At 38.5% G+C, this 122547-nt stretch overlaps 10 protein-coding genes, 1 long non-coding RNA gene and 1 pseudogene across 17 annotated transcripts; 6 read left to right on the top strand and 6 right to left on the bottom strand.

The window, feature by feature from the left end:
- Positions 1-2747: 2747 nt before the first annotated feature.
- Positions 2748-6501, top strand: LOC147851160 (sm-like protein LSM2). Its single transcript, XM_087335432.1, has 4 exons — positions 2748-2890; positions 5634-5709; positions 5793-5951; positions 6048-6501. Exons 2-4 carry the CDS (start codon positions 5707-5709, stop codon positions 6165-6167), a joined length of 282 nt encoding a protein of 93 aa, XP_087191558.1. The 5' UTR covers positions 2748-2890; positions 5634-5706; the 3' UTR covers positions 6168-6501.
- A 3995-nt stretch (positions 6502-10496) lies between these two features.
- On the top strand, positions 10497-13807 carry LOC147851159 (amino acid transporter AVT6A-like). Of its 2 annotated transcripts, XM_087335887.1 has the most exons (6): positions 10497-10780; positions 10915-11383; positions 12111-12266; positions 12447-12653; positions 12738-13203; positions 13424-13807. In XM_087335887.1, the coding sequence occupies exons 2-6, from the start codon at positions 10972-10974 to the stop codon at positions 13536-13538; spliced, it is 1356 nt and encodes a 451-aa protein (XP_087192013.1). In that variant the 5' UTR covers positions 10497-10780; positions 10915-10971; the 3' UTR covers positions 13539-13807. The 2 variants fall into 2 exon arrangements, with proteins under 2 accessions (XP_087192013.1, XP_087192012.1); XM_087335886.1 differs by having other exon boundaries at positions 10497-11383.
- Positions 13808-16231: 2424 nt separating this feature from the next.
- LOC147851158 (histone H3.2) lies at positions 16232-16758 on the top strand. Its single transcript, XM_087335697.1, has one exon. The coding sequence runs from the start codon at positions 16265-16267 to the stop codon at positions 16673-16675; it is 411 nt and encodes a 136-aa protein (XP_087191823.1). The 5' UTR covers positions 16232-16264; the 3' UTR covers positions 16676-16758.
- A 7497-nt stretch (positions 16759-24255) lies between these two features.
- Positions 24256-26617, top strand: LOC147851157 (uncharacterized). Its single transcript, XM_087335796.1, has 4 exons — positions 24256-25383; positions 25534-25635; positions 25719-25865; positions 25988-26617. The coding sequence occupies exons 1-4, from the start codon at positions 24256-24258 to the stop codon at positions 26111-26113; spliced, it is 1503 nt and encodes a 500-aa protein (XP_087191922.1). The 3' UTR covers positions 26114-26617.
- Positions 26618-28467: 1850 nt separating this feature from the next.
- LOC147851156 (putative pectinesterase 15) lies at positions 28468-32829 on the bottom strand. Of its 2 annotated transcripts, none has more exons than XM_087335875.1 (5): positions 32207-32829; positions 31743-31911; positions 31348-31554; positions 30942-31186; positions 28468-28802 (listed from the first exon to the last, which is right to left on the bottom strand). In XM_087335875.1, the coding sequence occupies exons 1-5, from the start codon at positions 32518-32520 to the stop codon at positions 28757-28759; spliced, it is 981 nt and encodes a 326-aa protein (XP_087192001.1). In that variant the 5' UTR covers positions 32521-32829; the 3' UTR covers positions 28468-28756. The 2 variants fall into 2 exon arrangements, with proteins under 2 accessions (XP_087192001.1, XP_087192000.1); XM_087335874.1 differs by having other exon boundaries at positions 28468-28840; positions 32207-32828.
- Positions 32830-38949: 6120 nt separating this feature from the next.
- Positions 38950-41513, bottom strand: LOC147851155 (uncharacterized). Of its 3 annotated transcripts, XM_087335800.1 has the most exons (6): positions 41217-41513; positions 41070-41144; positions 40189-40934; positions 39984-40098; positions 39380-39613; positions 38950-39237 (listed from the first exon to the last, which is right to left on the bottom strand). In XM_087335800.1, the coding sequence occupies exons 1-6, from the start codon at positions 41318-41320 to the stop codon at positions 39156-39158; spliced, it is 1356 nt and encodes a 451-aa protein (XP_087191926.1). In that variant the 5' UTR covers positions 41321-41513; the 3' UTR covers positions 38950-39155. The 3 variants fall into 3 exon arrangements, 2 of the variants coding, with proteins under 2 accessions (XP_087191926.1, XP_087191925.1); XM_087335799.1 differs by having other exon boundaries at positions 40189-41144; XR_015531615.1 differs by lacking the exon at positions 39984-40098 and having other exon boundaries at positions 40189-41144.
- Positions 41514-47592: 6079 nt separating this feature from the next.
- On the top strand, positions 47593-58848 carry LOC147851154 (uncharacterized). Its single transcript, XM_087335836.1, has 8 exons — positions 47593-48139; positions 49702-49884; positions 50941-51089; positions 52174-52425; positions 57252-57413; positions 57499-57563; positions 58439-58527; positions 58625-58848. Exons 1-8 carry the CDS (start codon positions 47809-47811, stop codon positions 58699-58701), a joined length of 1308 nt encoding a protein of 435 aa, XP_087191962.1. The 5' UTR covers positions 47593-47808; the 3' UTR covers positions 58702-58848.
- Positions 58849-61165: 2317 nt separating this feature from the next.
- On the bottom strand, positions 61166-63323 carry LOC147851153 (uncharacterized). The gene is made up of 2 exons (XM_087335839.1): positions 62289-63323; positions 61166-61646 (listed from the first exon to the last, which is right to left on the bottom strand). Exons 1-2 carry the CDS (start codon positions 62937-62939, stop codon positions 61359-61361), a joined length of 939 nt encoding a protein of 312 aa, XP_087191965.1. The 5' UTR covers positions 62940-63323; the 3' UTR covers positions 61166-61358.
- A 1613-nt stretch (positions 63324-64936) lies between these two features.
- Positions 64937-67892, top strand: LOC147851152 (uncharacterized). The gene is made up of 5 exons (XR_015531586.1): positions 64937-64978; positions 65221-65355; positions 65745-66860; positions 67149-67303; positions 67386-67892. It is a non-coding gene; the product is annotated as an uncharacterized LOC147851152 (long non-coding RNA).
- A 2127-nt stretch (positions 67893-70019) lies between these two features.
- Positions 70020-75262, bottom strand: LOC147851151 (serine/threonine-protein kinase Nek3-like). 2 transcript variants are annotated; one of them, XM_087335838.1, is made up of 14 exons: positions 75095-75262; positions 74827-74893; positions 74499-74564; positions 74334-74380; positions 74189-74234; positions 74017-74097; positions 73887-73929; positions 73742-73791; positions 73568-73649; positions 73429-73478; positions 73259-73332; positions 73105-73156; positions 72392-73018; positions 70020-72096 (listed from the first exon to the last, which is right to left on the bottom strand). In XM_087335838.1, exons 1-14 carry the CDS (start codon positions 75202-75204, stop codon positions 70945-70947), a joined length of 2547 nt encoding a protein of 848 aa, XP_087191964.1. In that variant the 5' UTR covers positions 75205-75262; the 3' UTR covers positions 70020-70944. The 2 variants fall into 2 exon arrangements, with proteins under 2 accessions (XP_087191964.1, XP_087191963.1); XM_087335837.1 differs by lacking the exons at positions 74499-74564; positions 74827-74893; positions 75095-75262 and having other exon boundaries at positions 74189-74248; positions 74334-74365.
- An 11333-nt stretch (positions 75263-86595) lies between these two features.
- LOC147851150 (protein neprosin-like) lies at positions 86596-89609 on the bottom strand. The gene is made up of 7 exons (XM_087335530.1): positions 89391-89609; positions 89125-89211; positions 88516-88809; positions 88207-88371; positions 88046-88099; positions 87524-87670; positions 86596-87447 (listed from the first exon to the last, which is right to left on the bottom strand). The coding sequence occupies exons 1-7, from the start codon at positions 89592-89594 to the stop codon at positions 87070-87072; spliced, it is 1329 nt and encodes a 442-aa protein (XP_087191656.1). The 5' UTR covers positions 89595-89609; the 3' UTR covers positions 86596-87069.
- Positions 89610-108028: 18419 nt separating this feature from the next.
- On the bottom strand, positions 108029-111885 carry LOC147851149 (calcium-transporting ATPase 10, plasma membrane-type pseudogene; annotated as a pseudogene). The gene is made up of 2 exons (XR_015531636.1): positions 111804-111885; positions 108029-111648 (listed from the first exon to the last, which is right to left on the bottom strand). The product of XR_015531636.1 is annotated as a calcium-transporting ATPase 10, plasma membrane-type pseudogene (transcript).
- Between the last annotated feature and the right edge of the window lie 10662 nt (positions 111886-122547).

Below are 122547 nucleotides of genomic sequence, written 5' to 3'. Positions count from 1 at the left end.
TAGATACTTCTCGAGAGACGCCTTCTTACGACCTATGTCCACCTCCTCCGCATTTTCTCCTTGCCGATATGTGTCACAATCACATTTGTAGACTTATGTGAGGAATATATCGGTGGGCTACCTCTTGAAACTTGCATGCACGTCCAATATCATAGTGCGTTGACCCTTGCTGCTACATGTATTGGTCATCTTGTGTGTGCCTTGTGTTGAAAGGCCATGACCCTTGGGTAGTCCTCGGCTCACTTCCATCACCCTTTTCCTAGTTGATTCGTACATTTATGTCATGCATATCAGTGTATCACACACCTTGTTGCACTTTTCTTGTGCCTTCTTTTACGCTCAAGGTTTATTCTTAAACAGTAGACTACCTCTAGTATCATGAGCATAACAAGCAACTTGAGCCCAAGGTATTGAAGCCTTCTTTGCCCCTGGAGGCTTACTTTTATTGCTACGTTTTTACTCTACGCCCAACATGAGATCTAGAGCCCAATGTATTTGAAGATTTCTATTGTTTCTGGTAATTTGAGATCGTATCAAACATATGGATTTGTCGTCATTGGGTCTTCCTTGTTTAGAGGTACGTAGATTATGTTTGCAATAGTTCTTAGAGACACTCTCAAACTTTTGTGCATATGCGAAAACCACGACATTGCTTACATATTACAAGACCATGATAATTGCATTCCCAATGCTAACCTTTTGCAAACTTAGAAACCATTGTAGCGTGTCTTTAAAACTTTTGCTTTGTATGGTGGACTAAGGGGGAGGTCCAACATGCATGGATGGGTATGCGAACAACTCCTTCTATGAAGAATATGGATTTGTAGTTTGGTGAAACATATGTAATCTAATGTATCTAGCGTGGAAATCTAATCCTAAATATGAATCGTAAAATATCCTATTTTGATATCCTTACCTTATTGGTTAGCTTATCTTTTTTTCACCATAAAAGGTTTCAATTTCAAATCTCCACGTAGCTTATGCTACATTCTTTATTATAATAAGTTATATCTCTTTTTCTTAGCCAATTTCTTAAATTTTGTTCATCTCATTCATATTATGTTCCATAACCCTGTGGGTCAACCCATGCTTGATTGGACATGCATTCACACGGCATCGTGATGCAATAGCATTTAAAGCATTAAGTGCAATTGTGTAATATCTTACTATTCACAATGAAACCATTGGGAGATGGGTATGTTACTCGAGGTATATATTTATTTAGTTAATTTGTTGTTACATTCATGCATGCCTTGCACAATTCTTCCATCAAAGAAATAGGCAACCATTGTTGTTGAATTGGGTGTGTTGCAACGGGGTCCTTCAAGGTCATGGCTACATTATTGGTCATGTAACAATGGGAAGAACCAAATCCTCAAAACACTTACACTACTAAACACCCAAAGACATTCGTGCGCTACAATTTGTAACCAACATATAATTAAATTAGATTAGATATTTTATAGCATCAATATTGGCCCACGGGATCTAAGTGCGCGAATTTTCTTGATGCTTGTCTCTTTCCTAAGAAGTGATGTTCATACTTCAAAGCACAGAGCTTGATATGTTAATACGACTTATACATAAACTCAACCTTCTATGTATGCTCTTTAGTGTGACACTAAAATCATCATTTTGGTTGAAGTGTAGATTGGATCTCGTTACTTAATGCTTGGGGTTGCCTCTAACTTAACAATTAAAGCAACAATCACACAAAAAAACCCTAAACTACGGGTTATAAAGTAAAAGGAGTGCTAAATGAAACTCATTTTCTTGGCTTTTGTCACCTACATTCCCCTTACAAAAAAACCCATCGCCTTACATTGAAATCACATCTCATCACTGAAAACAAAAAAAGCCCCAATGAGACCCTCAAAGTAATTAAAATGATCGTTCTTAGATCACAATAAACTCATCTCTTTGGTTCAGTCATGCTATATTAAACAAAACATAAGAGGAATGTCACGAACGTAAAACAAATGGGACTAAGATTGATTATCTACAACCACATCCCATAGTTGTATTATTTCCCCGATGCAATTAATATTGTATTTGTACGTTAGAGAGAGTATTCATGCTTATACATCTTAATTAGTTAGTTAAATATGATATTTAAGTGTTGAAATGATATGTTTGCTATGGAATATATATTTTCCTTTCCATATGGTTTGTGAGAATATGCAATGAAACTTAGCATTGAACAAAAGTTTTCAATCTAAAGAAAATATAAACGTGGGGTCATCAAATCTAGGTTACCGTGATTGGGAAAGGGTTTAGGGTTGAATACAACCCACATATATGTCTAAATATAACAATTAGTCTTCTAAAAAATCCAAGGTGTCAACCTATTCTAAGTTCCATCACATACAAGATTGAAAGATGTACATAATGCTAACAATACTCTTAAAAAATACTAGTAATACATACAAGATCACAATATGCACTTAATGCTAAGTTTCATCGCATATCCTAACAAAGTAAGGGAATTTTGAAAATAACCTAAACTTCATATTGAAAAATATTAATAATACATACAAGCCTATTATAGCAATGTTCCAAAGTTAATCCGTTTGAGCATGAAGAAATTAAGAGAAAACGCAAAGCAGTTCACTCTTGTCAATCGATCGGTGGGCCGACCAGTAAACGGAGGAGAATGGCTTCTATATTTTTCAATTAGGGTTGTGTGTGTGTGTGTGTGTGGAGAGAGAGACAAAGGGGTAGATTTGAAAATAACGAAAACCTCATTTGTACATACTAGAACATGTTGTAAGCTTATTCTAGTAATTTTGTCTGTTTTATTACATCTGCTGAAGAAAATTCAGTAAAAACACACACACGCACCCATCGATTTGTTCCTGGCGATCGATTGACGAGGAAACAGAGAAGACAGGTAATGTCTTCCGTTTTCTTCCCGTGTAAGCTGGATATCTTATTCAATTAGGGTTTCCCGTGTTTGCTCTTGTGTATCAAATACATGTCCTTTAGAGCACTGCATGTCTCCACTTTTGAGGAAGGAAATTTTCTGTATTTGTCGGTTTCCTCTCTGCAATGTAACGATTAATGCATGATATTCTGCTAAGAAAGAAGGAATCTAGTAGTGACCGTCCGATATAGCAGCGTGGGACAAGTACTCATGCGATATCAGCACAATCGCTGATATCTTGTTGAAACTCGTTGAAGTTTTTTTTCTCTCACAGGCTAAAATACTGAGAAATTCTATACGTTGTAGAGCATATATGGAGTAACTAAGCACAAAATGTTATTGTCTTGTATCCACTAGATTTGTCTTGCAAAGCAATGCTTAAACTGTTCTTTCTAACATGGCTTGTGTATAATAGATTCCTATCTGTGATTCAAACTCTAGTCATTGTGATCTTATATGATGAGAGTGACTTTTCTAGGGTTTTGAAATAGGTATTAATCACACCATAATTTTGTGTGGCTGAGTGACCGTTCCAGGGTTTTGAGATAGGTATTAATTACACCATAATTTTGTGTGAGCTCATATGTATCATGGATGACTCTTACTGCTTAGTATACTTGACGTCATTTTGTGATCCTTACGTTTCAACATACTCTGTATTGCTAGATTTCAACATAGGAGAAAATACTCATTGACATACTTATCGTAAATTATCATGTCCAATATACATATCAGTGTGTGGATATTACTTTTAGGCCATGAATTTTGTACTTGAACACATTGCATGTATACAAATGCAAACTTTTCTCGTATTCTAGCACGGTAATATTGAGAATAGAGGCTTTGACATGTACGCTTTGTTTGGATTTGATTGGCCCTTGCTCTACAAAAGTTTGATGATTGACCAGATCTCGTTTACATGGGAATTGGATTTCAACATAACTATAACACATTTGAAATATTTGAATAGCACACATACAAGGTGATTGTACGTGCTATAAAATTTGAAGATATGTTAATATGGATATTTGAATCTTTGTGATATGTCAAGACGTAACTTTAGCATATTGCACGAGGCTGAGAAGGAAGTGCACAAACGAAAATTCAGGAAGCGGATACTCTTAAGCCTTAAATGGATGAAATCTATAGTGCTTCACGTAGGAGTAGTATGAATGCCTTAGATAAATGCCTTAATAGTATATAGTAGTCGTTTGAATACAATCAATATGTAAGGTGATGGAGTACGTCCTCATCTGCACTATCCTAGTTCCACCCAGAGCATTCCAAGGCAGTGGGATTGAACTTTTGGCTTTCTAGTTTTCTTCCCTAGTAGATCAGAAGGGAGGTTCAAATTGAGCATCTTTCCACATCTGATAGATGCTCTGATTGCCTATCGCTGTTCAATACAAGCCATGTTGGTGCGAATTAGGTGACAAGGTTAAGAATGTTGTTTGTAAACTCCACACTTGACTTATTACGTCTAATCTTGTAATCATGTATGTAAATGGCATCCATCTGTCTGTATGCTCAGCACCTTGTAATGATAAAGGGTATTGGCGTATATGTTTATAAAATACTATTCTCTGATTGAGTGCTATGCTTCTTTCTATCATTTTCAAGAGAAATCATAGAAACTAGGTATAATGTTTCATGCACTTAGTATACTTTACATGAATGCTGATGTATGAGACTACAGCTACTCTTGGGCATTAATGATGTAAGTAGGAACTTCCGGAGCACTTCATCATCGTACTACCCTGGGCATGTAAACATTAGCTAGATTTGGAATCTGCAAAACATAATCCTTGTATTATTATATCACATAAGCATCTCACATTCCATCATTATCATTCTTGTACTGTTTTCATAAGTTTCTCACAGCAGATGGATATTACATCTTTTGGCATCTGATTTATCTTGTAGATGGAATTTGGCTGTTATCCTAATAGACACTAAAAAGTTGTTCTTTCTTTTTCACATTCCGTCTTTATCCAGGTTCTTTGACCTAGGTATGTTTGAAACATATTTAGCAATCTTACTTTTCATTCAGGGGCACTTGAAAGTGTCTATACATCTGCCACATCTCTCCCATGAAGGTAAACTAGTGTAGGTGGCAAGGTGCTACTCGAATATTTGTCGTCATAGATCCTTATCGAATCAATCCATTTTGGTGAAACTGGACTTGAATCTCAAAGTCTTGTGAACCTCACATGGAGGCTTGAGATGATCCTTCAATCTTGAGAGTTCATCAACATTGAATCTTGTTGTGCATTCAGTGAGGTAAATTAGTAACGCATATAGTAATTTAGGAGACTATCTTTATGTGTCATAATCTATAGCTACATGTGGGTCATCGTCACCACTAGTATCAGAAAACATTTTACTCTCTTATGTTAGTCAGTGGTTGGTTATGAAGTTGCTTCAGCTCTTTGCAAGCAGTAACGATACTTCTCAAAAGTTAATACTGAGGTTGGCTCATAATTATGGTTCTGCTACAGTGTTGTCAAAATCGGGGACATGTTCATCATTTAAAATTTACCAGAAATTTCCAATTCCACTGAAGGGATATGAAAACCCAGGGAAATTTGCAACCTTGTTTGTGGTGTTGTCCATTTTCAACTCTTTACAGTCTATTTCTATTTCCTTGTTATTGAATATAATATCACAATTTGTATTCTTATTTGATAGTGTACTGTGGTACCTGATTCAGGTGTCAAGTGGGATTTTGGCAAACACATTTCAGGATATTGGGGCCATTCATCTTTTTCTTGTGTTTATTGAAGATGGTAAGGATAAACTGGTTAGTCTAAGTTATCACATGCAGCTTGAACAATGCTAGTGCTTGAATATTGCTCTTTGTTTTTTACAGTTATTTTTTTCCTACTTCAAAGAATTGGTAGGAAAAGAGGTCACAGTAGAATTGAAGAATGATCTGGCTATAAGGGGCACTCTGCATTCCGTTGATCAGTACCTAAATATAAAGCTTGAGAACACGAGAGTAGTCGATGAAGCCATGTATCCCCATATGGTAATTGAAAATTCATCCTTTATTCATATACATGTGACCTTAATCATGACTGGTTTCTTGATACTTCTTCTTAAATATGCACATTGTATATTTCAGCTTTCAATAAAGAACTGCTTTATCAGGGGTTCTGTTGTGAGATACGTTCAACTTCCACCAGATGGTGTGGATGTAGAAATTTTACATGATGCAACACGTCGAGAAGCACGCGGAGGATAGACATTCTCCAGAGTCGAGAAGATTATAGGCTTCACTGATATAGGTAGACTTTCATGCTATCTTGCAAGCAGAGCATATTGTTGCAGCAGAATCCAAATGATATATCAAGGGCTGTTTTTGTGTTGACATGTATGTATGTGGAATTGAACAGATCATTATCTTTGTGAAACTGAACCAAACTTAATTGGGATTAGTTTGTACCATTGATACAAATCTGAAGAGATGTGTATTGCATAAATTGCATGTAAACAGTTATATAATCACCAGGACAACCTAAAGACGCAATGTAACAAAGCTTTATTTGTGCTTGTGTATGTATGTGTGGTTATTTCTCCATTTGTTCACAAGAATAGCAAGGATTTGTGGACGCATTATTTGCCACATTCAAGCTCTTTTAATATTAACTCTCTTCTAAGCTCATATGTAGCCTTCTTTGTATTATAAACTCTTAGGACACCATATTACCATTATGTTAATTTTCTAACTATAGATGGAATCAATTCAATGGACAGTTTCAACCACCTTATCTTAGAGGACTCCGTTGTATTCCATTGAACTCGTCTTATGTTACGAAATTTTTTTAATATGTGAAATGTATGTGTTAGATGAGAGCCCTTGTCAAAGTGAAGCACTTGAAATGTTTAAGTGGAGGCAACAGTAGAATATATGAGTCGGAGACTTAAGGATGAGCAAATGTTCAAAGTCTTGAAGTTAGTCTAGGATGTATGATCAGTCTAAATGATTTTTCACCTGGAAAATGATCAAGGATGTCTTGATCACTTGGGAGTGGTAAAAAGACAAATACCAAATGAGACTGTAACTAACCTAACAATCCAAATTAATCCATGTGATAATTGATATAAATTAATTTTACCTATATTATCATGGTTAATAATAACTAAAGTGAGGTGATATAATTGCATTTTTCATAATAAATGTGAGTTTGTTCATATTGCCATGAAACATTCAATGTCTTTATTCCTATCAATTTATCTCAAAATCAATTACAATATTATCTAAATAAACCTTTGAACTTAATACAACGCAAGATTCTAGTAGTTTTCAAATGCAAAAATCTCAAATGCGAGTCACTTTCCTAGTAATTGTCTATTTTGGTAAGACTAAAATATTTCTTAACTAGGTAGTGATTAGGTGTTTGTTAACTTTTGAGGCTTCCACAATTGCATGGTGTTAGAGTTATGATCTAACGTAAGCATATGATAAGGATAAAAGATATATGAAATAAGAAAGGAGAGAGAGAAAGAAGGGTGCCGATCCACCCGACCACCCCCGAGTGAAGGGATCGAGACGGACTCAAGCCTGATCAGCGTCCCATACTACCGTTGTGGCATCAAGTCATACTTGGTGTTGGCGCGCTCGCTACAAGAGTTGGCCCACCACAACGTCAGAGTCTCTACGTAGTCAAAAGATGATGAAATGAGGGTAGCTAGGCCTCATATTTATAGCAATACCCAAGGCCCCCAAGCAAGTTCACACTTGACCTAATGGGTTGTCTCAATCCCGAGGATTAAAAGTAATCCTCCCCTTCTTTACACTCTCGTTTAACCCTCGCACTTATCCATGCGTATAGAATACTACGGTAAATTCTCACCACAGGATATTATATGGTCATGCCCGTAACGCATGGAGTCGAGAGGTAAGTGCTTTTATGCGTTGTTGTATGACGTGATCTTTGCCATTGGGGAGTGATGTCTTCCAGTTTCTCGACCAACCCACCACGAGGAAGGTGACCCCCTTGGGATTTGATAGTGACCCTTGGAAGTGCAACACTCCAAGATATGCATTGTGTTGGCTCATTTGGGGCATAACACACTCAAGGAGTAGAATAATAGTGAACTTTAGCTACAATGTGCAAAGTTATCCATTCATTAGTAATGCTGATATGAAGTAAACAACAAAAACTCCCTAGCTACCAAGGTGGGTCCACTGACATAGCAAGATGATGCCCAAGTATCTTTCCTAAGAGGATGTACACAAACACATCAAACATTTTACACAATTCCTTTTGGGCCTAAAAACCCATTTCTAGTGGGATCCAACTGAAAACAATAGGATTGACCCTTGATGAACAAAGTAAGAAGTTGGTATATACCTTTCTCAATTCGTCTTGAACAAATTTACTTTCGTAAAGGAAGATTTCCCCAAGAACTTTGCTCGATGGGAAACCAAATGGAACCCTCAAATCATATTGACCATGAATGTCCATAACTTCAAAGATGTCCTTGATATTGTAAGTTATGCAAGAATTTCATCATGCATTGCCTAGATTATTGTTGGAAAGCCTTTGTTTGAATTAACATATTGGCCATGCCCCAATTGGTGGTTGTATTAGATTTCAACGCACATTAACATAAACGTATTTGCCATCATGCCACTCCTAACTAATTAGACGAATTTGAAGGCATTTTTAACAAAACATAAACATTTATCTTACCCTATTGGATAACATAATTGGACATCCATCAACATGCTAATGAAATAGAATGTAGGTTAGCAAAATTATGAAGAGATTGATATGAACATGTTAGGATAAAATAAATGGATTTATGAAGATTGATGAAATAATTTTTAAGCCATTATTGGGACAAAAAACCATAATATTATCCATAGCATCGTGACCTTTAGATCAGACTTCCCTAAATGCATGTTCCATAGCTAAACAATATTTTATATGAACCTATTTGATTTTATGAATACTACTTGAATAAGTGACGAGGGACTGAGTTTTAACACATATCCAATTATCATGATACATTACACACGTCAATATGCATGTAAAACAAGTGGGAAAAGTTATGTTGACCATTTATATTACAATATTATAGCTTGTCTATGAAAAACGATTAAAACACTAATATATTAGCTCGAACTTGCATATGAGGCAATCCTTTATAGAACCTTTGAATGAAGTCCATATGTTGGATTTATGTGGCGTATCGTTATGTGAAGTCTATCTAGATGACCAAAAGTTGTTGGAAAAAGTAGAGTCAACAGAAGTTATGGAATCAAAAATTCTATCTCATGTGAACACACTAGTTTATGAATTTTGCATGAGCTATTGGATTTGGTTGTGGATGAAAAAAAATGTGTCAATACATATAATTGCTTACTTCTCACATCACGAGTGATGTGATCAATGTGACTATTCCATTACATATCGTAATGAGATTAAAAATGTAGAAATGTCAAACATTACAATCTAAGGACGCAAGAGTGTAACAGAACAATCTTAGCACGAGTTCTCGTGCTAATGAGTTTAGGTTCTCAAAATTCTATTGGTCGTAAATGAAAAACGATAAATCAAAAATATGTTTGTTCTAGTGCTAATGGATTTAGTAGTTGAAAACTTTGTTGGTCGTAAATGAGTAATGTCTCCACTTGGACTACGAACACACACACACACACAAAGAGAAGGTTGCATATGAAGAGTGATTGATATATATTGGGTTCTAACAAAAACAATGTCACACATTGGGAAAATATTATCGAAGATTTCATATCAAGGAGGTAAAAGTAATGAAGGCACGATCCAAACACACAAAGCATTCAAATTCTATTCTTCCCTAGAATAAGCAGAGTAACAATCATGTGCATGGCTAGGGGACAATGATGGTGGTGAGAAGACAACATTAAAACACACACGAGGTACATATTCGAGGTCAGATACACATGCTAGATTGCATATACATGGCAACACTAACAAGAGGGGTAATGTAAGTACATGCTAGAGTGCATTACACGCGAGACTCGAGGACTTGTTGCAAGTAGTTCGAGAAGGACGGGGCGAGGAGGAAGTAGTACCGGCGCATACATATACATGTATACGAGAGGAGCAAGGAAGTAGACAAGACTTTGTTATGATAAGTGTGTTCGAGGCGAGGCGATAGAGGATGAATGTGTATGCATATCATCCATGTATGTGTATGCATATCATCCATGTATGTGTATGTGTATGCATAACCATACAATCCATGTGTGTATGTGTATCCATAAGCATATCATCCATGTATGTGTATGGATAACCATATCATCCATGTGTGTATGTGTATGCATAACCATATAATCCATGTATATACATATGTGTATGCATAAGCATATCATCCATGTGTGTATGTGTATGCATAAGCAGTACATATGTATGTGTATGCATGTAGGCATACATGCATGTCATGTATATGTGTATGCAGAGATGAAAGCAAGCAAGAAAGGCATTTTGACGTGTTAACGAAAAGCACATTCTGTAAAAGCAAAAATCTGTACCTCTGTTCTGTTCTGTTCTGTTCTGCTCTTTTCTTCACCTTCTTTGAAATTTCGTCACGTAATTGGAGGCCTTTTCAGCGATGATGCCATCCCATGCCTCCGATTACGTCTCTACCGCAGACACGCAGAAGGAACATCTTCGAAATCCATGGAAATTAAAGCGAAAACAACGCTAACAGATTAAAAAAGACTCGCTTTTTCTTTGTCTCTCTCGATTCGATTCCTTCCTCTCTCTGTTCCTTCTCCTTGTTCTAAAGCTCCATAGCCATATTAGTAGAAAGAACATACAACCCTCTCTGTTTCCTCTTCTCCCTCCCGCAGACTCTCTATCGGTATCTATCTAATTCCACTGTGAACAATCTCAATATTTTATTTTCAAATTTTTTTCGTAATCGACTCCGCTTATTTTCTTAATCTGTTTCGTCAGATGATATGCTTCAAATTAAATTCTTTTCCTTCTATGCAGTGACAATCCTTCAAATTAACTAGTTCCTTCGTTAAAAGGTGAAGAGAACTGCAAAAAATGTCACAAGACGCAATCAAAAGCGGCAAAAAGACATACATGAGAGCTTCTGAGAAGGACCCATTGCTTCCGACCAAGAAAGAGGACGATCAAGAATACGATGGTTATAGTGGAGCATCTATTTATAGTGCAATTTTTAGTCTTTCTACCACTATAGTTGGAGCAGGGATAATGGGTCTTCCATCCACAATGACGATAGTTGGTTTGATACCTGGATGTATTTTGATTGTGCTCCTAGGTTTTTTCACAAATACATCCATTGATTTCTTGCTCAGATATTCATCTGAAAGCAAAGCTGTATCATATGGTGGAGTCATGGCTGATTCTTTTGGCCGATTCGGTCGTATGCTCCTCCAGATTTGTATCATTGTCAATAACTTTGGGCTCCTTGTGGTCTATCTCATCATCATAGGTATGTCTGTTTTCTTTGTTTTCATACAAATTTGCTTTCTTTGTTTTTTTATTATTAGCACAACAAATGGCGTTATTACAAATTTTCAGAGGTAAAATTTGTAACCATCAATTGATAGGCACGTTTTGTTTCTTCTTTAGCTTAATATATGCCGTCATTACAAATTTTAAACATAACATTTGTATCACCATCCAATTTGGGATGGCTGTTATCCATAGATAAGCAGGCTGTTTATTTTTTAGCTTAATATATGCCTTCATTACAAATTCTAAGCATTAAATTTGCATCATCATCTTTAGGCATCTTGTTGTTTATCTTATCCTCATGGGTAACTATCATTTATTTTTCTTTTTAAGCTTAACATATGTCTGTAGTAGAAATCTCAAAGGTTAATATATGTGTATCATTGTACAAAACTTTGGGCTCGTTGTTTTATAATTGATTACCATTGGGACGCACAGTCTCTTTGTTCGAAGTATGGGAAATATGCTTCTAGATCACTATCATCTAGACAGAGAGGCATTGCTTGTAAAACAAACATTCATGTCAAGAGAAAATATGAGAAAATAAATATTCTGAGGGTCAGAGGTTGTTTGTTAGCATATATCTAAGGTTGACATTGTGACTGTGATGCCCCATACGAGCATAGGTTGTTCATTGTTTTGAAGATTTTTATGCATTGTTTCAAGAAACGTTCAAGCTCACAAATTATATTTGCCATTTGTAGCTGATGTACTGTCTGGTTCTACATCTTCATCTGCTCATCATTCTGGAGTTTTGGAGGAGTGGGCAGGAGGACAAACTTGGTGGAATTCAAGGCTATTTGTGATGCTAACTACAACAATATTCATTTTGGCTCCTTTGGCATCTTTTCGGCATATTGGTAATTGTTTTAAAGAACAGACAAATTTCTCTTCACCATCTCAGAGCTTACACACAGCATCCATGATTTGACCATGTTTCATTCATTAGAATGGATGTTCTTATTGGCCTTCTGTTACTAATCAATCATGAAAGCTATCACATTACAGCAATGTTTTATTAATTTTTGGTTTTTCTTCAGATTCATTGGAGTTTTCCTCGGCATTATCGGTCTTTCTGGCTGTCTTATTTGTGGTGGTGACAGCTGCGATAGTAGTTTACAAGCTTATTGCTGGGACTATTAGTATGCCAAAGTTATTTCCAGAATTTAGCAGTGATGCATCCACAGTCCTATCTTATTTTTCAGCAGTACCAATCTTAGTGACAGCATATATCTGTCATCATAGCGGTAAGCACTCCTAAGTTCAAATGTGAAAACTTTTGCTTTTGTCTTGCTGCTCTGATGCTATATATTTTTTCGGTTTATTAATAGTGCACCCAATTCTGAATGAGCTAGAGAGAGCATCGGATTCAAAGAAGGTGGTCCGAGTCTCGCTTGGATTATGCACATCGATTTATGTAGCAATGAGCGTGTTTTGTTTTTTGCTTTTTGGAGAGGACACTCTAAGTGATGTCCTATCCAACTTTGATGTCGATCTTGGGGTGCCACATTCAGCCATTTTGTCAGATATAGTCCGAGTTGGATATGCTGCTCATTTAATGTTAGTGTACCCTTTACTAAATTTCTCACTTCGACTAAATGTGGATGGCCTTATCTTCCCAAGGGCAGTGCCTATATCTGTGGATACACGCCGCTTTGTCATACTTACCACTAGCATCATTCTAGCAACATTTGTTGGTGCATCTTTTATCCCAGATATCTATGATGCCTTTCAACTCACGGGATCAACTTCGGCAGTGTGCATCGGTTTTGTCTTCCCGGGTGCACTTGTTCTAAGGTAATTTATATATACCTTCTTCGTGCTTCTTGTTCACTTTTTTAGAAGACCTGTCATATATCCCAAGGATCAAATTTTCCTCTTTCAATGTTATTATCTTCTCATATACCATGTGCTTATTCCTGACCCTTACACTTGGTTGATGATCTAGTTTTTTGCATGGGGCATCTTTGTCACTTTATATGTATCTGAACTTGTCGCTTATGATGTCATATACCAGGGATGTCCATAACATGGCATCGATGCGAGAAAAGGTGACTGCATGGTTCATGGTGCTACTAGCTGCTGGTGCAAGTATTATTGCTCTGACTGGGGACATCTATGGTCTTTTCTAAACAAAAAAAATCTCATTGTATTCATTAGTAACGATAGGCACAAGCTCCATGAATGTATAGATAGCATTCAAATACTATATTTGAGGGGTCTTATATGGAAGTTCCTTATTGGCATTCTTCTTTGGAACACTACATCAATAATATGATGTATAAATAATGGTGGGTTGCCAATACCAATACCAATACATAAATTAACAACGGCTTCATATTTTGTGTTCAAACGCCATTGTAATTGTTTACAATACATTAACTAAGAAGTGTTTACAAAATCATGTTTGGTTGTAGTTGATTATATGCATCTCTTCGATGAGCACCAAAAGCATTGAGGTCAAGATAATTTGTTTGAAACCCGAGAAACATGAAATTCAGATGGGTTTCTTCTCATGAAGGATTCTCTTAAAGATTCTATGAGCAAAAATGCCTAAGAAGCCCTATATTGGTACTCTTTGTCATTTTTTAATTTGACAATAAACTATGTTGGGAGTAGACAACATTTAATGAGCTCCAACATCAAATACTTTTAGTGAATGACATTTAAAGAAAAATATCATTAAGTAGCCTTACGATAATTGTGTTTTGCATAGTTGAGAACTACAAGAACTATGTTTCGACAATGCTTAAGAGGCCAATCATCATCTTCGATATGTCTCAAGAGTTAGACATCTAAACCATAACTCTTTTGCATATATTTTCCTTCTTACCACTTGTTTGTAAATAATACCTTTTATACCTTGACACAATACAACTCTTTGAGGGATTCCTCCCCCATCTCCCTCAAACTCATGAATTGAAAAATGGATGTCCCTTTGTTGGGTGCCTCCTAACACCACAAAATTATCCATCACAATCTCTCTCATTAAACCAATGCCTATGTTGGGTTTGCAAGTGCTTCTTTCCTAGTGATTGATGCTCTTCATGCATCCTATCCTTCTAAATGGCCTCCTTTCCACACTTGTTTGTTTGGTCATGGGTGCACCTTGGTCAATATGTTGTGCCATGGTTTGGTTCCTTTAGCTCCATGTATTCTCACACACAACCCTGTCCTGGGATGGTATTGTATGTTATGTCATGGATGGTGTATGTTACATATGAAATCTTCTCCATGTATCTCATAATTATTTGTGAGAATGTAGTTTGATTGGCTTTACTGAAGAAATGACTTAAAAATAATGTACAATTATCGATTGCATGTATAAGGCTCTCGTCAAGGCCCACACACATTGGTACATCATAATGCTTGTAATAAACATCACACTAATGAGTTCAATGAACAAGACAATGCCCCATGCTAAATTGATCATGACAAGTCTAGGAGATCAAGCACCCAATGCATTGAATACAACCTATAACCTCGAAGTGGAGGGAAGCGTGCATATATACCGGTGAAGGAGAAAAGTTATGGGTAAACACTGCGAGTAGTTACAAAGAGAGTGGTAGCAAGGATAAAAGTAGATACTCATGTTGTTAGTGCATGGGCAAATAAAAATATAGCCACCATATAACATTGAAAGCATACAAACTTAATGTTAATGAGATTGTCATATGAAATTGTTGTAATCTCTATGTCCCCTCCCATGTCCAAGTTTTCAATAATGTTTATGCTCATGTAATTGAGCTAAAGAGGACATGATTATTATGTTACTCTTGAGAGTGACTTGTGATCGATCTTATGAACCTTAAGGGGAGATTCGAGAACCTCCATTTGCATTGTTGCTTTTGTTTGGGTTTCCTATGTAGCAAAAGACATTGGTTGTTTATATTTCACTCAAATGCTCATTCTCAAATATTATTTTGCCCAGATAAGAATAGACAAAGAGCATACCTATAAGGCTATATCCAAGCTTAGAGAATGAACTTGAACCTGAGTATGTAAAAAGTGATGATATAAAGATCATTACCTAAACATAGTATATATCTATCACATCAAGGACCATTTTCAAAATGCCACTCAATTACAGAGTATTTGACAAAAAGTCACTCATATTTTTGTATTGGCAAGAAAGCCACCAATCTTTTTATTTGATTGCGAACCATGTAATCAACACAACTAAATAACAGGTTTTCTAATTAGTAGTGCTTCCAAATTTCACATAGTCAAGAAGGGCACGTATTTTTAGTGATTGTGAAGGAATGTGTGGCATTTCGATGAATACAACAAGAACACAAACGATGACATTCCGGGTAGTATAACAAGGAGCTAGAGAGGCAGGTTCGTCTTTAGTGTCATGGAGCTCGGCAGGTTTGCCCAAATGTGTTAACTTACTCCTCCGCGATGATTCAAATGATAACAATAGCTTGAGTTTGGGCATTGTTTTGAGGCTTAAAAGAGTCTTGTAACTTGTTTGTTGCATAGGAAGGAAGTGATTCTTTTTGTAATTCTTATCGGGCTAAAATAAAGAGATGCTGTTTTTGTTTGGCCAGGGGTCGATCCGTGAAGAGCCAATGAGATACGAGCACGCGGATTGAAGAAGCCTGCACCGTTCGATGGAACGCGATCGGAGATCAACCGTTGGATCAACAAATTGGGCGGGAAAAGAAGCCCCAAGGCTTGTTTTTCAAAAAACACAAAAGCAAAACTGTTCCTTTAAAAAGCAAAACTTCCCTACAATTTTCTCTTATCAGTTTCTTCTGCTTCCTGCTGCTCTTCGCTGCCCTTCACACACAGAGAACCTCCTCCTTCCTTCTGTCGAAATCAGCTTCTTTCGATCCAATCCATCGCCATCGCCATGGCCAGGACCAAGCAAACAGCTCGCAAGTCTACAGGCGGAAAGGCTCCTCGCAAGCAGCTGGCCACCAAGGCCGCCCGCAAATCCGCCCCCGCCACAGGCGGCGTCAAGAAGCCCCATCGCTTCCGCCCCGGCACTGTAGCCCTGCGTGAGATCAGGAAGTATCAGAAGAGCACGGAGCTCCTCATCCGAAAGCTCCCCTTCCAGCGCCTCGTCCGTGAGATCGCACAGGACTTCAAGACCGATCTCCGCTTCCAGAGTTCTGCCGTGCTCGCCCTCCAGGAAGCCTCTGAAGCCTACCTCGTGGGGCTCTTCGAGGATACCAATCTCTGCGCGATCCACGCCAAGAGAGTCACCATTATGCCAAAGGACATACAACTTGCGCGCCGTATCAGGGGGGAGAGGGCTTAAATCGAAGTTCCTTCTCTTAAACTCTGTTACATAGAGATTCTTTCTGTTAACGGTGTATTTTTACACCACCTATGCATCCTGACGATATCTGCTCTCTTACTCCCATTGCTAATTTTGGGATGGTGTAGGTTTTGTGCTGTATATGTGACCTGATTTGTCTGAATAATGGTTAGGGCGCTCTTTTATTTGTTTATATGAGTATAGTTGCCATATCTATTAAATTGTCAATGTGTGGATCCTGAGAGGCCCCTTCGTTGTTGCGCGAAATGGTTTGCCTATTGATAATCTGTTTGAACGTTTGAAGAAATTTATGTCAATCACGTAACATTTGTTATAGTAATGAAATAAGGTAATTGAAGTCTATTTTTCACTCTTTATTGTTAAACATTCAAGATTTATATCATCATCAACTTTGACAACCATATTTATCAATAGTTGAGTCCACTGGAGACGAGATGTAAGAGCTAAAATAGTTATTGGTAAAGTAGTACATTGATGCAGCGAAAATGATCTGGAGGATTGCATTATCTCTTTGATCTTCAAAGGGAAACAGGCAAACATCAGGGTCAGGAAACAGCAAGAAGCAAATTTTGGAAGACGAATTTAAGGTTTAACTAATCATATGAAATGTTTGCTAGAAGACAGTGCCATGTGAAGGTCAATTCGCAACAAATTGCTTCTATCAGTTATTTCAGGTTAAGAAACAACAGTTGTGAAGGTAACAAGAAAAGAAGTGCATGAAGAGCAATTGCTAATCAAAGCGGAGAAAGAAGAACCTCCACCAAACAATTATGTTTGCATTAGCCTCTCATTTACGTACCCAAGCATATACCCCGTCTTGAATGGCAGCTTATGGGGAAATGACTGAATAACACATAGCCCCCCCGACAAATTATGAAGATAGGATGCTCCAACAGCACCAGAAGTAGCAATGACATAGGAAATAATTACAGTCTGATGAAATTGCAGAAATTATGAATAACAATTCCTCAAATGGAGACTGCAGACTAGGGTGGCATTGGAGGAGAGTAAATCTTTGTCAGAGTGCTTAAATGAACATAAGATAGAATATCCAATTCAAGAGATGCAATGGCATGCTACCAATTAGAGTATGACGTACAGGAGTGAAAAATGTTAGCATCACAATTTCATAGCTTTACAGATCTTGAAGTCTTGTACAATCTCAATATACTATATATTTGCCTTCTTTTTGTGCCTTATGCATCATGTGTTCTTTCTTACAGGTGATGTCAATGGGGGTCATATCTTCAGCTTTGGGATCTTTGTTTACCTTGTACTGCACTTTAGTAGCCAAGTGATGGTAACATTTCTCTTTACTGTAGGGTTTAAGCGGTTATATTTGTCCTTTTGTTGTCTGGATTGTCGTAGTGCACCACTAATTGTTATATGGGGTGCCCCCAATTTGTTGTTCAAAGATTATGCATCGTAAATTAGAGTCATTTTCTAGGTTAGTCTTTGAGCACTCATAGGCATTGTACTATACATAATTTTTTCTAATTTTCGCATTGCAGATCCATTGATAAATAACATTACATTATACTTCCACAATCAAGAATCCATCCACATGGTGGTTCCCATGTCTAGAACATAATCCAACATGGCAAATTGCAGTAGTATAATCTATGTCATATAATCTCACATTAATTCACCATCTAAAGAGATCTTATAAATGATTCTGCATTAATTTCTAGTATTTGTTCATATAAAAATTAAGACACATATTCAAAGGTTCCCAAAATCTTGGGCACATTTCCAGTATGGAAGGGCAATATTGTATGTTTTAGCTATCAAGTTGAAACAATAAAACAATCGATCCTTGTAGAATGTTGGAAAAGTATTTTAACTGATTTACTCCATAAATAGAGCTATATTAATTATGAAAATGTAAATACTAGAGATAACTCAAATGAAGAGGAACTTGGGATCTCATAAGAGACCATTTAGACTTACAAAGTTGCCTATTTGAAAAGGCCTAAGGATTAGGCAAATGTGGCACCTTTCTTTAATTCATATAGTTGGATCTCCTTAGTGTCCTTGAGGCTTTCAAAACTGAGAATTACCAAGCTAACGAACCTTTTAAGTCCACAATAGGAGACTTTCATCCCATTACTAAGAAATTTGGATTACGTTACAGCATATAGGCAAGAACAAGAAGAGTGACAAGGATGTCAAAATTATTTGTACATGTGCTATTGGTGCTGGAACAAGCATTTGAAGAATCTTTTAGCAATTCATATATTAACGAATCATATATTGCATATGCTCAATTTTTAGTATGTTGATAAATTTGCATATTCAATTGCTAGACAAGATCTTCGCCGCTGTTTTTTTTTTCAAATCACTATCTTTTATGCTTATTAGTTAAGATATTGCAACAAAACATTAAAATTCTACCAATTTCGAAAAGGATAGGATTAATTCTTTTCCATATTGTTACCCGACACTATACCTCGGGTTTGTAGTGTATGGTATAGAATGTTCTTAATTATTTCAAGCCAAAGTCCATGTTGTGTCAAATGCCCCAAGTGTTTAGGGTTTGAAATATGGAATAAATGTGAGAGAAAACCGCCTTTACATGCTATTTTATTGCGTAGTCCAGTTGTACAAGCTGAAGCTTATCCTAAGGAGATTTAGAATATATCAAGGAAATGGAAGCATCCAAAGGTCATCCTTGAAAAACAAATAAAGTTCTCGAAAAGACACCTAGTCTCTTATTCTATGGTTTGAATGGTCATAGGACATATCTTTAGAATGTTGACTTGAATGTTTTGAACTCATATTATAAAGATAAAGAACACGTGACTTGAAATGCATCCATTTTGTTATGATGTCATTTCCAATTGTATCATCAAGATACATCTTAGTAAAGCAACAAACAAATTAGTATGGCTCTCTAATTCAATCACAACAATAGGACTAACCTCCCTAACATCGAAACAAGCAATCATTCCCCCAAGGTCTATGTTGATAGGTAAGCCCTTGTGCATATGTATGGTTTTTCATGTTGGTATTGCTATAGTACTAACTTCTTACAATATTTCTCTCTTCACTATGCAAAGTATGCAAAAAACACCATTTTGGAGAAATGTATGAGCCATATCTAGGGGAGGGACAACCATGATATTGCCCTAGGAAATGTAGATGGCTTGATATTCTTCATTAATAGTCATAACCTTTGTACGCTCCATGAATTGGCATATTGTTCAAGTGATATGTTTGGAAAACCTTGATGTTCAAAATTTTGTGAAACTATTGCAAATCGAGCACCTTTAACAACTTTCACAACAACATCACATTTGTTTTGAGTTCTAAGAAATTACTCGTCTATCTTAGCAACAAGTAGCTTACGCAAAGCGATAACATGTTGTGCATTCTCGCTAAATGAATAATGGGTGATTAGTGGAACATTAAACTATGTTATGCTTGGTTTGAGCTCATGCATAGTTTGATCCATAGAACGTAAAATTCGTGTTCGTCTAGCATAACATTCGTTTTCATATGTTGGAAAACAAATGCGAATGTTATTCAAACATTCTTGTATTTTTTTTCCCCATTTTTTAGGCTTATTTACCTCGTAATAAATAGTTAATCCAAAAGTATGGTATTGATCATTCTTTAAGGGTGTTTTTCTTACGCGAATGATTGAAACATTCGCGAATGCAAATGCACGCATGGTACATATGGTTCATACTATCTCTGATATTTCGCGAGATCCAATGATCAATTGTGATATCATCTTTTACAGATTACACGAGAATGGCCTAATCAATGATGAAAGTCAGAAATCCACAATCATGACCTTAATACACACTTGTATATGGATGATATAAATATGGTGATCAATCATTGATCTTAATGCAATGTATTGGAGGCGTGGACCACATGAAATACCGCTACAACACAATGTCAACAAGCAACACAATGATGTCGATGTGTGTACTAGCATCAATGGTGGGAGCAATGATTATGTAGTAAAATGTTCCTCTTGTATTTTGTTTTGAATGAACTCAAATAAAATAAAAAGATCCTAAAATAACCGAACTCACCTCTACTATGATACCACTACCACGACTTTGTAGCCCCACCACACCAACATGACATACCTCCCACGCATTGACCTAGGCTTGTTTCCAAAATTTCACAATTGGGGCTATAGATTAACCCCTAAGTCCTAATACTCACAAATAATAGTCATGTTTTTGACAACCATAGCCTTCACACAAATTTCACTTTTCCCCCACATAGAAACTAACCACATCAAAGTGAAATGAACCATAGCTCAAGCATCAATTATTGACTTTGGTGACTTTTATTATTATTATTATTTCACAAGAGTACAAAAGTTAAGTTCCATGTCAAGGACTTATATTTATTAGGTTTGTGCGAGACTTGAATGCATGAATATGTTCCTTGGATGTTGGAAGACATGCATTTCCATTATGGTGTCCAACCAAGCCATGTTATTTTCATGGAAGAAATAAATGGTATTACTTTTCCTCACATAGTAATAATATCAAAATGAGACACAAGATTTCTAATGTAAGTTTCAACCATTAGTTTCTCAGGATTTTCCTTGTGAATTATACAAGCTTTGAATGTAGGAGACAAACCGAGCAAGAAGCAAAAAAATTGACTGTCCATGCAAATGCATGGGAGACTTGAATGCATGTATCCATATCCATGACCTCTTTCCATACAAATACCGTACTAGAAAGTGCATGCGGTAATATTAAACATGTGTCACATATGCACAACATTTCCCTTGGATTTGGTCTTTGTGAGTTAAGAACAATTGTGTTTCTAATGTGTTGATGAGGGAAAATCACCCAAGCACGTTGACATATCCTATACATCGCGCATTCAAAAAAGTTGATTGCTTGTTGTGCAAAATTACCAGCATACGTTATAACTTCTGTGGAACTTGCCTCCTTTGATTCTCGGACAAACCTGATTCTTGTTTTCATGTAAGTTTGTAACCTTGCCTCGAGTCCTTTCTTGTGGCAAAGAACCCGCCCTCCTCTCCCCCATTTGTCTTCTTTCAAGCATCCATTCAAGGCATTTCTAGCCTTGTCTTGTAACTACTGTTGAGACCTGTCTCGTGTGGTCGAGCCTTCCTGTTGTTTATTAGTTTAATGAGAGAAGCATGTATGTATAATGTATGTATGCATGTATGTGTATATAGTATAACAGTATATGTATGTATGTCTGTAATTTGGAAATCAATGGAAGCATAGCTATTCAATTATAATTGCAAAAGAAAGTTCTGTTTTTTAATAATAAATTATAATAATATGAGAGGTATATGTATATATATATATATATATTATAAATTTATATGTATATAACGTATCTGTTCTTTCCTGCCTTCGTCTATCGTGTCTGCGGTTTCCTTCGCCATCAGATCGAACGAGATTAGGGTTCGATCTTCTTTCTTTCTGCGTTTTCTTCTTCCTTCAAATGAACCAGCTTCCAATTCCAGGTGAGCATAAGATTCTCCCTTCTCTTTGCTGGGATTTGATAAACTGAAAAACAATGTATCCATTTCGTTTGTGTTTAAAAAAAACAAACATGTGTCACTATCGAGAATTTCTATCGATCAGATGTACAGTCATGAAGTTTTAGATTTTTGGCAGAAGTTTTTCTCACATCCATTGCAGGAAATGATATAAGTTTTTTTCCCTGCATCTATTTCATAGACGAAGTTCTCTAGTTTAGATCAATTTATTCCTTCATCCAATCCTTTTTTGAAGGAATTTTGAAGAAAAACATCAATTTCTACTCGGTTTACTGTTGAAATGGTCAAAATTTCCTTCTATCAAACGTACAGCTATGAATTAAGGTTTTTTAAATGATAGCTTTCATCTATGGCGTCAAAATTTGTTTTTGAGAATGAAATTTATTCATATGAAGCTAGAGAAAGATCTTCATTCATAAGAATTTCTTATTTTTCTAGGCAGACAATCGAAGGTGGACTTCAGGACAGGAATTAGGCAATGTTAAATTACTTCTTTTCTTCTGATGCTATCTTTTGATAAGGAACATAGTAAAAGGTTTAGTAAGGTACACCAGAATCACAATTCTCTAATTTTGGTTCTGATACTGTTTTGTTTTAGCACGGAACAATTTGAAATATTTCTTAATTCTTGTTGGAAAGCATTCCTGTAGTATACAAGACACTTTGAAGCATTTTGATATAGCATTCCTTTTGCAAGGATTTCTAGCAATTGCATGATGTAGTTAGTACAGAATCGAATCATCGTCATTTCTCCTGGGCTACATTTAAATGCAATGCTACAAAAATGTGATTCCTGATTAAAGAAAAATTTAGGCATTCTACTGAATATATTTGATGGATGAAGTTCACATTGAATCCTGATTGAAAACTGTTTTTTATCACTGATGAATAGCAATGTGTTGCCTATAATATGTATGTTCAAAATCTAGTTATCTTCCTGTTTAGGGGGCTTTAATTTCGCTAGATTGTCTCTATATTCTAATAAATGCCAAAGACACCAAAATAACTTCTTATATGAAGTAGAGCTTCGAGTTTTGCATTGGTGTAATTCGGGATAATATTGTGTTAATGCAAGATTGAAAATTCTTGATATTATAAATTCTTCAGCTATTGTGGATGAATTCAATATTTTTGTGGTGATTGTAATAGAATTATCATGCATGTCTTCTTTTTGTCTATACAGATTTACTTATAAAATAGAGGAACTTTCTGTCTTCTGTCCATTCAGTTTGTTTCTTTTCGTTTTCTCATTCTTTTCTTGCAACTGCCACTTTATAATTAATGAGTTCAAGCCTTCATGTCATGCATATAGAAAATATTCCCATGTTCTAAAAGTAATGCAAATTTCACGTAAATTTTTTGGAGTTTCTGGTTCTTTTAATTGAGCTCTTGATGTGGTGAATACCGCATCACCGTCTTGCTATCTGCATTTTAGGTCCAAGAGGCATAGTAATAGATTGTGTATTGATGAGGTACATAAGACTTGCATCCATCTGGTGATGCATTTTCTCATCAAAATATCATCTGCTCTGTGTTGAAATCAACTCCACTAATTTACAATTAGAATAAATTTTCCTCTATATATGAGTACAATAATGAATAGATCTACAAAATGACCGGTATGATTCATAATCCCAACGATTAAATTTCTTTCAAAATGATATCTTTATAGGGAATTGTTCAATCATCAATGCGTAGTTATAATTAGGTAAGCTCTTTCTACTGGTAAATTTTTCATTGGAGCTATTTGAATTTATATAGTGAATCTGAAATCAAGAAATCTGGTAAGAAACAAGGAGCATCATGGACGTAGTTTTGTATGCTTCATCTGAAGAGTATTTTTTGGATTACCTAAATTTCAAGTTCTTCAAATCTTTGTCTAAATCCATTAACCTTATGTTTGAACAGATTCGCATCACATATGGTATCATAAAAGGCAGTCTGGGAGGATGATTATTAATATCTGGAGTTAAATGTAGAGATGTAAACACGTCTTCAGAAAGAAAGGTCAAGTAAAAGGATTGATATACACTTTCTATTCAGAATGGTTGGAGGAACTATGATTACGGAAGATTGTATTGAGATTTCAACTACCCCACGACTATCTTCAGTGGGAGAATTTGAGGAAATTACAAGAGTGCCCCCAGGAATACCAACGTCTGTTCGTCCGAGCTTTCTTGGGAGAGTTATTGGCAATACCAGAAGGCTTCCGAGGGAAGGAAGTATGTTTTCAGGTTATGGATCTAGGTTCAGAAAAAGCAAGCAATGTTTAAGGAAGTTGAGTTGTATTTCTTCCTCAGAGGTTCCTCCTTGTATGACTGCACCACATAACAAACATAGATCAAGATCTCATAGGAATGAAGATAATGATGGATTGGGACATAAAAAAAATGCGTTAAATTGCAGTGGTTCTATGGTTTGTCGGCGTTTACGCTATAGACTTGGAGGTTTGTTTTGTGAAGGAAAACTATCGGTGAATGTAGACCGATCATCTCCAGGGTCAAGACAAGGTGCAACATCGTCTTTCCGTTCAGGCAGTTGGTGTTTGATAAGGCCCACGATTATGAAGTCTAGTAATCTGTATTCTAATGAAAACATCCCCCATATCAATACTGCTTCACAAGCATCAAATGATGGGCACATCAGACGAGATCAAGGAACATCTAGAACTTCGTCAGGATCTTATGAAATAATTTCATCTGTGTCCTTCTCTAATGATGAAATATCAGAAAATTTGGCTGGAAGTGTCAATAGAGGAATTGGTCTCTACAGCCATGAGTCCATTTCACAAAGAAGTTTACGAATCGATTCTGTTTTCTCTCCCAATACTCCAAATTTTGCTTCCTCTGTTTTCTCTGCATCACCTTCTGCTTCTAGAGCTAGACCGCCATTAATGTTCGGAATGTCTCATCGAACTAGGTCTCATGAAGTTATCTCATCTCCATTGTCTTATATGAGTAGTCCAGATATGCATTTATCAACTCCTGATATGCAAAGGGCATATACAAGTGCTCTTCAGAGTCCAAATTTAAATGGAGCAGTGCTATCTCCAGAGTATCAAGAAGGTTATCGTGTACGATCAACATCTGAGACTCCTGTTTTCAGATCTTTTAGGCAATTTCCATTTCAGGGATTTGAGAACCAAGAGTTCTTTACATATGGATTGTCTGAGGTAATCCAATTAATTAAAAGCTGCTAACCTTTAGGGGTTTCACTTTCTCTGTCTCATTTTTCTAGTCAAGCTTCATTGAAATGGAAAAGAAGTGTTTGTGAAGCAAGGCAATGGAGCAATACATTTATGATGTTGTGCATTCTTTTACAGAGGATTTTATTATGGGAGGCCAACTTGATTCTTGCGGGAGGGTTACAGTCACAAGATCAGTATAGAGATTTGCGCCTAGATATTGACAACATGTCCTATGAAGTATATCTTTTTACTTCTGTTTTATCTTAAATTTTTTTGGCACTTGGTTACAGAATTGTAATTTGGGCTTAAATGACAATCAGGAACTCCTTGCGCTAGAAGAAAGCATAGGGAATGTGTGCACGGGTTTGAAGGAGGACATGATTTCAAGATGTTTGAAAGGCCACACGTATGTACAAAACGATGATTGCAACCAAGAAGATTCTGAAATGAAGTGCAGCATATGCCAGGTAAATCTACAATCGTTAAATAATCTTAGCATTTGGTAGGTAAATTTGTTAGCATTCAAGTCGTAAATCAGATTGATTTGTTATCATCTTACTTTTAATTAACATCTTTCAATTGTATGTAGTTGGACTTCGAAGAAGGTAGCCAACTAGGTATGTTAAAATGTGGGCACAACCATCATTTTCTATGCATTGAGGAGTGGCTTTCGCTAAAAAATCAATGCCCAATTTGCAAGGCATCGGCTTGTTGAAGGAGTGGAAAATAAGAGAAAGATATGCCTGATATCACATACCAGGGATTAAAGACGCAATTGCATCTGACCATCTTCAGTGTTCAAGAGATGAAAAAATACTAGCTTGTGCTAAGAAATGTTCCGCTCTGATGTTGGAATGCCAGAAAGGCATGCAACAAAATCTGAACAGTGCTGGAGACAAGAAACCGTTCGATCACTGATCCTCTTTGAAAGGCTTGCTTATGCAACCTAATTTAAAGTTGCTTTGGAAAGTATCAAAATGTTGCTTGCTATTGAATGCCAAGTAAATAGGTGTTCAGGTTGTACAGAAATTTCTGTATATGCGTGATATTTCATTCAGTGGAATCACTTAGCAATGCATTTTAACCCAACCATGTTTTTGTACAACCAAGCTGGGGTCTAAATAATTTTAAGGAAATCTCTGAAACATTTATGGGAACATGTATAAAAGTGTGACAAAGGGAATAATGCTGAAACCTTCTAATGGTTTACATTGACCAATAGGTTTTTTGTTTCGTATGCCTTCTCATAGCTGCTCCTTGTGAACAGTAATAGGTAAATAGAAAGAAATTAGACATTCAAGAGGTTTTACATCTCTTGAATGTTGCAGTGTGCAGCATCTCTTGAATCTTTGATAGGCATCTCTTTAATCATGCACAGAGTGTGGAACAAGTCCTATATGCGATATCCCAAATTTATAAAGTTCTCCAAAGATTTGGAATGTAGATTTTGCATTATGGATGTTCAAAAGTATACATGGATAGCGAACTTTTTTTGAGCTTCTTTGCTTGTTTATGAACATCATTTGTTCAACTATTGCTTTGGAATTTACTTATTGCAGTGCTCAACTGTGCTTCATATTCTGTTTGTATTATTACTCTAAAGATGCAAGAATTATGTAAACATGTTGCAATTGAAACACTAATTGAAATAACCTAAATATATATGTTCAATTGGGGTGATGGCATCTAACCCCATTCTCAAGATCAGCGACATTCTTGTAATATGGGAAAAGTTGTCATGGTTTCATGCCATGGAATATGGTTTAAAAACTAAATAGAAATGATTATTTGAGGAGTCTGTTTATCAAATAATGCTCCATTTGTTTACTCTCTCCCTCTCTCTCAAATTGGAGAAAAAGCTCCCAAAATCCCTCTCTTTCCACAAAAGTATCAAAATATCCCTACTTTCTTCTATTGGGTACACCATTTTTCTATCTTCCATTCTAGATATATGACACGTAATTTTCAATTATCAATAAGCAATCATCCAATACCCTTCCAAAGTCCATTCAATATCATCTAATATAGATTATTGTAGATTTAACAAAGATTAGTGTTAATTATAGAAATGTTGGAATTAAAAAAATGAGGGTTCTTTGAAAAAACCTTAATATTATTTTCAATGACGTTTATAGTGATAATAGCAAATCGTGCTTGTAATTTTCTCAAGTATCCATGATTTTGGTGAACCATCTTTGTGGAGAGAAAAGTGGGGTTAAACTTGTTTAGTTTTTGTTCAACAAACCAACAGTCCTTACATAGCATGAGATATAGATTTTCAACAAGGTATTAAAAATGCTCAAAATATTGGCACGTCATTTATTTTAGACCATGCTATCTGTTTTATTTCTAGAAGATGCTCAAATTTTGATTGTAGAATATACAAAAGTTGGATAAAAAATGTTTATTTTGCTAAACAATTGATTGATCCAAAAAGCACATTAGGGGACTAATGCGGTACAAAGGTGAACTTTCTTAACCATGCAAAAAATACTTGGCATTATTAATCTTGAACCACATTATTTATTTTAGGGAAAAGTACCAGGATACCCCTGGAAGTTCGTCTATTTACCAGAATGCCTCTGGAAGTTTCAAACTACCCGTATGTCCAAAAAATTACACTTTATAAAGTAATTATACACTCAAATCTACAAGCTCTATTTACCAAAAATGGAAGAAATGGAGCCGAACTAGCCCTATTTACCAAAGATTTGAGTGTATAATTACTTTATAAAGTGTAATTTTTTGGACATACGGGTAGTTTGGTAAATTGGAACTTCCAGGGGCATTCTAATAAATAGACGAACTTTCAAGGGTATCTTGGTACTTTTCCCTTTATTTTATTGGTAAGAATATGCTCCGCTTTCAGTCCTAGCATTTACAAAATGATTAAATTCCTAGGCAAATCCTAGGCAAAGTGATGTGTAGCTTCACCTGCATTACCTTGCAATTGTGATAGCAAGCATATTTTGTCAAATATTTTTTAATGCATTCTATTGTTATTATGTAAGAATATTTTAGATCAATGTGTGGAATCTATTTCTTTCAAATAATATATTAGTGTTCATAGGTCTTGAAATAATGGAGTGCTTTCAATTGATGTTCCTATACAATTAAACACCAACATTAGTCGGTGTTTTTTCAACACCAATGACTTGGACAATGCATACATCTTTGTGCTTTTGTTTACATACGGTAACAATCCATACTCGTGGATGGAAATATAAAATGGAATTATGCATTATGATGAAAACCTTGGGATGTATTCCTATGTGTGTTTATCCAAGAATATTATGATTCTTGAAGCCAACTCCCACCATCAATGTAATCGATTTCCAAAAATGGTTGTGCTTCACTATCAGTCAATTGGTGAGACCACGGTACCCTCCTTGAGTTGTCCGCCCCTGGGCCATAACATTTATACTCACCATAGTAAACAGTCCTGCAAAGTAAAAGATGCATAAAACCAATGAAATTTAAATCATTACGAATATATCTAGATATACTTTATACACACAAATGATTTGATTATAAGTGAAAATATGAGGATGGGTCATGCTTCCATTAAGCAAATGTAGGCAGGCAAATAATGATTACCATCATACTATTTATGTTCTTATAGAGGACATACTTCTCTTGGCATAGTCAATATTCACTCCCTTTGTGTCAAATTGTTTTAAAATTTATTATATATTTGTATGTTTTCAAGCCACTTTACATATCTTATACTTTCTATGAGTGTAAAGGGATAAGTGAAACCTCTACTTCAGGTTAAGTTACTAAAAATGTTAATGTAAATTTAAACAAAAATAAGATATTGTCCTTTTATTACAAACATAATATCCTTGAGCTAAGCCTACTTTGTCTCGTGTATTGGGACCAATGGCACACCATACAATTGCATTTTGTTTGCACTATCACATTGTTTAAACACATTCATTACCACCTTTGAGAGTATTAGAAAACATGAACTTGCTAGTGCTTAATCAGATCATGAACTTTACACCGGTACGGAGAACAATTTAGTTTACCATCGGAACTTAAGCGTTGCCTTCCGAACTAAGAATGACATCTCATTTTAAGACTTCACATGTGAAGGCGCACTGCACTTACCATAAATAATTAACAAGCAAGACTTGGAATTGAATCAAACATGTATGTGCTAGATGGCCTTAAAAATATTCTCAAAAAGTTATTTACAAGTGGTTCAAATTTTTGCCTTGAATTCCATAAAAAAAAGTAGGCACTTAAGTACTTCCATATCAAGTTAATCAATAGAACCCCGGATCTCTAGAAATATCTTTAAATTCAAGTAAATAGAACCAATAAAGGCATTTACCTACCCATTTGATTTGGCATCATGACTAAGTTTCAATGTGGGCGATAACATGGTCTTATAATGGATTCACAAATAGTGTGCTTGGCGACATGCTTGGAAAATCATTTTCACTAGCCTCTAGGTAGAGATTCAAGAAAGAGGCAAAAAAAATCTTAATTTTTTAACCTTCGACCCACAAAATGGATACCCTCAAAAGAAATATTGAACAATGTTTTGAGCAAGAGAGATGACGATATATTGATGTCCACCACAAGTTTCATGACCCAAGGGAAGAAATGTCTCGACAATTTATTGTGTTAGAGATGATGAGCATTGAATGTGAGGGATAGAGCTTGTAGGTTTATTTAAGAGAGTACACCATCTCTTAGCCATTGATGTGCTTTAAGATATAACCCAATGACAAAATACACATTTCCATGGGGCAAAATTCTTTTCCGACTGTAGTAAAGACGTTTAAACCTCTCTACTCTAAACTTGTTATGCAAATTAAATGTTTTGAACAATGGATACACCTCATTTAATCATTGAGAGGGAGACTACAGTAACACTACGCGCGATTAGTGGAATGCCCTACGCATATTGAAATAAGGTTTCGAGAACAAATATCACCCACTGTTATTGGTAGTTTAGGTGATGCCTCAACTGCCTATCTACTATCTTATTTTCATTACAAAACAAATGTTTGGGAACCCTTTGGCCACAATGTTTAAAACACTAGGAACAAAAATGGGGTTGGGATAATAACAAGACACGTGTGAGCTGGGGACCGGGATAGGTAGCTAGATCATAAAATCATCTCCTTTTATTGTTTCTTTTAGTCCAAAACACATTAGGAAAGACAATTGGCATATGAATCGATCAAAAGACATGTCTATCAATCCCTAAGGATTGCTTCTTATTTTTCTATTTGTTTTAAATGACTTTAGATTGGGTTGAATTACCACTTTATGTGTTTTTGGATTGACTTAAACCAAACTATCAAGCTTGGGGGTTTAAGTATTAGGGGTCTTTGTTAAACAAGTGGCATATGAATGGATCAAAAGACATGTCTATCAATCCCTAAGGATTGTTTCTTATTTTTCTAGTTGTTTTAAATGACTTTAGATTGGGTTGAATCACCTCTTCATGTGTTTTTGGATTGAGTTAAAGCAAACTATCAAGCATGCATTTTATCCACCATTTTTGGAGTGTAAGAGGATTATACCTTTCTCTATCTGGTTTGCCCCAATCAAACCAACCCTCTGGAATGATGATGGAGCTCATATATGTATACATGAAGATGACACGCGAATATGAGCCCCATGCGCGGCCTAGGAACACCTCGCCGGTGCCCGTGATATTGCATTCCACAAACACAAATCCGCTCGCGTCATTTGGATCCTGCCTTTTCTGGGCTGTAATTGAGCCAGATATGTAACCTTCTTGAGCATTCACATACAAATCACAAGCCTGAAACAATGAAAGGAAAGAGATCACAAATGTCTTTAAATACAGATGCGAAATTACGGATTTCTCTCGGACATTCGTAGTGCGAGAGATCATAAGAGGTCAGAAAGTTTTTAAACTTTCCCAAAATCAATTAAAAAGTACATTTTGAAAGTGCTTTTTACCTTGTAAGTAGATTGGCCAAATCCAAAGATGAAATCAATGGAACCTTCAATATAGCATTTTTTGAAGTAATGCCTGCCTATAGCATCAAACAAAGTATCTTGAGCTCCATAGAATCCACACTTGTAGAATGCCATCATATCTCCGCCCGCGAAGACAGCAACTGCTTGGCCCCCTGAAGCACCAGGTGAGGGAGGGGGGGCTGAATTCTAGTTACAAAAGAACAAATAATGACAATAAGCACAAACAAATATATGCATACATATATATACACATAATTTTTCGTGTTTATACACATTTAGAGAACAAATCCAACATTTAGAACTACAGTGCTCTTAAAATTTGATCTTATTTTCATGATAAAAAATGAGAGACCAGGCCTTTGTTTACAACATACTCTGAACCCAATGCCCCTTGCCACAAAACTATCCGCATTTGCCGAAAAAGTGGCACTATTTGCAGTGCCGTATGAGCTTGCTGTATCATCCCAGCTTATGATTGTTGATGTCATTCCTGCCCCTTCAAAGATGATGAATGGTTTTGTATATGCAATGGTCACCTTCTCACTACACACATATAAATCATGCCTCAGCTTCAATGTCATGTAGAACTTAAGAATTAAAGACCAGGGTAAGGATATGCATAGATCTTACAAGACATGTAAGTTATAATACAGACATACATACATGTAATAAGGGTAAGTTTTATGTAAATAAAGATTACTTGATTCTTATTAGTGATAAGGTATACCCATACATAACACACATATATGCCATCATACCTGCACACCCACACACACATACATTGCATACATAAATAAATCATCTGAATCAACTTATTTAGTAACCTTGTTAATCTTACATGTACAAGCCAGCATTGATCTGGATGTAGACCCATCTCTTGTTGTAATCTGGCACAGAGTCCACTGCCTCTTGCACTGTTTTATAGTTCCCATTACCATCTTTGTCCACCACAATGTATTTAGATATATACATAGATTGATTATAAGAGGATAACAAGTTCCTTCCTCTTCCATTAGTTATTGAATGTAAGGGTAGGTCTTCATCATGATCAGTATCATCATTATCCAGGTGAATAACTCTGCTTTCAGTAGTACAAAGATGTAATAGCAACATCACACCACATAACAGAGCATAATTGAGGTAGATCTTCATAGTTAGTGGTAGATCCAACAGACCGCCAATGAATGAATAATGTCGAGAAATACTTTTGATTTTCACATTAAGAATGTGTTCTCATATCATTGAATTTGGAATCAATCTTCACTATAAGAATACAGTCATATCATAGGGATTTGGAATGAACCATTGCTCAAAGTATTTACTTATAGCATGGGATTTGGAATTGATCTTCCCAACAGCATGTAGGTACTAGGAATAGCAAAGAATCTGGGAATTTCAGGGAAAATGTAAAGTAAAACACTTGATTACTCACAACACAATGTGTAAACTTTTGAGAAGTATATGGTAATGAAGGTGCATTTATATGTTCGAGATAGCCCATTAAAAGTGTAGAAAAAATAGTCATCAAATATTGACTTATATCACTTTTATATTGTCAAAAAGCATATTCAAGTAACATGTATGTATGTATGTATGTATGAAGACAAATATGCAACCAAATTTGTGTATGTATGGATACACATGGATACACTCATCTACTAATGTATGTATGCACTCATGCATTTGCAAGCAAAAACAGATAGTTACTGCCTAGACCAAGATATGTATGCATGTATGTGGCCATGTGTATGTGTCTATGCATGTATGATTCGCAAGCAAAAGTTTGTTGGAATATGCATCAATTCACATTTGTTTTTGCAAATCCAAGCATACATTAGTATGTATCAATACGCATAAATACATAATAAATGTATTATCATGCATGTATGTAGACATCATGTATTCTCAAGCAAAAGTGTGTATGTATCTCTCTTTAGGCATTGCTTTGCCACAAAAACATGTATGCATATACATACATGTGTTTGTGTGTGTGTGACATGTCATTTATCAATGTCGCAAGAATGGGTAGTCCCCATCATTTGCTCTTTGCAATATTTGTTGTATTAAGAGAACTTTTTGGGGCCACAATTGATGTTTCATCTCTACTTTTTTGCTTTTTGCTTTTTGCTTTTGGAACCACCGACACCCACAACCATCATTTAAGTGCCTGATAATATTCAATTCACTAGTTTGCTGATTGATCATTATCAATGTCTTTTTCTATAAAAGTTATTATCTCCATAAGAAACACAATGTACTCTAAGAGTGTCTCTTAAGTCCTACCAATACAAGCCTCAATCCTTACAACGTAAAACCATTGACTTTCTACATTATGGAGAGACTATCCCCAAATTGTCACTATAAGTTTCATTTTGTGTTGCCTCTCTACATCATTCATCGTTGCCAATAGATTCCTTGAGTTATTATAGCACAAACAATTGCTCCAAAACATAATATGAAAGTGTTGCCTTTTGAACACATACAAGAGACCTTTAGATGTTCCTCGGCATAATTGCTTATAGCCTCATGAGGTTACAACACAATGGTCTAGTTATGAAGGTTGTGCTTTTGTAACATTAATGTTGTGGGGTTTGATGTACATTTGTTATAAAAACTCCTCGTAAATTTAGTTGAGAGCATGTACTAAGAGTTTGCTCCTAAAACATATTAACACCTGTTGTTTCCACAAAACAAGGAGCGAAAATGATAGGAATGGCATTTCAAGGCATTATGCTCATGTATGGTTCAAAATGGTTGAATTTGGACAACTGTCACTAACATGTTTGAATCATTGCCCCTTATTTCACCCTCTCACATGCCTTTCATAATGTGATTATGTAACATTTGAACCATCAGAATCATTGCCCCACATCTTCAACGCGAGCCTTAAAATGTTACAACTTGAGGCTTGAACCATATTTATACTTTAATATGCGGCTTTCAAGGCTAAAAAATGCTCAAATTATCAGCATCCTCACAACGTTCCATGTGCCTTTTTCCATTATCGCCCTTGTGGTTTTCAACCAAGGATTGCTTCACATAAGAGCCGAAAAAGGGTGCTATGGCAACAAGTGGTGAAAACATGTTGTCATGAGGTCAAGGAATTTTGGTAGAATTTCCTATATGGAAATTAGAAGAGATTGAAATTGCTATAATGTGAAGAATGAAATGTGAAATGTTTTGTTTTCACCAAAAGTGTTATGTGGATGATCTTTCAAAATCCTTCCAAACCAAGAACCTTCCGATTATTATTCTCTCTTCCACCTAATCTGAATACCAACTTTGATATGTGGTGGTAGTTTGATGACGAGACACATGAGTTCTGAATGCTCGTGGCATTGACGAAGGTGTTTTGGAAAAGTTTGCGGTGCATTAACTTCCTCATCCATTTCTCAACCTTTAGACTTCGAAGTATGACTATGAATTGAGACTTTGCTCTTGTGATATATTGTTTCCGTGGAGCCTTTAAAGCAATGGCTTTTCTTTTGTCTTTACAAATAGTAAATCTAGAATGCAAACAGACTTTTAACTTCATATTGGATGCATAATGAAGCACATAGCATCAATAATAAATAAGCATCCATATATTACATGTGTGTGTGAGAGAGAGTGGGATAGAGACAAAGAGAAAGAGGTTAATTAAGGAAGCTTCAAATACACATATTGTTTCAACCCAACTCATTAGATGATTGTATGTTGATCCCATGCATGTTGCATCAAAGATTGGTTTGAGCATAAATAAAGCATAATTTACAAATAATCTATTTGTTATTTGTGAACAACATGTTGTTAAACAATGGCATTTAGACTCATTATATGCATCTAGATATCAACACCACCAACACACTAATGTCACATTCGTTTCATGTAACACAAATATAAATCCACCTTAGACTTGACGTGCTCAATTACTTGTCTTACATTAGAGGCCAATATCACCATAAATAAAGCTAGTTTAGATCTTTTTTTAATCAAGTGTTTGTCATTAGCAAAGATGATATTGTTGAATAGTAGCATTTCGACACCTTATGAATTTGTTAATACTATGTGCATCTAAATATCAACACCACCAACAAATGTTGTCACATTCACTTCATGTAATAATTTAATAAATATGAATTTGTCTTAAACTCAACTGTATCCAATCAGTAGTACTATCCTAATGTTGTGTCCAAGTACATATATTGTCCTAGTTCATGTATCACATTACACATGAGGTACTTTAATGACACCATAATGCCATATTAGATTCTTATTTTGATTTCAAATTTGCCACATGAAATTCCGTGTTTCATATTCTAACTGTGAACCAACACGTTATATTACGTATAATCTAATCACTATTAAATTCATGTCAAAATGTAGTCAAAGTAGAAATTCTATTGGGGTTAATGGACACTTCTATTCTTCCTTCTATCAAGAGGAATGAATAGTAAGTATGTCAAAGTATGATGTCTATACGCATATAAATGTGATATATTAAAAAAATGAACGCGTATAGCATATGCACTTTTGGGCAATAGAGGTCCTACACATGCTCACATTAAAACCCATTGAGGTTCTCTTTCCCCTTCCAAATCTTATCTTTACATCTTTTTACTAGATGTGTGGAAGATAAGGTCTCGCTTTCTCCTTTATAGACTACACGAGTGTAAGCTAAGCGTGCATATTTTTTGCTTCCATTTAGTGTAACTTTAGCATATACCCGACAAAATGTGTATTATCTTGATCATGCTTATGACCTAACAAGATGTTACACACAATGTGGAAGTATTGTATTTATAGATCACATTTGAGACTTTAGATCTTTTATATCATATATCAATCACCAATTTACATTATTTCACTTCTAAAATTCAAAAGTATATAAGTATGGTGCGTTGTCACATAAATGTTGGTATGCAAGGCTCAAGCAACTGAGCTTGTCCTATTCACTAACAAAATTCCTCAAATTTGAGCTTCAGATCATTGAATAGTGAAAGTTTGATCATAAAGAATAGCTTCAACAAGTCGGCGTTGACAATTGCTTTATCAATCACCAATTTACTACATTTCAATTCTAGGATCCAAATATATTGGCATGGTGTTCTGTCACATTAAGGTTGTGGTTCAAGTCTCAACCAACAAAGTTGGTTCTATTCACTAACAAAATTCTTCAAATTTGAGTTTGAGACCATGCACACTAAAAGTTTGCTCCCAAAGAATGACTTCACCAAGTGTACATTAGCAATTGCATTCTTGGCAAAAGGAGCTAATGTTATAGCATTGACTTTTTAGTTAATGTGATAGCTTTGACACAAGGGCCATCTATATAGAAAGATTTTGTGTATTCTCTACATGAATGTACACCTTATGGAGTTAGGTGAATCCATAACCTTCATGACAAAAGCATTAGCCTTTGAAGTTGGGGGGCTTCTATGGTGTGAAATGTAGCACACCCACCTCGGGTTGCAAAGAATTTTGATCTACATCTAGTAAAACTAGTAGATAGAATTTAGAAAGCTACCCCTTAACTTTAGCTAAAAAAACCTAAACATAAATATAGAAAAGATTCATGATTCCACTTCAAACATTGAGAATCAAGATTGCTGGGTAAGTATTTTGTACTAATGTTAATGACTGTGATCCATTTATAAGGAAGTTTCTTCGTCTTTAAGAATGATATAAATAGCCATCACATTCAATGCTGATTAAAATACTTCTTTCATGGGACCTTTTATGTCAACATTATTTTGCCTGCAAATAATTTGAGAAAATGACATCTCTTTTCAGCATTAAAGACTACCTTGTTATGAGTGAAAATTCATCAAGAGCTTCTCCTTGGCAGCTCTTTGTGGTCGAACATACAATTCAACTAACCTTTTTACAATTTCACATGTTCATGTAGCAAAGATCCAAGAGACAAATAAGTTGGAGACATCATCATGCCATGAAAGAGAATAGTCAACTGAAGCATTGCAAGAAGAAGAGGTTTGCCCCATGGTACTCTTCTAGAAATGCTACAAAGACATTTATGTTGGGGAACTACATGCAAAATACAATCTAATTCGGCAATTGGCTTGAGATTGAGACTTATGGTTAAAAATGCCCGTAACAACATAGATTTTACAAACCATATCATGCATTTAGTATATCTCGGTTTTTAGTTTTAATATTTAGTTCAACATATCATATAAGCTATGTTGATACAATATTTTTCATTCCATTTTAACTCAAATTTAAGAATGTTCCCTTTAAAATATTTAAGTTAAGCTTTCGACATTCAACTTACCACTCTAAAATAGGACTTAAAGACTCAAAAGTGTCTTAAAAACTATCACTAGGTTTGCATCTACCATCAACAATGGGTTGCAAATGGTTTTGGTTTAACCAATTTGGCCTTGTCCAAACCAAACTAGTTAACCCCTCACTGGTTTGGAAGTTTTCAAACTTGAACCAAACCAGTTCCTAGAATGGTTGGCTTAACAGATTTAACCAAACCAAGTTACGCCTTAATAGGCTTGTAAACTGGTTTGGCCCAATCCGATTCAGTTCAGTTTGAGCTCAAACTGATTAAAAAAGCATGAGCCTAAACCGAGCAAAAGCAAACCATCAAACAGTTTTGAAATGGTTTTAACAGCTCAATTTAAGTTTGAGGCGAGCTGTTGCTGACTCCTATTGCCTGGAGTAAAATTTAATTGACGACACCTGTATTCAAAAGAAACTCTTTATCAATGGGTCAGTTGTCTTCGTGATGTTTTTGGGGCTAGTGGAATTGCCAATTGTTGGACAACTTTCTTATAGCAACATGCACACAAAACCAAGGTATTGAGTTCAACAACTCTGAGAGAAGGATTGCTAATGGTCATTTCAAGCAGCATTTGATATCACTCTTCATTGAAAGTAATTTTGCACTCTTTCTCTTAACTGATCCTTTCCTGGGTAAGTTCTCCCATATAAGAATCAGAACTCCATAGACTTTTATGGCTGCGGATGAGTTGAATCCCATGACGGCACGTCCTTCTATCAGAATGGGCTGAAATGCCTTGTCTTCAACTCCTAATTTGCATACAATCAGCTATTGTTACCACCGAATGAGTGTAAACAGTCAAGGCATTGAATTATCTATATAATCTACTGCATCATTAACTCCAAGTGCCAATTAATTTAGCAGTTGGTGAGAAAGGGAATTTTAAAAGCAATTGGTAAGAAAATGTCAGCCTGTTGACGGCACATTATTAGGTTCGTGACCATGAGTAGCAAATATTCTTCTGCCCTTGGATTGACTTCTAGATTCGCAATCCCATTCAAATAATTTAAGTTCCTACAAAAAGCTAGGCTTTCACATTGGTAATGATATCTCAAATAGAAAAGAGAATAGAAGCCCTTTCTCCATGCGTTGAACCATATGACCATCAATACAATAATTGGTTTGAAGGCAATCAAACATATACAAATTCAAACCTTCTTCGTGTAACTTCTAGGGCAAATTTGAGCTGTAAGTAAGAGATAGAGGCTTCAACGTTTGGCGTGGTCTTAAATATAAAATGGTGATCATTTCTTCAATTTGTGGATATAAATTGAAGAAAACACCATTGGGTTGATATGAAGAAGATAACCTTTACCTTGATTTACTACAAAATTGTCACAGAGATTAGAATTCTTTATGACTTCTTCTATAGTGGCATAAAAATTTGCGCAAGCACGAACCAATGAATGGATCAAACTCAAAAAAAAGAAAGAATGATAAGCTATTTGCATCACTTTGAGAAGCTTCAGAAAACTATTGACATGAGAATATATCATCTTCAAGACTCCACCCAATCTTCATAGATAGAGAGCTCCAAGCTTTTCTCTGAATAACCACTTCCTGCTTTCTGTCCTTCAGACCTGAATCATGATTATGTATGATAATTATACATGAGCTTCTACAGTGTATTCATTCAAACATTACACAACCAAAATTTAATGTTTGAACAAAACAAACAAAAATATAGTGACGTTATGCACAATACAATAAAAAGAACAATACCTTGTCGATATATCACTTGTTACTTTCAAACTTTGTGCACTATCTTCCTGATTCTCACATTTCCCATTTGTCTCTAAGATACTGAAATCTTCTGCTTCTTCTGCTCCCTCTTCAAGGGGAGGATCATAATCATGTAACAATCTTCTCCACTTGCGAATCTGTCCGTCCCAGCTGCGTTTACTGCATGTTTGCTTGGGATCTGGAGTATGAGGATCTTTACTTTTCCTTTTAGACCTTATAATGTAGAATTTAAACAATGCGTTTCTGATTAGAAGAGTACTAAGGTTTAATCAAAAACATATATAAACATTAATCCTACTGATAGGGTTTTGTCAAAACATATTGTTGATATTTTGCAATGTCTTCCTGAAGAAAAGACTGCAGTTTTTATTCAAAAACATATACTGCTATGGATTCAAAAATATATACAATTATCAATGCTAGCAACGTGTTTCCAATTAGATGGCCTTAAAAGTTAAGTTTAAACCAAAAATATACATTAAGCAATATATTTCTGACTAAAAGAGTGCAAGGGTTAACTCAAAAAGATCATCCAATCATTATTGCAAAGTTCACATCATCAACTGGAAAAACAGAATAATACATTGGTATCAGCTCGATGTAACGTTCATATCCTGACGTATTCTTCCCATATTCGATTTGCTTCTGCCTTTGACATAAGCGGTGTATATCATTTTCCTGCACTGGTTGTTTTACAACTACAAGGAAGCAATAAATCACAGACATCCACATAAAAATCATGTTCAAGATTTCAATAAAGCAAAATCTTCATCAGAAAGACTGCAAACCTGGTGACTTTAGTTTGAACTTATTGGTAACATCAATAAGCACACGTGGACAAGTCCTCCCTGAAGAAGGATTGCCTTTCTGCACCTTATCAAAGTTGGCTGCAGATATTCCTTCATTTGAAAAATCTTTTCTCGCTGATGGCAATGGAGAAAGTGGCGAAGTGAATTCAACTTCTTCTCTGTTTTCAGTGTTTTCATCTCTTCTGATGCTGTCAAGCATGTTGCGATGTATATCTTTCTTGTTATTTGAATCTTTCACTTTTTGGTTGGTAGAACAATGAGATAAGTGTGATTTCCTCCATGGAAGAGGACTTTCTACGCTGATTTCCTTTCTTCGATCTATATACTCAGATGCAGAGGATTTGATACCATGGGTTTCTCCTACTCTGCCCGAATCTAGACCTAGAAGACATTTCTCATCCCAGAAAATACATTCATCTGTTCCTTTTCTCTGAACCTTCATCTCTCTATTGCAAGATTCATCATTTCCATACCTACTATTCAGATCGGTTCCACGAGTTCCAGAATCACAGAACCTCTTACCACATTCTTCTCTACAAACACCTGTTCTTTCTCTCTTCTCCTTTTGCAACGATTCACTGTTTAAATATCTGACACTGCTACAAGGAGTTTCAGAATTGCAGACTTTCTTACTACAATATTCAACACATACACTAGTTCTTCTTCTCTGAACATTTAGTTTTCTTTCTTGCACTTCACAGTTTCCGTATCTACATCTGAGATGGCTTCCAGGAAGATTTTCAAAATCGCAGCTTCTCTTTAGAAACTCTACACATAAATCCGATTCCTTTCTCTGTACATGTGTCTCCCTTTCCAAAGATCCGCAGCTTTCATAGCTAGAAGATGGACAATTTCCATACCTACATTCTGCGCGTACATCTCTTCCGTTTGCCCCAAAATGTTCCTCTCTTTCCAAAGATCTGCCGTTTCCATATCTGCGAGATCCGAAGCTTACATTCCTGCAAGGTCTACGGTTTCCATATTTGAAAGAGAAGAAGTTCCCATACCTGCGGGATTCAATGTTTCCGAATGAGACCCTGAGATGGCTTCCAGGTGGAGATTCAGAATCATCGCATCCGCTTCTCGACACGCATTCTGATACAACATCCATACGTACGATCTCTTCTAGGATGGACCGATATGCCACGCCGTTACAGCAGCAAGAAAACCCGGAGAAAGAATAAACAAAACCTAATCTGAGTTCTGCGAGACCCTAATCTCAGGGAAATCTGCAGAATCCTAAAATCTTGAAGGTTAGGTGAACTCTGGGGAAGTTTTCAAAAGTGAAGCTAATGTTACATACATATAATTAGTGAATCTAATGTTATATGCATTAATTAGGAAAGCTAATGTTACATACATATAATTAGTGAAGCTAATGTTACATACATATAATTAGTGAAGCTAATGTTATATGCATATAATTAGGAAATCTAATGTCACATTTAATTAGTGAAGCTAATGTTACATACATATAATTAGTGAATCTAATGTTATATGCAACATGTGATTAGGAAAGCTAATGTTACATGCATATAATTAGTGAATCTAATGTTATATGCAACATATAATTAGGAAAGCTAATGTCACATTTAATTAGTGAAGCTAATGTTACATACATATAATTAGTTGATCTAATGTTATATGCATATAATAATTAGGAAAACTAATGTCACATTTAATTAGTGAAGCTAATGTTACATACATATATTTAGTGAAGCTAATGGTGTGACCCAAAAGTCTGGCTTTGCTCTATGCAATAGAAATGTGGGTCTAAAACGCACCATGGATTGGGATCCAAGAAGATTCAAAACAATTTGTCTCAAGGAAACAAGGTGTCTTGCCAATAGCGGTAGATGTCAACATTCCTAGGAGTATATATGTATATATAATGGTACACGATGAAAAAGTTAACAATGTGTCTAAACCATAGATTACTGAATCTCATTCCGGAATGTTGAATGTAAGTTCCAACGGGACCGTATGAGCAAAATTCTCTTTGGGCCACTTCTGTGGTTGACATAAAAGAAAACATGGTTCAAAAGGTGGTGATATTGAGGAGATGTTAAATGGTCCTAATTGGAATATGTATTGCATTCCAAATATCAACCCTAAATGTTGGATTCGATATAATGTGAGAATGCATGTTTGTCACTTTCAACCACATATTGTAACCATCATGAATCTTAACCCTTTGTTGAGTGTGTACGCTACTTCACACTCGATCACACAACTTAGGGATCGGAGTCGCATTGTAGCATCAAAAAAGTATGATGACATGCACACTTCTAATGTTTTAATAATGACACAACCATTGAATATGCCATTTTATTGTTAGAATTTATCAGGTGGTGTGTTACACTTATAATTATCTGCCATAAAATCTTGTCGTGTGTAATGCCAACTTTATTTTTATCGTAATATAACATGCGGGTGCACGATTGGTCCACTACAATGGTCAAATAAAGCCCCAGTGGTTATACTCCTTAAAGTAATGGGTTTGTGACAAATATAATTTTCTTAGGAGTGATCTAATACTAAAATTATGAAGAATTATTGTAATGTTACCCCAATTGTGTTTACGTAATATAATGCCCTTTTTGTTGGGGTGTGGTAAGGTTAATTTTTTCAAGAGTGATTTTAGTATTAGTGTAACATAAAACAAAACTTGAATCCATTTTTTTTATGTTGACAAGAGCACAATCTAGGATTTAAATAAGCAACCATTCGTGGCCACATTTAACATTGCATTATCTTGTAGAGAGAAAACGTAAAGAATGTATTTACGAGCAAATGGTTAGTATGCCTCGTGTTCACGTAATATAGTGCCTTTTGTTGGGGGTGTGGTAAAGATGATGTAGTTAGCACAAGAACAATGAGACGTGAATCCACAACTTTAATGTTAAAGAGCAAGCATTTGTGCTTTGCATCTAACATTGCCTTATCGTGTAGAATGAAAATGAAAAGAATGTATTTACATGCAAATTGGTTAATATGCATTTGAGCTAAAAAATATCAATGCACGAATTAAAAAGGAATGAGATTTCCAACGAGACTGGAATCCTTAATGTTAGAAAGCACAAGCTTTATCACGACATCATCATGCAAAAGGCAATCTTGTGAATCTATAGATGATTGTTGTGTCCACATATAGCATCTCATTTATGATGTATAAATGCAATGCCTTTTGCTATTACCATTGCCCTATGATGCAAAGTGAATTTGTGAAGCATGTTTTGGGAGCAAATATTAATGTGCATTATGTCAAGCTAAAACCGTTCATGCTTAATTTGAAAATGCTTGTTAAAGAATGGCATGTTTTCAATAAAAACATTTTTTGTTGTATCCCTAGGACCCTTAATGTTTCCAATATATGATATTGAACATAGTCCAAAATGTACACAGAAATTAATGGGCCAGTTGCATCTGTTAGAACTTGGACTCATTTTCAACAAATGTCACAAGAAGATCAACTTGCACATCCACAATCAGTTCATGGTGCCAAGGTAATGATGGCTACCTTATCAACAACATATTCTTCGTTTTTTACAACCTTCCAACCTAGGCAGGAACATCTATGGTTTGGATGCTTCACAAATGATACATTGATGGTTGTTAAGGACGTTTCACCTAATGGGTGCATTTCTTATTTTGAGGTTCTAGACAACAATAAATTGCAATCTTATACCTTTGATTGTAGTTATCTACAAGACTTGCGAAGTGCACCAATTAGAGTGGTTGCTAAAACTGGAAAGAAATGGATCCTTGATACTTATCCATCAATTGCTCATATGTGTGCTATCCTGTGGTTATACGCAAAAGATCTTGTTGTAAGATTAACATGGGATCCTGGGGGTTGGCTTTGGTCACACTCCTTAGGGGAAAAGATCGTAAAGGTCCCCTTCTTTCAGTACTCAGTAAAACTTGGAAGATCATTGTTGCTCTCTCAAAATGGATACCAACAACTCAGAAACATTGGACCAATTGGAGTGTCTCCACTCTACATTTGAGAACCTACTAGAAATGGATATGGTCATTCAAGGGGCCAACTAAATTTATTCTCTTTCGATGGTTATTAGTGCACATGGCACTACCAGTTGGTCATTCATTGAAAGGGAATGTAGCACCCAATTTGCGGCAATGTGGCTTTTCCATGAACCTTAGGAGATTACCAAGCATGTCCTATGGTCTTGTTCTTTTGCTCAACAAGTACGGAAGAAAGTCATGTCTTTATTCCTAACAATCAATGTAGGTTGCCTATTCTCATGGGGATCATCGATGTGGGGAATATTATATTCCAGCTTGATGTTGTATGAGGCAAACGATGCTCGTGAGGCAATGACAATACATAATAGAAGATTGATATTAGTTAGTCCCTTCAAGCAACCTCGAAAGCATGTGCGATCTGTCCAAATTTGGAAAATTGTGACCGCAATAATGTTATGGGCATTATGGAAATATTGATGTAACTGACTTTATGATGCAGTAGACATTCATCTCTCTAATGTGTTGTTTGAGATATGGGAGAACTTGTTGGCAGTAGTCTATGGCCAGTATCACAATATGTAGGGTTCCCCAAAGACTGTGAACAAGAAAAGGAAAAAGCTTCTTCACTTATGGAAAAAGGTGCCTCTATTTACAATGTCAACTCAAGAGCCTCAATGGCAATATCGACTTCCATAAACTCTTTCTTGAATATCAACAAATGTAAACATCCTTTACAAAGTTTGATATTGGGTCTTAGGAGTATTTTACATCATTGTATAAGAAAAAAGTTGTAACCTCCTTAGTAGCTAGGTTCAAATTGTAGCCTTCGGGCGTCTTGTTTTTAATACTATTGAAGAAAATCTTTTATAATAAAAAAAGTACATAGAAAACACATATTTGCAAAAGGAACTACCTCTTGCATTCATGATAAACATGCCTATATTGCACTTTGCGAGGGAACTAGCCCTTATTAGGTATTAACGCCCAATGGGTTTGTAATGTGAAAGATACCATTTTGGGATTTCCCGAGCTCCGTATTGAGGGTAAACAAACCAAACTTTAGAGCTACATCACAATCCTCATTCTCTCTCCCTTGCATCCTACAACGAGTCATTTTCCTCCATGTAGCCTTTCTGTGTTGATTGATTGAGAAATTGTGTTTCTTTTCTATTATTCTTTTAATTTAAGCATCTATATATTCTTAATTAGTGTAGTGATTAAGCATGTATAAATTGTAAGTTAGTCTAAATAAATTGTCTTGTTTTCCACGGTCGGTGTCTTGGAGTTGAGAGACGAGCACTAGTGAATGAATTGATGATCATTTCATTTGTTAAAAAATGTACGAAATGATTGAAGTCTCTCGTGTCATGTTAATACAATGCTTTTACTTTATCTTTAACGTGTGACGTATGATTGCCACATCCTTGTTTCATGTTTGTGGATATAGGAGAAGTAAGCATAGTCTACACTTTCCTTCCTATCTACACTACCCCAAGTAGTTTTTAAGATCAACATATGTATAATGTCACCAACATGTCTCAATATTGGAATATAACTTGTTTCTCATGGATTATGGTTTATATCGAAGTATTTTCATATATCTATATGGCTTGTTATGACACAATAGGCAAATTCTTAGTACCTATCATATGCTTCATGTCTCATATTTTACTATAACATTGGGATCAATATTAAAATCGAGGATGAAAGTTTGCATGCACAAGAAAGAAGAAAACTTAGAATGTAAAAAAATCTTGTGGTTACAGTAGTGTAAAATGGGTAAAGACAATGTAAAAGACTATAAGGTCATCCATTTTTGTTTTTTTTAGCATGCCTTCTTCATTCTCGAGACGAGGGACCTAAAAGACAAACATCCATGACAACATGGTAGTAGGACAAATGTAATTTGCATGAAAAACATCGCAACACGTGTAAACTCCATAAACAAAGGAAATGTAAATGTGGTGGAACTACGTTGGGGCCTCACATCTATTAAATGAAGATACGTGTCAACAAACATCCATAAAAGCATGCACATGTGACAATGTAATTTGTATGAAACATTTTGTGACACGTATAGCCTATACCACAAAGGAGTTGAATGGCTGGTTGGCTAAGAGTACATATAGGTGGGACATAAGCCCAATAAAACGTGAAGCATTTTTTCCTTCTCCGGAATAGAAAAAACTTTACAAACAAAGGCCAGAGGCCAAAGTGGCCCCAACCCAACCGTGCCATTGTTTCAGTAATCTATATCTAAGAATACATATATCTAGAGATTGCCTTACATATCCATATAGAATCGTTTGAAGAAACAAAGACTTGACGAGGGGTATTGATGTGCATCGGCCTTAACTCCTACATAGGCATTGCCATACCGAAAAGAATTCTTCAAACCTTGTAAAGTCAACAAAAATCTTCGATCCTAAATATTATTGGGAGGGCAGAAGGGGGCTGGTTTCATGCCACGCACCTATCAAGTGCAAATACATTAAAAAGCTCTATGGACAGTTCCATGATCAAATACATAACATCTATCAATTGCAAGTACATTAAAAAGCTCGACGAGAAGTTCCATGATCAAATGAACAGGGTACAAAAGAGATTCAAGACAGGGAGCATTGTTACATTGGGACATTAAGGCGAAAGATAAAGGAGTCAATGCGACAGAAGTAGGGGGCACGTTGATCCATGAGAGCTTAGCTTAATGCGAGATTGGGTGGGCAAAGAAGGATAGGGTAAGGTGTACCGTGATCGATGCTGGATGGATGTCATTTAGGTTAAGGGTGGGGCAGGAGAGAGAGAGAGAGAGAGAGAGAGAGAGAGAGAGAGAGAGAGAGAGAGAGAGAGAGAGAGAGAGAGAGAGAGAGAGAGAGATGGCGAAGGAATATAACAAGAGGTGTGTGTCCGGGGGGATGGGCGGGGGATGGGCCGAGGGCTCGTGGTGGGGTTTTAGGGTTTGGCTAAGTAGTAAGGACCAAAGCTAAGGAAGACTTTGGCTTGTCCGTCCTCTCAAGGCACTCATCTCTTCTTCAACCAAACAAAACAGTCCAATCCTTTTCACTTTTTTGTGCACATGGGATAAAAAGAAGATGAAGAAGAAGAAGAAGAAGAAGAAGAAGGCAAAAAGAATACCATTCATTCTATCATTCATTCTTTTCAATCATCCATTCAATCATATTCGTTCTTACCGTCTTACTCCCTGCATTTCGATCCTCACGACACACTTTCTGATCCAATGCCATCCCCAGGACCATCGTGATTTCCTTCCTTCCCTCCTCCCCTCCCCCCCCCCCCCCCCCCAACTCAGATCTTGCACCATCAATTCTCCTGGCTGCTTCGGTCTCTTTGCAGGAAGAAGAGGAACAGATAGATTCTTGTGTTCCTTTGGTCGTCTTGCTTCGAAGAAGCCGAAGAATCAAGGAACGCGAGGAAAGGAGCCATTGTGGGTTAAACGTTGAGACTTGCCACATTTCTGGGCACAACATCTTGGTCATCATCACACCCTCATCAGTGATCAATTCTGTTGTTATCCTTATCACCGAATTGTCATTGCTATCTTCATCGTCATTATCATCACTATTTACCACCTTGAGCGCTAAGAAGTTTAAAATGGGACTTCCGACTCCTCTTGGGCCATATGCTGTGGCATTTGCTGATTTTGAACTCAAGAGGACCGATGAAATACCCCATGGAGGAATGCCAGCTAACCGGAATGGATCAAAGCAAGACACTTTTCCAGGTGTTGAAGGATTAGCAAATGCACAAGCTGCCCCTCTCATGAGAGTATTTTACCCTACCTCGCAAACAAAACGAGATTTTGCATCATTTTTCCACTCCTCGAGTCGATGGATTCCTAGCCTTATGTATACCTGGGGCTATGTTACAAAGGTTTTTCCGCCTTCATCAGCCATACATCGTTTAGCTATCTGGGTCCTTGCAGGTATGAAATTCTGTAGTTTACATGACACACATATCTGATTGCGATGTGATTTTTTGTTCTAACTATGCTCATCATGGAGGTGTTGATTTTATAAGAAAAAAATCCGAGAATGTTTCACAGCGCTTTGCTACCCTTGTTCCATAACTATTTTGGCAAATTTCTTGTGTAGTTTGTATAGCAAACATGGTACATTGGGCCTAGCATTGCCCATCATTTGTGAATGTTTTCAAAAGTTCCCAAATAAATGAGTTTTAGCACCTCAGGGACATCCCATTCTATGTGTAGAGGTCCCTAGCATGATCCATGGAATGGAACACATCCACGCGATTGCTATCACAAGAAGCATCAATTCACGAATTGAATGGGTACATAGAGATGATGTCAGAAAGAATCATGCAAAATGGGAAGGATATCTCCCTATATTAGAGTTTGCAAAGAACAACTCTAAATGTATTCCTATTTGTGAAATTCCAAAAACTTACCTACAGGAAAGTGTGATAAATTAGATAGGTCCACCATATTGTGGACCTTTCATAGTTGTAAAGCATATATTGGTTTTCTATCAATCACCTTGATCCACCCATTGGCATCTTATTTTTGGATTATAAGTTAACCAAAATAACCATTAAACATGCAGTAACTCACAAGCATTTATCTTCTAATCTTCATTCACAAGAAAAACATCTCAATTCTTGACTAAACATTTGGATGTAAACAAATATGAGAATTCAAAATGAAATGGTTGGATCGAGCTGTGCATGATGCCACTTGGAGAAAAGAGCATGCACTTAAATCTAGCTTCCTTTATTTTAATTTATTGTTGCAAGAGAGCAATGTTTTAAAAATAGGCAGTAGGTTACGGGCATATTGCCAATTCTAAAAATTATTTTTTATAGTTCTAAGGGTAGGATAAGTAGGAACCCGGTTATCTTAGGGCTTGAATCATTTGGGAACATGTGACAATCTGGGAGCCTGATGAGTCAACTATATAAAGGGAAATAGCTATCATCTTCAACACAACATCTAAGGAGGCTATCAGGACTCTATCAGTGAGGTAAAGATCTCATATTTGGATCCTGCAATTGGTTGCCTTCTAAGGCATAAAATGAAACCTATTTGATGGTATGAAACGCCAATATCTTTTGTATTTGTCGCTTGGCCTTTGCTCAAGGGTGGTTGGTTTGGTTAAGCTCAGCCTTTTCATTAATTGCTTGTCATTAGTAAAAGATTATTATAAGAAGTGCCAAGGTTATGTAGTCCATTATTTAGCTAATAACCATTATGTGTCTAGACAACAATTAGTCAAGGTGTGTAAGGCCACCCAAATGTATTATTGCCTATATCTAGTCTCTAATGTTAATTCCACTAATAATATGTTAATGCATTATACATATGCTCATAATAATATTGCTGTTGGATGAAATACGTCATCTCCAACTTGCCTTGCTTGCTATGTGCGGACTTTTTAACTTCGGAAACCCCTTGGCCTTTCCTAACCTAATGCATGGTAATATCGAGAAAATCAATCTCTTGCTAACGCATAACTTTCTGTTGTCTGTCAGGTGCTTTCCACTCGTTCATGTGCAGTGGAGTTTTTATTCAAGCATCACTCGGAGGACCAATGTTACCCGTAAAGGAAAAAGATGAAGAAGCACGATTTCCTGTAGTTGTATTCTCACATGGCATGTGGGCGTCTAGAACTACATATACTTCCTTTTGCTGTGATCTGGCTTCACATGGTTACAGTAGGTTCTTAACTCATTTTTTCTTGCAAAGATGGAGATAGCAACATAGATTCTCTTCTATTTTATATCTGTTTATTTATTTCACCTCTCAAAAGATGGTAATAATCCTAGTTATCATTTCTAATTGTGCATCACATCATTAAATTCAAGCAAGCTATTCCTGCTATAGAAATGTACTTCTTCGATGGGATAGGATGTGTTGTGTGCACATACAGTCTTCTTTTGATGTAGAGCATCTTCACAGTATCTTATAGTGCATCACTAAATATGTCGATAATATTAAAAGCTATTACATTATTGAATCCAGCCAATATCAGACATTATCTTTTACCGCAATATCATTATGCAATTCAAAAAGTTCAAAACAAGCAGATTTGATCATTGACATATCTCAACAGAATGTCATTCTGGCAGTAACGTACATTGTGTTGCTAAATATGTTGACACTATTCAAAGCCATTATATTGTGTGCAATTTGAAAAGCCATTATATCATTATATCATTATTGACCCCACCAAAAATCACACATTATCTTTTACTATGATACCATTGTGCAAATTGAAAAGCTCAAAACAAACAATTTTGATCATTGACATATCTTGGCAGAAGTCATTCTGGATCCATGTTCTGTTTTGTTCATTTCTGAGTTCCCAAGGCAGATAGAAAATGTTAATGGAAAGGAATCGATGATTAAATAACACATTGAGATATAGCTTTCTTTTCACTTTTCAATTCAAAAACTTCCTTCCCACTATGCAAGTTGATATCAATGTGATGATCACATTCTTATTTTTCTAGGTGTCTAATTTGATTGAGACCTAATCATTCTTGATTTTGTAATGTTACAGTTTGAGCCGCTTTTCATTGCTCTCTGCACATTAAATGCCCAAGTCGCGAATTTTTGTAGTCTATATTGTTTGATTTTGAATTATGTGGAACTTGCAAGTGAATTTATGATGAAGTAATGCAATTTAGAATTTCACTGCCAATCGTATTTTTCAACTCAACATTCCTACTTGTACATATTAAGATTCTTTCTTGTTTTTGTTTTGAAAGTTGTTGTTGCAGTAGAGCATCTTGATGGATCTGCCAACATGGCCTGCTATACAGACCATAGTGGGAAAATAAAATGGCTGCAGAACTCTCATTCTGGTATACCCGACGAGAAAGTAAATATGGACATTCGCATTAAGCAGTTACAACAGGTATATGATTGTCTGTAGATACTCTGTAATGTGAATATTGACTATAATTGAAGATTTTGTAATCATAGAAAAACTATCGTAAAACTGCATCAATAAAAATAAAGAATTAAATTTCTCATTGAAGTGGCCTTCCATATTGAAACTCTAAACTTTAGTACGGGAAAGGATTTTAAGTTCTAGCTCCATCCGATGCAATATTGAGAACTTGTAGGGACTATTTTCTGGCTTGAAAATTGAATTGAAACACAGATAAGTAGCATATCCATGGAGAAAACATAGAGACGCAATAGGATTGGCTACTGCATAAAGTATTAATATTATTTCTGACAATAATGGCCACTGTATTTTGGAACTCATCAAAACCTATTCATCTAATTCGTGATAATTATTCAATGCCTTACAAAATTTAGCACTTATGTACCAAAACCAGACTCAAGTTTTTTCCTCCTTGCTGTGTTCTAAATTTTCTCCAAAATGTAGTTGATTGAAATCAGTTTTAGTGAGATACGGCGGGAAATGAGTCTGTGAGAAATTGAAAAATATACTAGGCAAATTCGATTCTAGCATTGGAATGTCAAAAACCAATGATTGGAATGACATTATTATTAACTTCATTTTTAAATTTGTTGATTGATGTGGTCTTTTGATCTTAATGTTAAGGTAGAGCCTATATGAAGACTAATTTTATGATGGCATGTATTCTAGAAAAATCTCGGAAATACCCTGAAATACCCACATATTTTTCTTAATTCCCCCGAATGTCCATACCTTTTCATTATTGCCCTAAAAACCCACAGTAAACTGCCAAAAGAGAGAAAAGGGGAATGAATTGACTGTATAATTGCTCAAATAGCACATAGAGTTGATTAAAAGTGGAAGGCTTGAGAATATAATTTCTCAAATAGCACACATGATTGGTTGACATGGGGAATTTGGGGAAACAAAGAATACATATGGACATTGGGGTAACGAAGAAAACCGTGGGTGTTTCAGAGTTTCCCCCCATATGATATTCACAAAAGAGGCTGATTAGGCATGAGGTACAAAGCATATTGTCATAGGCTAAGGTGCACTTTCTTTGCAGAGAGCTTTCGAAGTTCAAAAGGTTATAGATGTGTTGGAAAGACTTGATGAGGGATTACTGACACAGAGTGCTAATATGATAAGTGGGAAGGAAGGGCTAGTTGTGGACATGCTTAAAGGTCGGCTAAATCTTCAGTATCTTGCAATGGCTGGTCATTCATTTGGGGGTGCTACTGCCGTAGTAACTTCTGGAATTGAGAAAAGAATCAAATGCTGTGTTGCCATGGATGTATGGTGGGAACCAATTGAGAAGGTAAAGTTTTTGTACTCTTTTATGCCATGAAATAATGCAACTGCTTTCAATGTTTCTTCTTGAATTAGAGCATTTCAATGCTATGCATTTGTGTCCATGAGTGTGCTCTTTACATGTCAAATATTGGAAAATACTTGGAATTTAGGGATGATATGAAAGAAATAAAAATAGAAATATGCACCCATTGAATGTCAGGAATATTTAAGTATGCAACCCTCGTCAACAATTCCCAGATTTCCCATAACTACTATAAAACAACATATTCTTTTTTTTTGTCTGTTATGAGATCTGCCACAGGTTAAAGGAAAATTTGGCTATGTAAACAGTTTTACTGGCAAATTTCACGTTTTTCTGTATAGTAAACTTAATTGAAATTAAACCATTATGAGGAACTTTTTGTGCTGAATAAATACGAAGTCAGGGGTTCACTGTTAAGAGTATCTTGATATATGGCCAGATGATACTTCATGAATACATTACTTCTCTGTTTATTCTTATAGATTGATGTTGCATATTGTATGTATTGGAGGGTCTGAATGGAGCTGCATGCCGCTGGCAAACTTTTCTTATCCCATATTAAACCTATTTATTGTAAGGAAGTAGAAGATAGAATGATAGTTTTCTGAAATATCTAAAGGCAGAGATATAGAAACTAATAAACGATTATGGGGTTTAACACATAGGAGGGATTAAAGAAGTAGAAGCAATTCTGCAAAACAAAAGCCCGCCGCTTCAAAAAAGGTACAAGGTAGGAGTGCACACGTATATATATACATGTGCTATCTAAGATACATAGAATATGGTCTTAGAAGAAGAGCTTTACATGCTGACGTGACAGCTAAGTTATGGCCTCATAAATACCTATTTAATGCTGAGTGAAATCTTGTACAAGGATCCCATTCAAACTGCAAAATATTCTTTTAGAAGTTGTAATACAACTTTGAAAAACGAGACTATACAACTTTAACAAAAATTAGAAAATATTAAATAATATAAACTCGTTTTCTAGTTTAGTTGGAGGACTTTAATCCCAACATCAACAATGCTTTTACTTTGATTTGAATGCGTCTCACTTGGTGAATGGACATTGGAGTCTGATCATGGGACTTTATGTATTGACCTCAAATGCATACATAGGTTTGATTGTGAGGACATTGAAGCTAATTAACAATCACACTTGAGCATGAACCTTAAGCGAGCGCCCATGTATTCTAAGATGGTTGAGGATATGTTACAAATGACAAAGATACAACATGGTGCCACAATAGAATGCAAATGGGAAGCTTTTAAGAAAATCATTCTCTCGTTCACAAACAAATATTTTTCGACCAAGCATACATCTTGGAAATGCACCAAGAAATTTAGTTCAAAGAAAAAATGGTTTGATAAAGAATGCCATGAAGCTCGAAAGTGCCTTATGATTTTGGATGTAGTCAAGAATAAAGAAAATTACAAAAAGCATTTGCGTGAGTACAAAAGGCTTATTCAAAGAAAGCAAGAATATGGGAAGTTAACAATTTCTCTAAATGCAAGAGAAAGCACATGCATGTGCTAAATTTTGAAGAAGTTTAAAGGGGAAACATGTTGAGAGTTATAATGACTTAACTCTTCTTGACGTGTTTATGGATTGTAAGAATTTATATAAGCTATCTATTGCTAGAAAGATGATGTGTTACGGTTCTCTTTCACATGTCTCCCTTGTTTACGAATGAAGATGTATGCATAGGACTTACGAAATTGGCCTCTCGAAAGGCAAGCAATCTTCAATGTATAATGGACGGGAAAAGAAGCACATGTATGGATAAGTGATATATTTAATTATGCATTGCAACATGGTATGCCATATGTTTGGACTACAAATTGGATGAAACCTTTACATAAAGGTGGAGATGAAAATAATATAAACAACTATCAAACCATCATGGTTGGCGCGCTAATGGCAAAACTATTTGGATGTATAATAGAATCAAAGATAAGTGTATGGGTTAAAAAAAAATGGTAGGAGAGCTTATGGACAAGTTGGCTTTTGAAAACACTATAGCACCACTGATCACCTTGTCACCCTTTGAGTATTAATGGAGGAAAGTCACCTTAGAGGGAAAGGTTTATATTGTTGCTTTATAGACTTCAAGAAAGCTTTTGATATGGTACCTCGTGGGCATTTTTGGAGGCGAATGGAAGAACTCGAGGTGCCAAGTAAATATATGCTTGCAATTTACTGAATCTATGAGAAGGTTATATGTTGTGTGTATGAGTGATAGACTTTCATATTTTTTCAATAACATATTGGTGTTAAGCAAGGGTGCCCACTCTCACCAACCCTATTTGGTCTATGCATTGATGAATTGGAAGAAATGGTTGCCATTTTGTAAAGGAAGAAGACATTGAAGGATTTGCCATTGGGAATGAAGTCATTATGCTTTTGTTATATAAGGATGATGTAATGCTTTCTGCAAATACTTTACTTGATACACAAAATCTTATGAAGGCATTGAAATTTTTTTTCATGCATACTAAATTAAGTGTCAACAACTCTAAAACAATGATTATGCTTGTTACGAGCTAGAAAAAAGATAAACTATGCATTATGTACAATAGTGAGTCACTTGAATGTATGGAAAGCTTCAAATATCTTTGCCTTGAAGTTCCTTCAAATCATAGATGGAATGAATGTGCTACACATGGCTTAAAGGCGAGAAAGAGAACATATTATGTATTTGAGAACACATGCAATTATGAAGTTATTAAGTGTTGGGTCTTCAAGAAATACTTTTTCGACACTTTGGTGATACTGATGTTTCTCTATGGGGTGGATGTATGTGGTGGTAGCATCCCTAAATATACTTGGAAAGAGTTTGAAAATGTCCAAAAACATTTCCTTACAAAGTTTCTACAAGTTAAGAAACAAACACCATACACCCTATTCCTTGAAACTGGTTCACTCCCTATTGAGATCATGGGCATGCAAATGTGTTGTTGAATACGTGCTTAAGGTTCAAAAAAGTCCCTTACATTGATTACCTAGAATTGTATGGGAAGCGAGCAAATAGATCCAAAAGATGCATCAAAGCAAAATTTTGTGTTTAGGTTGGATATGTTATGGACACACCAACTGAGGACTCCGACAGAGCATGGATGATGGGGCTACGAGTGAGGGGTTATGAACATGGAGTTAGAATTGACGAGGTTAGAAACTCGAGAAGCTGGGAGCGACGAGGCGAGGAACTTAAGAAGATGTGAACGACACAAGAGCATGAAGACAAAGATGAAGATCAAGAAGACAAGATGGGGCAAAGCGAGAATATTGGATTGATGTGTCAATGATTGGTGTTGAATCCCTTAAAAGGAACCAAGGAGGTTACAAGTATTTATACATGTTTGTGGGCTCTACATGTAGTTCCATGCATAGACCCATTTTCATGCAGAAGCTTCTATAATGTTCTAGCTTTTAGAGCTTTTTAGAAGCTTCTAAAAACTCCTAGAACTTGGAATAGATAATCTACTAAGATATGCATAACATTTGGATGTGTTGGTTAGAACATAACACTTGACTATATACAAGAGGTCAAGAGTTTGAACCTTAACATGATTGATTTCATGTCTTTGACAAGATACAAGATATGGAAAAATGGTTTGGTAGATGGGATGTAACACACTTGTTTCATGATGTATCACTAGATTCCTCTGTAAATGAGACCTTTTTGCAACGCCAACGTATCATCACATAGGACAAATGTGGAGGCTGACGCTTCAATGGTGAAGTTCTTGCATGAATTTTTCTCTCAACCACAATGTGCACTCTCGATTACAACATTCATTGGTAAAGTTCTTGAACATCAAGAGTTAGTTACTCATTTTCACATGTATCATGTGAAATGTAATATTTTTGGTCTCATAGGTCATATTTGACCTTTAAAGGCGCGTTACTCATTTTCACATGCATTATGTGAAATGTAATATTTTTGGTCTCATAGGTCATATTTGACCTCTGAAGACACATTGCTCATTTTCACATCTATCGCGTGAAATGTAATATTTTTGGTCTCATAGGTCCTATTTAACCTTTGAAGATGTTGCGAATATTTTGCACGTTCGGGTCAGTTGGGCGGGACCACGAGGATCTCGGACTAGGGAGAAGGGGAAAACGAGGAGCTTACACCTATGGCTCCACGAGCTTGATGCTTGTCGAGTTCGGCTTCGACCCTCTATCACGTCGGTTCATGGTCGAGCCGGCTTTCGGTCGCATTGGCCTTCAGCCCTCGTCGGCCCAACAGTTCCCACACAAACACAAAACACTGGGGGCTTAACGACTCTCGGACTTCGATGAGAATGCTTCCGAATACAAAAATGGAAGGCAAGATGTCCGACACGATGAGAACGAAAAGGAGCCAAGATCTAAACACCTTAGTATATGCCAATACAATTTCTTTATACAAGGCCTGAAGCCACAATGGATTTACAATGGCAGTGCTTAGGCCGACCGCACTGAAACCACAAACCTCGCACCACGCGAAGCATCTAAGGCATTTATGTGACCCATGGGACTCAAAACCATAGAAATAAAGAACTCTTCTTCTTTGAGGCCAGGAGGTCTCAGTTCTTGTTAGCTTGCCCCTCAATAATCGAATATTTCATAACTTAATAGTGACACCTCTGCATTGTGCAGTCTAAGCTTTTTGGAGATCCTATGAAGTATCTTGTTATCACACTTACCACATTCAGATTTTCGAGTGAAACTGCCTTTGTTGGTTAATGTAGTGGATTCTTAAAATCAGTTAATGAGGAACATGTTACTGATAAAATTATGTTTACATGGTGGTATTCAGGTAGAAATTGAAAAACTGGCTGGGAAAGTACCAGTTTTACTTGTGAATACACAAGATTTTGATTGGAAAGCATTGAGGGATATTAGGACTACGTTTATGAAGGCAAGAGCAGAAGCAAAAGAAGAGGGAAGTCCTTTAATCACTGAGCTCAAAACTATAAAGGTATTTGAAAATCTGCATGATATTTCTCAGTCACAGTTACTACATTGTTATTTTGAATATCAATGTGTTATTGTTGTTGCTTCAGGGTACATGCCATCAAGATCAATCAGATTTTCCACTAGTCTTTCCGAAATTAATGAAAAAATTTGGGTACGTTTGGATCTTTTTACATTTCTTAAATCAAAATTGACTGCACGCTTCAACGGTTTTCTCTTCATTTGGTACATCTGCTTTATTGTGAACTAAAAAACTGAAAACGTAGGGCAACAATTTGTTAAAATTACATTCAATGTACTTTGTTGGTCAAGTTAATTTAAAAGGGATGGTATGTTAGCTTTCTTTTTAATTTTCCTTCTTGATGTGCCTTTCTGCTTGCGTGATTTTCTTTCATAAATCCATATATATGTCATATTTCATTCAATTTAATTAATCAACGTATGTGACTGCCTTGGAGTGTTCTTTCATAATCCATATAAATACTTTATTTCATTCAATGTTTTCTTTCACGTTAATGAATCAACATATGTGATTGCCTCATAGTGTACCTTCAAGGTATATGCATCTCTCATTTCTTCATGAATTTAAATTGATGGTGTTCTGCCTTGTGATTAAATGATTTTAGTGGGCCCAAAATTTAAAAAAACTGAACCAGGGATTCTAGTGGAATCTTGCTTGTGGTAAGGAAATAGTATCATTCTTATTCTCTCATTAGCTAAAGAAACCAAGTTGGGTGAACTTGAAGTACAGTTATGGAGGAACTTTTTTTCATTCTAGAGAACACAATTTGCTTTTATAATTTTCACTTTGTTTATATTTGTTAAATCCAAACTGTTGGTTTGATCTATTAATGCTCATTGCCATATTATGTCATAATTTAAACTTAAATGTATTGCAATTTCAGCAGCTATCAATGTTCATTATTCTTTTGTATTCGTTAATCTACATTCACTTTGCACAATGTTTCCTCATAAAATGTTATTTTAATTATAGTGAAACCTTAATTGATTAAAAGGATCTGTTAACAGAGCATCTGGTGAGTTGGACCCCTTGGTCACAAGAGCTGTGAATAGCAAAATGTGTCTCGAGTTTCTTCACAAGCATGTTCTTCCACCAGGTTTGTATGAACTCTTGAAGAAAATTTTAAAGCAAATTAACTTTTATTTTAATTTTTAGCTGGTTTTGGATGGTTGATAGCAATCATTTGTTCACAGGAACTGGCTCCCCTTATAATGTGAACATTGGTGAAGATGCCAAACATTTCATGATTGATGCGGAGTTAACTTCATGACAGGCTTCATTCATATACATATTCATTTAATCCAATTAAAAGATCCGATGTATTCTATTGTTTTGTAAGCATATGCATACGTGTATCATCCCCCCTAATGCAATTTCATTTGCATACTTGTAATGAAGAAGTTGATGTATTCAATTAGTCTCATGGCATTCAAATCCATTTTATTAATAATTCATCAGGTATGCTACACGTGCCAACCCATGACTTCATAAGTGAAAATATATACTGACCCCATTTGTTAGTGCACTTCTCTTGGAATCGAAAATATAATGGGGATAGGTTGTACTGGTTTAAGAAGCATATTTATCTTGGAATGGGAGTGCTTGGACACTGTAGAGAATGTGAATGTCATAGCAGTGTGGTCGTAGCTATGCTTTCACCTCTTTATTGTGAGTACTCTATTCTTTTCACAAAACTTTAGATTCTTGGCCACCATACGTTTTTTTTACCACTTCACTGTCATCATGTTTGGACTATTGCCCCTTCTACAAAAGAGAAGACGAGAATTGAAAAAACTTCTGATTAGGAGATTAATTACCATGCTTAAAAGCACTTTAATGGAACTTCCACATTTACAAACCATCCTAACATCACAAGCATTTTTCTACTTCTCTTGAAATTGTGCTGTAACTAACTTCATAGGAGAAGTCGAATATTATGCAACTGTTCTCAAAGTTCCATGTCTAAATTAAAAACGAGAATTTATTTCAAGGATGAAACAGAAAATTACCTGGAAGAGGACCATCAGCTTGCAATCAGAGTTATCTAAATGTTTTGGGTTCATGAAGCTCATAAACCACACCATATCATCGAAAAATGTTAAACTGTTTGATAAATGAGATCAATTAAACTCTTTGACCAATGAGATATGTTAGTTAATATCTCATCAACATACGTTAACACCTCTACAGTATTACTATATTAATGAGAAATTAACTAATAGTTTAAATATCTCAAAGTGCCATCGAGGATGGTTATATATCTACATCATTTGCTCAAGCACAACATCCGGTACATACCTACTATGAGATCAGAGGGTGTTTAAAATAGTTTTTTACAAAGGGTTTTGGACTTAGAGATTGAATAATAAATTATTGTAATAAAATATGCTTTGCACTTTTTAATTGCAAACATCCATGAAAAGTATTTAACCATGAAAGGTAGAAGGCCCATTTTGGCACAACTCAGTGACAATTTATAGACTTCTTCCAAGGAGAGAATCACCAAGACTCATGACCAACACCATTGATGACAACTCCACAACATCCCTCACCTGAGAATCTAGTTATTAAGTCAATCCAGCTTACTGTTCATAACAATCTTAAATGCAACAGTCTGCATGCTGTAAATGCGATTGCATAAACAGATGGGGAAACAAGGGTATGCCATCTACCTTGCTCAACCAATCTTTCCACGTAGAGCATTGAGACGATTCTAGAGAGAATTAGTTATGCCTCTAGCTTATGTGGGTCTCAAAACACACGAAAACACGGTTTGGACAAAGAGAATTGGAACAAGAAGATGATTTATATTATAAGAAAGAGATACAAGATTACAACAGTTCCAATGTTGGGACAAACCAAAAGATAACAGGGGCTAGAGAGTGTTCAATATACAATGGAAGAGAGTAGAACTCAAAGATTAGGAATCAGCAAAAACGCAGCAAAAATGTGGACTATTGGCTGTCCTAACTTTGCTTACGACTCCTTGGACTGTCCCAACTCAGTTTGGGACTGTTGGGACTCGGAAAAGACTTTAGAAGTTGTAGTCCTAATATTACCGACTATTCACCCAAATCACAATACCCTTTCTGTATTACCCATCACATTTCTTTTGGTGTATTTTTCCATGCATCTAATCTGTCAAGAGGTAATATCTTGGGTCTGATTTGTCACGGCCATTTGAAGGGAGTATTCCATCATTTCATTTATTTTTAAGCACAAACTTCACTTTTCCAGCCAATCTTCAACTCACAAATATACAACTATGCCCAAAGGCTAGATTAGCAATGCTCCCAATAACAACCCACATGCATTTGTGACATTACACAGTTCGTTCTCATTAAAATCTTCATCTATTTTCTCTTTCTATATTCACAGCTATACTAAACAGAGTAAAACAATATGCACACCCAGTACACAGACAAAACTTCTGGCACCATTCATAAAATAAATGGGGGATCTTCAAGAATGCAGATCCGCATTGCAGTTCATGTTTCTAAACTGTTTACACATCTCTTTCTAAATATTCATCTTGCATTAGAACCATACCCAAAAGGAAAGGAAGTCTAAGCATGTATTCATGGATCATTCCACTGGACGCTTTCATTTGTATCCTCTTGGGTGCTACATTCCCATTTTGATATTCAAGACATGATGGATTAGCATTTCGACTTACGGTATGAAGAGAGAGAGAGAGAGAGAGAGAGAGAGAGAGAGAGATCCACACACCACCATGCTGGAATTATCTTGCACTTCACACAAGTAATCCACAGAGAGTTTACAATGTAATAGTTTACCATACAAGGGCAGTGCAATCATAACAGTGGGGCAAAACCAGCAAACCATAGATATGAGTGAAAACAGTTCTGTTGAACCTATAATCATGTATATATGCAATACTAGACATTCATAAACTATATGTTTTGGTTATTCTTGAGTCCAGATCTTGACAGTTTTATCATTTTCTAGGGCCCCTGATGCAATCTTGTTTTCAGTTGGGTGGCATGACACTGACAGCACAGTATCTGTGTGGCCCTCTAGTTTCTGCACAATATTTCTTGATTGGAGATCCCAAAGATAAACACAATTATCTTCAGAACCGCTGACAATATACTTCCCATTTGTAACTGAGAATGTGGAGAAAATACAGTACTTTTTGTTGACATGCCCGGTGTAGATCTTTAAGAACTTCCCTGTGGTATAGTTCCATAGCCGCTGAAAAGAGAATGCAAGAAATCAATTTAGGAAAAGAAGTATATTATATTATGCTTCTACAGAGTTTTGAAGTATACTATATTATACTTCTTATACCATAAACTAACTTTATTATGAATCTACAACTAAGACATCAGAAAACCTCTAAAATGTGTGTCCTGATAATGAAAGAAAATCTTGGCTGGTTATCCTACTGAAGTAAATTAATATTGAAAATAACTTTGGGTTAGCTAAACATCAAGTATACAGACGATGCTGACTCAATATGCCTGAAATAAAAGAATGTGTCACTATGGAATGCATCGTATAAGAGAATATACATAACACATGATTTTCAGAATTTCTACAAGGTTGTGCTGGGTTTCAAGAATACCTTGAAGAATAGAAACATCAGACAACCCTAGACATACTCTTTGCTTGTCTACTTGACCAGAGAACCAAACTAATGGAAGATCAAACAACAAAATTCATTTCAGAAGTTGTATTATAATCCTGACCTACACAGCTAGAGAGATGCTCTGTGGCAATCGATAATCCCATGAGTCACGCTGGAGGGTAATATAACATCATCACAATCACCATTTGCATCTCCTCTCAAACATAATTTTGCACACATAAAATCTAAAAGGGAAAGAACATTACCAGAGTGTCATCCAAAGTACCAGCTAGGATGAACTTGCCGTTGGGAGAGAACTTGACAAACGATACTGGCGGATTCTCATCATCGATTAGTGTCTTGAGGCAATGACCAGTGGCAGTCTCCCATATCCTACACAACCCATCATAGCTACTAGAAACAATGAGCGTACCATCCCTATTGAAATTCACAGCAGTAACAGGCTCGGAATGCGCAGGTAAAGTCTTAAGACACCTTCCTGTCTTCACATCCCAAATCCTCACAGTTTCATCAAACGATCCTGAAACAATAAGGTTGGACTGAGGGTTAAAATTCACGCAAAACACAAAATTTGTGTGACCCTTCAGTGTCTTCACATTCTCTCCTGTTGTCACATCCCATATTCTCAGAGTTTTGTCGTCTGAAGCAGAACAGATGTATCGCGAATCTGAAGACCATGCGAAGTCCGAGATCCCTTCTGAGTGTCCTTCCAGAAGCTTACGGAAGCTTCCATCAGATGCATTCCATATCCGGATAGTCTTGTCTGCAGAAGAACTCCCAAGGAGCTTGGAATCGGGAGAGAATTTGACACTCGACACTGCTTTCTTGTGGCCCGTTAGGGTTTGCTTCAGCTTGTATGGAACATATGCTTTCGTTTCTTCCACTGTTCCTTGCATCTTCTTGCTTCTTCTGCAAGACAATACAATTCTCTCTAAAGATAGCCTAGAGATGTTCTCTGAGAAACCCTACAGTTTCTCGGAACCAAGAAATTTCGTCGGAATTCTCTGTTCTCTCTGTCTCTGTCTCTCAGAGAAACCCTAGAAATGGGTCCTCTAGAAAGCAAGATAAAAACGAAGCAAATGATAATAATAAAAATCCCAACAAATATGTACTTCCTTCTCAGAAAAACCTAGAAACCGTCCTCTTCCGGAAACCCTAGAAACGTCTATGAAGCTCCTTGTCTCCTCTGTGACACCCTGTAAATTTCTTTCCAAGCTAGAGCTCTCTATCTCTCCTCTGAGAAACCCTAAAAAAAATCCACAAGAACCAACACAGAAATTTGTTCATTTAAATCAGAATCTGTTATTATTGGCTATTTATTTGTTTTATTTATTAAACTTATTGATTTATTTATCAATCAATATACATACATACTGATACCATGTACCTAGATTTATTTTATTATTGTTGTTATTATACAAATTAGCTCAATTCCATTTTTAATATCATCCATTGACACTATGTATTATTATTATTGTTGCATAGATTGGAATGTTATTATTGTTACATAAAATGGAAAGCTATTATTATTACATAGAATAGAGGGATATAAGATGACCGTCTTACATCCGACTCTTGATGCCTACAGAGCTGCCACCATCGTAGTATACATCATGATAGATTTCGTTAGTATGCATTGTGAGTAACAAAATTCTGGTATTGAATAAACAATTTTTCCTAGGTTGATTTGCAACCAAATCCATAATAATGGTTGCAAGAACATGCATAGCAGTATAACATTCACCAAATATGATCATATCCAAGAGCTATATCTAGAACTTGGTTTGTGTAGGCTTTGCTTGAATGACTTACACATAAGAGAGCGAGCGAATGGCCACGCAGAGCAACAATCAGGGGGAGGAAGGTGACATATCGAAACAAACAGATATACTCGTCTCATGAAAGAAGGCTCGTACTCTGTAAAACGTGTAATGGGAGCCACAACCGTGCCCATTGGTTTGGTTTACCTTCTCTTAAATGGCTTGAGAGTTCATAAACGGTTTGGTTTGGTTTTTGTTTTGTATAAATGGATCGATTTGGTTTCAAGACTAACAAACCAAACCAAACCAAAATTGAACAGTGCCCATTGCTAAAGAAGATACAAATAAAGTGAAGAATGAAGGACCCTCACAAACTCCAACCTACTAAAGTGCGGGTCATTACCAATACTTTAGTGAACTATAACATCAGATACTGTAGTTGGCTACTTCTAAGGAACCAACGAAGAATCACCCTCCAAAGGAAGGAAGCATAATGATAAAATATAACTTTTGCCAAGGCTTAATGGGTGGCTTTTGGGTTGGCCTTAACAATCGACAATGGTTCGGTTCGGTTTGAGAGGGTCAAAACCGAACTGTTTAAATTTTTTGAAACATGAATTGAACCACGGAACCGTTAAAAACAAATTCAAACCGACAAACCATTAAACCATTAAAACCGAAGTTTCAAGGTTCGGTTTTGGTTTTCAATTTAGGTCAAATTTTAAAATTTAAAGATGTTCCTAAAATGTGAGAATAAGGTTGAAAAATGGAAAGATTGTTTAAAAACAATTTTTTTAATTAAAAAATTAAAATAAAAAATATTGTTAAGCCGTTTAAAATGCGGTGTTTCTAACTGTTGAAACCGAACCGAACCGAACCGTTAAAAAAACCCAAACTTGGTCCGAACCGAACTGTTAAGCCGCGGTTTCGTAGTTCAGTTTGGTTCAAACCGAACCGTTGCCGATTGTTAAGTTGGCCTGCGGACAAATTCTGTAACAAAAGAAAAATGGCCGTGACGGACAGCCAGGCTTCTTTTCGTGTGTGTGTGTGTGTGTGTGTGTGTGTGTGTAGTCTCGGCCCAGAGGAGCCTTTATGAACGTGTTTTTTCTTCACACAGAAATCCGAACTACGACGAAGGAGACAGGCGATCGCTCAGCAAGAAAGAAACGCCGCAGGTAATGGTGCTTCCGCTTAAGCTTCGCATTTCTCTGCAATTTTTTCTTTTCTTTTCTTCTCTTTCTGTTAATCTTCACTGCCTTCTCGTTTTTCTCCTGCAAGTCAAGTAACCCGCAGGTAGTCTACTTGAGCTTTGCACTTCGCTGCGCCGGAGACTTCGTTCTTTCCCTCTATTCGTTTTTTTCCTGTTTTGTTTTTTCTCTCAATCGTCACCGTCTTCTTGACATTTGTTTATCTACAGGTTTTGTATCGCTTCTGAGAGAACATGGATAATTCTGCAGACGAAGAAGCTATTCTCATGCCAAAAACTGCATTTCAGACGTCTTCTGATGCACCTGATGCCTCACCTTCTCCAAATTCTGCGAAGATTACCAGAGTACACCATTCTCTCTTCATTCGACTTCTTTCTTTCTTTCTTGCGTCTGCTTTATGGATATGGTGCCTTGGTGTACATGCATTATCTTTGAACATGATTTCTTTCTGGTTATGACTTTTCTTAAATACTTGCATTATGTTAATTGAGACTGTGTGCTCATTGCAAGCACTGTTTCCCTAGAAAACATATCTTTCCAAGGTATTGTTTTCCACTGTTGCTTCTTTTCCTGGACCAAAAGAAAGAATTATTAAAATGAAAAATTTATGGTTTATAGGTTCTGCTTTATGGTTATGTTTTGTCTTGGTATATTTAAAGAAAGAGAAACACATCGAATTATAATTCCTTAGCTGTGATTTTGACTCTTCTGCATCAAATTTTGTTTTAAATAGATATTCAGAGGGGGATATCTTGGCTTTTCACTGCAATTGCTTCGTCTGAATGGAAGCTTTCCTAAATAAAGAGATGATCGAGATACAATGTCTTTCTTTAGAGTTTCTTTCTTCTGCGTGATTTCTTTTAAATAAAGAAAAACAGAGTCAAACAGGTATTTCTTGTGCACGGAAATAACTTCTCATGTTCTCTTTCAATCATCTGCTAACACCGCAAGAGTACACCATTCCCTCTTTGTTTATTTGTTTATTCTTCTTCTGAATTGTTTGTTTCTTCTGCTTATGGTTATGCGTTCTTGTTGTATCTTTGCAGCATCTGTCAAGTTACTGCTTTTTCACTGCTGTATTAATATTTCTTTGCTCTAATATGATACTGATAACAAACGATTTTTAGAGCAAGGTATGTTTCTTCTGCTTATGGTTATGATTACCTGGTAGACCATTAGGTTTTTTTATTAATCGAACAAGGTACTGTGCTTTCACTGCTCTATTGCTTCTTTGCATCAAACTATTTTTAAAGCAGGGTATCAATTATGTCTTCTACTGCATCAAATCTCTTTAAAGAACGAGATAAATTATATTAAAGGGGGAGAGACACACCGAAATGTAGCTTACCATTTCGCACAAGAGAAACAAAAAAGAGAAAAAACATCGAAGTCTTCTAAAAAAAGAGAAACAAAGAACAAAAGATAGTGTCTTTACAGAATATGTCAGCAGAGAGTGATACATCTAAGGTCTAGCACAAGAAGTCCAAGAGCCAAAGCACAGAGACAGTAAATAAGTATTTATGTCCTTACTTTAGCAACAATGGATAGTAGAAGATTGACTAGATAGACAGAAAGGATTAAACTCTGCCAACATTATTTCTGCACCTAGAGGTTTATAGACAGCAAAAGATTGACTAGTAGTATTGTGCTATATGAACATGAAAGGGCACACTTTTGGGAGTTGGCTTCTATTTAAACTTGTAAAGATTTAGGGTTTGCCATGTCTCAGTTTTGTTGCTGTATTGGTCTATGTTGCAGCCAAATCCTTTTGGGGCTGCTTGTCCGAGGAGAAGGAAAGAATGAGAGAGACATGCTGAAGGAGCAAAGAAATTGATACTGGAAACTTCAGGTACAGTCACTTTACAATCATATTCAGTTACATCAATTCTCTTTGACTGTCACCTGCATATCGGAATCTCATTTAGTCATATTTACTTTGAGCCAAAGAAACTTTAAAGCCAAAGGTTGATCAAATTGCGATCTTCAAGTGAAAGTTGAGCAATTCCATTCATACATTAGAAAACATTTAAAGATATTTGATTTTGAAGAGAGATACAACTATTTCCTTGAAGAGAGCTTGTTGCATTTTACTGCTGTATGTGGAATCATTAATGTTAGTGTCAAATTGTTCTAACAGAGGCTCAACTGGCGATAAAGAAAGCAGCTGAGGCAGAGTTATCCTTTGCCAAGACAGAGCTGGAGAAAGAAACAGAATCTGAAAAACTAGCACTCCTTACAGACGAAGTAGCAGCCAAAGAAAAAAGCCTTGAACAACTGCTGGCATCATTTGAGGTAAATATGTGGTTCAACAAGCATATTTTGTGAGGTGTATGCTTTAACTTTGATCTCAGACCTGGTTTGGTAACTGACACAGAAACTAGCTGCACAGCCGACAAAGGCTGGGTTCCCAAAGCGTTCACATGATCTTTTGGTAGAAGCTTCAGAGGTTCATCGAGTGGAAACTACATAAGAGGTAGCAATGATGAATCTCTTGCTGGAATCTATGGAGGGGGTAGGTGTGGTGGATCTTCTGGTGAAGTTAGCTACAGTGGACTTTCTGGTGGAGGTAGCTATGGTGGATCATCAGGTGGAAACACTTAAGGAAGATATGGTTTACATTCCAGTGGAACCTATGATGTATTTTCAGGTGGAAGGCAGCTATTGTGGATTTTTGGGTGGAAGAGGTAGCTATGGTAGATCATCAGGTGGAAGTTGAGCTTGCTATACTTGTGGTCAAACTGGCCATTTCTATCGTGATTGTACAAAGAGGTAGTTATGGTGGTGGCAGAGGAAATGCTAACCATACAGCTGACCATAACGGCCATTAATGGCATTAGTATTGGTCAAGGTTGATTGTGTCATTCGAAGTTGTTAACCATTTTGCAATGTGTACATTAGTGAGGTAGTGTATTGAAATGTAGTGTTTATTCTTGGCCATAACCTCAGCTGTTGCAACGTCTTTACTTAATGGAAATTTTGTTTTGTTCCAGATTGTGTATTTGTTCAACTAGAGCAACTTTCATGATGAAGAGAGAGAAAGATCTGTGTTTTGGGTTTGTTTGATGGGCCATGGAGAAAACTTTAGTGCCCATTAGACCATATAGCTATTTATGCATCCTTTTTTTGTGTCTTCTAAATAATATAATAGCTCTAAGTAAAGAGAGATTGTTCCATTTGATTTTGAATTTAGAAATTGCATTGAAGATGTATTGATTTTGTGGCCTATTTGTGCTGCTTTCTAGAGCCACGTCCATTACTTTTTAAAGGATTTTTGTAACATAGCGATTGTATGTGGGGCACATACTTCGTATGGTGTCAGATATTGGATATTGAGGATTTTAAATATGGTGGGATCTAATAGTTTTTGTAATAATGGTGTTAAAAACATAGTGGACCACTACTATTCTCATCCTTCACTATCAGGTATGTCATTATGAGTTATGAAATCATCTTCAATTGGTGGATACAATTTCTTGAAGGGACCATCCTAGGTGTTTCCTTTTCTCTTTCAAGATATTGTGTGACCATTTGCATTAAACAACTGTTTAGTTAATGCATTATCTTAGGCATGGGGCATAGGGCATGATGGGATTTAATGGTTTTTGTGCTAATGGTATTAAAAGCAATATTGTTCCATTGCCATTCCCATCTCATATGATCAATATGTCATCATGAGTTATGAAATAATCTTTAGTCGGTGCATGCAATTTCTCTAAGCTACCATCCCACATGTTCTCTTACAAGAAAAAATATGTAGGTTCATTTGCTTTAAACTGTTTAGTTTATATATGTATGTATATATAGTAACCTTAGTCTACCACATATGTTCAACTTGTGTTATGGATTTATAATTTGTTTGTGTTATTTGAAGAGTGAAGAAATTTGGATATTTATTGGCCAAGAAAACTTGTTTATGAAGTTCATGCTTGTTTCCCAAGACAAGCAAGGTTCTTGGTGCACATTACCCAAATGAGCATTATTCCCATAAATTTTGATTGTTACAAGTTAAGGTATCATTTGAGTTTCAAGAATTGAACTCTCTTTGAGTGCTGGTTCGAGTTCATTGGTGCTCACATTATTATTATAGGTTCACACCTGAGGAATTGATGAGGTTTACAGATTTGGGTGTAGGCTGGTCTATTTGTAGCCCTCGTGGATGTGTAGAATGGGTATCATGAACTCATATCAATTGTGTAAATGCAATATAAATATAATATATGAAGAGGCAAACAAATTATAAATGATAAACCTTCTCCACATCAAGTTCTCGAATATCTGGACCTCAATGAGCAAAAGTTATGAAAGTTCATGATAACACTTGCTTTTACATTAAAAATTATCTAAGCAATAGCACTTTATTCCATTGGATAATGAAAAATATGAAGGTTGTAGTACATAGCAAGGTGGCAAAGATTTGAAACTTAAGGACAAAAGTCAGAAAACTTTTTGTGATATTAGCCTCTTGAATTTGTGAAGTACCAAAATGTAACATTTCTTTGCTGGTGAATTGTGATAAATATCAAGGTTGTACATTCAAAGCATTGAAAAGCATGGTACAAAACTCAAGCAGCATGCGAGAAAATAACATCACCATCATATGATTTTTTGCAGTTAAAATGTAGGTCAAGGAATCTTATTTATCGCGATTTAAAAGACTGAAGTTCTGAAACCAGAATGTACATCTATTCATTTTTTTCATGGTTCAAATTTTATGACATGATGTGGTCCATGTCCAGATTTTACAAGCAAAGAGTACATAAGTTTAAAAACGATTGTTAACACATTAAATAAAACACTGGACTACATCTATGGCTGCCCATGGCATTGATATATTGCAGTGATTGATTGACTTCTTTCACAATCAGATACTCCTTTCCAAATCAATAGAAGAAAGCACAACAGCTCTCTCAAGGCAAATAGAGATCTACCGGATGTTCTCATCTCTTTACTTTTTAAACTCTTCTCTCACTCCACAAATAAACAATCAAAACAACAAGAAATGACACAAAAATGGAAGAAGATTTATTTAAATTTTTTGTTTCTTTTTCTTGTGCCAGGGATAGGGGGCTTCTGACATCAATCTATGTATTTAATGTAGACGAAACTTACAGCTTCAGGTTAGAACCCAGAAGTGCATGTATCCAGCTCACACCAGATGCTCTCCAACTAGGAAGGCAGTTGATTTTACCACTAAGTTTATGGGTTTGCTTTTTTAACTCCTTATGGAACTTCCATGGAGTCCCCATTACTCCTCCATCTTTGTAGGGGGTTACCATGACCAACATGCGCTGGAGGAAACAGGTAAAGTGTTGCTTCAGTCTTCCAGTAAAAGATAAAAATTGTCAAAGATAGCTTTAAAGAATAAACTGCCTTTTGGACCCAGCAGGCTTCTGAAAGCAACTGGCTTACATAGTGGCATATACATTCTTGAATATGTCAAAAACAAACATGACTTTGATGAAGATGTAAAACAGACTCATAAACACCTGATCAAATTCTCCAATGTAAATGATGGAACACCACATTCAAAGCTATTGTACCTCTATAAGCTTTGAAACAGAAAATTATATATAGGGATTCTTAACTCAGCTTTTGACTTCCTTGTGATATCATAGAAATCACAATACATATCCATCAAGGTGGGGATTAAGTCCTCTGACTAAAAGCAGGGATTGAAGGGATATAATGAATAGGCAACTGCTAATGGTTCATCATCCACATTTCTACCTTTGTACAAATGTGGCTCTCTGTACTCTACCTTTTCTGTAGAAGAGACAGTGTTCAAACCTGATGATGCTGAAGCTTGTACACACAGCTTTTTAGATATTTGGTTTATTACTAACGAATGCAGAACACGGATGTAATCACAATCATATTTTATTGGTTGTTGCAACAAGGCTATATATAATATGTACATTGCATTGGCTTTTTACTCAATGCAGCAAGCCCTTGAGGCTCTTAGTAAGCCAAATAGCTGTTTCCCTTGGAGAAACTTTATCGCGTCCAAATGGTTTAAGTACAATGGCTAGTTCCTCGTACATATTCTGCTGAAGAAGTTGTGCACAAAGTTCTAGTAAACCCTCAAGCGCCTCTGCCCTTTCATTATATGACTTATCATCAACCTCTGTGGATAGATGATTGCCATTCAAGCAATGATTGCTTGACCCATAGTTAATGTTGTTGCTACTTTCACCATTGCTTGTGGGCATAGACAAGGTATCCATATCTGACCTTGGCATATCCAACCCATTACTGAAACTAATTTCTGTGGCACTATCATCAACATGTTCTTCACTTCGATCATCTAATCCAACCCGGAATGTGCTATGTCTTATCACATGAATCACATCCTTGTATGTCGATTCTTTCTCAGGCACTTTTAACATCGCTTTTTCTAGGGTTTTATCTTCATGATCATAAAGTTTATTATAGCCTCGATAAGGTTTAGACGCACTCTTTTGAACATGTTGGCCAGAAGTATCATTTGATCTTCTGGTGGCCTTTTCGGAAACACACCATGCATCACTTACAGCATCTTTCTCATGCATTAAGAACATGCCTTTCTCTAGAGTTTTTCCTTCATCCTCACAAGATTTATATATAACATGTTGGCCATGAGCATCACTTGCCCTTCTATTAGCCTTCTCGGAAACATTTTGTGCTTCTAGCATGCCCCCTTGAAAAGCTCTTTTTCCTTCATCATTGGCTAATAAACACTTTTTGATGGGAAATATATCATGAGTGTTGATAGAGAATTGTGGTATCAGGTCTAATCTGGGGGTATTTACAGACACAAAAGGAGACTGGTCCATGTTCATCTTTGAAGCAGGAACAACTGGCATGTGTTGATTAGGAAGAAACCTTCCAGACTTTGAAGGAGTATTGTTTGCAACAAGTTTCCGACCATGGTCAACTGGGATGATATTTTGATGCAAGAGATTGGGTGGCTTTCCTGGAAGTGGCAAAGAAGCTCTTCTTGTAGCCTCTGGAACATTTGATCTTTGTCCACCAGGAAGACGTCCTTGGGTCTTCTCCAATGATAGCTTCACATTCGATGAGATCTGTCCTCGCACCTGGGTTGCTGACTATTATCAAGCAACAATTGGTTCACAAATCATGAAAAAAAATGTGATTCGCAGGATGACTAGTATAGAATAGAAGAACACCACTATAACTCTGTCAATACACCTTTATCAGAGTACCCCTTAAATACAAAGGGGTATTCTGCCATCTTTGAATACACCTGAATAATGTAACAACGTACTGCTACATAGGAATATTCTGGTAATTCAGCTAGAATTTGGGGTGTTTTTCCCTATAATGCATTAATGAAAAAGAAAGCCCAGATAAAAAAAAGGTCCTAAGCAGAAAAATAATTACCGCGCGCATCTCATGTTGGATTCTCTTAGCAGAATTTAATGTCTGTTTAGGTGCACCCATTACAACACGTTGACTAGGCATTTGAGGACTATCCACAGCAAAAGAACCTCTTCCTTTACCACTGATACTTACACGAGAGACCTTTGACAGTTCCTTACTAAGATGGCAGTCACCATTTCTGATTGAATCGTTACCCTGGTGCTCTGTATCATGATGATGCTTGATGTCACCATTTTCATTCAGACGATTATGACTCGTCTCTATTTTGTTGCCCCAATGAGTAGAGCTATGTTCACCCTTAGGATTATTTAAAAGCATGTAGCTTTGATTTGAGATGCCCAAGGTATCTTTCTTATTGCCATGAAAAAGTGGCCAATCACAAGGCTCAATTTCATTTAGGTCAGCTAAGGAGTCAGAGTCCAATGTGGGCAACCTAGAAGAGCTGCTTCTTCCAGAGAAACCACTAATCTGACTGGTGTATATGCTCTCGTCACCATTGGCAATGGAATCCTCATCATCATTGCAAGTTTGCGATGATGTATGAGGAGCTCTTAGCTGGAAGCTAGTTTGCAATCGGCATTGATTGACATAACTTTGCAAGTAGGGATGCTTCAGCAAATCGGCAGCCTATATTAAAAACACATGGTGTTTAATAAAATCCTGTTGATACGAATCACATAAGTAGATAGGATATGCTATATGTCATTACTTACACTTGGCCTATGCTCTGGATTCTTTCTCAGCATGCTTTTTATAATCCCCCTCCTATAACAAGTCCATGTCATTAGGATATGAGCTTTTCGAGAGGTCAAAACAAGTGTACTCAAAATATGATAAAAGGGGCAGCCATGAAGTATTGGAACTTACAAGGTCCCTGAATATATAGCTGGCAATGGTCCAAGTATACACTTGTTTATTTTGTTTATCAGACCCCGCATGTCCTATATTAAGATCATAGAGTGTGTTTATGTTTTCCATCTACAAACATGTTAGGTCCATGTGTTTCTAGATCTATGAAAAAATAAAGATACACTTACAAAGGCTTTAAATGCTGGATTATGTGTAGCCATTTCATACATGCAACATCCTGAATAAAATCACTTGCATGCGATCATCAAATTTTCCCTTCTCGTTGTAAAATTAAAGTTTAGAAAGTTTACTCATTAAAAGACCAACCTAGTGACCAGATATCTGACTTGAATCCATATGGAATATCAGCCAGAACCTCAGGGCACATATAGTTTGGAGTCCCTACCATCTATCACCATATGATAAAAGAGAATTGAATGGCTTCATTATTATCAGAAAGTTTTCGTACCACAAAAAAAAGCATCTGTCATTTGCACTTACTGACGAGGTGAGACAGTCAGGTTTTAATATCTTTGCCAAACCAAAGTCCCCTAAAATAAGCAATGAAATGGAAAATGCCACAAGAAAAGAAACTTAGTGTAAATACAAAATTCCAAAAAAAAGGGTTTCAAATGTATCTTCTCACCTAGCCTGATATCACGATCCTTTGTGAGAAATATATTCGAACACTAGCAATCAGATTTCACACAATAAGTGAATCTACAATTATAGACTCAAACTTTCCAGCAAGCCTATATAAGCATGTCTGAACTCACTTTGAGGTCTCGATGGAGGATGTGATTGGAGTGAAGGTGATCCACAGCTAGTAGAAGTTGTGCTATCCATTTGCACAACATCTATAACATGTTTCAGATGTAAGCCATATGGAAAGATATGATATGTCTTATCACCGCCACATGTATTCTTGATTATGTGTTAGAAAAATACCTCTTCCGGAAAATGCACATTGTTAGACTTTCTTATTAGGTTAGCCCTGGAACCAACAAACTAAGCTTAGCTTTTAGTTGTGCCATATGGATTTGAATCACAATGTTAAGGTAGAGCAACCGAGGTTGAAGTCAAGTGAACTTACATATCCCCACCTTCACAATAAGCTAGCACAATGCACACATAACAATCCTGCAATTACAGGAAAATAATATAAATAATGGTTTTATAGCTAGAAACCCCATCCTTTTAACCAACTTTACTTGCCAATGAAAGATTTCAAAGATGAACCCGAAAAGGTCATCACCACCTTCTCAATCCAGGACTCCTTGTATTCTACAATGTAGGGATGAGCCAATTTCGCCACGAGCTCCATCTGCAATTTTTTGAATATGATAAAAAAGCAGCAAAGGTAATTAAAAATAACGATGGAGCTCCTTCCAGGCTAGAATAAGGAGAGAAAAAAGATGCCCTCGTTTGATAGAAACCACACACACACACACACATATATAATTATTTATATATTTTTCTCACAATTTCCTACTGTTTTTCATAACACGAAATAGAGAGGAAACTCATCCAATTAGTGAAGAAAATCAATGTAATTTATCATATATACACAAAGACACACACTATACCTCTTGATGGGCTGATCTGCGACATCGATCAGTTTGTTGAGAAAGGGGAATTTTCTTCAGTACATATCTGTGATATTTAATTTCAAAATTTATTAACTTAATAAATAACCTCATTGTGTGGGTAACAACACATTGTATCTATAATATTTATTCCATAGATGGATGAAAAACATGGATAAGCACATGTTTGAGGATAAATAGTATTAAGGTTTAAAACAGAGGAATGGTAAGAAAAACGTAATTGATGAAATGGATTTGAGTTTTTTACTTCTTCTTCTTCTTCTCCAGCTTGTGAGAGACAAGGAAAACAGAGCCAAATGAGCCTTTGCCGATATTCTCTAAGATCTCATATGTTTCCATGGAAACAGAGGAATGCATCTCTATTTCAGTCTTCCTCTTTTTGTGCCTTGTTTCTGTCTCTGATGATGAAAAAACACAATGCTATATCTAGAAATAGCAAAAACAAGATAAACCCTTTACATCATATACATACTTAAAAGACATTTTTGTAAACAAAGAAAACAGAGACAGACAGACAGATGGGAGCTGCTGACCTGATAAAAGATGGGAAAACAGAAGGGCAGATCAAATCTGCAACAGTGATGAGAGAAAACTAAAAACCAAAGCAAAAAAAAAAAGAAAAAAAGATTAATGCTGTTAGTGATGGAAACCAAATGAATTCCTTCTATTTCTGATGTTGTAACTTGTCAGTGAGGGATCGAGAATGGACACATAAGACCAAAAATGAATGGGGAGACTGTATGTACTGCTAGCTTTAGATGGAAACCCCTCTCTCTCTCTCTCTATTTCTTCTGACTTCTTCACTAGCTATGTACTACTTACTAAGTTACTAGTGATAGCTAACCTAACTCTTCTACATTTAGGTGTAGAAATAGAGAGAGTGAGTGTGAGTGTGAGTGTCCACATACATATTTGAGACACAAAGTTGTGTGGGACACTATGTAGTTATAAAAGACAAAAGTTAGAAGTGTGTATGTGTATGTGTATGGGCTATTGCCAATCCACACACTACATATAGAATCACCATAACAATTATCAAATCAGCACAACAATTTCGGATCGGGCGGACACAGGTTCTTTTCTTTTTTGAGCTCGTTCTGCTCTCTAATTTCTGAAATTTCTCAAGCTTCGAGTTAAGACTAGGACACTCGTTCTGAACTCACTCTAGTCCCTAGTTTCGTAGACATTGTTTCAGGGCCTATAGCTTGTAGCCATTCGAATCAATAATGCCTTCTCGAACTCCATTCCCCATGACATCTCCCCCTCCTCACATCTAAACTTTGTTGATCCGTCTCTAGACTTGGGCATTTTTATCATGACCGGACTTTATTTGATATATTTTTCACCCTAGACATTCATGACATGTCTACTACATCAGCTTGCTCACAATACCTCTCCTTTCTTACCCAACTCTAGAAAAATGGACATAATGTGAATGGTAAGTGAAAAGGTAACACGAACTTTCAAACAAGTTGTAGCTTTTAGAGCGGTCACACCAAATGAATGAGATAAAATCATTCAGAGACTCGTAATGCTCTCAGTAGTAGTTTCATCTAAAACAAGAAAGAATTTTGTCGCCTATTATTGTCATATAAATATTCTCCCAGTCACAACACATGATATTTTTGTAATATGGTGTAGTGTTAAGAACAGAATGAATTATCAAAATGTGCAAATCATGCCATAATATTTGTGAGATAGAGGCAAGGAGTGAGGTTGATCACAAACCACTGGGACGAGAAGCATATTCAAGAGACATTTTTCGTTTGCATTCTTGTCTTTTAAAAAGAGCGGTTAAATTAAGCCTTGATTTGGGTGACAGTAGTATGACGACTCTACCCATCTTGGAGACCCATACGGAATATGTCTTGGCTACATTCCCCACCAATGTAAATTCTATTATTGATGGACTTGCAACTAATGTTTTAGCTTTTGTAGCATGACTTCAATTGGAAGTGACTTGATATCAAGAAATAGGAGTGTGTGTTGAATTTGTGTCTTGAGTTGAAGAAACCTCATAAGAAAACATTTTTGGACATTTTCAAACTCTTTCCAAGTAAACTTAGATAAACATTTATGTTTCAAATTGCCAAATAGATTTCTTGAGAACCCAATATTTAATTCATCCTATGTGCCTCACAAATGCATCATAATTCTTTTTCTTGATTCCAAGTGATGAATGGCATACTTGTTTCATTTGTACTTCGAGGGAACCAAAAGGTCACAAGGTAACAAGAGCCTCTATCAATTTTGGTGACTTATTATTGAACATGATGCATGGTTTGTCCTTATAGACAGACTTTATATGCATCATGTTTGTTTTACATTTTTTGAGGTAGGGTTAAAGGACTTTTGTCAACTTGATTTGAATGAAACTTAGAACTTTAGATTAGAACCTAGAAGGAGGTTTGTTCAACTCTCATTAAGTCCTCTTAACTCAAGAAGCAAATGCTTCATCACTAACATTATGTATTTGCTTAACTATGTAAGCGATACCCTAAAAGCAACTTGGGGTTGAAGAGAATAGAAGGATATTAAAATGATCCAAGAAAAGGCATTCATATGACCATATTGAATGACTCCTTTAGAAGAAGACTTGCAAATTCGTTTATAATGAAGGCAAGTTGAAGGTCTCCATTTATCGCACATGATTCGGGGAGATATGGTACAATGTCTTGCCATGTTATTGGGATATATTAAGTAGGATAAGAATGGGGATGCTATACAACTCTATCCTTCAATGCCTGTGCAAAGGTCTCTAATTATTATGATGACATTTTCGGGTATGTTGAAAGCAAGTGGCAACATAGGAGAATGGGTAGTCATACTGAAATCAAATTAGATGTTGACTTGGATCTTAGTTAAATGAAGGATCCATGGCTAGCCATTGGGATAGTCTTTTTTCTCTTCTTTTCCATCTATTTTGTAGTTTGTACCTGATAGGTTTTTTGAAAACTAATGGAAGGATATTTTGTTTTGATAAAAAAAAACTATGTAAGCGATACCCTCAAAGTTTCTCTTCCTCCATTGTCAACGTGGGGTGAAATGGGTATTTGTAGGACTTGCTTTAGCCTCTCACAAACACATGCCACTAAACTTACTATACATTGCAAATGTTTTCCAAGCAGCATAAAATGTTGTGCATCTTCGAAAGTATTTGTTGAAAGCACCACGACATTGATGTATGGGGAAAACGCAGTGTCAATTGCATATAACTATATTTCCAATGTTAATGTCTTAAATGCCTTCATGTTCATCTAAAGCTTTTTGAAAGGTACATCTATGCATGACAAATGTAGCACATCAACTACATATAGCTATATTCACAATGCCTCCTTGTACAAACTCATTAATCATGTGTTCCAATTCAATGATGCATAAAAAAAAGGGAGAGTTGGTTAGAGTGGGTGGACTTATATCTCCTCTATGAAGACACGAGATAACCTTTATATACACATTAGAATTTACATGCATATACTTACTTATGTGGTACTTCAAATTCTTGCATATGTATCCAAAGATTTGTCAAAGTTATGACATTACAATACAATCTTGCACCTTTTAAATGTTTACTCTGTTATTAATCAAAGAGTACCAAGATTATCAATGATGCTATGATGTTTTTGAAATATTGTTTGTTTGGATGCCCTTTCCATTCTCAACTTGTGCACTTAATTTTGCTTTTATTATATATTTAAACAATCTTCACATAAGAGGATTGGTCATGGTAGTCCTACACTTGCATAAACTATCTACATCTCCCCTTTACATAAAGGTTTTGATCCAATTTGCACCCCAATCAAATCATACTATATTGCAATGCACAATTAAAACATCCCCTAATCAAGCATATGTGTCCTTCCCCATACATTTGACCTTTTGATCTTCATACGTTGCAGATCTATTGCCTTATAATGGACAATTCTTTAGGCCTTTTGCATACATAATCAATAGTAAAGGAGGCCATATATGAAAGATATCCACACCAATCTATCTTTCCTAGGTTTGATTATTCATATATATTCTTACAATGCATACACAAGCCCGTATGAGTTAAGCTACCATAATTCTCATATTGCTCATCTTTAGGTTTCTCCAAAATCTACCACATGCATATGTTTTCTCTTAAAGACAATAAAGTAAGACAACCAATTACTGATGCATCTAGCACAACATACATAAAACATCAACCATCGTCCAATACCAATATCTTGTGCATTTTTGGAGAGAGCAGAGATGTGTATGTGGGAAGATACTTTTTGGTATAATGCTAGCATATGGGGGTTATCATCACAAATTTGGGCATAGTCAATTGATATGATTGGCCCCCATTTAGTAGGATTTTGCTCGAGGAGCAACAACTTTTCTCTCCTGTGCATAGAAGGTGGTGTTTGGCTACCTTAATTGTTACGGTCTATGGTACAATTGGAATATGATAAATTGATTATTGTGTTTATTGTTTCAATGCAATGCCACCAAAGCTTTATGGGTTCCTTGTTCCTAAAGGTATACTCGCTAGTCTTACAACATGTAACTTCAATGATGAGGAGCATCTTTAGGGTGTAGTCATTGACAAATATATCCCTTTGTTGTTGTTGTTGTTGTCAAACATTAACATTTCCAATGAGTGGCATTGCGATTGGTGGAGAAGCAACCAACTAGACCATGAGAAGAAGAATAATGACTTGACAAGCCCAAAGCCCACCACAACCGGTGTAAAAGAAGCAGTCAACGTAGTCATTTGATTTAGTGAAACATCACTTAAAATTTGTCATTAACCCAACCACAAGTATGGTAGGTGTGCTCAACAAGCCATTGACTACATCATGTTTGAATGGATCCAAAGAGACTTGTTTGCTTGATTGGAATGTCACGAGTTTTTTTGTTTGAATTGACATGGCATAGATCCACTCCATGATTTGCATGCACAACAATTTCGTTATGTGGCATGCATGAAGGGAGATGAAAGTGAAAACATGAAGTTTTACAATAGGTTAGGATTTTGGTCAAAGTGAGCACCAAACAAAAATGTAAATTTGACATGTATTGAATGCCACCTAGGTCAAATAGCTTTATCTAAATGCAAAAATTGGTTTGACAACAACATAATTTTTTGTTTGACAATGTGGTAGTTTAGGGTTCGACAACAAGGAAGTATGGACACTATGATGGAACACATCTTGGATCTTGACCATTCTTTATGGCCGAACCCTTTTGCCCATTAAACACCATGCCCACCAAAGAATATAAATATTGATCGTTGTACCAATGAAGGGCGAGCTTCAATTGTAAAGTTTATAAAATTTCTCATTGTCAATTGTGATATACTTCCGTATTTTATTCTCTTCATCTTTTCTAGTCTAGGTTTGGTGTACTACACAATATGTAGATTGTGTATAAGAGAGGGAAAGAATTTTTTGAATGGCATGTATGTGATTGAGCGTTGAATGTATGTGAGTGAGCATTGTGGTAAACTAGCTAGTATGTTTTGGGAGAAGGAAAACAGTGCAACAAAGAGAGGGAAACTTTGTGAAAGGTGTGTGTGTGTGTGTGTGTGTGTGTGTGTGTGTGATAGAGTGTTGAATGTATGCGAGCAACCAATATGGTGAACTAGCTAGTATGTTTTTTTATAAGGAGAATGGTGGAATGACACCCTTACATCATAGATTGCAACATAGGGAATTAAGGAGTAAGGCTTATTAAGCAACAACCATGCAAATTATCGTCAGAACATGGAATGCTCAAGAAAAGGTGAATGCAAGAGGTTTGGGTCAACAATATAGTTGATTAAGTGACCGTTGTGGTCCTCTTGCTCATGACCTATATATTGTCCAATTTAATTATTTGAATTGGTATATGATTATTGTGTAGGCATTGAAATTGGGCTAGTGGTAATGGTAAGTTAGAATACCCTTGGTGATCACCCACGACATCAATTCGAGAGGGGCTAATAAGGAGGGATGACTCAAATGCCCAACATAACAAAAGAAAGAGAAACAAGGTGTTATAAAATCCATTACATACATCAAACTAAGAAATGAGACAACATAAAATTGTGATAACTATTAGTTGGATAAATATAATATTAGTTGGATAACTAGATTGGGTCGCCACATTCTAGCTGCTCAAACCGCCCGAGAGCTGGCTATTGCAAAGGTTTGGCACACATATCAAGTTCCTCACACAATTATCACCAAGTTTTGGCTGAAAATCTGGAAACAACAACACGCGAGGTGAATTACCACGGTCCAATGGCTATTAATACATAAGTCACTATCGGTGGGAGCATGGCAACGTGGGAACCTTAGCTCTCCTAATTGTGTAGAGTGCCCAAATGCAGTAGAATCAATACGACACGCTCTGTGGGACTGCTGAGCGTCCCATCGAATATGGCGGGGGGTTGGCCGCTTGTTGCAATTATGTCAGGTGCAAGGCTCAATCAAGTGGGGAAATATATGTTGGCTATCATGGCAGACCCCAGTTGACAGATACGAGCATTAGGAGGAGGGCATGACTTTGGTGATAAAAGCACGAGATTTTTTTCTCCACTAGCGGCAATGTCCACTCAACTCCTCTTAATGACAAATCTCAAGTTGTGTTGGAATTGGTCAGGCCAATAACTCTCTGGATTCTATGGAAACAACAGTGTAGATGGGTCTTCTCCAACCAAACCGCGCATCCAACAATGTTACTGCAAGAGATATGGAGTGAAATTGTAGCCATTCTAAAGAGCCAATATAATGGCCTCAAGGGCGGCTCCGATGGAGTTGAAAGACAACGAATAACCGTCATCCAACAATGGTCGTCCTCTCCCTTTCTTGAGTCGGTGGGCATCCACATAAGATGGAACTATCGCGTCCCTATAGGGATTTGTACATGATGATCTCATTTGTAAAATTTTATAACTAATCGAAAGAGTTTTTTTTGGAAAAATAAAATAAATAAATAAATAAATAAATATATATATATATATAAGTATTAATGTAAAGGGTAACAATAAAAAGGGTATATGTTGCACATGATGACAATCCAAACATGCAAACATGTATAAGTTCTTTAGTAGATTTGTCATTGCTAGATGTAGACATCTAAAACCAAAATAGTGGGTTGATATACAACCAAATAATTATTCTTGTTGAGGACAAGCACACATAGACAAATGGTACAAACTAAGGTTCTTCCAAAAGAAAGAGTTATGGATTGTGATATTTACCATAGTCACGGTTTAACCCCCAATTACGTGTGGGACACCATCAATGTAGAACCGTATCCATTATTGAATTGGCTCTTTACTTTGCACTTTACGTGAGGGTAAAACAATGGCCTTGGTACTTACACTCCTTTCATGAACACTTTCTTGTTGCATGGGCTTTCATTGCACTTAGGGACATCTATTTCCCATTGGACAATTGTAGTGAACCACAAATTTGTTGATATAATAAGGGTTATCACACACTCCACAAACCACAACCCTTATTCTATCAACTCGTTGAATCACATTGCTAAAAGGATTTGGAACATAGTGAATGAATTACTAAGTTGATTGAAGATAATCCTAAATACATACATCTAATTGATCAAATATTATCGTATGAAGATAATTTAAATTACATACAACTTCGGTATGTTAATCACCTTAGCTTGTGAATCCCTTAATCACAATCTCAATTAAGATCATAAACATAATCAAAATTAACTAATGAGCCTCAATCTCTTCTCAATGCCATTACATCAATCATCAAATCTTCATCTCAAGATCAAATCATGATAAACAATGCTTTCTTGTCACAATTTATTAATGCATCCAATCCCCAAATTTTCATTACGATGGAATCCTCCATAATAGAAAATTCTCGTTCATGCATCTTTTAAAAAAAGCCAAGCACAGTCACCATCTTCCAAACATACAAAGCACGAAAAAAACATTGCATCTAAAAAATAAGCCTATTTCTTCCTTATGAAATAATTTTTAAATACCAATGGTTTGCATGGTCCTATAACACATACACATACCTACTTAATATGTCCAAACATTTGGCAATATATTCCTTCATACTTAATACACCTAACACAAATGTTTTACAAGGTTCAAAGACATTCCCCCTTGTAAAAGAAGACATCCTTAAAGTTGGAAATTGGCAATTTCTCGTCAATCTATACTTAACAATAAAATAAAATGAATAGGAATACCTCAATTGAAAATGCTAGCTAAAGTAACGCTCGTCACTTTACGCTACATTCATTTCATTCTAGCTTATTAGATCATACACAGGAAATACATCAACTGAAAGTGCCAAGTAACATAATAGCCATCACTTTACATCCTATTCATTTCATTCTAACTTACTAGATCATGCCTAACAATATTGCAATTTCATATTAAAGATAAATGCATTCATATTCACTCAACGTATTATAAATGTGTCAATGTCAATGTTGTAAAAACTCAATTCTTTTAGAGTGTGTATGATCTTAAAACTGAAAGGAGGAATTTTCATTCACATTGAAAGCAATATCAAACCCATTGCTAGATATTTGATCCATCACTTTAATGTTGTAAAGAATATGGTTTACCGCTATTTGTCATCTTTATGAATTTGAATTTCAGAATCTCATATAATACAAGCCATCTTTATGCACAATAATTTGTTGAATGTCTGATGACTCTTATGTATTGTATATGCTTTCACATGTAATTTACTATGTAGTGTCATGTTTATATCACAAGTTGAAATCACATATTCCCGTGTTTCACATTCTCAGATTACCTTATATCTCGTCATACTTCATCTTGTTATGATGTCTTATAAGTTATTATATATCATGAAATGACATCTTGTCACATTGTATTACGTTAAGTTACAACACAAATTCTTTGGAATACATCAAAAACAATATCACATCATCTTTCATCCCAATACTCTCTTATCTTTAACATTACTTTGTTAACATTCGTATTAAAGGACAACATGATCATTTTCACTCCTAGTGTTTTGGGTAAAAAAAACAAATGTAAATGTTCTATGATGTAAAGGCATTGTTGTAGGAGTAAATTGTAAGTGTGTCTGATGTCATACTACAAAAATTACGAGTACTTTTATAATAAGCAAGTTGTAAAATCCGTGGCCTATACTTAAGCTCATAACAATAATGTTGCAAAGCACAAACCTTACCACACCACCATCATGTATGTATATTTTAATAATGTCACCTTCAAATTTATAAAGAATACTTTGTGGAGACATTAAAATTTAGAATTCAAATAATGTCATGGTTTAATAAATGGCATGACTATACGAACATAAAAATGTTTTCCACCACATAACCAATGAATAGAATGACAATAATATTACTAACAATTCATGCAAACAAACTCGAAAATGTGACCTGAATCATTGTTCTTAGTTTCCCTGTCTTGTAATTGGTAGAGCTATTAACATTGTCTTTAGAAGGACGTTCCGTTTTTTTCGACCGTTGATTGCAGAATAAGGAAACTTGTAATGCACATGCTTTATGCTTTTCCTAATAGCTATAGTTTTTAGAAACACATGAAATTATTATGCTATGCTCTTTTTTTATATAGTCTTTGTTTTTTTATTGTTTTTTGTTACGTAGGCGCATTGTGATTAAAGAAATTTTATCTTAGTGTGCACGATCTTACACCATAAATTTGTTGACGTTTTATAACGAGCTTCTATTACTTGAGACTTGAACCCACATCCTACAACACCATAATATTGATGCATTTAATCATGCAACTCTAGAATCCATGCACAATAATTTAGGGAATGTTGAAATCTCTTATATGATGTATAAAAATAACTCTTTCAGATTGGGCTTTTAGAGGTGATGTGTTCTTAACACTATTTTAATGTCATTCACAAATTGGAACAATTGAAGAACTAGAACAAAGTGTTCCACTGCAAATTGCAATGATGCAAATGAGCTCAACAAGATCTTTTAGACATACCTACAACCTTTCAATATTCGATTTACGTATAAGCCAGCTTGTATAGTCTTTCTGTAATAATCTCTCCTAACTAATAGGAAAGTAGCTTCTTTTTGGGGGAAAAAAACACATTACATTGCTAGATATGTTGATGTTATTGAGAGGTGCATTAATTTGAGGTTTATCCTAGAATGTTCATTTACCAACTTCCTCATACGTTAAAATGTAGCCAAATTGTAGAATACTCATTTATTGACTTCATCATAAGCTACTCTCACCACGGTACTAAAGTCAACTTCCTCGAGAAAGAGGTCATAGCATAGATGCTCTCTTAAACAACGTGAATGTCTTGTTTACAGAGAGAGCAAATTTTATATCCTTTTCTTTAGAATTCCGTCAAGGCCAATTTAGAATATACATATGTTAGATTAGAGGAATGTTGACAAAAATATCAACTCTCCTCAATAGAACCCCAAAAAGTAGGGTTTAGGGGTAAGAAGGAACCCATGCATTGAAATTGTAAATTCTAGCACTAAACTTGGTTTCTTTACTACCTAGTTGGATCAACAATATCTTTTGATTACAAAGGATTGGATAGTTGCCTAACCTTGTTTCTAGTGGCATGCTAAATCTTTTAGAATGCAAAAAGTAAGATCATGGGTACAAGCACGCATATGTATGAGCATAGGACATTGATTCTTTCAACACCTTAATGATTCCAAGTGCACATGAATGAGCATAGGACATTGATTCATTCAACACCTTTGTGATTCCAAGTAACTCAACCCCATCAAACAATTATACTCATCATTTCTTTTCATGGGTGTGAAATCAGAATAAGGCATGCCAAACAAACAATCATGCGTGCACAAACATACATACACATAGAAGGTGATCAATATAACTGTTTGATGGGGTTGAGTTACTTGGAATCACAAAGGGGTTGAATGAATCAATGTCCTATGCTCATTCATGTGCACTTGGAATCATTTCTTTTCATGGGTGTGAAATCAGAATAAGGCATGCCAAACAATCATCATGCGTGCACATAGAAGGTGATCTAACAAAAAAATCTATGGTATAGGGTATAGGGTAAACAGGAGAGCCACACACAATAAGGAAATTGCATGTGTGACAAGGGTGAAGATATTATATGATCCATGGATAAATGGAATATGATACTAGATAATTGATGTTAAACCTTGTTCTAGCCCACTGAATTAACCCCATCTAGTCAATCTAAGATATTGGACTCATCACATCCCATCAATCACTCTATCTCTAGATTCGAGAATGTAGGGTCAAATTGGGTGGGGAGAGAGAGATGTGTTGATAGTAGTGTAAACGATTGACCGCTAGGGTAAGCTAATTACATATATATATATATATATACAGAGAGAGAGAGAGAGAGAGAGAGAGAGAGATTGCATCCATGTGACATGCACTATGATAATCATATACAAATGTACAATATGTGTTGAAGACATGATGTTACCCAAGAATCAAAACATGATGAATGAGTACAAAACAATGAACATGTATGTACGCACGTACACACATATATACATACATGCATATGTATGTATCCAACCAAAAAACAAATGTCCTCATTTGTACAACATTGAAATTATACCTTTTTTATCCTTTAGTTTTTTGTCTTTATATTTTGTTTGAGAGAGAGAGAGAGAGAGATTATTCACAGGCGGTGCTTTTTTGACATCTTTATCTTTGAACATTTTTGGGGAAAGGCAAAAGGCTAAAGAAAGCAAAACGTAAAAAAAAAGCATTTGACCTGATGAGAATGAATGGTGTTGGGTGATGAGACATTAAGAAGATTGCGTTTACATTTGACTTTAAAACAAGTCATGCTTAAGAGTTTTTGCTCATATATCAACTAGCTAATGCATTATTAGAATCAGCTTTGCGTCACATTGTTGAGTTTGCTATACGACGATCTTCGCCTATAATCACCACTAAATCTAACAAGAAGCAAGATTAGGGTTGCATTCTACTTGTTAGATTCAATGTGTCGTGTCTTTGGAATATACATGCATGAGCCACCTCAATGTCGAATGGTGAAAATCCTCACCATTGTTTTTTATCTTTGCTTTTGTTTTTGTTGCCTTCACTTTGTATGTTGAGGAAACGTGCAATGCTATATACATTATCACCAGTACACCATGTTATGAATGCCACGTTTACAAAAAGCTTAAATCAACACGTACAAACCCCCCCTACCCACCTTTGTACCTTTTTTCTTCTCACTCTGTCTCCTAAGGGCATCCCTCATTCAATCCCGGCCCTCCAAAGTAGAAGTAATATCCCCATTCTCTATTGTATCCATCTTGAACATCATAACAAGCGGAGTTCTCGGCAAATGTGTCAATCCTATCTGGTGACCTAAGGTTGTTATTGGCATCAACTACTTGCAAGTTTGAGAAATACGCAGCTTGGCCAAACCCTTCCGAAGGGAAATGTCCGCTCCCCATTTGGGTGGCTGTGTGCCGGCCTTCGGTACCAGAATTCACTACCTCACCTCCCCATTCCACCATAGTTGCCGAGTCGGCTAAGTATGTAAACAAACTTGAAGGCCAATAACCTAATACATGGTTTTCTCCAAATGACATCCACCAATCACCCGCTTTGGGATCCTAAAAAAAGGGATATGAATCGTGATGATATGACATGGGCACCAGAAAGAATTTGGTTGGTTTTGTGGTAATTTACCTTCCATATGAGAATGTCAATGTCATATTGTTTGTTGTCGTAAGTAGACACTGGGGAGATAGTTGCACCCAATGCAATTTGCTCACTAATTTGCACAAACCCTGAGCATAGCAAGTTGTAGCATCCGGTTCCTTGATATGCATCACTCTGGAAAGGAGTATAAAGATGTACAATTATTATTAGTAACGTGAGGTCAAGTTAAATCATAAAGTCAAGATGATCGAGGTATCCTACCATTCAACCCATGAACTTATATACATGTACAAGTATATCATAGCCAAAAGTAGAGACACTCAAAGGTTTTGTTAGGTTGTGATATTCACACCACGTAAAAAATCACCCAAGAACATGAAGCCAAACACACATGAAACCTAACCTAACCTTGTGTCCCCACAATTGGTCAATTCTAGGAAATCGCTACATAAAGTGGCATTGGCTTTGTAGAAGTTGCCCCCTCAAACCGTCCTAAATACACGAGTTTTAATAAGAACATGTGACAATGAGATGAATGAACAAACTTACCGTCCAATACGTGAACAAGCGCGTGTTGTTATCGCCATAGAGGTCCGGGATAACCTAAACATTCGAGCCCCCCCCCAAAAATGTGTGAGAACCCGAAACCCGAAATGAAATGGGAGGTTTTTGAAATGGCTGCCTTCTCTCTCTCTCTTTTTCAAGCATACCTGCCATCCAGCTTCAATGCTGTTGAGGTCACCTTCAAAGGAGCCGGCCAATAGCCAGAGTTGGGAGAGGCTAAACTCATCGGAAGCTTCAATGGATGGGTGCCACACATTGATTATGGCTTTTGCACCATAATAGTTCTCCCCTTGGGCATAAACAATGGCATGCTGCAAGGAGGGAAATAATTGCATTTGTTTCTCGACACTTTCTCGCTCGACACTTGCTTAGTCACATTGAATTTGATCATATATGTAGATGTGTGTGTGTGTGTCTATAGAAGAACTTAAGTGTGTGTGTGTGTGTGTTCACACCTGGTGTCGGTTCTCATTGAGAGAATTCCGGAGCCCGACCGAGAATGGACGGCGCGGTCGGGCAGGCCGATGCTTCTTTTTCCCGAAGTGAGACATTTCGGAGACCCGAAGCAAGTCTTCTTCCTTGGTCCTCCGTATCGGGATGGTCCCGTGCGGGCAGCGCTCGTCCGTCTGGTGCCAGAGCTGTGGTGTGAAACCGGACATTGGGCCGTCCCGACGGTCGGTTCCGGAAGCTTCTAGATTCAATGGCCCTCTCTTTCTCCTCATGCCATAAGGTAATGGAGGAGGCTCAAGCTGGTGGCACCAAGAAGAAGAATAACAGAAGTGAAGAAGAAGAAGAAGAAAGCATGAAAAAAGCTCCAGAACAGTGAAACACACACACATACACACCAAGAAAAGCTTAAAAAAGCTTAAAAAAGCATAAAAAAGCAAGAAAGCTGAAATGGTGCCAAAGAAACACCACAAAAACCAGCAAGAAATAGCAAAAGAAACAGTCCAAGAATCACAACATAGCAACACATAATTGCACCCCCCAAAAAAATCACGACATTATGATACCAAAAGTTTGGTGCAACAATGCAACATTTCAGAAAAGCAGACGGTGCATACCTGAATTTTGTGGTCCTTGAGCTTTGGATGATCAAAGGCTGGCTGATGAGAAAGCAGAACACAGTCAATCAAGTCTCCGTCTGGGCTCTGCAACAGATGAGCAACAAAGAAGAAGCAGAAACGGCAAGAAAAGCGTTAATTATAACACAAAGAAGCAAACGATGAAAAGAAAGCAACCTTGAAATTAAGCTTGAAGGGAAAAGATAAAAGAAGAAGAAGAAGAAGAAGAAGAAGAAGAAGAAGCTTCTCCCATGGCTATAACCTACCAGAATGCTTGAAATGGGAGGTTTATTGATGCGTCTGAGGTGTTGTGTAGTTCTAGAAATCCTAGAGCTTTGATAGAATCTAGTAGAAGAAGAGGAGACGGGTACCATGAAGAAGAAGAAGACGAAGGAAGAGAAGACAAAGATTAATAAGAAGAACATGAAGAGATGAGATGAGATTACAGAGGGGAACATGGCCATGGCCATGGCCAGAAAGCTAAAGAAGGACTGATAAGATCTGCTCCTTTCTTCTTGCTTTTGAATTTATATAGCGATGGAGGAGGGTCTCTTAAGATGATTAACAAGTCAGTTGAGCGTTACGAATTCCCCTTTGGAGCATTTCTGATTCTTAGTCTTCCTTCTTCAAATTTCCCCAAATTTCTGTAGACTTTCTTTTCTATTGAAGGGGCTCTACACTTCTTCTACTGATTACTAACTACTGTGTAACACCAAAGCTTCTCCAAATCCTGTTGTCTGTCTCGTGAGCTCCCGCCATGCCTCTTTGTCCTCCTACTGATGAGCCCTGCTTTTGCTTTTTGCTTTTGCTTTTTGCTTTTTTTGCTTTTTGCTTTTGCTATATGTACATAGATATATGTATTCTTGGAGTCTTGAGAGAGAGAGAACATACAAATTCTTTTGTATATATGTTATTTATCTAGAGAGAGAATATACACTTTTTTTTTGAGAGAGAGAGAACATACACATTCTTTTGTATATACATATATTATTTATCTAGAGAGAGAATATACACATTTTTTTGGAAAGAGAGAGAGAACATACACATTCTTTTGTATATATATTATTTATCTAGAGAGAGAATATATACATTTTTTTGGAAAGAGAGAGAGAACATACACATTCTTTTGTATATATATTATTTATCTAGAGAGAGAATATACACTTTTTTTGAGAGAGAGAACATACACATTCTTTTGTATATATATTATTTATCTAGAGAGAGAATATACACATTTTTTTGGAAAGAGAGAGAGAACATACACATTCTTTTGTATATATATTATTTATCTAGAGAGAGAATATATACATTTTTTTGGAAAGAGAGAGAGAACATACACATTCTTTTGTATATATATTATTTATCTAGAGAGAGAATATACACTTTTTTTGAGAGAGAGAACATACACATTCTTTTGTATATATATTATTTATCTAGAGAGAGAATATACACTTTTTTTGAGAGAGAGAGCATACACATTTTGTATATACATATATTATTTATCTAGAGAGAGAATATACACATTCTTTTGTATATATATTATTTATCTCTATTATGTAGAATGTGCGTGTGTGTGGGTTTTGTGATGGGAAAAAAAAAAATAGACCTCATTTTTTTTGTATGTATGTTCACTTCTATATGTAGAGGAGGAGGGGCCAAAAACCTCCTCTTATCTCTATATAGAGAGAGGTCTACACACTCTTCATTGAAAGAGCAAAACATGCATCTAGATTTGTACATTATTATGTCCCACACATCTCCTTGGAAAGTGTCACCTTTTCTAGAGTGTCTCCTCGAAATAGAGAGCCAGATAGAGAGTCGTCCCGACGAGAGACATGCACGCACACACGCACACGCATATGCACAACAGAGAGGATGCCTTTGGGTGAATATTCCGAGAATGAAAACTTACATCCAAAGCAATGTAACCCTTTCGTAGAATGTGTGTGTGTGTGGAGAGATGGGGGGGGCTCCGATTCTGTTTTTCGTGTGATTGTAAAGAGATAAATAGATTTTATTATCATCCTTGGAGAGTCAGGACTCCCTCACTCAAGGAAGGGGGGGGCATGGATTTTAGAAGAAAAAGCAAAAAAACATGAGGGTGTTTTTTTTTTGTATATTGTCATGTTTTAATTATTCACACTTCCTTTACGGAAAAAAGAACCTCGCCCCTCCGTTCCTATGTGACAAACCCAAAGAAAAGGGCCAAGGAAAACTTGCACCGAAAGCAACTTATCCATTGATATAACTAAGAGGGATAGGAGAGAGATAGAGATTCCCTATTTGTGTATAAAGTCACTCCCTGTTTGTGTATGACAAAATATAGGGCCCAACCCAAAAAGTCCCGGATGGAAAACTTAGACCCAACGAAATTTACTCTAGGTGGGGAACACTAGGAGGGCACATACATAAAAAAACTTATTTTTTATTTTTTAAACTGTTTCCCATTAGTTAGCTGAATCTGAATTGCATATACAAATCAAGCTATGTACACTCCAAGTATCTATAGATACTCTACTATTTACAGGTCGCATTCATATATATTTGGCTATTGTTATGTGACAACTTAGATAAAAAAGGGGGGGCAATCGTGGTCCACGTAACAACAAACGGTTGCACGACAAAACCTGTTATTTTTCAACAAGCATCAAAACATAACTAGCAAGCTTCTGAACACAACTAGACTTTGATATCACCGAAAGCAATATGGGGGATTTGTTGTTGGGGGGGGGGGGGGGGGTAGAGCCAGTGAGGCGGTTGGTAGCACCATTTCGGATGTCCTGGCGTGAAGTTCACCAATGGTGTGGTTTCCTAGAGTGAGATAAATTTTGCACATACATAAAGCATGTTCGGGGTAAAGAAGTTCTTCCTCGGATCCCAAAAAACACATGTGGAGATGAACTCTCTTTGAAATCAAACAATTGAGTCTTATGAGTTTGGCATCCATGAACCATTATCACGCTTGTCCTTGATTTGGGCAATGCAGGGGTAGCCCAATGCTCATGTATCTCGAGAATAAAATTATAGGACATAAATCGAACGTCTAAAATCTACTAAAGCTAGTACATGGAATGATCACCAACTCAATCTAAAATCTAATGTTCACATTGGCGAATATAAGGCAGCAAATAAATGATTGGGGTAGTGTATTCTTGTACACTTTTCTAGTTTCGTGAATTCGAGAAACTCCAAAGGTAAGCTTTTTGATGAATCGATATCAGAAAGTGGTGATTAGATATACCTTGGGAGTGTACAAACAATATATAGGTGTTAATATTGATACTACGGTCTACCAATACAAACTATTTGGTAGAAAGACGATGTAGGGTCAACTATCTAAATGGTTTTACCCATAATAGCAATGCTAACATCAAACGCAACTAGTGGTTGTCATTATTTTTGTTCTTGCTCCATATGTTTGTAGTTTTCATTACATGCATCGCTAATGTAAATATGGTACATATGTCATGATGCTAATGTTTGTGTTAGGAAGATTGTGAAATACTCTCCTCCCTTTAGTATATTCACACAAGGTCGAAGCCCCCAAGGCACAAAAAGGAATTTGTCATGTCACCCTCCCAACATTTCGGGGATGAGTATAGCAATAAACTTACCTTTGTTGGATCAAGTAAGTGCTTCTACCAAATGCATTTATGTTTTGAGTCTTGACCTCGCTTTCTTGGCAACCCTCAAGGAGCCAAAGGCATCCATTTATTCTTTGGGCTAGGGGAGTTCTTCCTACTCCATGAGCATATGGTTCAATCTCACCCTATTTAAAGTAAGGTAGCTTTGGAACATAATTATTTTGAATCGAGTTCTCTCTCTTACAAGAGCACCATCACCTAACATGCAACAAACACACTTTGGATTTCATGTCTTGTCTCACATTAGATTTCCATGTGTTTAGTCTTGGTAATTCTCGAGAAACCAATGCTCACGTATCTCGATAAGTATTAACAACTTGTCCAACATTTTATAGAAAGCTTGACAAAATTCAACAAAAATGGTGGTCAAAACTTTTAGATGAAAGTAGAAATATTCTTGAGAAAGTTTATACGGTTACGTATTGGAATCTTTCAACCATGCTTGTTATCATCCATTGTTGTACAATTCTATGCTAAAGATTGACTCTACTTGTTGGCACCAACGCATGAGTAATGCATAAATCTACTGCAAAAGGCACAATACTGAAAATGCAATTCTAAGCTCAGCTTGATACAAAGAAGCTATGATGACATTTTATTTCCATGTAGAAGCAATAATCTATAGCTTTTGTGATTCTTGACATATTTGCCCCAACATACACAACATTGTGTTTCACCTCGACTCTAGGAAACAATGGATGTTATACGAAAAAATTGCCTCACCGAGACATTATTTTACCATGCCTTGTAAACGTACAAGCATGCCAATTAACATTCTTGTTTCTTTGTTGTGTTGGGCTTGTGATATTGCAGTAATAGAAATTCTAGCTTTGATTGGCAAACTATGTGTGCTTGCATGTGAACTAGAGCGAATTATCATGAATTGTGAGGCCAAAACAATATATGTTCTCAAGAAATACTACTTGAAAACATGCTCTCTCTCTCTCTCTCTCTCTAGCAAATGAGCCATCCATGAGTTTTTTAAGAAATAAAAGTTTCATCCAAGAGGAGGATAGAGAAAAGCTAAAATATTGGCCTTCTTGTTGGTACCGACATGCACCTCTTGCTAGTTGTTAATGAAGCTATTCACATGAATATCAAATGTGTATATATATTAAGTAGCTACTTAAGGCAATCCAATGATTTGAGTTAGAAAAATAAGGAAGCATCACGATAATTCATTTTGAAGGTGAAACGGTATGAATGCTAAGGTCTAAGTTTTGGCATAATTATTAAGCTCTCTCAAGCTTAGAATGATATCCATAAAGAATTCATTGAATGCATCTAGATACAAAGTTTGGATATGGTGTAAATACAATTTCTACGGTAGATGCATGAGGACTTTTGCTATTCGATATGTTGGTTGATGTGGGTATGGTGGTTGTATTTTCATGTATGAGTTCTTTGTAGCCTTTGGGCATCTTTCCATTAATACCAAGGTGAATCTTAAAAATAAAATAAAATAAAACTAGATACAAAGTTTGGATATGGTAAAGATAGGGCACAAGCTTCTTTATTGACAACAAATCTAAAAGAAAGCATAAGCATAAAACTCAAGGGAATAATATAAATGTATATTACACGTGTAGCAAAATTGAATGCGATGGTATGTTGATGTTATGCATATAAAAAAATTATAAGAACCCACATATATAGAAATACTTGATGGACAAAATGTTTAGGCTTGCAAGACAAGATTCCTATATTCATGGGCCATGGCTATGCAAGAAAGGGGGAACCTTCTTCTTCTACGTATATGTTGAACAACGATCCAAGAGTGAAGTGGAAGTTACTTCGAAACATAATCAAGATCAAGAATGTTATGATTGAAATTAAGATACATGGGTTGGTCATTTAGGTCATGCTTGTGTAACAAATGAGCGAGTATAATTTTATTTGAAGATGTACAATTAAAATGATGAAACTAAGTTTTGAGATAGCTTACGGGTGGCCGGAGAGGTGAGTTCCTCAGCTTGTATATACAAATTTATGCCACATGATTATCTATTATTTTTATTTATTTTAAACTGATTGGATTAGTCTATATAATTATGCAACGACTTTGAACATATTCTAGTATGAAGATTTTTATTGGCATGAGGGCACATATTTTGATGTGAAGCATGTGCCAATTGAACTAGTAATATGCGACCATTGGATTAGTTCAAATTTCTAAGAATTTAGAGTGATATCTCCTAATGCAAACACATGACTACCCACGATCCATTAGAGATTGCACAATCCATAAAGTTTCAAATGCATTTGATTGATTTGTGTATTTGTTTCAAACAATATATTCAACATGGTTTTCTTTGGAAAATTAGATTATTAAACTCCAATTCTAGACAAGCCAAAGAGGTTGAAACTTGAAGTGGTTGCTATTTGCCTTTCAAATACAATGAGGGTAACAACATCCTAAATAGTGATTAACGGACAAATAGTTCCACTATCTTTAATGCAAATTGCCTCAAACTAAACATGCAAAGAAATTAGAATGCCATAAGCTTGTAAATAATCAAAATATGTTTTGTTATAGAGGCAATATGCCAAATTGTCGTTAAGGTTTTGGAAACTAGGAATAATCTTGGCACTATGGAAAGGATGGTAATAGTGAATTTGCATCGTAACTTGTGCTTATGCTAGTATGCAATGATGATGGATCTCTTGGACTAATGGACAAAACGGTGGTCCGTGAAAGTGATCTATTTTGTCATTTGTAAAGTGGTTTGTGTAATACAATACAGTGCATACGTATATAAATTTCGAAGATAAAAATTAGAAATCCATGTGGGAGATAACCTCCAATATATCATCAAACTTTAATATGTAGGAAGAGGCAACACATTGTCGGCATGTCATGTGATCAAATTAATAGTTAAGTTTAACATAACATTAATAATTAATGATACGTTAAGGAAAGAAAACTATGTGTGTGTGTGTGTGTGTTTGGTATATTTAATGGTATATATATTAATCAAAACTCACGCGGTGTCCGACTAGGAAAAAGTAAATTTAATATGGGCAATGAAGTCTAGTTTTTGGCTTATTGACATATTGTCCAAGCAAAAGGCATGCAAAACTTTTTGCCCGTACCATTTTACTCACAAAGAATTCATTTTTGGCCACTTCAATCTCGTCCCTTCTCATATGATTCTATGAGAGCCTTGGAAAGCTTCTAAATGATGCAACATGAGAGCACTTAAAAGTTCACTTTCAAAAGGGACACCATAACCATAACTATGCATATGCCTTTATTTTGGCCTTGATGTAGGTCCTCAAGAGGAAAATAAATCTCAAGTTTGACGATTAGTGACAATGGAGAAGCTGAGTTGCTCTTATCTTCTTGAATTCTACTTCTTTTGGTTTGACTGTAATATTTTGAGGTTGACCCTCCAGAATCAAAAACTTTGTGCCACCATTGTCTTCCTTTAAAGCCACAAAACATTGTAGGGGTAGTAAATTTGTGTTATTAATGATCATTCATCTATGAGAAAACATATTGCTCAAAAAAATAATTTGTTTTCTCAAGAGCAAAACTCCAATCTCCACAAAAATTAAAAGAGTTGAGACTTCAAGGTCATCATTTCATGAGATTACATATAGGAAAACAATATGGATTATAGAAACATACAATACGATTGACTTAATGAGCTTGGAACTTTTTACCTTCATCACTATTGTATTCCTATGTTATATCACATTGTGTCATATATAATTTCTTATGCTTTTATTACCGATGTAAGAACTTAATTCAAAGGCATCTTCTTACTAACCTCAAATTACAACAATCCAAATTTCCAGAAAATGTTTTTTTCTTCCTCATTAGTTGTGGAATTATGTGCATATTGTCTACATGCCAAGCCACCATTCATGAATCAGCATCAAGATGTCTTTTTCTATGCTCTTGGGAACCCAAAAGAGCCCATTATGATATATTGTTTTTGGAACAACAAGACTTTGTTTATGCTCCAATGTTAGAAATTACTTTTGAAGGTTTGGCAAGTATTCCTTATGTGACACTGTGAATATCGTGGCATAAACACCATACACCTACGAAAATATAGTCTCGCACATGCAAATCACATGCATAAAGATTCAACAAGAAAGGATATTTTCACTCTAAGATCCACGAAACATAACATATTGCTAAAATGATTAGTTGTACATCAAAACTTCCAACACATAACAAAAAAGGAGGAAACCGTTGAACTAATGTGAGTGCTCGTAACCTTTGAAAGTGTGGGATTGGCCCAAAATAACTTATGCACAACCACGATAGAATCTTGTATACATTTCAGTTTAGCATAGATTGCTCACCCATACTATATTTAGAACAATGTAAATGATCACTAATAGTTTATGCCTATCCAATAAATATCAAGATATTGTCGGCAATGGCCTTTGCATTAAATGGTCTTGTTTCTAGCGTATTTGCATTCAAGCTTCGCTTATCTTGTCATACATTTCCCATGAAAAGAGTAAAGAGGCCATATTTGTAGCTTCGAAACTCTCATATGTAGAATGATAAAGAGTTATCAAGAAATAATATAAAGTTACAATGCTATAAGCAATCGTAAAGTATGTTGAGTTGATGAGAACTACTAAATATTATCTAGCTCACATCGATGGCCTTCAACTTTTCAAAACAGATCCAGTGTTAAAATGTGAATGAAAGTTGGGACTTATTTCATAATACTCAAGACGTCTCTTTCTCATGGAAAATTGAGCGAATGATCAAATTCAAAGGTGACATAACGTTCCCTATTTCTAGATAGTTATAAATAGACAACCACTCTTTGTGTACTAAAAACAAAATTGAGGCCAATGAACTATAGCAAGCGCTCACTAATTTATCAATTGCTAATAGGATTTTTTCATGAGAAAGACAATTACAATGTCAAAAACAATGATCTACGTCCATTTCATAGGTGATTACCCACCAAATACTTCAAAATGTAATATCTGCACATACAATGGAAGCTTATATTTTTTATGAAACCTTTCGTGCTAGAGTTCTAGTGCATATACCTTTAGGCATTCGTTGAGAGTTGAAGCATGCCACCAACTTACTTCTTCTTGAGTGTTTTAGTATTGATAACTTTAGGTACTTGTTGGTTGTTGAAATTTGCAACCAACTTCTTCTTGAGAGACATGGTAATCCATTTGTTATATGATTACATTCTATACAAAGAGATTGGAATATAGTTGCATCCTTTTCATTTTAGGGGGTACCTAAGGCTTGTCAATTTGACCTTGAGATCTTCTATTTAAATATTAGCTATTGTGAACTAGTCCTCATAGTAATGCCTCTCAATAAAGAAAAAAATATCTCGTTCAAAACCCAGTTGACCTTGCGTCAACTCTCCAACAAGTGTGCTTTCTTCGCTTGCCTAAGTTTCCTTTATGTCTCTTGGAAACTCTCTCTAATTTGCTTATTGCTACATTGTTATGGTGTTAGCTCTCTAATAAATTGCCAATCAGTTTTGAAGCTCACAACATTATATAGTAATAAACCCTAATACTATTTCAACTGATGCTAACTAGCATTCTAATTCCTTAAAAAGGTGTTCTAAGTTGTGGTTGCACTTCTGGGCTTCTCAAACGAAGTGTAATTCATAGTAATGTGCTAGTTAACTTGCATAGTATTGTGGTCAACATGGTTTTCATGTCTATTGCTCTATTTAGATTTGGGATAAATGCTTTTATGATGGTGTTTGATGTGCCACCAAACACTACTAATAAGGTTGTTTGGTCAAGAATGCTATGGCTTACTCGTCTCTTGTTAAATACTTCTTCATTTCACTTCCTTTTGCTTTCCATGTTGACATTGGCATTGGAACTAAAGGCACAAATCTAGAAAGCAAGGGAAAAGGGGCAAGAGACAAATACGTTGTGGCCAATATAATAAGAAAGGGTCTAAATTATATAAAACTTGTAACGGTCACTTTTGGTGCTCCTTTGAGATTTCTCTTCACTTTTCACTAAGATTTCGAGCTCAAACATTAAAATGTTGACTCTCAAGCTTTCACCTTAATAGATATATTGTATGTGTGCATGGTTGGTTTACTTAATAGATAAGAGTGTGTTGTTGGGCTAATTATTTCTGATGTTCCTTAATAATGAATCAAATGATTAAGTAATAGTGTGAACATACGTATTTTCAATCAATACATTTTCTACTATTTGATCAAGTATAAGAATGAGATTAAAAAGATGAGTTGCCAAGATATCTAATTGTTCAATTGATATGCCCAAGAGTGGTTGACACATTCTCTTGCCTACCCTTCTCACGTAGGGTGCTTGCCCACTCAAACTCCTTAGCAATGAACCAACAAGGTGTATTCCGGTTTTATGTTTTTTTCCTTTCCAAAAAACCAACTCCTTCCATTATGTAGTTATAAAATTTTACAGATGAGAGTATTGTCGAATACATGTGTATAATGGACGTATTCACACCATCCCGTTTCGGCCATTTATGTAATTAGCATAAAGGGTAGTTGCCCTAAGTCGGTCACTATATATAGTGACCTTGTAACCTCTTTGTGAGGTTGGTTGTTGTATTATTCTTCTTTATGAAATAAAGACTCTTTTGTGCCTCTCTCTCTCTCTCTCTCTCTCTCTCTCTCTCTCTCTCTGTGCAACGACATAGAAACTGTCATACACAGGGAATAAACAGGAATCGAGTGCTTCTTGATCTTCTGCACTGACGACATTGCTTCCAACATCTGGTATCAGAGCCTGCACAGTAGTCGGTCCTTCAATCCGCTGTCGGCCGTCGTCTCTGCATTCGGTTTCCTGCGTCATTCGAAGAAGAGAGAAGAAGAAGAAAAACCAGGTTTGCATCTCATTGCGTTAGATCATCTTGCTTGGAGTAAGCCATCAGGTCGTACTCTGTTCGTTGTGATCGTAACCGCTCGAGGTGAAATCCCCTTGTGCATCATTGACACGATCGTGCTCCATTCGGTTAAACGGCATCCGAAGAGGTAATCAAACGCCGCTCGTTGTAACCACTCGGTGCAGATCGGTCTCAAGACAACAACCCCAATTCGTGCTTCATCCGGCTGATCGACATTCGAGAGGATCAGTTGGATCTGTCTCTCTCGTCGCTGCAGCCACCCGAAGCAGAATTGGTCCAGATAATCGGTTTCAATAATCGGTATTCGGCACATATATCCGAAGCGAACCGGGCTCACTCCGACTCGGCAACATTCGGGAAGACCAGTCGGTTCTGTCCCTCAAGCTACCGGAGTCAATTAGAGCAAGTTCCGAAGCCGAACCGACTCGGGTTCAAATCCGACTAGAACGATATCGGGTGAGCCAACCGGCTGCACTCCAACAAGGTTCGTAGTCAACTCCGAACCGAGCTTCGTCAACCGAAACCGAATTTGATGGCATCAACATCCGGCTCGTCAGAAATGAGTCTACGAAAGTTCGATGGATCGAACTTCAACTTCTGGAAGGAACAAATGCAGGACTATCTCATAGTCAAGGGACAAATCGATCCCATCGAAAATGAAGAACCTCCAGAAGGATACAAACCAATGGAGTGGCAGAAGCTGGACAGAATCGTCCGCGCCACGATTCGGATGCACCTATCGGAATCGGTATACTTTACGGTGCAATCGTGTACGACAGCATTCGAACTGTGGAAAACACTGTCGGACACTTACGAAAAGAAGGTCGCCGCAACGAAGATGTTTCTGATCCGGCGCCTCTACAACTTGCGGATGAAAGAATCCGATTCGGTTCAAGCACACCTCAATGAGTACGAAAGCATAAGCTCCCAAATCTCGTCACAGGGGACGGCAATCGAGGATGAACTCAGAGCAATGATACTCATGAGCAGCCTTCCCTCATCATGGGAAACTTTCGTCACAACCGTGTGCAACGCGTCAACCACGGCTGTTAAATACTCCGAAGTCACGAGCGCAATCCTGACCGAAGCAGCTCGGAGAAAGTCTTTCGCCAAAGACTCAACAGACGACGCTTACGTAGTACAAGGTTCGACAGACCGATCGAACATACGAGGAAGAGATTCCTCACGACCGCCGAACAATCAGCGAAGACGGAGCCAGTCACGGGATAACCGAATCTGCAACTATTGCAAGAAACCCGGACACATCAAAGCCGACTGCCGCGCACTCAAGAACAAGAACAACAAGAAGAGTGGCCGGCATGAGGAGATCAATTACGTCAGCTCCTCAGCTGATGTACTACCGGACGACCCGAATATACTATCAATCGAAAATCCAGTCGGATCAGAAGTTCTGCTCACGACTGAAGAATCGAGCACATGGCTCTTGGATTCGGGCGCGTCATTTCATGTGACTCCTCATCGGTCCCAATTTCGGCAATATACGATCCGTCACTCCGACTCAGTTCGGGTCGGCAACTCACAACACTGTGACATCATCGGAATCGGCACAGTAGAGCTCAACCTTGCAGGTGGCTCTACACTTGTACTCCACAATGTCCGACATGTACCCGAGCTCTCAAGGCCATTGATCTCAGTCGGACAACTAGATGAAGACGGCATTCGTGCCGGTTTTTCTTCGGGAGGGTGGACACTCCACAGGGGGAACCTCCTGCTTGCTAGAGGACCTAAGATACACTCCCTGTATCCGTTACATGTTACGCTCAGAGAGGGTAACCTGTTTTTGGTGGATATTCCTGTGTCATCACTATGGCACCGAAGATTAGGACACCTCAGCAAGGCCGGCATCACGCATCTATCTAGAGCCGGATACATCCCCAAACTCTCCTTCTCCGACCATCAATTCTGCGAGCATTGCCAGTATGGCAAACAAGCAGCCGCATCACACCCGACATCAGCACCAAGAGAAACGAGACCTCTTGATTTAGTCCATTCGGACGTCTGTGGCCCAATGCCGCATCAGTCTCTAGGCGGTGCCTCTTACTTCGTTAGTTTTATTGACGATTCGACTCGAAAGGTGTGGGCTTATCCAATTCGCACCAAAGATCGTGTCTTCTCGATCTTCACCGATTGGCTCGCTATGGTAGAAAATCAAACCGACCGAAAGCTGAAATGCCTTCGGACAGACAATGGGGGAGAGTTCAAATCCGACGAATTCGTCAAATTCTGCCGACAACGCGGCATCCGACGTGAATTTACGGCACCACACAGTCCGGAGCAAAACGGGATTGCAGAACGAATGAATCGGACAATCCAAGAACGGATAGTTTCCATGCTCCAACACTCCCGACTGTCGGATGGCTTCTGGGCAGAGGCTCTACTCACGGCAGTACACATAATCAATATGTCGCCAAGTAGACCTCTAGGACTTCAAATTCCTCAGGAACTATGGATCGGCAGTAAGCCGAATTACGACAAGCTGAGGATCTTCGGATGCGAGGCGTACGCCCTTATTCCGAAAGATGATCGCCGAAAACTTGCACCTCGGTCCAGGAAATGCATTTTCCTTGGATATGGATCAGACGGCGAAATGGGATACCGACTCTGGGACCCCGAACGCAGACAAATCGTTCGAAGTTCGGACGTTGTGTTCAACGAGTCGGCTATGAATCCATCAGTCGAAAAACCGATCGAAGTCCGAAGGGTAACATTCTCCGATGTGCCGACCCTTCAAGAAGGCCCCGCTCTCAACACACGGTCCGCTCCACGGGTAGCTGAACCTTACACTACCGACTCGGACAACTCTGACTCGGCACAGCCGAATGATTCGGTTTCGGACCATCCGACCTCGATACCCGATGCGACCAGTCCAATCATACCTCGACGATCCGAGAGACTGTCGCAACCTCCGGAGAGGTATTCTCCTGGAATTTTCTTCACCGACGCCGGCGAACCGACGTCTTACGAAGAAGCATCGACATCTGTCGATTCAGCCACCTGGCATCTGGCGATGGAGTCGGAAATGCACTCCATCCGGGCAAACAAGACTTGGGATCTGGTCGAATTACCTAGGAACCGACGTGCTCTTCCTTGCAAGTGGGTTTATCGACTAAAAGAGACGTCTGATTCGACCACCCCAAAGTACAAGGCCAGATTAGTTGCGAAGGGCTTCCGACAAGAATATGGCGTCGACTTCGACGAGATCTTTTCACCAGTGGTGAAAATGACAACCCTTCGTTTCCTACTCGGCGTAGTGGCAGCCGACAACTTGGAGCTGATTCAGCTAGATGTCAAAACAGCCTTCCTCCATGGTGATCTCGAGGAGGAAATTTATATGGAGCAGCCAAAAGGCTTCGTGGCGACCGGCCAAGAACATCTAGTCTGCCGACTCAGGAAGAGTCTATACGGCCTCAAACAGGCACCGCGACAATGGTACAAGAAGTTCGACGACTTCATCCAATCGATCGGCTTCTCCAAAAGCGATGAGGACCATTGTCTCTTCACCAATACATCTCAAGATGGATCACCCATCTTCCTCATCATTTACGTGGACGACATGCTAATTTCTGGACGCCACGCGGGCGAACTTGCCGATCTCGTTCGGCAACTGCGGTTGAAGTTTGCCATGAAGGACCTCGGTCCGGCACGACACATCCTTGGCATGAAGATTAGTCGGCATCGCGATAAACGACATCTTTTTTTGTCTCAGACCGACTATATCGGACGTGTCTTGGAACGCTTCAACATGCAATCAGCCAAATCTGCTTCAACCCCGCTCCCTATGAATCTTCGGCTCTCTCAGCGAGACTGCCCGACATCCGGTTCGGAGGGGGAAGATATGAAGTCGGTACCGTATGCACCGGCAGTCGGCTCCCTTATGTACCTGATGGTCGCGACACGGCCTGATATCTCTCATGCCGTAGGAGTCGTTAGCAGATTTATGCACAATCCTGGCCGATCGCATTGGAACGCAGTCAAGCATGTGTTCAGATATCTGGCTGGCACAAAAGATCACGGCATTCTTTTCGGTCCGAACCGAACCTCAGGCGTAGTCGGTTACACCGACTCGGACTTCGCCGGCTGTATAGACAGTCGGAAATCAACAACCGGATACTGCTTCAAATTCGGCAATGGAGCAATCTCGTGGAAGTCGAAACTTCAGGAGTGCACAGCGACCTCAACGACCGAAGCAGAATATGTAGCTGCGTCCGACGCAGTAAAAGAAGCTTTGTGGCTCGGTCGGCTGGCGCACACGTTTCGACAAGTCGAACATGACTCGGCTCCAGTTGTCTACAGCGACAGTCAAGGTGCTGTTGCCTTGTCGAAAAATCCGGTTCACCACAACGCCTCCAAACATATCGACGTTCGATATCACTTCGTTCGGGACTGCGTCATTTCAGGGAAAATCGGTCTAGAGAAAATATCCACAACCGACAATGTCGCAGATGGAATGACCAAGTGTCTTTCGGCAGACCGTTTTCGGTCTCTTCGGCATCAGATGGGCGTAACGACAAACCAGTCCGGTTAGAGCCGGACACAGAGCAGGATGGTTCCCGACAACCGACATCAGTTCCTTAATGATCGGCTTCAACTGTTCCGACCCGACCAGTTCGGTCTTCTGCCTTCGGACCCTGCCGACTCGAACAAAGCTGATATGTCCGAGAACCTAAGTCTATACCTGTAATCTTAGATAACCCATGTATACGCCCATTACGGGGGAGTGTCGAATACATGTGTATAATGGACGTATTCACACCATCCCGTTTCGGCCATTTATGTAATTAGCATAAAGGGTAGTTGCCCTAAGTCGGTCACTATATATAGTGACCTTGTAACCTCTTTGTGAGGTTGGTTGTTGTATTATTCTTCTTTATGAAATAAAGACTCTTTTGTGCCTCTCTCTCTCTCTCTCTCTCTCTCTCTCTCTGTGCAACGACATAGAAACTGTCATACACAGGGAATAAACAGGAATCGAGTGCTTCTTGATCTTCCGCACTGACGACATTGCTTCCAACAAGTATTATATTCATGTTTTATGTTAAGTAGGTAGAACCAACCTTTTTACTAAACAATTGGTATGTTGTGGGTGTCAACAAGTGCCCGATCAAACTTTTAATAAGATTCCAAGGCATACAAAATAGTGGTGTGAATGACGGTTCCACACAAAATTTTAATTGTTGTTTAGTGGGGTAATTTTTTTTTCGTGTCATTAGTATTTTGTTTAGCTAATCAATGATACAAAACCTTACCTTGAAGTTGGGGATATCAAGGCTTAAAGACGGTTGACAAGGCTGATTTCTCGACATAACACCCACCTCATGGCATTTAAGACCACCTAACCACTAGAACTTTGACAAATAATCAAAGCGAACTTCGACGAGTTCTAGATTTTCCACAAATCTTTGAAGCTCAACATCAATGAGCATTAAAACTTTGATAAATCGTAGACTTTCAACAAATCATCGAAACTCAAGTTTGATAAGTCAACATCGATGAGTTCAACTTCAATGAATCATCAAAGTCTACCTTTGATAGGTCCTAAATTTTCGCCTAATTGTTGAACTTCAACTTCAATGAGTGCTAAAACTTCGAGGAATCGTCGATTTCAACAAATCATCAAAGCTCAAAGCTCAACTTTGATGAATCAACATCAACGATCATCAAATTCTACCTTCGACAAGTCCTAGATTTTCGAGGAATCGTTCAAGTTCAATTTTCAATGAGTGCTAAAACATTAATGTCTCCTAGATTTTCAATAAATGATTAGAGTTCACCTTCGATGAGTGAATACTGATCAACCTTACCAAAAATAATATCCTTATTAATGAAAATATTTTCCACTCGCAATATAAATTTACCTCTTACCTAAAAGAGAAATTCTCATATACAATAGCCCAAGAAGTCCAACTTGGGTTGAACGAAAGGAATGATGAAAGAGAGATATTTCTCCCAAACCACCCTTAGTGGTAGGAGGAAATCTTAGAATAGGATATTTTGACCACCTCAAATAGAGACCTCCATTCATCAACAAGATGTTGGACCAGAAGGTATAATGTACTACCCACATGCAACATCCTTGGCGGGTAGAATTCCATGGACATAGCAACACGTGCCAAGAAACACACTCATTAACACTATGATGGTCCAAGCCTCAAGGGCAACAACACACAATGCCATAACATCGATTCTCTAGCAACCACATCCACCCACATAAGCATGATGGCGCTAAATTATTTAGGAATGGAGACAATATGTTTCAAACAACTTTAGGCCAAACAATGGACTCACTAGCAACTACAATGGTCCAAAGGCAACAACACACCGTGACTTCACAATGATTATCTAGCAATCAAGGTAAATCTACCCACATAAGTATGATGTTGCGAAAGTATATTGGGAAGGAGACACACATGATACATTAAGTGAGTCGAACAAGTCTATCGAGCCTTTGAGCCCTTCTCAAACATGATTCAAGTACGAGGTTTATGGTTGATCCTCGATAAACAAGTCAAGAAGTGGGCCCACATCCTTCATAAAGAAATCCTAAATGAAATTATCTCTGTGCACAAATATTTCCTCAAAACCTTTGCTCGAAAATGGATGAAATGGAACCACATTGATCATTTTGCTTTTAAGACAAGATTTGAGAAAAATGTTAAGGGATTAAATTCTTCGAATGAAAAACTTTATTAGTGCGAACCAATAGAAATATCATATGTAAAACTTATAAATAGATTAAAAGAGTGTTGTACAACCAACCGTTGCATGGCAACATACTAATCACTAGTGAGTGTAGTTCCTTCACTCTATATTCCTCTTTACACCTCCCACCTTGGACCACAAGCATCGTGAGATGAGAAACTACCAGATACATGGTGTAAGAAAACATGCGTTGCCCAAATTTCCAAGGATACCATACAACTATGAGTGTACACATCACAGGTTTTCGTCATGCATGTTAAGTACCCATACTCTGTAGCATGACCCAAGAAGACATTGGCATCAACATGGATAATAAACTTAATGTAATACAACAAAATTGCTCCTAGAGGTTTAGGCCAATGACAACCCCAATGTGAGGGGATAAGCCCTTAGTTAAAAAACTATGAAAATCACTTCTAGAAACACTTTAGCTTCTTTTTCATTAAGATTTTTTGTCCTCTTGTTGTCCTTTTGTCGAAAACTCTTGCTCATTGGACAAGCTTGTTGAACAAGCTCATCGACCAAAGGACTCGTCAACCTTTTTCCCTCTTCAACCTTTCTCGCTCATTGACTTTTCCCACTCGTCGACCTTTGGAGCTCGTCAATCTAAGGGCTCATAAACCTTAGGACTCGCCGACCAAAGGTCTTGCCAACCTTTACTCGTCAAACAAACACTCGTTGGACAAAACTTTGTTCTGAAAAGACATGTCGACCAAGGTCTTCGGACTTTATATGAGCGATGACTTGAATGATGATTAACACGCGATTAAGATAAAAAAATATGGGCAAAATATACAAAGATTATCTTACAAATTAGGGTTTTACAACGGCTACGTTAGATACCACGATTTCGATGGTTTATACAAATGGTCACACAATAAAACAAGATCTTTCCTTGCCTCAATTAAATTGCATGCCATAGAGAAAACAAGGGACCTATGCTCATCGATTGTTTACTAGTTGAACATGATGCTTAGACTTGATACATGCCTATAGGCACAAGAATAAAGTTGCCAAACATGCAAAAGATAAACCATTGCTTGCTTCATAGTATTAATTTAAGATGAAATGGTGAAAGGTATTTATGTGAACACATCATGAATAGACATGCCAACACAACAAATGTAAGATGAAATGGCAAAAGGTATTTATGCAAACACAATGGACAAGTTTGAATGTCTATAAAAGGTGTTTTGGGAAATTTCAAGCACAAGACACCTTGGAAGATTTGACTTTTCACAACTAGAGCATGAATAGAACTTTATATTTGTTTGTCCAAATGTTATGTTGATTGGCTCCATGGTGTGATCATTGGCGCATTTGCTTTAGTCACGGATGGTCATGACTCATGATCCTTGTTGGGTTCAACAATGTCTGGCATTACAAGTATGGTATTACAAATAAGGAACAATACTTTTTGCGTACACATGGATGAATTACATCACTCATTTGAACTTCACCAGAAGCTTGATAAGTGGAATACATTTTTTATATACAACTTTGAATATTGCTATTAGCAACGTCAAGTAAGTATTTATAATATACAAATTTAGTGGAACTTGATACTTTCCTTCCTTTTGTTCCTCCACTACGGAATATAGATCAACAATAAAAATTGGTGTGAAGTGTGCACATTTGTGGTGAAGTGTGCACATTTGTGTGTGCACATTTGTGGTGCTCTTTCACCGATGAGTGACAAAACTATTTACATTCTCATCTATGAAGGCAACCAAGTTGACCAACTATAGAGGATTGTGTACAACTTTGAATTTCGGTTCGCAAGAAGAGGCAATATTGTTGTAAATGATCGTGTGTATCATTAATTTGTAATGTATATTTGTCATCTATGGTAAGTGGTGGCTCCGAGACTTGAGGTAAGCATACAACACTTGAATTGAACGGATCCGGTTCTCGGTAAAGAGGATCTTTAGAATGGCACCAAGGGGCCAACTTATAAATCCAATGGCAATGGATATGAGCCACTGTTGCCACTTGAGGCTAATTGTCGTTGCAAACTTGTTGAGGAATTCGACGATGATGACCTGAAGAAACAAAGTGGTGAACATGATCCCGATGAACAAGTGATTGTCGGTGAGCCCTTCGAAGATGTTGATATTGTTTGGCTTCCTAGCATTCACCTCATTGAAGAGTTGGCACAAGACGAAGGCATTGAAGATAATGGTCATGTTGGTTTGCTCGGCATTCGATTGGGTCAGCCTCAAGATATCCTTTCCTCGAAACTGGAGCACCAAGAGGATGATGATTTGGTAGAGGGCTTGTCCAAGGATGTTTCTCCACATGATTGGGGAGATGATGGGAGCTTTCGGAGTGATGGGTGGCATGCTCATGAGTTCATCCGAAGGCGGCTCGGTGGCTAGGGCTAGTGCACCTAGTGTATCCATGATGAGGTTCACCCACAAGAGTTGGACGGCATTCAGCGGGACATGGCCACACGAGACAGCAGCCACAAAGTTGATAGTTAGCGCAGCCACATTCACCGTAAGCTGAAATTGAATGAACTTTTGTATGTTAGCATATACGGATCGGCCCCACCTCACGACCTTCACGACCGATGCGAAATTGTCATCGAGTATGATGATGTCTGAGCTATCTTTAGCAACTTCTGTGCCTTGGATGCCCATTGCAAGACCAACGTTCGCTTCGTGCAATGCGGGGGCATCATTGGTCCCGTCACCAGTCACAGCCACTACATGACCCATTTCTCGTAATGTCTTCACCATGAGTAACTTATCGGAGGGCGAGGATCGAGCCATTACCACAATGTCATGGAGCTTTGCCTTTCTCTCTTCATCGTTATAGTTTCGGAAGGTGGGGCCCTCAATGGCGATCCCAACTTCACCGAGGATTCCACACTCAATTGCAATCGCTTTTGCCGTGAAAATGTTGTCACCAGTGACCATCCTTACTCTTATACCGGCATCTTGGCAAATCTTCACAGCCTCTACCACACCTGGCCTACAAGGGTCCTTGATTCCTACCATGGCTATCAAGCACAGGCCCGATTCCGGAATCTTCCACTCCCCCTTTGTTGTGTCGCATTGTTCCTTGGTGATATCTCGGTATGCAAAAGCGATGCATCGCAAGCTCTCACTCGCCATGCCTTCGATGACTCGAAGGAGATCCTGTCTTTTGCATTCAGTAATGGGGATTGTGGAGCTGTCTTCTAGTACAGTCGATTCACACTCATGTAGCACAATCTCGGCTGCTCCTTTCCAGTGAGCTCGAACCTTCCCCACATCGGATTGAACGGCCACACCCCCACGTTTCTTAGTTGAATTGAACGCCTCGACTTGCACAATCACAGTCCGAGCTCTTATCTTCTCGAAATCCATTCCGAGCTTGAGCCCCCACATTAGCACTGCCTTCTCCGTGGGGGACCCTGTCACCTCAGGCTCTGTAGAAGGCTGTGGTGGAATAAAGACATTACCACTACTATTTTGAGCTAAGCCTTCAAGGAGGAGGTCGAACACATCCGGCACAATATGCTTTCGTAGGAGGCTATCGGTTCGGAAATCTCCGGCTACCCATGCTTTCACAATATTCATTTGGTTGAGCGTAAGAGTGCCTGTTTTATCGGTACAAATGCATGTAGCTCCACCCATGGTCTCACAAGCTGATAGTTTCCTCACAAGGGCTCTATCCACCATCATTTTCTTCATCGAGTAGGCAAGCGTAAGGGTGACCGCTAATGGCAAACCTTCCGGCACTGCAACAACTATTATAGTGACGGAGATAGCGAAGATATCTACTACACTGTTCACAGCATCACTAGCTGAGGTCTTTCCAGCCTTGAATCGTCCGGAGTTATTCGAACCATCTTCATGCCCGATGAAGTAAAAAATGACAAGAATGAGGAGCACAAGCATAGCTACTATCAATCCGATCTTTCCGATAAAAGTAGCTACACCGTTGAGACGAACCTGGAGGGGTGTTTCTTCGTGTATTTCTTCTCCAATGACTGCCATGAGTTGGCCCCATTCGGTATTCACTCCAACCCCAGTGACAAGCATGGTCCCAAACCCATCACTGACTTTGCAACCTGAGAGTAGAAACGGTTTTGTGGTAGCATTCACATTTACTGGCTTGCTTTCTCCGGTCATGCTTGACTCGTCAATTGTCAATGAATAGCCTTGCACAAAGATCCCATCAGCCGGGACCTGGTCTCCGATCCTGAGGATAACTATATCTCCGACAACTATGTCGAAGATTGAAACTGTGAGTCTCCGGCCTCCTCTCATCACCTGAACCTGGACATTTCGCTTCTCTTCATTTAAAGCTCGGAACTGCAGAGATTGCTTGTAATCACTGGTTGATGTCACAAAAACAACCAGAATAACTGCGAAAGCAATACTAGCACCATCATACCATCCTTCTTTCCATCCATGACCACGTATGCCAAACACCAGAGAGACCAAAGCACATACCATAAGGATCATGAGGGTGGGGTCCTTGCAAGCATCCCACAAGAAAGACACGAACCAACGCGGGGGCTTCTGAGGGTAAGTGTTGGATCCGAATGCTTGTTTGCGATTCTCAAGGTCTGAAACTGAGCCTTCGATGCCTCTCTCAAGCTCAGTGTGAAGGCAGGCAGAAATCCCTGGGGCATCACCAAGATGCCGGAGACTGTCCAAGTCTCGGTTTCGAATTAGATCTGTCAATTGGGTAGCAGACATCTTGAATCCATCTGACATTGGTGATAAGGCAGGTTGGCATGTGGGGGCTTCTTTTTGGAGCATCTCTGGGGCTGTATCTTGCTTCTGTTTCTCATTTTCATCAAAATTTGCATGAACCGAACATCGGAACCGACGAGTAGCATTCAACACTAGAGTGACAGTCTTCCATTTCTTCAATGCTTCTGGGGAGCCCTTCTTCACCTCGATATTCTTGTTAATCTCATCATCATATTCTTCTTCTTCATTTTTAGGATCTAATTGTCGAAATAAACCAAGTTGAGATTCTTCATCATTTGTCTTGGCCTTTCGGAGAATATCCCAAGAGCTTGCATTCTCCGAAGATGGTGACTCGGTACCTCTTATGAATTGAGGTTGAGGAGAAACTGGTGCAGTTTGGGCAGCCATTGGCAGGACACCGGGGCCGGCCATATCAGCACCCACCCGGACACTTGTGTGGCCTCCTGACTCCATGCCCCGGATGTATTGGGGCTGCCCATCCATAATATTGCACTTCTTTTTCTTTGTGTAATATACAAACTAGCAACAAACACTTCTTCTTCTTCTTCTTCTTCTTCTTCTTCTTCTCTGGTATTGTATAATAAACTGTGCCCTGTTTCATGTTTTATCCAAATCCTTATGATAACTTCATTAAAATGGAAACAATTTCTTCGTCATGAGGAATGGGTGAAAAATATTTGATGATGAAGAAGATTAACATTGGAGACAAAGAAAGAAGAAGGAGAGAATTCGATAGGATTGCATTACCAGATGATTTCTTCTGCATCTTTAATAAATCAAGAAGTGGGCGATGGTGGCTTCATCAGTCTCTGCTGCGGCTGCTGCTGATGCATCCTGACTGAGGTTTAAAAAAATAAATTTAATTGAAAGAAACGATGGAAATTGAAGAGTCATGCTCTCTGTAACGGCTTCTCTTTGAATAAGAAGAACAAAACCGAACAGAGATAGGATACATATACTTAGAAGGTGTGAAAAGGCCTAGCCTAATGGCAATCAATGCAAATATTTAAGACTAATCAGATCAAACCCAACCGTTAACCTCTCTCTTTTTTCATACTTCCTTCGTGATTAATTAATCCTGCGCTTAATTAATCTCTTAATCCTTCTCTCTCATTCCTTAATGCTCGACCCTTCCCATCTAAGTATGTTCCAAAGTCTTAAAACACTTCTTCATAAGATGTGTGGCCTCACTTGTACATATTTCCTAGTCCCCCAGTTCTTATAATTAATTAAACATGCAGATTAAGTTGTTTAAGAAACTTATATGTATCTTGATTAGTATTGAGAGCAAAAATGCTTAATTAATTGAAACTTACCTAAGTGCTATACCCATGTCACCAGCATTAGGGTAGAAGTTCATCTTACCCCATCTAATGATCCATCCCTATATATAATAGGTGAAGAATGGTATTTGGAAGGAAACCCTAAACTCACACATCTTTTGGTGCCACTACCGACGATAATTTTTTACCAATGTTCAAAGCTTGTGATAGAGTTTTGTGTAAACTCTCATGGTAAGCATAAATGTGACCAGAACATTGGAATGCAACGAGATAATCGAGTATAGCTCAATCGTACATTTAGTGATTGAAACCAATATGTTTGGAATACCCTAATGTGAATTATCTCCTCCTTACCTAGACCTGGGACCCTTACCTCATCCTCACCCAAGGCCAACCAACCCCTAACACTCACTAGTAGCAAAATAACATAAACCCTCCATTGCAATTAAACACAAATGTAAGCGAAAGAAGTTTAAAGAGTCAAATTAGGCTCACAAAACATAGTGTTGTATCCTAAAGGATACTAAAGGAAGAAAAACTAGAAACAAAACTCTTTCAAGAATTGTCACAAATGGGATGAATGCGCTTTGGTATGTATGGATTCAACAATAGAAAATGTGTGTATGCAAGTGTATGAATGCAAAGAGGCCATGTGCAATGAACAAGATGACGATAAGATAAACAGAAGATCAGAAGAGATCTTGGAGAAGAGGATGAGATTCAAGGGCTAGGATTGAAGATCGTTGATTAAAACAAACAAGACTATGGACTGATATATTATTATAGATTGAGAACATGGAATGATGGTCCATGGTTGGAGTTTATCTCGGCAAGATCTTCTCTATGCATCTTGAATTCTCCCTTGTTGCGCTTGCACGTTGTCATGAAGATGTGCAGCAACCGTGAGAAAATCGGGGAAAAGGGGCAAAATGGTTATGTGCAATGTATGCACATATGATGGGATTGTTGCACATGCACCTAAATAAAGTGCAAAGGGAAGGGTGTGATGTGCACCAAGCTACACAAGCACACGTGGAAGAGAAAGGGGGAAGGTACACGAGAGCATGTGTTGATGTGTGGAGTGAAAAGTGATTGAGAGAAGACACACACATCAATGTGTGTTAGTTAATTGTGGCACATGGCTCCATATGGCATATCTTTCAAGGTCGTGATTTGAGGGACAATATTCCTCTCTGAAATATTTGCTCTCATTTCTTTCAAAGAGAGTTACAACAAGATGGAGGCAACAACCACCTTACAAGCTAGCTTACAAAGTCAATTATATACCAACTAAGCTAGGGCAACTACCTTTTGACATATTTACAGAATCGTCCTAAACCTAGTTTGTCCAAGAGATAGTGTGAATACAACCATTAGACACCCGTGTTCAACACTCCCCTGTAATGGGTGTATACACTAAGGAGAGACCTATAATATAAAACAAAAGATACAAGTTATACAAAGAGATGCTATCTCTTTTGTCCTACTCGATCGGACTGCATACTCCTTAAGACCATATGGTGTCAAAGTGACCGAAATCAATAAGTCGCAAGACACTTGGTCATATTATCTGCTATGTTGTCGGTTGTGGAGATCTTCTCGAGGCCGAGCTTCCCTGAAGTTACACAGTCCCGAACAAAGTGATACCGAACGTCGATGTGCTTACTGTAACACCTTACTGTTGTGATGAACCAGATTCTTTGTGTTACGGGCATGACCATTTAATATCCCGTGGTGAGAATTTACCGTAGTATTCTATACACGTGGATAAGTGTGAGGGTTAAACGAGAGTGTAAAGAAGGGGAGGATTACTTTTAATTCTCGGGATTGAGACAACCCATTAGGTCAAGTGTGAACTTGCTTGGGGGCCTTGGGTATCGCTATAAATAAGAGGCCTAGCTATCCTCATTTGATCATCTTTTGACTACATCGAGACTCTGCTCTTGTGGTGGGTCAACTCTTGTAGCGAGCGCGCCAGCACCAGGTACGACTCGACGCCACGGCGGTGGTATGGGACGCCGATCGAGGCTCGAGTCCGTCTTGATCCCTTCACTCGGGGGTGGTCGGGTGGATCGGCACCCTTCTTTCTCTTTCTCCTTTCTATCTATCATTTGTTTATCCTTATCTTAAGCTTACTTTAGTATTAAGATCTCTAATATTTGGTATCAGATTTATGTACTAATGTTTCTTTGTTTTTCATTTGTCGTTTGATTGATGGTGATCGATCGATGTGCGGTCGGCCTTGATCTAGACAACGATCAACAAAGAACTTCGGTAACTCTTTCCAGAATTTTTTTTCTATTCTCTCTTCTCCCATCTAATCATGTGTTTAGTTTATATGTCATTTGTTTTCATTAAGTCAATGATGTTGTAGTGGTCTTTAATTGATTATCTAAAACGTTTACATATGTTCACGAGGTCAATACCTCGTTTGACATATTAATAATATGTGATGAGTATCGTATGCGTACGAGGTTAATACCTCAATTACGTATTACGTTCATGAACATATGTTACGTTGTCGTGAAGAAAACCGCCCACAAGAGGAATCGGAGGAGCAAGGCGTGGGAAACGGCTCTACACACACACGCGCGCCAAGAAGTACCTAAGGACGAAGTAGGTACATACGAGGATCCTAGGTGGGTAGATTCGGTTGGTATGCAGTTAATGCCAAACGGCCTCTTGACGGGCTATAAAAGGAAGAGGAAGAATAGAAGTGGGGGATCTCCCGCGGAGAGGACGAAGTGCTGCCGAACCGATTTCGGAGCTTCTCTCTCACTCCTGCTCTCTCTGTCTTCTGCTCCATCGCGTACCTGTGCAGGTTTCGAGGAGGCTTGCGCTGTTCCGTGGAACGCCCCGAGTGCGTCCTGCAGCACCTCCGACCTGTTTTCCCTTTCTGTGCGTCGCGACATACAGGGGTCGGCAGCTGTTCGCCGCCCTGTTCGTTTTCGTTAGTACCTATTTTGTGCCCCACCGTGGGTTGTAATACTTTAGTCTGTTATTTTCTTGCATTCATAAGTACATATCTCTCGTTGTTGCGTCCATCTGCGTCGGCGTTTATTTGTGATCTCGGTTTGTTGGGCCGTGTCCCTGTGCAATCGTCGGTTCGGCGCAATCGGATCTTCGGTTCTGTGTAATCGGGTCTCTCTCTCTTACTCCTCCCTCTCTTGCTCTTCGGTTCGAGACCCCCGTGGTCCCTCCTCCTTTCTACACGCAAGGGCGTAGTAACCCCGACATCTTGGTGAACCCGACGTGAAAGAGGCGGCAGAAGAGTGGGAAATGAAGGGGGCGGATCTCGCAGAGGCCATGGCTTCGGCCGTGGATCGGATTGTAAACGCGCGCGAGGGCACCGGTGCCCTCGACAGAGCTATTGAGGCGGTCGTCGGCACGATTGGCCGGTTCGATGGGAAGGATGCCACGAAGTATTTGGCGTCCTACGGTGCAGAGATGCTGATGCGGGACATTCCGGAAGAAAGGCGTCTTGCCGGATTTCCCCGAGTAGCGATGCCGAGCATCCATGCGGAGGTGCTCGAGGTGCGGACGGAGAGCCGTACCTGGGAGGAGTTCGAAGGTCGGCTCCTAGAGAAATACGGGCTGGACGACGCGCTCCGGCTTTCGAAGCGAAGGTTCATGGAATGGGTGGAGTCCCCGGGGAAGGGAAGAAACGCGTCGGCGCTCCTCCGGGAGTTCGAGGAAAACTTTGCGCGCCTTTCGGCGCTCGACCGAACCATCCTGGACACGAGCCGGGTCTTGCTGTTTGTCAAGTCGGTCGACGAGCGGGATCGGGAGCAAGTGGGCTTCTTGCTGGAAACCGAAGACGGGCTCACTACCGACTGGGCGGCTGTCAGGAAGGTCTGTGGCCGTTTCGACAAACGGCGAGAATGGGCGGATAACGGGGCGACCGGGTCGGGCTCGGTCGCAGCAAGGAAGCTCGAACCAGCGCCACAGGTGCGCAAGGAAGAGACCCGGGAGTGGTTGGAAACCGGTTCGGCTTCGACCGGCGTAGTCAGAGGCTCAACCGGAGGAGCGGCGCTGGAGGAATTGACGAAGGCGATAAAGGACCTCCAAATCGCGCAGGCCCGAAGGGAAGGAGGCGAACCGGCTCGTGACCGACGGCCGGCGGCAGGAAACAGGTGCATGTGGTGCGATGAAGTCGGCCACATTCGAAAGGACTGCGGCGACTTCGCGGAGGCGCTGAGGAACAGGGTGGTGTACCTGTGGGAAGGACGGGTGCATGCCAGCGACACCCGAAGGGCCCTGAGCCGAAACGACGGAAAAGGCGGTATGAAAAGGGTGATGGAAGAGGCGGCGGCCCGACACGCGGAGACCGTCCACTACTCGGCGTCGGCCGGCATTCGAGTCGGGGGCGGCGAGGCCCGGAGGGAAAGCAAAGCCGGATTCTGGCCGACGGTGCTGGAAGGCCTTGCCGATACGAGGATGAAGAAGGAGGAATCGGACCGTGCGGAGAAACGGGTACGGGAGATGACCGGGTGGAGTGACCCGGTCGAGGAAAGGACGGGCTTCGTGGAAGCTGCTTGCCGGAACTACGAGGCTCTGGTAGAAGAGAAGCGGGTGGGGAGACCCGGGACGACCGGGCCCTCACAACGATACGAGACCCGGTCCGGGCCACGACGGGACGAAGCCGGCGGGGCCGGTACGCAAGATAAACCCCAGAAGGGCGGGTACCGTCTGGGGACGGAGATAGAAAGGACAACGGACTTACGAAAGGTCCTGGAGGAACGGATCCTCGACAGCAAGGTGGAGCTGTCGTTACGAGAGGTGCTGGGAATCGCCAAGAAGGAGTTCCACGACTCCATCGTGGACTTGGTGAAACGGAAGAGGCTGTCGACGGAGACAGAACCGGAAAGACCGGTGGAAGTGCGGACGACGCACCTAGACGACGTGGTGCTGGGAGACGAGTGGGCGGAAAGCCACTACTCGAGACCACACTGGGCCCGAGCGACCACGGAAACCCCGGTGAAGATTGGCGAGGTCCAGGAACCGGTGATAGCCTTGGTGGACCACGGATCGGAGATCAACTTGATGTCCATGGACTTCTATAAGAAGGGCAAATGGCCGATCAACACCAAGCACGGGTGGAAGATAAGGGCGGCGACGCGCGCCACCGAGGAACTTCACGGGGCCTGCCCGAATGTACGGGTCAAGATCGGCGATGTCGAGATAGACCAGCACTTCTTCGTGCAGGAGTCGTCATCGCACCCCGTCATACTGGGAGAGCCGTACATCACGGCGGCTCGAATGGAGACCAAGGTGCTGGACAACGGTTCGGCCTATGCGCGGGTCAAGAGCCAGGACGGGCGCCATTCGGTCCAGTTTTTGACGGTTAGGCCGAACCACGAGCGTAACCGCAACTCCCTCGGTTCCGATAACCGAGAGGATTTTTAGAGAGGGCTGCCAAGGCGTGGGGCCGCGACAGTCCGGACACCCCGGGGAAACCCCACACCTGTACGATAAAACCGAAGAAACCTTGTACCATAGGTAGGGAATTTTTGTTCTCCGACAGCGGAGCGTGTACGATAGTCGGCATCGGCGGCCGAGAGAAGACAAAGGCGGAGGGGAGACTTCGAGCGTGCGGAGTTCTCGGCCCGGACGAGGAAATCAACGGAGCCGTGGAGGCGGTCTCATGCGACGACACCTTGGGAATGCTGGGAAAGGTAGTCGAAGAAGGCCTTAGCGAAGACCGGACGATACCGGTGTGTTCCGAGGAGATGTACGAAGTCATCGCGGACTTCGGTCGAGGGCTCGAGTCAGTTCGGACGGCCCACGTAAGCACCAAGTACAAGACTGTGGACCGAAAGGTAAGGCCAGTCGCGGCACCCTTACCGGAGGACAGCGCGTCGAGAATCAAAGGGGTTGCATCGGACCCTAGTCTACGAGATCCGGCCTGCATAGGGCACACCTTCACCGACGAGACGCTCCGAGAGCTCAAAATCGGTGGGGGCGGGTTCCTACTGCCGGCGGAGGAAGACCGGTTTCGGAGAATGCTCGGAAGGCACGGGAAAGCCTTCGCATTCTCGCCGGAGGAAATCGGGTGCGTTGACCCGACGATCGTGGAGCCGATGGTGATATTCACGGTACCGCATGTACCATGGAATCTCAAGCCAATCCCGGTTCCGAGAGCTCACATCCCGAAGTTGATGGAGCTGCTGAGGCAGAAAGTTGATATGGGAATTCTCGAGCCGTCGAGCGCCCCATATTCGAATCGATGGTTTACCGTACCGAAGAAAAACGGTTCGTTGCGCTTCATCCAGGACCTGCAGCCGGTCAATCGAGTGACCATTCGGAACGCAGGGATCGGACCGACCATAGACGAGTTCGCGGAGGCCTTCGCCGGAAGGTCAATTTACTCGGTCGGGGATCTATACTCAGGGTACGACCAGTTCCAGCTAGCCGTGGAGAGCAGAGACATTACGACGATGCGAACTCCCCTCGGCCTAGTTCGGATGTGTACACTGCCGCAAGGAGGGACCAACTCGGTGGCCCACATGGTGAATGCGATGAACAAGGTTCTGAGGGACTGTATCCCGGACATCACCATGCCGTTTCTGGACGACATCCCGATCAAGGGATGCCCGGTGGAAGAAAAGGACGAGACGATCGGGCCGGACGGATGCCGACGATTCGTGGCGACGCACATCGACGACTGCGAGAAGGTGCTGCAAAGGCTAGAGGATGCGAGACTCACCTTCTCCGGGGAGAAGTCGGCCTTCGGGCAGTCGGAAATCATGGTGGTCGGACACCTGTGCGGACCATATGGCCGGAAACCGTCTCCGGCAAAGGTAGAAGCCATCTCCGCGATGAAGCCCGACTGCAGCTCGGTCACGGAAGTACGGAGATTCCTGGGGGCATGCGCGTTCTACCATATATGGATCCCGCATTACGCACACGTCGCGGAGCCACTGTACGGGTTGCTGAAAAAGGGGCGAAGGTTCGAATGGCTAGACGAGCACGCGGAATCGGTCCGGAAGCTGAAAGAGGCCCTTGCAGCGGCACCGGCACTCCGGAAGGCGGTATACGGGAAGGGTACCCCGGTATTCATAACGGTGGATACCAGTCCGACCGGGATCGGATGGGTCGTGAACCAGGAAGACGAGGACGGCAATCGGTTTCCGATCCGATTCGGCGCGAAAGTCCTCAGTGAACGGCAGCGAGGATACGCCCAGGTTAAACGCGAACTCTGGGGTATTGTTTCGGCGGTTAAGGCCGACAAAGACTACCTGATAGGGACAGAAGTGATCATCGAGACGGATTGCCTGCCGATTCTCGGTATGGTTTCCGGATGCGCGACTCCGGACCTGGCGATGCTCAGGTGGATAGCGTACATCAAGTCCCTGGACCCGGAAATACGACACATTTCCGGGAAAGACAACGCCATGGCCGACATGCTTTCGAGGGCGAGGTTCGACGACGAGGGCGGCATGGTTTCGGAAGACGAAGAAGTCGGCGTGGATTTCTTCGAGGCGGCATACATAACGACCGACGGGATGAGCACTCCGGCGCTTAACGAGTTCGACGCGAGCAAGTACGACGGGGAGTGGCTGCAGATCGGCGGGTTTTTGAAGACAATGACGCCCGATGCGTCATGGACGAAGGACGAGGCCAACCGGATCCGGAAGAAAGCATATCGATTCCTTCTCCGAGATGGGCATTTGTGGAAGCACCCGAAGAAGAGGAACGGCGTCCCGCTCCGGGTGGTGGCGATGAAGGAAGAACAGGAGGAGCTACTGGCGGCCTACCACGACAGCCCTTGGGCTGGACACCGTGGAACGTGGGCGACGTTTGAGAAGCTGAAGGGGAAGTACTGGTGGCCGGGATTGTACCGGGACGTGCATCGGTTCGTGTCAACTTGCGAGAGTTGTCAGATGCACTCGATAGTCCGACACCGGGACGGGCTTCACCCTACGTACCCTCCGACTATCCACTTCAAATGGATGGTAGATCTGGTGACGATGCCGATGGGGGTAGGCCAGATGCGGTATCTGGTCCTAGCGCGGGAAGACCTGACGAACCAGGTGGAAGGCCGAGCCCTTCAGAACAAGACGACTGCGGCCGTGTGTCGGTTCCTGATCGAGGACGTGATATGCCGGTACGGGTGCGTCGGGAAGATCGTGGCTGACCGAGGGGAGTTGGACGCCGAGGAAGCCGCGGAGCTGTTCGATCGGCTGGGAGTCAAACTCTCGCTCACCACTGCGTACAACCCGGAGGCGAATGGAAAGGTGGAGCGCGGACACGGGCCGATCGTTAAGGCGCTGGTTCGGGCATGCGGAGGCCAAGTCGGTAACTGGCCGCGACTTCTACCTTATGCTTTGTGGGCAGACCGGACCACGCACAGTTCGGTAACCGGGTACATGCCGACGGAGCTCATGTTCGGCCAGAAGCCGATCATGCCGATTGAACGGACGATCTCCTCGTGGGCAACGGTCGACTGGAGGGACGAGATGAGCCGGGAGGAGTTGTTGACCGCACGTATACGACAGCTCGAGCGGAGACCGGAGGACGTGGCACTGGCTACGGAGAAGCTCCGGGTGGCGAGGACAAAGAACAAAGCCCGGTTCGACCGAACGCACCGGCTACGACCGAAGAAAATCGACGAAGGTGACTGGGTGCTCGTCTACGACAGCAGCCTCGACAACCAGCACCGAGCAACGCGGAAGTTCGCACGGAGATGGTTCGGGCCGTACACGGTACAGAGCGCCAACGACAACGGGACGTATCATCTGGCGGAGCTCGACGGTACGAGAATAGCGATACCCGTGGCCGGGAAGAGGATCAAAGCTTTCAAGAAGCGGCACGACGACGAACCCGACCCGATTCTCCTGGACAGCAGCGACGACCGATCCGAGGCCGAGGAAGGGCCGGCAGGCGAAGAGTAGAGGCGGGCCGGTTTTCTCCGTGCCAACTTAATTTGGCGCATGCCGGTGGATGCGCGGTTAGGTGGGGGCGGATGTCGTGAAGAAAACCGCCCACAAGAGGAATCGGAGGAGCAAGGCGTGGGAAACGGCTCTACACACACACGCGCGCCAAGAAGTACCTAAGGACGAAGTAGGTACATACGAGGATCCTAGGTGGGTAGATTCGGTTGGTATGCAGTTAATGCCAAACGGCCTCTTGACGGGCTATAAAAGGAAGAGGAAGAATAGAAGTGGGGGATCTCCCGCGGAGAGGACGAAGTGCTGCCGAACCGATTTCGGAGCTTCTCTCTCACTCCTGCTCTCTCTGTCTTCTGCTCCATCGCGTACCTGTGCAGGTTTCGAGGAGGCTTGCGCTGTTCCGTGGAACGCCCCGAGTGCGTCCTGCAGCACCTCCGACCTGTTTTCCCTTTCTGTGCGTCGCGACATACAGGGGTCGGCAGCTGTTCGCCGCCCTGTTCGTTTTCGTTAGTACCTATTTTGTGCCCCACCGTGGGTTGTAATACTTTAGTCTGTTATTTTCTTGCATTCATAAGTACATATCTCTCGTTGTTGCGTCCATCTGCGTCGGCGTTTATTTGTGATCTCGGTTTGTTGGGCCGTGTCCCTGTGCAATCGTCGGTTCGGCGCAATCGGATCTTCGGTTCTGTGTAATCGGGTCTCTCTCTCTTACTCCTCCCTCTCTTGCTCTTCGGTTCGAGACCCCCGTGGTCCCTCCTCCTTTCTACACGCAAGGGCGTAGTAACCCCGACAACGTTTGCGTATGAGTTTAATACCTTGATTAGTTGTAAACGATATGGGGTTGGTCTCGTATGCATAAGAGGTCAATACCTCAATTGCGTATTACGATGATCTCTTATTTGTGGATGTTTCGTGTGCGTAGAGGTATATACCTCGATTATGTATCTCGATCACATCATTTGTGGCTATTTAATATAACGATATGTTTAATATAGGCATATGTGGTCACATATATACGTATTTGATCGTATATATGTGATAAGTAAACATATGTGTATATTCATTATTACGTGATTATATCGAAAGTTGTCCTTGTTGGGAAAAGGATGTTGGTGGCCGTCCTCACATTTTTGTGAGAATGGCGTTGTCACCATCCCTTTTTCAACAATTTTTTATTGTTGATAACCCCGTTGATGACCTCGATTTCGTTACGTAAAGAAACGCCAATAGCCATAATGATGTTGAGTACGTAGGGCTTGACCCACTTCAAGTGAGGTTGCTCCAATGACGCACGTATCCAACATCCCTCCCTCGTTA

This window comes from Azolla caroliniana, unplaced genomic scaffold, assembly GCF_043228905.1.
Source record: "Azolla caroliniana isolate FFs.n. ecotype wild unplaced genomic scaffold, voAzoCaro1.0.p SCAF_20, whole genome shotgun sequence".
Classification (NCBI taxonomy): Eukaryota; Viridiplantae; Streptophyta; class Polypodiopsida; order Salviniales; family Salviniaceae; genus Azolla; species Azolla caroliniana.
The sequence above is the reverse complement of the archived record's forward strand: the minus strand, read 5'-3'. Positions and strand labels throughout refer to the sequence as shown.

What these genes read in the sequence shown, in the direction of transcription:
- LOC147851160 (XM_087335432.1), top strand. An exon ending in AAGCCATGTATCCCCATATG is followed by an intron (nt 5,952 to 6,047) that starts GTAATTGAAAAT and finishes TGTATATTTCAG; the next exon opens with CTTTCAATAAAGAACTGCTT.
- LOC147851159 (XM_087335887.1), top strand. Translation starts at nt 10,972, where the DNA reads ATGTCACAAGACGCAATCAAAAGCGGCAAAAAGACATACATGAGAGCT. An exon ending in GGCATCTTTTCGGCATATTG is followed by an intron (nt 12,267 to 12,446) that starts GTAATTGTTTTA and finishes GTTTTTCTTCAG; the next exon opens with ATTCATTGGAGTTTTCCTCG. An exon ending in ATATATCTGTCATCATAGCG is followed by an intron (nt 12,654 to 12,737) that starts GTAAGCACTCCT and finishes GTTTATTAATAG; the next exon opens with TGCACCCAATTCTGAATGAG.
- LOC147851158 (XM_087335697.1), top strand. Translation starts at nt 16,265, where the DNA reads ATGGCCAGGACCAAGCAAACAGCTCGCAAGTCTACAGGCGGAAAGGCT.
- LOC147851157 (XM_087335796.1), top strand. Translation starts at nt 24,256, where the DNA reads ATGGTTGGAGGAACTATGATTACGGAAGATTGTATTGAGATTTCAACT. An exon ending in TTACATATGGATTGTCTGAG is followed by an intron (nt 25,384 to 25,533) that starts GTAATCCAATTA and finishes ATTCTTTTACAG; the next exon opens with AGGATTTTATTATGGGAGGC. An exon ending in TTGACAACATGTCCTATGAA is followed by an intron (nt 25,636 to 25,718) that starts GTATATCTTTTT and finishes AATGACAATCAG; the next exon opens with GAACTCCTTGCGCTAGAAGA.
- LOC147851156 (XM_087335874.1), bottom strand. Translation starts at nt 32,520, where the DNA reads ATGAAGATCTACCTCAATTATGCTCTGTTATGTGGTGTGATGTTGCTA. An exon ending in CAAGGGGCATTGGGTTCAGA is followed by an intron (nt 31,555 to 31,742) that starts GTATGTTGTAAA and finishes TTTTGTAACTAG; the next exon opens with AATTCAGCCCCCCCTCCCTC. An exon ending in GGCAAACCAGATAGAGAAAG is followed by an intron (nt 28,841 to 30,941) that starts GTATAATCCTCT and finishes TTTACTTTGCAG; the next exon opens with GACTGTTTACTATGGTGAGT.
- LOC147851155 (XM_087335799.1), bottom strand. Translation starts at nt 41,320, where the DNA reads ATGGATGTTGTATCAGAATGCGTGTCGAGAAGCGGATGCGATGATTCT. An exon ending in GGAAACATTGAATCCCGCAG is followed by an intron (nt 41,145 to 41,216) that starts GTATGGGAACTT and finishes CGGATCTCGCAG; the next exon opens with ATATGGAAACGGCAGATCTT. An exon ending in ACAAGTGATATATCGACAAG is followed by an intron (nt 39,238 to 39,379) that starts GTATTGTTCTTT and finishes ATCATGATTCAG; the next exon opens with GTCTGAAGGACAGAAAGCAG.
- LOC147851154 (XM_087335836.1), top strand. Translation starts at nt 47,809, where the DNA reads ATGGGACTTCCGACTCCTCTTGGGCCATATGCTGTGGCATTTGCTGAT. An exon ending in AGCTATCTGGGTCCTTGCAG is followed by an intron (nt 48,140 to 49,701) that starts GTATGAAATTCT and finishes GTTGTCTGTCAG; the next exon opens with GTGCTTTCCACTCGTTCATG. An exon ending in AAATTAATGAAAAAATTTGG is followed by an intron (nt 57,564 to 58,438) that starts GTACGTTTGGAT and finishes ATCTGTTAACAG; the next exon opens with AGCATCTGGTGAGTTGGACC.
- LOC147851153 (XM_087335839.1), bottom strand. Translation starts at nt 62,939, where the DNA reads ATGCAAGGAACAGTGGAAGAAACGAAAGCATATGTTCCATACAAGCTG. An exon ending in GTACTTTGGATGACACTCTG is followed by an intron (nt 61,647 to 62,288) that starts GTAATGTTCTTT and finishes TTCTCTTTTCAG; the next exon opens with CGGCTATGGAACTATACCAC.
- LOC147851151 (XM_087335838.1), bottom strand. Translation starts at nt 75,204, where the DNA reads ATGCATTCCTCTGTTTCCATGGAAACATATGAGATCTTAGAGAATATC. An exon ending in TCCTCCATCGAGACCTCAAA is followed by an intron (nt 73,930 to 74,016) that starts GTGAGTTCAGAC and finishes TCTGATTGCTAG; the next exon opens with TGTTCGAATATATTTCTCAC. An exon ending in ATCCAGCATTTAAAGCCTTT is followed by an intron (nt 73,333 to 73,428) that starts GTAAGTGTATCT and finishes ATCTTAATATAG; the next exon opens with GACATGCGGGGTCTGATAAA.
- LOC147851150 (XM_087335530.1), bottom strand. Translation starts at nt 89,594, where the DNA reads ATGGCCATGGCCATGTTCCCCTCTGTAATCTCATCTCATCTCTTCATG. An exon ending in TCAAGGACCACAAAATTCAG is followed by an intron (nt 88,810 to 89,124) that starts GTATGCACCGTC and finishes TGGTGCCACCAG; the next exon opens with CTTGAGCCTCCTCCATTACC. An exon ending in GCTTGTTCACGTATTGGACG is followed by an intron (nt 87,671 to 88,045) that starts GTAAGTTTGTTC and finishes ACTCCTTTCCAG; the next exon opens with AGTGATGCATATCAAGGAAC.